Source organism: Impatiens glandulifera, chromosome 1, assembly GCF_907164915.1.
Source record: "Impatiens glandulifera chromosome 1, dImpGla2.1, whole genome shotgun sequence".
In the NCBI taxonomy this organism is placed as follows: Eukaryota; Viridiplantae; Streptophyta; class Magnoliopsida; order Ericales; family Balsaminaceae; genus Impatiens; species Impatiens glandulifera.
The window spans coordinates 65,434,974-65,579,152 of record NC_061862.1 but is presented as its reverse complement, the minus strand read 5'-3'; the positions used below and the strand labels follow the sequence as shown (position 1 = coordinate 65,579,152).

Below are 144,179 nucleotides of genomic sequence, written 5' to 3'. Positions count from 1 at the left end.
CAGTAACGGCTTTATACGTAAACCGTTACTAATAATGTATTTGTAACGGTTGGGGAAGAACCGTTACAGATGCTAAAGCCGTCTCTTCGTTGTCTTTACCACTATCTGTAACGGTTATTTGTAAAACCATTACAGATAAGACATAAGTTACCGTTTGAGGAACGTATCATCAGTAACGGCTATCTCTCAAAGCCGTTACTAATAGCGTATTAGTAACGGTTATTATGAAAACCGTTACAAATAGTGAATCGCCTTCTCGTTTTCTCTTCTAGTATCTGTAACGGTTTTCCTCTATAACCGTTACAGATAAGTCTCCTTTATAAAATGTCTGTGGTGGTTATCTGTAACGGTTTTCTCACAAAACCGTTACAAATGAAGTATCTGCAACGGCATTTGTATAACCGTTACAGATATTAGCCGTCTTTTCATCTTTTATGACAGTATCTGTAACGGTTCTTCTCTATAACCGTTACAGATTATGCCTTCGACCATTAGTAACGGTTTTTCCCTTAACCGTTACTGATGAAGTATCTGTAACGGTCTCTGAACAACCGTTACAGATACTAGCCGTCTTTTCAACTTCTTTGATATTATCTGTAACGGTTTTGGTAGAAAACCGTTACAGATACGCTTAATAACCCGCGCCTTTCTTTCTTCTTTCTTTCTTTCTTTCTTTCTTTCTTTTCTTCTTCCGTTTTCTTCTGCGCGCACTCCCATTTTCTTCCGATCATTCGCCGCCGTAGAAGACTCCGATCAACACTCCGATCAAGACTCCGATAAGCATTCAGGTAAGTTCCCTATTCTATATTCTTCTTCCCTCTTCTTCTCCCGCAATCCGCCGGCCGCCCGCCTTCGAAGGATCGTCCGCAACGGTTGTCTTCCTCCGGCGATCGTCTTCTATCCGACATCCTGCCACCCGCCGTGTCTTCCTCCGCCCTATCCATCTCCATCCCGCCAGGTACGTACTTTCTCCTTTAGTAAACTATTTTCTAATACAGATTGTTTGCTAATACAGTTTCGTTTCTCCTTTAGTAAACTGTTTTCTCCTAGACTACTTTAGTAATTGTTAGAAATACAGATTGATTTAGAAATACAGATTGATTAACTCCGATCCTTTAGAATTGATGAACGTGAATTTTGGGGAATTTGACTGTTTGGGGAATTTTGGGGAATATGACTGTTTGGGGAATTTGACTGTTTGGGGAATTTTGTCTATTGATTAACTCCTTTAGTTAATTGATTTGCAAATTAACAGACAGGAGATATTCTTTACTTGCAAATTAATTGATTTGCATTTCATTCAATTAATATGTTGTAATTTGGTCTGGTTTGGTATGAATATGGTGTTGGATTTGAAGCTAGGTCTTTTGTTGGATCACAAACTAGGTTTTTGGCTGAATCACAAGCTCAATTTGGCAGCACAAGTAATACTCTAATATGATTTTGTTTTGATTTGGCAGCAAAACGATTGGAACAACAAAACGATTTGGCAACAAAACGATTTGGCAAACAATAAACGTTCAGGTAAGTTATTTCTTTCAATATTTGACAAAATCCAGGTTTGTTGATTCGATTTCTATTTCTCTATTTGGCAGATAATTTTGAATTTTGCCCTGTTTGAAGTTGTCCCTCCTGTTGAGTGTCTAACGCAGCTTCTCTTTCAAATCCAGGTTAGTTCTTAAAAATAAATGTTTGATAGTTAGATTTTATATCATTGTTAGATTATTTGTATGTTAGGCTGCTAGATGATTGAATGTTGGTTTATTTGATGTTAGATTAAGTGAAATTATTTGAATCTTAGATTATTGGATTGTTAGATAAAGTTAGATTATTTGCATGTTAGGCTGCTAGATGATTGAATGTTGGAAATTTTGATGTTAGATAATAAATATGTTAGGCTCCTAGATGATTGAATGTTGGTTTATTTGATGTTAGATTAAGTGAAATTATTTGAATCTTAGATTATTGGATTGTTAGATAAAGTTAGATTATTTGAATGTTAGATTATTTGAATGTTAAATTATTGGATTGTTGGATTAAGTTAGATTATTCGATTGTTAGATGAAGTTAGATTATTTGAATGTTAGATTAATGGATTATGTTAGATTATGTTATATTATGGGATTGTTGAATTATTGAATTGTACATGCTGATTAGGTTATGATATTTAATTGAATTAATAATATGTTAAATAATTGGACTAGTTAGGTTTTGCTAATGGAAGTCCCAGACAAAACATGGATGACTATACTTCGTACCGATCCTAAATATAGTGAGGGGGTTGACAAATTCATAGAATTTGCTGAAAAGTCTACGGGTAGATCATCGATTGCATGTCCTTGTGTAAGGTGTGCAAATCGAGTATATGAGAATAAGAGTGTGGTTAGATCCCATCTGATTGTATACGGAATTAGACAAAATTATGGTTTTTGGTATTTTCACGGTGAAAAGAGATCAATTGGACGTCAACTTGTAAATGTTGTTATCGAGAATATGGAGGAAGATGAATCAGATGATGAAATTGAAGACGAACCGATCAATGAACCACCAAATAACGAGACTAATATCATGGAAGACGAATCTGTTGAAGTTTGTGAGGATAATCTAATGGAAGATATTATTGCTGAGGATCATCTAATGGAGGATATTATTGCTGAGGATTATCTAATAGAGGATATTATTGCTGATTTGTACCCTAATGTCAACAATGAGAATGAACATCCGAGTGAAAATGAGCCTCCCGTTGATGACGCTAATACATTTTACAAATTGTTGGGAGATTCGAAACTACCTTTGTATGAAGGTTCTCGCATTTCCAAAGCCTCAACTCTTCTTAAACTTCTTCACATAAAGAATGTAGGTCAGTGGACAAACACGTCATTTGATTTATTGTTGAGTTTATTGAAGGAGGAAATACTGCCAATTCATAATCAACTACCGAATTCGTATTATGAGTGCAAGAAATTCATTAAAGACATGGGCCTATCGTACGAAACAATTGACGCGTGTAAGAATGATTGCATGTTTTTTCGTAAAGAGGATAAGGATTTGCAGCAATGTAAAGTTTGTGGGCTTTCTAGGTGGAATGTCAATAAATCTAGTGGTGCAATTCGAACAAAGGTGAATGGCAAGTATATACCCAATAAGGTGTTGCGCTATTTTCCATTAAAACCGAGGTTGCAAAGATTATACATGTGTTCCAAAACTGCTCCACGCATGACTTGGCATAAAGATAACAATCCCGAAGATGATGTGTTGAGGCATCCTGCTAATTCAATGACATGGAAGATCTTTGATAACTTGTACCCAAATTTCTCGACAGAACCTCGAAATGTGCGACTTGGTTTGGCAAATGATGGTTTTCAACCTTTTGCTAGCGGAAAAACATCGTACAGCATTTGGCCAGTTATTCTCATCCCTTACAACGTCTCTCCTACCACATGTATGGACCAGAACAATTTTCTTCTTTCAATGCTCATTCCAGGACCAAAAAGTCCCGGTGATTGTATTGACGTATTTCTTGAGCCACTAATTGAAGAGTTGTCGGAATTGTGGAATACCGGTGTGAAGACATACGATGCAAGTAGAAAACAATATTTTAATTTACGGGCAGCTCTTATGTGGACTATTAATGATTTCCCGGCATATGCAAATTTGTCTGGATGGAGTACAAAGGGGAAATTGGCATGTCCGTCTTGTAATCATAACACCGCGTCTTTGAGGTTAACAAATTGCCAGAAGGAGTGTTACATGAATCATCGACGATTCCTCCCGTCTAATCATCGATGGCGTAAAGAGACCGATACGTTTGACGGGCATACAGAGCATAGAGGTCCTCCTGTACTATTATCGGGTTCCGAAATTCAATTGCAGGTGCGTGATCTAAAGGAAATTTGTTTAACAAAGTACCTGCCTAAGAAAAAGAAAGTTATACATGAATCCCGAGGTGATAATTGGAATAAATTCAGTATATTCTTTCAATTGCCTTACTGGAAATCTTTGATGTTGAGACATAATTTAGATGTAATGCATATTGAGAAGAATATATGTGATAGTTTGTTGGGAACTTTAATGAATTTCAAAGAAAAGACCAAGGATGGAATTAAAGCAAGGAAAGATTTGGTCATAATGAACATAAAACATTCTTTACACCCGGTTGAAGTTGATGGTGTTCTTCGGTGTCCGCCGACCCCCTATGCATTGTCTTCAGAACACAAGAAACGTTTATGTCAGTTTTTGAAAGATATTAAAATGCCCGACGGTTTTTGTTCAAATATTGGGGCGTGTGTAAACATGGAGGAGAAAAAAATTTCAGGATTGAAGAGTCACGATTGTCACATTCTATTACAATATCTCCTTCCATTAGATACACGTGGCCTACTTCCCGATGATGTGTACGATGCTGTGGTAAATTTAGCAAGGTTCTTTCGGTTGCTTTGCCAAAAAAATTTACAACGCAGGCAATTGGAAACATTACATGACGACATTGTCTTGACACTTTGCAAATTGGAAAAGATCTTTCCACCTTCTTTTTTTGATATAATGGTGCATTTGCCAGTTCATTTAGCTTTTGAAGCTTGTCTTAGAGGGCCGGTTCAGTATCGATGGATGTATTCAGTTGAACAATATATGAGCACACTCAAGAAATATCTTAGGAACAGGAACTTTCCAGAAGGTTCAATCAGCGAGAGTTACCTTTTGAATGACAGTATGAGCATGTGTGCCCGATATTTGGACGATCAAGAGTCAGAAGATGAATCTATAAATACAAGTACAACATTCTCCATATTTATCGCTATGGAAGACTTGTCTAATGGCACAGCCTACACATATCAACCGGGTGATCGTGAGCGTGCTCATTGGTACATCTTAAAAAATTGTCGCGAAGCTGAAAAATATTATAAGTAAGTCCATTATAATTACATCTTATATAGGTATGATTTAAGTAATAATTTAATCTATCATTTGCGCAGCGATTTCGTTCAATCATGCCCTCCTAATATTTCCAATGAGGCTCGGGATAAACAATACGTTAGATATTTCCAAGAAAGAGTAAGTAATCATCTCAACAATTTCCTTTTTAGTATATGACAATTAGTTTAACACTAATTTCTAATTAATAGGTGGAGCAATTAACCGATCAATCCGATAGGACAACGAATCTTAAGATTTTAGGACGTGGGCCTACATTGTATGCAAAGAAATATAACTCGTGCAAAATAAATGGGTACAAGTTTAACACTGAAAAACATGACGAGAGCTTGACTACCCAAAATAGCGGGGTTTTGGTTATTGGTAATAATGGGGCCGAGACTATTAACTATTATGGAGTGATCAACGAAATCATAGAAGTGATATTCTTTTGTGGAAGACGAGTTATTCTCTTCAAATGCAAATGGTTTGATGTTTATCACAAAGATCGGGGAATTAAAGTTGATAAGTATGGTTATGTTAGTATAAATATCAACAGGATTCTACAGACTCAATTAAATGAACCATTCATAATGGCAAGCCAAGCACAACAAGTCTTTTACTCTTCAGATATGGCATCAAGGCTTGAATGGAAAATTGTGACACCGATAAATCCCCGTTACTCTAATTAAGGTTGAATTATTTTCTATGAAGGGTTACTGGTAAATTGTTCTTATAAACATTACATTCAAAATTTGCAGTTATCATGGCACCTAAAAGAATACAAGGAAAGGGTTTAAGCAGCGCGTTAAACGACCTTGTACAAAGGACCGAGGAGCATTCAGAAGATCCTATGCAATTACTTAACTCTATCGGGGAAATTGATTTGGACCTTGATGATGTGATGAATGTCGATAGTGTACCAAACACTAACTTCCAAGATGATGCTGATGATGATGAGACACAACCCCCGTCTGAGGAGCAAGATGGAGGTACCGGTGTTTGCTTAAGTATTTAATTTGTTATGAACCTATATAATTTTGTGTTTATTTTTAGGATCTATTTCGAGGAGGAGACGGGGCAAGAACAAAAATACAGCAGTTGGTAGATTGCAAGCGGGGCAAAAGATGACTCTTCATTTTAACCCGGTAGATGGTAAGCCCATGTGCGAGAATAGGACAGCGTGGTCGAGGCATATTGGGAGTGTCATTCGAGACTCCAATGCACTACCTCACAGGACTTTGCGTTGGTCGGACCTGAGCTCTACTCAGCTAGATCACATATGGATGGCTATCACGGTAACTTATTATAAAATTAACTTTTATGTATTAATCACAATCTATAATCGTATTTTAATGTTGACTTTTTAGGATCCTTTCGTGGCTGTGGGGGATGACATCAACAACTATCGCAAACGAGGTTTATTTCAAGCTAACAAATTATGGGATAGGTGGAGATGTCAATGGAACACCTTGTACGTTAAAGCTCGTGAAGGTAACGAGGCTACGATTAGGGCAAATCCCCCTCCCGAGATTGAACTAAGTGATTGGCATTATCTTCTTGATCGTCACTTTCTCACTCCGGAGTTCAAGGTAAGTTAATTTTTATAAAGAGATATGAAATTAATCATTCATTAAACACAAATCTTTTCTTATTTGCAGAAAACAAGTAATGTGAATACGCAAAATAGGTCGCGTGTTGTGTACAAGAATCATGCGGGCAGCATCTCATTTTCGCAAGTGGAGAAGCAAATGGTTCGTTTTATCATTGAATAACAAAGTTTATAATGTTATTACGTTTTTATTAATTATTAAATTTGTACAGGAGAAGACTACCGGTACGTCGCCTAATTTTGCAGAATTATTTCTCCACACTCATACAAAGAAACCAACTCTGCAAGATCCAAATCCGGAGATTCCCCCTATTATTCAAGAAAAAGTGGTAAGTCGTGTTTATTAGTTTTATTTATTTTATTTATTTTATGTATGTAATCAAATGTAATTTGTGTTTGTAGACTGCCTGGCGAACTGCTATAGAAGAAGACCCGACTAGGAATGACCTTCAGTTGGCTGAGTGTGCGTTCGGGTCTCAGGGACATGGGCGAGTCGTGGGTATGGGCTCAGGTGTCACACCTACATGTTTTAGAGCTGATGCCCGTGGGGGTTCTAGCACACAGCGCAGTGACACGCAACATTTCCGTGAAGAAAATCGAGTTTTACTTGAGGAGATGCAGAGGATGCGAGAGGAGCGTGAAGCGGAGAAGATTCAGTCACAGAGAGAGCGCGAAGAAGCCTTACTCGAGCGTCAGATGGAGCGTGAGGAAGCACAAAGGCATCGTGAAATGGAGCGCGAAGAATTACTAATGCAGCGTGATGAATTACTAAAGCAGCGTGAAATGGAACGTGAAGAAGCTCGAAGGGATAGACAACAATCAGTTGTAGAGCGTGATAGAATGCGGGATGAGATGCTTGAGATGAGGGAGACGATGAACTTCTTATTATCCATGGTTCCCGGTGGTCGCCCTCCACGTCCACCTGCCCCTCCCACTAGAGATGATGCCCCTTCCACTTGATCGTCGCTTTCCCGTGTATTCTGGTTAGTTGAATTATTATTTGAAGTACATTAATTAATTAATGGTTTTTGTGGATTTGTGATATGATTGTAGTTTGTGATATGATTGTAGTTTGTGGATGGATTGTAGTTTGTGGATGGATTTTAGTTTGTTGATGATTATTGTTTTGAATTAATGATTGTGGTTTTGGGTTTTTGGTTATTGATGATTGTGCTTTTTATTTTGGTTATTGATGATTGTGATATAGGTAAATATTTAGAGAAAAAAATAAAATAAAAAAAACGATTATGGTTTAGTAACGGTTTAATGAATTAAAAAACCGTTACTTTTAAAAATTCCTGTAACGGTTTAACAAATAAAAAACCGTCACAGAAACTACACCGGTATCAGTAACGGGTTTCGAAAACCGTTACTGATAAATGTCTTTTAGTAACGGTGTTTAGCCAGCTAAAACCGTTACTGTTGTTCAATCAATATCAGTAACGGTTTTCGAAATCCGTTACTTATACCTGTCATTTTCTGTGACGGTTTTAAGTCGGCTAGAACCGCTACTGTTATCCATTGACTATCAGTAACGGCTTTCGAAAGCCGTTACTGATACCTATGAGGTTTCTGTAACGTATTTTTCAGTAACGATTGGTAACGGTTTTATTTGCCGTTACAATTATGTTTCAGTAACGGTTTTCAATGATTTCAGTAACGGTTTTCGCTCTTACTGATACCTATTTTTCTACTAGTGCACTATGTCCCTCTTCATGATCTGTCTTTATGACGAACGGTATTGTATCCATCATGAGAAACATTCTCTAGGGTAGCACTAACTCTACAAGGGTCACGCATATGATCAAGTGGGACATTATAAAACGTAGCATCTCTGAAGATGGTCTTGGCATCAAGGACATCTATCTTATTAACACTTCTCTCATTTACAAGTGGTGGTGGATGTTTAAAAATGAGAATGACAGTCTTTGGAAGAATATGTAACTTCTAAGTATGGATTGTTAGTATTCTTGTCTTTAAGCTAATAGAAAATATATATATAAAGATATTGAAAATAAATTAAATAAACTAGAATATACAAATAACAAAATCACCAATTTGAGAAGTTGATTCGATGCATGTTTTTAACGCATTTCCTTTAAAACAATTTCATTGTCTCTCATTGTTTTGAAGTTTATCGCACACTAGTAGAAAAAGGGTTTATCACGACCATTTTTACCGAATGGTTGTAACACAAATCGATATTATTCGAATAATAGCGATTTGTATTAAAACCAATCGGTATATTCTAATAATACCGAGTATTATTCTAATAATACCGAATGGTGTTACAACCAATCGGTAAAATTCATATATAATACTGATTGGTGTTAAAACCAATCAGTATAGCCTAAAAAAAGCCCACGAAATATGAGTGATAAATTTGTTCGCGCATTTATTTCGGCATAGTATCGATTGATTTTTATACCAATCAGAATTTTCATTTAATTAATATATCTCTCCTTTCCCATTTCCTTTCTGAAATCCGCTCCCCCTTCTGCTGCTCCGATCCCTTTTCTTTCTTTTTCTTTCTGATGATCGATTCGACAAGATACATTTTCTTTCTTCTCTCTTTCTCTCCAATCTCCATTTCTTCTCCCCAGGAGAGAGAAGCGGGAGCGGCACCTTCACTTTAACCTCTCTATATTAATTTTAGGGTTTTGATATTATTTTCCGCCTCAACCAAAGAGGAAATATGAGTACTCAACTTATTCATCTAGTTTCAAGACGTAATAGTAAGTGCAATCCATCCTTTGTAGGAAGATCCTCTGTCTAACCGGAGAATACGACTTTGAATGGCAGTTCAATCGGAGAATACTAAGATTAATTTCTCCATCTCTTTCTCCATTGTTGTCAGCTTGAACGCTTCTTCTGCAAGTATTCGTTAATTTTTTCCTCTTTGCAATCTCTTAGCTCGTCGCATTTCTTTCGATTTCATTAGTTTGTGTTTCGATTCATCCGATCTTTCGATAATAGTCATTGAATCGTTTCCTTTTGCAGGCGACCTCACCGATCTATTCATAACTTCCTAGTGTTGCTTAACTGATTCACCATGTAATCTCTTGTTCTTATTATATAAATCTTATTTATTATATATTTTGTTATACGTCCTCAACTGATTTCAATATAATATCATTTAACTTTCAGTTTATTCATTTTCATTCAATTTGTCGAAGATTAATATCTCCATTGTTATAAGTTATTGGAGGCTAGAAGCTCATTAGTCATCCATCATATGGTTTTGATAGATAGCACTAGGTTTTGATATTTAGAATAAAACCACACCAAAATCAAATTTTAGTCATTGAGTTAGTGGATACATATATATATGTTGATGTTTGTAGACTTTATATATAGTTGATTCAATCTGTTGAACTGATTTTAGAATAAGTTATTAGCTTATATGTAATGTTAATCTACACTCGGCATTAGCTTACAATCGACTGTTCTATCAGTCATGATCGTAACACTTTCAAATATCCTCAGCCATTAGTGTAAGTCGAATGCTAGTTTTAATTAACACTAAGTCAATGACCTTTTAATAGTGGTTTCTATTGATATTATTTTGTTTGAAAGTTGGGTAGTTTGAACCTCGATTATTTTCTTCTTCCTCATAAGGATTAATGTTATATATGTTTTATTAGCGAGATATGTCTGTTAGGTCGATGTAGATGTAGATAGGGTAACGATCCGCAATAGGAGGTTGGAATTTAGAATATATCTTTAGTTGACACAAACACGATGATATTGTTGTAACCATTTAATAAATATGATCCCTTCTTACCATATAAAGGGTGAATTATAGCTGATGGGGTCAATGATCCACGCTGATTTGTTTAGCTGAATGGAACAATGTTGTGAAGGACTCGAAAATATGTTTGTTTAGATCAGATTTGTCACTTTTTATAGATGCCTCAAGTAACTGTTAGTGAACAATGAGAGAACCATCAGTGAAAGAATAGTTGGTTTATACATGCATCATTTATATGTGGTATGGTGTAATTTGTTCAATGTAATTATATAGAATTTCTATGACTTGGACTGTTAAAATTAAGTATGTTGCCCTTGTTTATTAGTCTACTCTCATGTATACTATGAATATGCTTCACACATGTAAAATTTATGAAAAACAATTGAACATGCCCAATAAAATTTAGGAAAAGCAATTGAACATGCCCAATAAAATTTAGGAAAAGCATGATATAAGTTTGGTCTTAATTGTACTGGTTTATTTTTGTTAATGCTAGGAACTTCAACAATAGAAGGGGTTGATATTGTTGAGCTAATTTTGACTTTCAATGCGATTTTAATCCTGTTAGAGATTAAAATATGTTTCTATTCTTTGAAAAATTGTCAAAAGCTCTTGAACGGTTTCAAGTGCGGAAATGCTTGCTAGATTTGAAGCGGCAGATGCAAGACTGTAAAGTGCAGTAAGGAAATAACACAAGAGTTTTATATATGTTCGGAGATAAAGCTTTTACGTCACCCCTTCTTCTGTTTCCAAAAGGATTCCACTAGAAGGTTTTGGTTTGTATAGCGTCTACACAAACCCATTCAGAACACAGGACTTAACAACTGCCTATTCTGAACTCCTAGTTATCACTCTATTGAATATACAATCTTCTGTTCAACTTACAATATTGAATATTCTCTCAGATATTACAGTAAATTAACTTTTAGCTTAGCGTTAATGAAATACATAGTGCACTGTGAAAGTGAAAGATGAGCTAAAGAGAGAGTAAGTTGATTAAGTGTTCAAAGATCAAAGATTTTGGTTCAGAGTTCTATATCGTCGGAGATCTGTTCAAAAAGTATGTTCGTTATTGTACTCTGTTGCTTTTTATATTGAAGCGTAGCAACGGTCGAAACTAATTCTTAAATATGCGATTTGATCAGGAGGTTTCGCCGTACCAAGAATCCAGATATTCAGGGATCCGCTGTTTATAAATCCATGGATTCGACATTGAGAAATTCAGGGATTCGACGTTGTACTTTGATGTCCTTTTATATTGAAATGTAGAAACGGTCAAATTTGATACGTAGATACGTGGCGACTTTCTAATGGTTGTATGTTAGATGGCAGTATACTGTTAGCACAACACACTGTTGACATAACACTATTGTTGGCTTCTTCAGGATGCTGTTGAAGCAAGGCTACTGTCAGCGCCTCTTCAGACTGCTGCTGAAGCAAGGTGTCTTCTCGCGCTTCTTCAACTCTGCTATTGACGTAAGGCGTCTGCTCGTGCTTCTTCAGACTGTTGTTTGAAGCAAGGTGTCTGTTCGCGCTTCTTCATATTTCTGTTGAAGTAAGGCGTTTGCTCGCGCTTCTTCAGCTCTACTGTTGAAGTAAGCCTACAATCAGCGCTTCTTTAACTCATCTGTTGAGGCAAGCCGTCTGTCAGCGCTTCTTCAGCTCTGTTGTTGAAGTAAGTTTGCTACTAGCGCTTCTTCAACTCATGTGTTGAGGCAAGCCGTCTGTCAGCGCGCCAAAGACAACTTTGTTGTTGGCAACCCTACTTCCAGCTAGTCTTCAACTTTGTTTACGTCAGCTTTGTTGTTAGCGCTTCTTGAGCTTTACCTACATATAACATTTTTGGAACTTCGTTTTATTTATTCAATTATCAACACATCATCAAAACTATGTCGTATTGGTTTTAATTATCCTAAGTTCATTTTAATCAATTAAATTGTTTTTCTTAATTCAACTTAATTAATAAATTTCTATTTAATCTTAATTAAATAGTTTTCTCTTTTTCTTTATTTAACTTAATCTAACAGTTAATTTTTAGTAGTTCAAATAAAATTAGTCTTTAAACATTATACAAGGTTATAGAATATTTCTCAATAAACTTGGCATACCACATACCCTTTCTTGTTTATTGGATGTTTATTTCTGATATTAATCTTATTTGTAATACTTGTTCTCATGTATATATGGTTCATAGGGAAATAAGAGTTCGTCTGGGTGATATCGACTCTGTTCATTAGTGCCCTAATGTTAAGTATGGGAAACGTGTCCATATACTACCCATAGATGATACTATTGAAGGCATCACTAGAGATCTATTTAATGCATTTCTTAAGCGTAAGTTTGTAATCTATACGTGTGTGCTTATTCATACTAAGGCATGTTGATTAGAAGTACTTTGAAGAAAGCTTCACGACAAGGTAGTTTCTGATGCTTGTCGTAGAATGGAATTTTGAATTTCTGCAATATATTATGTGGCTGGCGGTTTTAGATGCTTAGAAACGTAAACATTTGGAGGAAGAGTAGAAAGAGTGAATTTAAAAGGCTACAGATTCTAGACACAAATCAGCCAAAAGAGTTTACTGAAGCATCCTCAACCAATGAAGAACGTATTGATGAGGAACCATCACCTATCAGTTCACTATGTGGTTAGTTATTGTTTCGTACATGAGAAAATTGGATTGGTTATATAATGTGTAGAAAAAGCATATAATTCTTTTTATTCCACTTTTTTCCCTTAGAAAATTGATGAACATTGAATGATATTTAACTTTAGTTTGGTAGTGGTTTTGTGTTGAAGTAAGCAGTTGATGAATGATATTTTTTTAATATAAAAAAAGGCCAATAGCGATTGGTAAAATTACCAATCACCACATTCTTAATGAATATCACTAATTGATCAATAAACCAATCGCCATAGTCTTCGCTTGGGTAGTAGCGATTGGTTATTAAACCAATCGTTATAGGCCTATAGCGATTGGTCATCTACCAATCGCCGTTGTCAATTAAGGCAACAACAAGAAGACTTATGTTGATTAAGTGTGATTGGTATATGATCAATTGCTATAGGCCTATAATGATTGGTATAGAGGTTAGTACTGATCGGTATAAGGTGTTTTTTTACTAGTAGCAGATGACTATCTCCTAGGGTATAACGAATCTAGTAGTGTTTTATCATTGGAATTACTATGCAACGAACGACAAGGTACTTGAATTGATCATCGAATTTCAATAGAAATATGACGAGTCAAGAACTCGAAGAACACTCGCAAAGTAAGGAGAGGGCTTTTGAAATTCTAGAGGAAAGAACTCATAGAATTCTAGAGTGAGAAATGATAAGATGATATGATAATATACATAAGATGGTGGGGATATAATACTTATTTATATTGTTGAAATAATAAACTATTAACTAAATTCATCAATTGATCCAATGGTTGACATTATTTGCCTATTCATTTATCTCAATATTTCTTCTTAATTAAAGGTAATTGTTTGTCAAAATTAATTATGACATTTCTTTTGCAATACTCACATTACATTTTTTTTTTCAATTGTTAATAATAATATTAAATTATCAAAATAATTGATAATAATAAACTCATGTAAGTTACACTAGAAATTAACAATATTTTGTTAATTGGTCATCAAGGCATTTTAAATAAATTAATTTAAATTAATTAATTCACGTTTAAATTTCATATGAATTTGATTTGATTTTATTACTCACATTCTAATTTCCAATAATTAATGGAATTTATAAAATTAGCTTAAAAATTCCAACAATCCCCCACGTTAATGGAAATCGAAATATTAACCCGATGAAAGGTTCAATAGTTGAATCCTACATATGATAGGTAAGAGTAACCCTTTGAACCGTCCCTTATGGAAATATATAACTTTACTAGCTGATTAGTAGACTCGATGTATTTAAAGTATTATGTTATTTGTGTAAATGATTACATACTTTCATATAAAATTCTTCCTAATAAATATCAAACTCTCATGATTGTGTCTATTTTGGCAATGGAACATGTATCTGGTTCTGTGAGAGGCTCTAAAATTGAGTCATGCAATTCTTTCAAAGCGGTCTCACTTTTCTCTCACATAGCTGATCTCTTTGCTCACAAAAAATCATTAAAAGTCATTTTCTTATCAACGTCAAAATATATATTGTTTCATTATAGGATTAATTTTCAACAATAATCTTACAAGTCAATACAATTAGGTTGTCCAATTGAACCTAGTTCTTGGGATCTCCGGTCTACATAGGTTGAGTTTTCCTTCATACCAACTTATAGTAGGTTAATGTCTTAAAAAGACTTTAAATTAACTCTTTATTCAATAATTTAGTTAGTGGTTCCACAATATTATATTTAACTTACATAGTCAAATTTGATAACTTTATTAGAGAGTATAGCCTAAGGACATTATGTATAAGACGTGTATGTCAAGATTTGACTATAAGTTTGTCCAATTTCAAATTACTATCACAATAATTAAAATTTTCTTTTATACAAATCTTGGAATACCTTCTAATAATCATGGTCATTCATACATTCTTTCATGAAAAATATTGTTTACTTGACTAACTAGTAGACAAAATATCTTTGAAATATTACACATTCGTGTAGACGATTACATATTTCACAAAATATATATTTTTTGACACATGTCAAAAATTTATGAATATAGATTATATCATTTAATCAATATCCATAATTATGTTAGATTATTTCCAACCATATAGTTGCACTTTCAAATGTGAACTTCACTTGTAGACTTAAATCTTTCATATCATTTTATCATTTGATAACAACATGATACCTCGTTTAGTGCAACTCATATTCTTAGTGGATTTAATCATTTTTATCGCAATTTCCAACGATAAGGATATCATATAAAGACATGTAATGAAATAATCACTTTCATTGTCTTCATGATATACATAATTGTCAATTCATTGACTTTTCAGTTAAAAACAAAATATGATAAAAAAAAAATTATATCATTATTATAAAATTTGTTATAAGTCATATTAAGACTTTATAAACTTTTATTTTCATCTATTTCATAAAATTCTTTTGAATACATGGTTCTTCAAAAAAATTATGCAAGTAATGTCAAAGAAATGACACATTTCTTGATTTCAAAATCTTCAAATTTAAAATATCAATTTGAGCACCAACTCAACAAATATAAATAATACATTTTCTTGTTATTTTATTTCTTTTTATAAAGTTCTGCAACTTTATCTTTTGTAGAGAACATATTTCTCTAATAATATATCATCATTTTATTTATCATAATATACACAATAATACTTTGTATTATTATCAATAAAAATGTTTGCTCTTACATTTGTGTTGATACCTTTTTAAATCACACACATTTATATGATTTAAATCAATGATTTTCTAATAAAAAATTGTCACACAATTCTTTTACACAAAAAAAAAAGTTTGTTATACTTATCATAAAATGAATAAGATAACTATATTATAAATATTTAATTGAATAAAATATAATTTCTATATAAGAGATTATAATATTTATTCATATAAAATCATTTACATAATCTTGAAATTATCATATTTAAATTTAATTACATAAATATTCATCATGTCACATGATTTCTACAAAAGAAAATATCTTTGGCTGAAACCGCTTAAACATTTATTTTCGGTTGTACGTTTGCATCCCATAATATCGACACGTTTGCCACATATTTCTCTAATCAAACACGACTTTTTTGTAATTATTAGATTTCAAAAATATCAAATTAAACAAGTCTTTATGATGAAATTAAGCAATGTATATAAAATATATAATCGAACAGCTTAGAAACATAATCAAACAAATGATATGTCAAATATATATATATATATATATATATATATATATATATATATATATTATAATTACTTCATATATATCATTAAGCAAATACCTTTATAAAATATATCAATAATTAATTATTATATTAACAATTTATCTTTAATCAAATACAAAATAATTAATTATTATAAATAATTATTCATGTCATCAATTCATCAATTTCTTAATTAATGATATGACTTTTAACTTTCCATAACCATAAAAGTTTTTGTAAACCAAATGACACATAATTTTATAAAAAAAAATTATAAAATTGTCTATTATAATAAAATAGATATACAATAGTTTTTATCCATATATGTATGTATACAAATAACTAGTTAATTATACTTATTATGAATTAACAAAGTTATTATATTATTAACTAACTAGCAAAAATCCTTTTGTGTTGCACAAATGAAATGAACATGAATTAATATTATGTGACAATATATATTAACTTAAAAAAATTGTAAAAAATAAAATATAACATTTAGTACCTTAGAATGAAAAATTATTTAATCATTTTCACTACACAACTAAATCAAGATAAACCCTGTATGAATAAAAATAAATAAATTTAATTCTTAAAAGTTAGTTTCTCTCTTATGCTATTTTGAAAAGAGGAGATAAATCAAATAATAAAAACTATTTCTCTTCAATGGTATTTAAAAAAAAATACTATTTTGTATAATTAATGACTAAATAAGTATTAATATTTTTTTTGTTCAATCAAGAATATACCACTCCCTTTTAGACTAACAATAATATGAACTTAATTCTAATAATAATATTAGATTAAAAATAAGATTTATGTTCAATAATATGAATATTCAACCGTCATAATATTACTTTGAAAGCATTTATTGAAATAATTTTGTTGTCAGTCCGTCCACGTATTTCACAAAATTATAAGGTTCGTTACAATCCAGTCTACGTACATTAAGATAATATATTCAAATTTATTTCCATCTTTTGCATCTTTCAGGTCTATCATACACTTTCATCATGTTCAGAATATCAATCACTATGTTTAAAACTAACTAAGAATAATATGAAATTAATTATAATAATAGTATTAACTTAAAAATAAAATATATATTTTATAATATAAAATATGCTCCAATCCTAATATTACTTTTAAAGAGAATTAATCTTGCCTCTCTTTTTTATTGCATAGTTTGGTCAACTTTCATAAACTTGTTATAGTCTAATCCAAGTACATTAAGATTAAGATCATATATCCAAATATATCTTCATGTTTTAATAAAATAAAATGTTTGTCTTCATTGCATTTTTCAGTCTACTATACAAGTGATCATTTTCAGAATATCAATCACTACATTTAAGACTAACAATAATATAAACTTAATTCTAATAATAGTATTAACATAAAAATAAGATATATGTTCTAAAATATAAAATATACTACCATCCTAATATTCTTCTTAAAGAATTTAGAGAATTAATCTTGTTGTTTCCTTTGAACATCTGCTACATATTTTGGTCCACATATTTTATAAAATTACTGTATGCACCTAAAAATCTTACAGTTAGTTAAAGTTCAGTAAATATATTAAGATTATATATACAAATATATCTCTATTTTTCAATAAAATATTTGTTTACGTTATACCATTTAAGGTCTATCATACTCGTGATCATGCTCAGAATATCTCAAAATATCATTTGTCAAGTCACTATGATAATCATTTTGTTGTTTCCTACAAATTTAATTGAAAATGATTGATTTCGTTAACAATTAGTTATATAAATCAACACGGTCTGTCTGCCTTTTTCGTACATTAGTTTAGGGATTTGCGGCATCGCCTCATCGCATAATCCTCAATAGTTAGATGGAAATACACCTACAAACAACAATTAATGGAACTTTTAAAAAATTTGGAGAATTCTAAAATATCAACTAAAAGAACTCAAAAAATTATTCTTATATTCAATTGGCAATATGCAAACAAAGTATGTTCTAAACTCAATAGACATCTTTATGGATAAAGCATGATATTAACTACATGATTCTTCTCGTCAGGTTTAATTTGGGGTCATACTGTCAAATCATTTGCATAGGAAAACTTTGAGATCTCAAGCTACTCAGATAAAGTTGAAGAGGCATTGAAACTTGGACTTAAATAGGCTGTAAGTTTTGTCTATATAATTCCAAAAGGGTTATATATTTCCTAAACTTGTCTTCTAAGGTTGGTTTCCTCTGCATAGAGTTGCTGGTCTATTCTCTGGCGGGTAAATGCAGCATCAACACTGTCGTTTATTTTAGTGGTTATCTATAGTGTTAACTTAACCCTGCGCTCTTACATCATCATTCTGTATAGCCTGACACTTTGACAGGTATACAAAATGAATACTTTTCAGTCATATTATCTTGTTATAAGCTATAGTAATTATGCAACAAAAGGTTTTGGCTTACTTGAGTGATAAACGCTTCCACAACTCTCAATTAGGGGGGTTAGCTTGAATATCTCTAAGCCTGTCACGAACTTCAAACCATCCCCACTCCTTGCTCCTCGAACAAATCAGACATACATTTCAAATTTACTTGAGAATGATATGATATCAAAAGCATTCAAGATTAGCGGCTTTCCTAAGCTTCCAATCCACTTATTCTCAAGTTTTATTTGAATTGAGAAACTAATGACGTTTCAAATATCAACAACAGCTCCCGTTGAAACTCTAAATTTGATTCAACATCAACTAATTCGTCTTTCGCAGTGCAAAATTTATTTGTCCTCCATGTAGAATTTTACGTGATTGAAATCCTTCTTAAACCATTTTTTTTTCATTCTTGTTTCAGTATGGAGTAATCCAGCAAATCGGCAAGAACCATTCTGGACATTGAATACACATCTGTATCTTCTAATCCTAATCAACGAATATTGATGAAATTATTCATCTTTAGGTTGGATGCTAAGAGCATCCGCCATTGCGAGACCTTCTCTTCCTCCCTAAACCTTCCACGCCGCCGGAAAATAGAAATCTTAGTTGGGAAGGAGAAGAACGTGACTCTTGGTCGCTGTCACGCCCAAGCCGACCCGTCTAAAACCCTGGCGTCCGAAAATGTATACAGAATGAATACTTTTCAGCCAATTTTATCTTGTAACAAAAAAGGCGAAAACGTTTGACTTACTTGAGTGATAGACGAAACAGTTCTTTATTAGGGATGCAGTGCTGAGAGTTTTTACCATTGTGAGACCTTCTTTTCCACCCAAGCCCTTCCACGCCGGTGGGAAGTAGAAATTGCAGTGGGGAATGAGAAGAGCGCGACTCCGTCACCTCCAAGCAAACCCCGTCCAAAACCCTAGCATCCGGACAGGTATACAAAATGAATAAAGGCGAAAAGGGTTTGGCTTCATTAGGGATGCTGAGAGCTTCCGCCACTAAGAGACCTTCTCTTCCTCCGCAACCCTTCCATGTCGCCGGGAAGGAGAAGAGCGTGACTCTAGGTCGCCGTCACTGTCCAAGTTGACCCAGTCCAAAACCTAGTGTTCGGAGATGATTGAGAAAGATGCGACAAGTGAGAGAAAGAAAATGTAATAAGTGTTTTTTTTGTTTTTATATTACTGAGATCCAAACCGATCCAGATAGGGTGAAGTCCCGCGAAAATTTATATTTTACCCATTTTAACCGTTAAAACACATAGGCTCTAAGGGGGAAATTTGATAATATGACCCTAAAAATATGAGTATTTTGATTTTTAACCTTACTAATTAAGTTTTTGTTTTTTAACCTTTTTTTATAAATTTTTCCAATTTTACCCTTTCAATAACTTTTTTATTTTTTACTTTTCTTTTTTTTATTTTTCTTTTTTTTTATTTTTCTTTTCTTTTTTTCTTTTCTTTTCCTTCCTTTCCCTCTCTCCTCTCATTCACTCCCCAACGGTCCCCCACCCCCCATCCCCCACATGTCCCCCATTTCCCAAACATCCCTCAATCACCTTTCTTCTTCCTTTCCACCGCGACCCCACCACCCTCCCTTCCTCCAACTGCCAGCCACCGAAGTCCGAGGGAGACCAACTGCCGCCACCGCCAACGACACAGCTCCGTGACGCCTAAGACCCAACTAAGACCCCGCGACGAGACCAACCGACAAACATCTAAATGGGTACGTTCATTTCTATCAATCTCATTTCATTCACGTTATGGTTGAATGGCTGTCAATGTTATGGTTGAAATGCTAGGAAATGCTACGTAAACGAAATGCTGTCAAAATCGGTCCACGCCCCACGCCCCACGCATAATCTCCCACCTCCACACCCCACGCCCACGCCCCACGCCCTACCCCCACGCGGGCCACGCCCCACGCCCAACCCCCACGCCCCACGCCCCACGCCCCACGCCCCACGCCCCACGCCCACGCCCAAGGCCCACGCCCCACGCCCAAGCCCCACGCCCAAAGGCCCACGCCCCAGGCCCAACCACCACGCCCACTCCCCACGCCCAACCACCACGCCCCACGCCCAAAGGCCCACGCCCCACGCCCAAAGGCCCACGCCCCACGCCCAAAGGCCCACGCCCCACGCCCAAAGGCCCACGCCCCACGCCCAAGGCCCACGCCCCAGGCCCAACCACCACGCCCACTCCCCACGCCCAAAGGCCCACGCCCCACGCCCAAAGGCCCACGCCCCACGCCCAAAGGCCCACGCCCCATGCCCAAGGCCCACGCCCAAAGGCCCACGCCCCACGCCCAACCCCCACGCCCCACGCCCACGCCCAATCCCCACGACCCACGCCCAACCCCCACGCCCCACGCCCAACCCCCACACCCCACGCCCAAAGGCCCACGCCCCACGCCCCACGCCCTACCCCCACGCCCCACGCTCAACCCCCACGCCCCACGCCCTACCCCCACGCCCCACGCCCCACGCCCACTACCCACGCCCACTCCCCACGCCCCATGCCTAATCCCATGCCTCACGCCCAACCCCCAACCCCCACGCCCAAGTCTCACGCCCCTCGCCTAAGACCCACGCCCACCCCCCACGCCCCTCGCCTAAGACCCACGCCCAACCCCCACGCCCCACGCCCAAGTCTCACGCCCCTCGCCCAAGACCCACGCCCAAGCCCCACGCCCCCCCCCCCCCCCCCCCCCCCCCCCCCCCCCCCCCCCCCACGCCCAAGCCCAACGATCCATTTATGGTAGGTTTTCTTTTCTACACTAACATTTAAATTTCTATCAATTGCAGATTCCAATTTATATGTTAGTTGTTTTGTCCTATATGATGGTGAGTGGCTGAAAGATGATGAAGGTGTTAGTTCTTTTGAAGAAAATTCTTTAGTAGGTGTGCATCTATCCCGAAATACTACGTATCAAGAATTAACTGAAATCGTCTATGATGCTATTCGTGTGGACAAAGTGAGATATGATTTAGTGTTGAAAGTGAAGTATAATTGTCTTTTTAAAAGAGCTCCTCCTGCTGTTATCCGATGTGATAAAGATGTGATGTTTTATGTGCAACATATTTCGACTTCACACCAAGAGCAAAACACTCCTCTTTGTGTATCTTTACTAGAGAAGTCACAACCTTCACACCCAACGGATGAAATCCAAAGAGAGGAGGTTCCTGAATTTGAGCATGAAGATCCACTCCCCCAAAATGACATACACAATGCAGTAAATGAAGAACAACAAGTCCCATTTCTTCATCCGAGTGAATTGGTTGCTAGTACCCCCCCTTTTGAACCCAGGCCAGCCACTTCCCCTATGAGAAAAACATCCATCAATGTTGAGGAACCAATCCCGGTTGAAACACATGCTCAATTAACCCTTGAAAACGGATTGGAAGTGGGTACGTTTTATGAGAACAAAAAAGAACTTCAATTGAGGGTGCATAGATATGCGATGGCTAATCATTTTGAATTCAAAATCGAAAAGTCAACAAAAGTTCTTTGGTTTGTGAAATGTGTGAATGAGAATTGCAAGTGGAGGTTGCGTGCCGTGAAAGGGAAATTTCAAGAGATGTTTGAGATTCGAAAATTACTAAATGTACACACATGCTCAATTTTGACGAGGCAAGAGAATGTGAGGCAAGCACCATCATGGGTAATTGCAGAGTGCATCAAACGTAAGTATATGGACCATCACCATGACCACATGCCTAAGAAAATAATGGAAGACATGCAGACAAATTATGGGTTTAAGCTGAAATATAATAAGGTTTGGAGGTCTAGGGAACAAGCATTAATGGCAGTGCGAGGAACAGTGGAGGAATCATATGGAAAATTGCCATCATACCTGTTCATGTTGGCGAAGAATAACCCAGGTACCATAACTGACATTCAGACGGATGAGCATGGCCATTTCAGATATATGTTCATGTCTCTAGGCTGCTCAATCAGAGGTTTCAGGTATTGTCGTCCAGTATTGTCCGTCGATGCTAGTTTTCTTAAACACAAGATTGGAGGTCAATTATTGATTGCGATTGCATTGGATGCTAATGAACAACTATTTCCCCTTGCTTTTGGTGTTGTTGATTCGGAGAATAATAACTCTTGGACATATTTCATGCAACAATTAAGAGTGGCAATTGGATTAGTCCCGGATCTCGTTTTCGTATCTGATAGACACCCAAGTATTGCCAATGCTTTGTCCGATGTTTTTCCAGAAGCACATCACGCGGCATGCACATACCACATCAAAATGAATATTATGGCCAAATTCAAAACCGATAACTGCCACGATGAGTTTGATATGGCTTCACGCGCATATACAGTGCCAAAGTTTCAACTCCATTTTGACAAGATCAAGACCAAGGACCCTCGTATTGCTGCCTATCTGGAAGAGATAGGAGTGGAGAGATGGAGTCGTGCATTTTTTCCTGGTTTACGATACAATCAAATGACAAGCAATTACGCTGAGAGCTTTAATAGTCAGTGCAGAAATGCTAGGAAATATCCCATATCAACATTGGCTGAGTATTTACGAATCACACTACAAGAATGGTTTCATGATAGAAGAGAAAAAGCTTCTAACCACACAGAACATTTATCTCAATATTATGAAAAGTACTTACGTGAACAAGCCGAGAAGGCCAGATTCTACACCGTTAATCCGCTTAACAGATTCGAGTTTCATGTGAATGACGGTCAACATGATTTTCAAGTTGATCTCCAAACTCGAACTTGTACTTGTAGGGTATTGATCTATCTGGTCTTCCTTGTAAACATGCCCTTGTTGCTGCCCGTTCTCGGAAAACTATTCCATATGAGTACTGCTCAAGGTTAGAGAATTATTGCATTGTTTAATTCTAAGATTGAATTTACATAACTTAAATGTTTTTTTTTTCAGGTTTTTCACAACTGAAGCGTGGTGCATGGCATATGTAGATACATGTTATCCAGTTTGCGATGAAGGTTCTTGGGATATTCCAGAAAATATCAAGGAACGAGTTTGTCTAAAACCCCCCATCAAGGTTAAGAAGGGTAGGCCAACAACAAAGCGTAGGCCATCACAAGGTGAGCCTCGTAAGGAACAGAGACGGTGCAACTCATGTGACGGTCGAGGCATAACAGGGCAACATGCAAAGCAGTGATGCCTGCACCATCTACTTCAAGACAACAATTGTCACAACCGTCACAGTTGGCCCAACCTTCACAATCTTCATCTTTGCCACATTCTCTAGACAATATTTCTTTTGGTTAAATTGTATCTTTTTGTTAAATTGTATGTTTTTGCACCAACTGAATTAGTGACTATTCCATATGATGTTTTATATATATGTAGGTGGTAGTTTTGTCCAGGTGGTATATGTGCAGGTGCCTTTTTTCTATTGTAACAGATCTGATGTACAGGTGCCCAAAGGCAATAAGTGGGGCGTGGGCCTTGGGCGTGGGGCGTGGGCCTTTGGGCGTGGGGCGTGGGGCGTGGGCCTTGGGCGTGGGGCGTGGGCCTTTGGGCGTGGGGCGTGGGCCTTTGGGCGTGGGGCGTGGTGGTTGGGCGTGGGGAGTGGGCGTGGGGCGTGGGGGTTGGGCGTTGGAGCTTTACATATTATTTACTTGAATTAATTTAAGGTTTTGTTATACATATTATTTACTGGAAAATCTCATTCATTTGAATCTAACAAAGACAACAATAATTAACTAATTTTAGAATGAAATTTGAAGCAAACAAATTAACTATTTATATTGAATTTAGATCAAGGGTCTACAATTTGATGGAATAACCTTACCGTCCATTTGTTTCTCCAAAAATTCATACTTTCAGTGACCACATTTGATATATCCAATGAGGCAGTAAGGTATTCCAAATGCATAATAGTAAAAACCCCACAGTTCCCACTTTTGGTTGTCTTTGGGACTATTGGGTGTGGTATTATGGAATATGGCATCGCATCCAATTTGATCTGTGGAAACCTTTGTTTATCGCCCGTGGTGAACCCCTGTTCAAGCAAGTACGGCACCATTACACACATTGGTTTCAAGAATTTGTCATATTCATCCTTTGGGAACATATTATGTTCGCAGTCATATACATATATGCACCAATCTTGTAGATGAATCTTGCACAAGACCCAGTGCTTCTACTTTAGGTTCAAGGGTACATATATCATATCAACAATATTCCAAGGATTACTTCCTTCACCAACTACGTATTCCATGAGATCGTCGAATTCGTAGCCTGCATGATTCGGGGTAAACACATCATAGCGATTATTCATCTTCTGAGATAATTTGGAGTCAGCAATTGAGAAATTTCTTGGATATGTCTTAGGGAACTCCTCAACCCTTTGTTTCAGTAGATGACAGATTTCATCTATCTCCTGTGAAAAAAATTATAGATTAAGCAAAATTATTAGGTGTAGAACAGAAATAGAGAACAGAAATACTTACCGTATTGTGTAACCATTGTTGAGGCTTGAGCAATCTGTTGAATAAAGAACGATCTGCAGAGCAAGTCGTCAACTCCTTGAAATCCTTTGCATCACTCTTTAACCATTTCTTCAACTCCTTCATCTTTTCCTCGTCAATTCGTAACAAAGGATTAACCTTAACCGGATCATTTAGTTTAAACCCTTTCCCACCAGGGTCGGTGTATTCCCCCAATTGTTTCGACTTCTTCTTTCTCCGAAAACTTTTACCAACAAATTATGATGGAGTCAATTGTTTCACCTCCTTCTCCTTCTGCTTATGTTTCTCCTTCTTCTTCTTCTCCTCCTCGGTCTCCACAATCTCTTTTTCCACCTCCTCTTTCTTCTCCTTTGGAACATGGGGCAAATCTTCTTCCTGCACAATCAAAAAATTAGATTAATATACATTGTGGAATTGGAATGTAAGGCGTGGTGCAATACCTTGTCATTCTTCTCAGCTTCCTTCTCCACCTCCTTCTCCTTCTCCTTCTCCTTCTCCTTCTCCTTCTCCTTCTCCTTCTCCTTCTCCTTCTCCTTCTCCTTCTCCTTCTCCTTCTCCACCTCCACCTCCACCTCCACCTCCACCTCCACCTCCTTCTCCTTGTCCTTGTTCTCCTCCACCTTCACCTCCACCTCCACCTCCTTTTCCTTGTCCTTGTTCTCCTCCACCTCCTTATTCTCCTCTACCTCCACCTCCTTCTCCTTGTTCTCCTCCACCTCCTTATTCTCCTTTTCCTTGTCCTTGTTCTCCTCCACCTCCTTCTCCTTGTTCTCCTTCACCTCCTCCTTCTCCTTGTTCTCCTCCACCTCCTTATTCTCCTCCTTCTCCTTGTTCTCCACCACCTCCGTGTTCTCATGCACATCATCATTCTTCTCCTCTAGGCCATCAAAAACCAATTTGCGAGAGGTTTCTGGCGTGGGGCGCGAATCATCATTCTGCACAATGAAAAATTCAGATTAATATATATACATTGTGGAACGTGGGGATCCGCACGTTCTATACCATACCTTGTCATTCTCCTCAGTCTTCTCGTCATTCTCGTCATTCTCCTCAGTCTCCTCCCCAGTCTCCTCGTCCTCCTCCTCAGTCTCTTCGTCCTCCTCCTCAGTCTCCTCGTCCTTCTCCAAAGTCTCCTCCTCCTCAGTCTCCTCGTCCTCGTACTCGTCCTCCTCCTCCTCATCGTTCTGCAAAATCAAAAATGAAATGAGATTAATATACATTTTGAGGTCTTGGGCGTGGGGCGTGGGTCTTGGGCGTGGGGCGTAGGGCTTGGGCGTTGGGAGTGGGGGTTGGGCGTTGGGCGTGGGGGTTGGGCGTGGGGGTTGGGTGTGGGGCGTGGGCTTGGGCGTGGGGGTTGGGCGTGGGGCATGGGGGTTGGGCGTTGGGCGTGGGGGTTGGGCGTGGGGTGTAGGGAGTGGGCGTGGGGGTTGGGCGTGGGGGCTTGGGCGTGGGGCGTAGGGCTTGGGCGTGGGGGTTAGGCGTTGGGCGTGGGGGTTGGGCGTGGGGCGTGGGCGTTGGGAGTGGGCCTTGGGCGTGGGCCTTTGGGCGTGGGGTGTGGGGGTTAGGCGTGGGGGCTTGGGCGTTGGGCGTGGGGGCTTGGGCGTTGGGCGTGGGGCTTGGGCGTGGGGCTTGGGCGTGGGGCTTGGGTGTGGGGGCTTGGGCGTTGGGCGTGGGGGCTTGGGCGTTGGGCGTGGGGCGTGGGCGTGGGGCGTGGGGCTTGGGCGTCGGGCGTAGGGATTAGGCGTGGGGCGTGGGTGTTGGGCGTGGGGCGTGGGTGTTGGGCGTGGGGCGTGAGACTTAGGCGTGTGGGTGTGGTTGGGCGTGGGGCGTGAGACTTAGGCGTGTGGGTGTGTACCTTTTTCGATTTCCTCTTCTCAGCCTTCCTCTTCTTGGCCAACTTCTCAGCATTCCTCTTCTTGGCCAACTCATCATCAATCTTCTTCTTTGACAAAATCGCCACTCTCTCTCGCCTCTCCTTCCTCTTTCTTGTAATCTCATCATCATCCTCAGTCTTCTTCATCTTATCGTCATTCTTCCTCTTAGAGTTCATCAACTCATCATTCTTCCTCTTCGTCCTATTCTCATTATCAACATCATCATTCTTCCTCTTCGTTCTATTCTCAACAAGTGTAAGATTATTATTCTTCCTCTTTGTCGTCCTCTTCTCAGTATCAATTGCAGCAGTACCTGCCTCTTCTTTTTCTTCTCCTTCACCATTCTTTTGTTCATTTCTTTGCCCCAATAATGTGATTATAAGTTGTTGATTGTCCTTCATGAGCTTGATTTCACTTTTAATCTCATTCACATCCTTTTTAATCTCATTCACAACATTTGTCAGCACATCAAGTTTGGCAGTTAAGTCTTGAGACACTCAATTTGGTGCACAAGATGTAGACACGGTTGGAATAGGAGTCGTCGCATAAGGGATTGAATGAGAGGAGCTTTCTTGGCTAGTTTCACCACTAACTTCAGGGACCTTGGGACTAATATGTCTACTCTTCTTGGTCGGCGGTTTGGGAGTCCTTTCATGTTTTTCTTCTTCTTCAAAAACCTCAATCTTTCTCTTCCTCGTATCACATCCAAAGAATTCATCATAAATGTTGTTTGTCATATCTTCAAAGTCGTCCCCAGAGTACATCCGCTTCTCCTCCGCAGACTCATGAATTTTTCTTCGAACAGTGCACTCCTGGATGGCTGTAGATACCTCAGGTCCGGTATAACTCCTAAAAGATTTATAGAGCATTATCCTTGGGCTTGTAAGATCATCTTCCAGTGTCTTTTCAGCAAAATTGGGAACGAATGTATCGATAAGCTCATAGGTCCACACTTGGAATGCTAGTGCGAACCCATGTATAGTATAAGCGACATCACATATGCCTTTCTTGTTCCAGTTTTTCTTCTTCGAGAGATATAATCCACGGAGGTATTTGATATCTTTGTCAATACCCTGCAGGGTAGCTCTGAAGGACCTTTCCCCATGGAAATTGGAGGAACATCTCCATGTCTTCCACCATGTGAAAGATTCTCAAACTTATCTTCCTCATGTTATCAGATGCGAACAGATACTGGTAAATGAGAAATATGAGCCCCATCTTCCATGAATCCTCCTTATCAGAGCATCCGACGAAAATGTCTTCAAGCTCTTTCAGTCTAACATCCTTTTTACCCTTAAAATATTTGAGGACAAGGGGTGGACATTCTTCAACCTCCTCCACCAACGGAAATCTGCCAAAGTTGAGGCCTGTCACCAATGCATAATCCTTCATGCCCCAGCAGACCTCCTTACCTTTGACCAAGAACCTTATCTCTTTCGAATTTGAACTGACTTTTCTGATAAGCATCTGATGGAGTATGGTTCCTGAAAATAATAATGTCGGGGCTTGGAATATAGACTTGAATTGGGTCTGCAAAGCCCTATCCAAAAGATCATGGTGAGTAAACCTCTCATTTATCTTTGCCAAGCTGGGACCGGTGGATTTCCATGAAACACGGCCATTAAAATCATTGAGAATGGTTTCCTTTGGTGCCATCTGCAAAAACAGTCATTAAAATCATATACACAATGTTTGGTTGATCAAAAACAATAAAATCATATTAATAATTGAAGCCCCATGCACCACGCCTAAGCCCCACACCCCACGCCCAACGCCCAACTCCCACGCCCAAGCCCCAACCCCCACGCCCAAGCCCCACGCCCAACGCCCAACTCCCAACCCCAACGCCCAACGCCCAAGCCCCCACGCCCCACGCCCAACCCCCACGCCCCACGACCACGCCCCACGCCCAAGGCCCACGCCCAACGCCCAAGCCCCACGCCCAAGCCCCCACGCCCAACCCCCACGCCCAAGGCCCACGCCCAACGCCCAACCCCCACGCCCAAGCCCCCACGTCCAACGCCCAAGCCCCAACCCCCACGCCCAAGCCCCTACGCCCCACGCCCCACGCCCAACGCCCAACCCCCACGCCCAACGCCCAACCCCCACGCCCCACGCCCAACCCCCACGCCCCACGCCCAAGCCCCCACGCCCAACGCCCAAGCCCCCACGCCCAAGCCCACGCCCAACCCCCACGCCTACTCCCCACGCCCCACGCCCACCTTCCACGCCCAACCCCCACGCCTAATCCCTACGCCCCACGACCAACCCCCACGCCAAGCCCTAAACCTAAACCCTAAACCCTAAACCTTAAACCCTAAAACCCTATACCATTCTTAGCATTCATAATAAGCAAAACATGCAAAGCAAATATGCACAAACCATTCACAAACATTCTCAGCATTTCAAACTATATCAATCTCAGCATTCTCAGTATTCTCAGCATTTCAAACAATAAACCTAAACTAAACTAAGATTATATAAACAATAAACCTAAATAATAAACCTAAACTAACCTCAAATCGTTGTGCTAGAATCGTCCAAGGTTTGGCGATCGTCGTTGGCTGGAAGTTCGGCTTGGCGATCGACGAAGAGGTTGGCTGGAAGGGTTGGGCTTCTTGGCGAACATCGGCGGAGCTTGGCGTCGGAGAAACGAAAGCTGACGGGGAATAAGAACGGAAGGGAAGAAGACCTGGGGAGGGAGGTGACGGGGAAGAAGAACGGAAGGGAAGAAGGGAGTGCAACGGTCGGGGGAAAGGGAAAGGGGAAAGCGGGGGAAAAGAAGAAAAGAAAAGAAAGAAAAAGAAAAGAAAAAAGAAAAAAAAATAAAAAACATAAAAAGGTTATTGAGGGTAAAATTGGAAAAATTTATAAAAAAAAGGTTAAAAAACAAAAACTTAATTAGTAAGGTTAAAAATCAAAATACTCATATTTTTAGGGTCATATTATCAAATTTCCCCTCTAAGGAGAGCGCCTATACTCCACCACAACATTTTAATATTAAGCAATCATTTAGCAACACAATATATAACTACTAAGGTACTTCATATCTTAATCGAAGTAATTACATTATCGTGCTTTGAATGATAATCTATGTGAAGCGACAATGCTCAAAACAAATATGGGTTAATCGCTCTCACCGAGATGATTTTTTGCGAAAATAATTTCAACTCACATAGTCGTCTCTTTGAACGCGTAATATAATAAGTTATAACACAAATGAAATTCATGATATATCATCTAATGATTAATCACACAATTTCTTTTAAAAAATTAAAATTGTTCAAAATATCAATGACAAAGTCATTTTAGCAAATTAAACTTCCATACAATAAACCATTAAGTGTCCCAATTCATTTTATAATTTCTACACAAGAAATTAGATAATTCCAACATCAATAATTAAAATCATTTTGACAAATAAGATTTCTAGATAAGAAACTTTTAACGACCCTCATTCATCTCATAATTTCTACAAGAAATTGAAATGATTTCAACATCGATGACTAGAGTCATTTTAACGAGTTTGATTTTATAAAGAAATCATTAACTATCTCATTAATCTCATAATTTTTACATAAGAAATTGGAATTGTTTCAACATCAATACTAGAGTCATTTTATAACATGTCAAATTTTTACAAAAGAAATAATTGATTGAATTGGGATTCAAACAAGAAACCTTCCTTTCACCTCGCACTCATGCATCTGAACTTCGAACCACTATGCCAATGCGCATTGTTCTACAGTTGATTATGACATTTTTTGTCTTCTTTTTGGATAAACTTATTCTTCTCCTTCACGTTTAGTTAATTTAAGAATTTATATCTATTATAATTAATTGTTTTAAAACTGAAACCATATATTTTAATTATAATTAATTTTAATTACTATTAATAAATTATAATTGAAAAATTAAAAGCTAAATTCTTAGTTACTTTTTTATTTTCATTTATTAATAATGATAATTTTAGTAACTAATAAATTTTTAATTAAAAAGAACATAAATTATTGTTTTCTCATTTATTTTTTAAATAATCGTTTGTATAATAAATATATACCATTTTTCTTGAAAGTATATATTTATAACAACATATATAAGCTTATAAAATTAAGCTTTGACAAAAACAATTTTATTAATAATTAACAATATATGTATATAATAAAGATTTGTTTATTAGTCGATTCTTCTATTCCTTCATATGAAAAGCTTTATCTTGTCGAAATAAGTCATCATCTATTTTACAACATCACAACTCGTATTTTTGAAACATCAAAAACAAAAATTTCGATGACACAAGCTACTAAATAACTTAGCACACAAAACTGTTTTAAGATTGTTAGTATTCTTGTCTTTAAATTAATAAATATATATATAATGATGTTGCAAATAAATTAAATAAACTATAATATACAAAGAAAAAAATCACCAATTTGAGAAGTTGATTTGAGGCATGTGCTTAGCAAATTTCTTTTTAAAACAGTTTCATTGTCTCCCCTTGTGCTGGAGCTTATCGCATATAGGAGAAATTAGTTCACTCCTTTTGGGACTTATACGATATCTCTAATAAAAATAAAGTTAGAGGGATTGATTGCTATAGACGTACTTCTGGCCTCACTAAATGGAGAATCACATCGCATCATCGCACTAAAGAGGATAGACTTAGCACTTAGTGGAGACCCTTATGCAAGTTACAATTCAACCAGAGTCTGATGATAGTTTCATTCCGATTACTTCCCCAGATTTTAAGACTAGTGTTATCTACCATGCGTTCATCAAAGGGGTGCCAACTCGGTTCCCTTGGAAGGAAGTGTCGAAAGTCAAAATTTCTTTTAGGATTTCTTTTCTTTTTTTTGGATAGGAAGCAATCCGCGAGGAAGTTTTAACTATTGTCAAACTTAAAAGGAAGGGGATGTATTTGGTGAGTTGGTGTTGTCTTTGTAAGAAGAACAAGGAAACTATCGATCGCATTCTTCTCCATTACAACCTTGCTAGAGACATGTGGGTCCTTCGCAGAACATTCTCAATCTCCATTGGGATGTGCCACTTACTGTTGTTAACTTATAGAAAAAATGGATAAGGTGGGGGATCAAACAATAACATCAGTGACGATTGAAAGACTATACCCCTCGTAATGTAGTGGACAATTTGAAAATAAATTAATAGAAGAACATTTCAAGAGAAAAAGTTTTAAAGTTGAAAGAATAAAAGGCTTTATGCTCCATTCATTTGCTTCTATTCGAAAAAATGGATTTTGTACGGGTTGAAATTTTTTTTTATCTTATTGGCATTTAGTTTTCTTTATTTTTCTCCTTATGCTATTTTGTTCTTGTTTATCTCCTCCCTTCCATTTTCGATTTTTTAATGAAAATCTTACCTTTTAAAAAAATTAATAATACTTTAATTGTTGTATTTAATTGTTTTCTTTTTTTTAAATCAAATAAGGCCTTAGCTATTGATCATGGATCCTTGTAAAAAAAATAATTCAGCGGCCCCGTTAAGGGACAAGTATATATATATTGGCCCATATATGCTAAGAACCCTAGCAAGTAATCCGCCGAGAGATCTTCCTGCTTCAGATTTCCTCGTGCAACCATCAGCCATGGCGACTGCCAAATCTGTGAAGGATGTCTCGCCTCACGAGTTCGTCAAAGCATACTCTGCTCATCTCAAACGCTCCGGCAAGGTATCACTCTCTCTCCCTCTCTCTGTCATCTGTTTGAGATCTGATTACGTGGTTCGGTGTTTGTACTTCACCAATTCTGTCTTTCGGTTGATATATTCTGAATTACTGATCCATCATCCCTTAAATATATTTTTATTTCGAAACTTCTAGATAAATTACGTCTCCAACTTGATTCTTCAACATTGAATATGGAAATGTTTGTCTGAGTTAGACCTGATATATAATTTCACTTCCAATGAAACTCCTGACGTTTAAGCTTTTTTATGATGTATTCGTCTTTCTCGATGTTTGCCCTTCATTCTTCATTTTTTGCGATTTAAAGAAAGAATACGATTTGATTCCAATAAAACTTGTAATAAGTATAAAGTAATTTTTCTATTCATATGTTATTGAATTTGAAAGATAGCAACTTTTTGCTTCTTCGTTAGATAGAGCTACCCCATTGGGTAGATATTGTGAAGACTGGTACTTTTAAGGAACTAGCTCCTTATGATCCGGATTGGTACTATATTAGAGCTGGTAAGTTATCCCTTTGTTACATTAACTATTTTTTGCAATAATTCTACATTTTTGGGGAATTTTCTGACTTTTTCTTATTAATGGATGAATAGCTTCCATTGCTAGGAAGATATATCTGAGGCAGGGCCTTGGAGTTGGAGCTTTAAGAAGGATTTATGGTGGAAGCAAGAGGAATGGAAGTCGTCCACCACACTTTTGCAAGAGCAGTGGTTCAATTGCTCGTCACATCCTTCAACAACTGCAGAAGATTAACATTATTGATATTGAAGCGAAAGGGTAGGTTCTAAATTGTTTTTGTTTATTTACTTTTTGAGATTATTGACTTATTCTTTTGATAATTTATCAGTGGGAGAAAAATCACATCCAGTGGACAAAGGGACCTTGATCAAGTTGCTGGGAGGATTGTAGTTGCTGAATAATTATTATTTGTCTATCTGTTTTAGAGCAAATCGAAACCTTTTTGTGCGTATAGAGTTTTATTTGCAGATTTTTTATTCATTAGATGTCCAATTCAATGAGTTTTCTTTGAACAGCCTTTTGTTACATAATTTTGAAATTGGCTAGATTGTATGAGATTATACAACTTTTTTGTCAAAATTTTCTTTGTGCTTATCTTATTCTTTGCTGAAAGGGACCTATTCAACCATGAACCAACTACCCATCCATGCCTGATTCAGATGGATGGTGCCCTAATTCAACTTTTTCTAGAAAACTTTTGTACTCTTCATCCAGACTTGATTGATTATGTTGAGCCAGTGTTTTAGGGTAGTTGAGTACTGAGACAGATAGAGATAGGTTATAATTTAATCATGATAAAGTTTATTTTTCTTTTAGTTTTATACTGTTATCTAAAAAGTTTATTTTTCTTTATTGGTTATGACTTATTTCAATAGATCATTTGTAAGGTTGTGTAGGCTCAAACTATCTTCTGGGCAAATCGAAACACTAAAATTCAAAATGGTAACAGTGAAAACATTTATTATTTTTTTTTTTCAGCAAGCTTGAAATTTGCTGTCAAATGCATGTCTCACCTTACCTGTATATTTGAGATCTTTCTCCTTAATGGTTCCGTTTATTCAATGGATGAGGAAATTTGTAAGATTGTGTATAATGCTTTTTCATTTTAAATGGGCATGAATGGCTGATCTTATGATAATGAGATCTTGCATTATTTTACTTTTTTTTACGATGCATTTATTTTTGGGTGGTTTAACATGACCCCTTCAGTTATAACTCCTTGAAATCAGGTTTGGGTGGTTTAACAACACCCCTACTGTTATGACTCCTGATTTTCTTAAGTTATGAACCTGAAATCTTAAATCAGAATGTTCTTTTATTGAATCTGAAATTTGGTTTGAAAACAAATTTAATAACTGTTTTTACTGTTACCATTTTGAATTTTGGTGTTTATAAATGGGAAAAAATGAATTCCAGTTTAGCCCATTACAAACATCAAGCTAAATGTTCTCTTGCCAACCAAAATGTCAATTCTGTACATAAGAAAGAAGGAAGGAAGAAAATGCAGGCATGAATGATAAAAGAATGAATGAAGAATAGATTGAGGATGAGAAACAAAAGAATTGGAATCTTTTTGAATGTTGTTCACAAAATCATTAGAGGAATTCATCAACATCGAGTCGTGTCTAACTCTTGATTTTCTTTGCATGATGTTGCTGCAGATTAAACTTGGGCTCTTTAGGTATGGTTGATTGCTTCACAGACCTGGAAGTGTGGAGATTTGTAGAAAATTGAATAAAGTAATAGCCTTTTTCTTTCTTCTTAAACTTGATGATGAACAGAGAATCAGTAATAACCTTTTGGGAATGAATGGCCTATCGAAATAAGGCATTGGTTGCGCCTTAGGAACGAGTTCCTTTCTCATCTGTCTTATTTCTTCTTCTTCTGCCAACTGTAAAAATAACAAACCAAAGTTAGCTAAAATATAAAGATATTTAAAGTAATTTCATCTCTACCTTTTGCTTCCTGTCTCTTTCCATCTTATATTGTTCAATGAAATCGATCTTCTCCTTCATCTAAAACACAACCAAAACAAAAATGGTGAAAATTGTACTATACTTCTGAAAAGTTTATAGAAAAAATCAGTACCTGTTGGTCGAATCCAGTGCGTTCAACTGCTCTTATATCACTGTGCAATTTCAGATCAACAGGGACTGTTCTTTCTTTCTTAGGAGGTTTCACTAACATCTGTTCGTAAGAAAACATGAAATGAAATCAAGAAAGAGCTTGTTTTCCTTGATTGAAATTGAGTGATCGTCTTCCTTTATTTGTACCTCTGGCTCATCAGTTGTCAATGGCATCCATTGTGCAATAGGTATCCTAAGCTTCTTCTCCTCTTCAGTTATTTGTTTTACTTTCTTCATGAATTCTTCTTCCTTGCATCTTCCTCTTTCCTACAAGGAAAAGACAATCCTTAAAATACTTATCTTCATGAATACTAATGTTTAAAAAGAGATAATAATACTATTATAGAAAGTAGTAAAATACTATTGAGCGGTTGGATTTTTGTATCTAGCAACGCCTTTACTAGCTTAATTTAGTATTTTATCAATGAAATCTATAATATTTAGACATTTAGAAGCACTTTATGGATCTAGGTCTGGATCCAAAACTAGATGAGAAATCATCTAAAAATATTTGGAAACACTATTTTCTGTCAACTATCTCGTCTAGATATGGATGGAGACCATGTTTTGGTAATAAACTTAGTTTCTCATATTCAGGCGTTTACTCATCTAGATCTAAATCAAGTTTCCGAACCAATGTCTTCAGCTACCGGCCCTATACCAAATAAGGACATAAATTAAAAGCTCGCAAAAGCATTGCCAATTGTAAGAGGGTCATCAATTAATCCCAAAAAGAAAAAATGAACCAATCAATTCAATATGTTAGATATGAGCATGAAAACTTGGATTGTAGGTGGATGCGATGTCGAAGAGATTAAATTACGTAATAGCAATTAGAAACACTTTTTAGATATGGGATGGATTTCTCTAGATATTTAATGGGGTCAGATTTATTAGGAAACACTTTTTCTCTAGATAATATGTTCGGAAACAAAACTCAGTCAGACACCTATTTACACAATTACTCAACTAGATCTGGACCCATATCCAAAATGAGTCAGCTCATTTGGATCTGAATTTGGATTTGGGTTTAAACGAGAAAACGTTTACAAATCAAAGAATATGTGTTTAATTTTTAATTAACTCCTTTGGATCACATCAACAATAATGTGACCGCTATGCTCCTATGAATCTTTTCGTTTCGTATTTTGACATAAATTCATGAACTCCTTGATAACTACTTTTTGACAATTAAAATGCACTTCTATAGTAAATCCCTGATTTGTAGCTAGATAAACTTAGGATTCAATTTGTAATGGATCATATAGAAAAAAACAGGAGCTTACAATTCAAAGTAAATAGCTGATCACTTACTTCGGTTTTAAGCATAAAAGGTTTATGGCATGTTGCTTTGAGTTGCTTTCTCTTCCACTTACTCCCACCAAAAGTACCAGTTGATTCCAAGCTCTGCATCAATCGATTAAGATCATAATATGATAAAAATCCAAACATCCTTCTTCTAGAGTTTAAGAAATTATTACCTTTCGTCTCCTTCTACTACTGCTGCTTGAATTTATGCTTGATTCCATGAAACTTGAAAATAAAAAATCAAGATGACCCAAATCAAAATCTGAATTGAACTTTCGTTCAAGTTGTATATAAGATGACTAACCTTCCTTGGCTGCTATCTAGAGAAGATGAACGCTTAGAATCAAGACCCAAACTCTCAGTTGTCACCAAAAAATCAGACTTGGAAAATGAAAATGTTGACCCTTGTTGCTGAATCTCAGGCAATGTACATATCTGATCCGAATCTTCTGATGTTGTGCCAAGTTTCTCAAAGGCTTTAACCAAAAGCTTCACTATTCCTGGCCCAGAATCAGGATCCCTCTCCCTAGTATCTTCCAAAACATTACAATCCGATTTCTTTCCAATTTGGCGATCATTTTGAGTTTCAACTGATCTATTCTCTTTCCCATCTTCTTCTTTCACTGTCATATCTTCAGCTGTGTTTGTCTGGTTCTTGAAAAACAATTCTTGAGAAACCCTAAGATTCTCATAAGCAACACAGACACATCTCCGCGATTTCTCTCGCGATGCTTCGTCTTTACACTTGCACACTACAGTAGAGTGATTTGATCTCTCTTTCTTCAAGTTCCCTTTCGCCAGGATGAACTTTCTATCCCTGATCTTATTCAGTGGAGACTGCGATAAGATCTGATTAGGGTTTTTTGAGGATGATTTCTGGATCTTAGTGGCGGAATTTGTCAGGAGTGACTTAGACGACTTCAATCTAGGGCTCTGAGATATGTTGGGATTGGCATTCTCGGAAAGCTTTGTCGGAGTCGTTTTTCCGACATTCTTGATGCAGGTATCCATGAGAAAGAGGCGAAAATGAAGGAAAGACAAATTGGGTTAGAGAGAGAAGCAGAGTAGAAGGGGGAGTGAAGCTGAAACTGTTATGATAGTGGGGACGAAGGGGAATTAGGAACGTTGAGAAACGATTTGGTAACGGCTAGTTATCTTTGTATTGTTGACAATAAAAACAATTTTTAAAATTAGAAGTTCTTGATTTCCTATTTGAATGAATTATAGTTTCGATTTAGGACTTGTTTGATATGTTATTATTTTCTTGGGGAAACAATGTATTTAACTTTAAAAACAAAAGAATTCTTAGTATTTTAAAATTTATAAGGAATAAATGTATTTATTATTTGAGTTTATTTTAGGTTGACCAGTCATCATTATCTTTTAATTAATAGAATTTTTTAATGGTTTCTTAGATAAGATTTTTGACACTTCAATTATGGTGTGAGTTTAGTTAAGATTTTGTTTGGAAATATCTGAAAATATTTGGTTTAAATAAGGAAATGAGATTAATAAATGTATGGATAAGAATGTATATAGTTAATTAGAGTGTATTGTTTAATTATGAATGTAATATATATATATATATATATATATGAGAAAATAAATGAATATTTGGGCCGAATTATGGGTTGACTCACTCATAAATTTAAAATGTTTAAAAATAAAATTAAAAATGTTATATATATGTTTCAAATTTGCAATCTAACAAAAACAAATATAAGTCTTTAATCAACTAGGCTAATAATACTTTACATTTTAAATTTAACACCAAATTTGATGAACGGGACATTCTTAACAATATAAGTTCAACTTTTTAACTAATTAATATATATAATGATGCTTAATTTTCAAAGTGTCCGGATTGTTGGGTCGAGAACTTTGGTTAATTTATATATATATATATATATATATATATATATATATATATATATATATATATATATATATAAAAGTAAATGGATACTTGAGTCGAATTATGGGTTGATCCGTCCATAAACTTAAAATGGTTAAAAATAAAATTAAAAATACTTTATGTATGTTTCAAAATTGCAACCTAACCAAACAAATATAACTCTTTAACCAACTAGGTTAATAAGACTTTATATTTTAAGTTCAGCACCAAATTAGGTGAACGTGAGATATTCTTAATAATATAAGTTCAACTATTTAACTAATTAATTAATATATATATATATATATATATTAACTAACTAATATATATATATATATTTTGATGTTTAATTCTCAAAGTGTTCGGATTGTCGGGTCGAGAGCTATGGTTAATTTGGATATATATGTGAGAGTAAATGATATTTGGGTCGGATTGTGGGTTGATCTGCCCATAAATTTAAAACAGTTATGTATATTTCAAACTTGCAACATAACAAAACAAGTACAACCATTTAACCAAATGTGATTGGAATGTGGTTTGTCGAGAGATAATACGCCGGTAACAATTAAAAGTGGTTAAAAATATAAATTAAATATTTGATTGACCAAAGTGTGAGGTCATGAAGCTAAATATTAAAAAATATGAATTAGATATTTGATAGACCAAAGTGAAAGTGTAAGGTCACGAGATGAGAGGTTCATTAAAAAAAACATATAATTAGATATGTGATAAGATGAGTTGTTTTAGCAAAGTGAATAAAATTGAAATGAGAGTGCTTTATTTTTTATTTTAATTTATTATTCGTGATTTATTAATAATTTTAATCATTGAATACATATTATCATTGTCAATGACGTGTTTGGTTTGCTTGCACGAAAATTTTCCTAATTATTATTAATAGTGTTTGATTTAGTTACAGAAGAATTATTATCATTGTCAATGATGTTTTTGGTTTGCTTGTAACAGAATAATATTAATATATATGCATAATTTTTTACAAATATGTAGAAATGTTACCGTTAATTACATGTTTAATAGGGGTGTTCATTGGTTCAATTTTCAAGTTATTCGAGTTTTCGGTTTGCTTCTTTAAATTTTTATTTGTTTAAGCAAATTCGAAAACCGAACTAATTTGAATAAATTCAAATTTGATTTATTTGAATTTGATGAATTCGAATTCGGTCGGATATTCGGTTTAAACTAAATATTAAACACCCTGTACCTATAATATGAAAATAATAATTTAAGAGAGATATTAGAATAAACAAGTTGTTAGAGATTTTATCTACTAAAATTGTAAATAAAAGTATAAATCACCCAAATTATGCTTAGTGATTGACGGTCAATGTTCGACAGTTGAACGACGAAAAAAAAAGTAAAATAGAGTTGACAACGATCAAATATGATGGTGGAGAGGTATTTGTGAAATTGTGATGCTGGTGAGTATTTTTTACAAGAAAGAATGAGAGATAGGTCAGACTCAAGAGTGGACGGTTGGAGTGAGGGATTAGATTATGCAGGATTAGCGGCAAACCTAAATTAATATATAATAAAATTTATAATTATTTAATTATATAATATAGAGTAAATTATATAATTAAAATAAATAATAAAAAATGAATTCAAATTGATTTAAAATTCGATTCGAAAACCGAAAATAAAATTCGAATGCGGTGAATTCAAATTCGGTTGGATATTCTGTTCAGACCAAATATTGAATACCCCTATATTTAATCATTGGTCTAGTGTTTTCGCTAACAAAATAAGATATATAAAAAGATTAAACATTATAGAAACTTTGTCCCATAATAGAGTTTATTTTTGGTAGGATACAAACAAGTGTTCCTGTCTGAATAAGACGTTATGCATTGACAAAATATGGATAGTTTCCATGTGGAACTACAAGTTGTTCGCTAAGATGATTTCATATAATTTTGTTGGGAGTAACTTTGAGAGTCAAAGATTCTATCCAAGATATCGTTTTTTTTATGAATCATTATTCATGATGGAAATCTTACAAATGATATGTGCATGAAAAATGTTATATTATGCCTAATAGTTTGTGTCACGAAGAGGTTGAATCAAAAACTCACTTATTTTTGTATTGTCGAGGGGTGACTAGTCTTTGGAATATTTTGTGGAGTATTATTGGGATTCATTGGGTTATGCTCAACTCTTTTGATAGTTGTTGAGAAATTTGGATTGATGTGGCTGAGATGACAAACTTATATATTTGGGTTACTATCTCAATTATTTTTTAATATACTATCTGGTTGGAAAGAAATTGTTGAACTTTAAATGATCGTAGTCGTCTGATTCGTATCTTTCTGAGATTCGTTCCGGAAAGTTAGTAAAGTTTACCGAAAAGTTAATCGTTTTTCTTGATAACTTATGAGCTTAATAACCTATTGAGTACAATTTTTTCTTATTTTTTATTTATATTTTTTTCATGTAATGATTTGTTATTGTGTTTAAACAATTTGGATCTTTTAAAATATATATATATATATATATATATATATATATATATATATATATATATATCATAATTTAATAAAATAAATAAAATTAGATAAAACCTATAAATAATTATATAAGAACGGTGGGACAAAATAAATAAATGGATATTATTTTTAAAGTAAAAGTGCAAATATTGCAAGGACTCACTCAACTAAAAAAAAGCAATAATCTAGACTAGATAGTGGAATTAGTGTAGCACACCTAAACAAAAATAATAAAGAAGATTCAGCCTTTTTTTTTTTTTTAAATACGAAAGAATAATTTATGAGGATCAGTAACCGTTTTAGAGTCTAAAGTAGAGGGCAGAGGGTTTTAAAGCCTAAAATAGAGGGCCGTAATCTCTATTTTATAGTGCGAGGAGAGCCAGGTGATTTTTTTTTGTGATAGTTGTGCCAACAAGAAACATGAAGGCAATGAATTACTAGAAGATATCCCATTAACGTTCCAGGGAACACCAGCCTTTGCATCATTGCATGTGTAAGTAACATTTCACCTGAAAATACAAAAAGTACATATCATAGATTAAAGTCACCAGCTTGGAAAAGGATTGTTTTAGAAAGAATAAACTTATAAATCCATTCACCAAGCTTTGAATTTGCTTGTTGTATTGATATACGTACATTGACTAAAGTGTGTTATGGATTATTTTTAAAAATAATATCATCAGATTGGAAAATATAGAACTTAAAACATAAAAAGAAGATTTATAAGCCTTAATCACAACAATATGATATATCATTAGTTTCAGTTATAGCTTTAAGGCAATCATAATTAAAAAGATGAAGTATAAATAAGCCAAAGACACGACTATGATACCAATAAATAGGTATCAGGTGTTGAAAATCACTGGTCGAAATTTTTTTCAGCATAGTAAGTATTCGACTTAAGGGACGTATGTCTATAAGCATCAATAATTCAGCGTCAAAAGAACCCAAATCACCGTTAAAATCTACATCTATCTCAAAATCAACAAATTCAATTTATCATCGTATACTAGTTATGAACTCTAGATCCAAAAGCCAACTCCAACAGCCAAAAAGCTCAAACCAGGCACCAACAACTCAAACCCCAAGTTGCTCTCTCCTTTATTTCTTATCTAATTTATAGCACCCAACTATAAACCTAAATATCGAGTTAACTATAAACTTGAAAAATATTATTAAATTTGTTAATATATATAAATAAAGTTGTTTTTAAATAAGTTTATACTTTTTTTTTCTCAAACCCAAATTCAGCAGATATAATTTGAGTCTCTATTTTTTCAAATTTGTTTATTTTCTTTTGCCATCAATTGTAGAATTTAATATGTCATGGTGACATATTTGAAATGATTTGTATATGGATCATCTAGAATATATATAAACAAAGTTAAGAAGTGATTTCAAATGGGTCAATGAGTGTTTTTGTATGCTTATTGTTGACTTGTTGTTGCCTTCAAAAGGTGGAGATCATGGATAACAAATCACCAGGAGCCTTTATACCATTAATGCCATGTGCTTTTCTGCCCTATTCTCAATGGAACATTATGTATCTCTAAGGGTCCACGTAAACTATGACAAGTAACATGCTACATGCTGTAATAGGAAGTTGTGGTTTTGTGGATTGGAAATTTTAAGATGTTTAGTATGGGGAGCTATTTTTAGTACATGTTAAGGTGTTATGTTTTTGTTGTTAGGATGTTTCACTTTGTTTATTAGAATGTGAGAATATGAAGCTTTTAATCTTTTAGACAATAGACTAAAAACGGGTTTGATTCCAATTTAAATGTTTTAAATTGAAGTGAAATTAATGACGTTGGATATAGATAATGCTAGTTTTTAATATTAAAATTTATAAACAATACACTCATATAATTCTTGAATAAGAAATAACATGATCAGTTTACTCCATTTCAAATATTAATTAGAATAGTTTTTCAATTTAAATATGAAATTAGATTTCAAGATTGCAACATATCACACATTTACAATTATATCAATTCATTTATAAATTCATAAAATTAAATATAATATTTTGATTGATTAGTAATTTCTTTAAACATCATTTAGATTTCTCATATAAGCTGATATAAAGTTTAAATGATATAATATTCACAAACTAGATATATCTTATAAATTGAGTTTGACATAAAATTACGATAATAAATAGGGATATTCCCATATAATAAATAGGGATATTCCCATACTTCTTGGGTCTCCTAGATTCGAGCCGTCAAACGATAAATTTCATTCGTCTGATTAATTAGTTAAGTGTGTTTGTAGGTAATATGTTTAATTCGCGGTATTAATCGCACTTCGAAGGAAAAGCGGAACCCAACGTTTAAAAAATATATATGATAACTATTTTTTCTTTTAAGAAAATTAGATCCTTGCATGAATGAATTTTTACTAATCAAGTCGTTCTTAGTAAGACATAAATTCATTAACAATTTTTCAAAAATTTTGGATTCAATTTTTTTCTAGGATATAAATTGATTGCATTTTCTAAACTTATTTATATTTTTGTTTTGTTTCTCTTATTTTTTTAGGCTCATTTTATTTAAATGTATTATAATTTTAATTAGTTTTTATTGTCTATTAAATTAATAAATAATCTATATTATTTTCACATCTTTTTAATCTTAATAGTTCAATAAGATATTTTTTAAGAACCTCGTAAAAATAACATAAAACTATAATGATAATGAGATATTTTTAAAAAAATCAAAAAATAAATATATATATTTGTTTTTAGTACCATCTTAGGAGAAAAAACACAATTTTGTGTAACTTTAATTTAATAATTTGCTTTATTTTTCAAAATTTATGAGAAATTATATTGATTCTATCTAGGCAAACAAATATAAACTCACAATATAGTTATTCTAAAATGCAACAAAAACATATCTATAAAACATAAATATTGTAAATTAATACTAGTCTAATTCAATAACCTATCTAAACAATAATTATTTATCTAAAATAATTGTTAATTTGTTCTCTAGTATTTATTTTTAATTCTAACACTAAATAAAATTATTAAGACTCAACTTTAGGTAGGTAAGTGACAATAACATTGAAACAAGGGAGCTTATCATATAAGGTTTTATATTTGATTCCAATTTAACAGATTTTGTTATACTAATTACAAAATAAAAATTATTAATTGAGACATTAATCTTGAGAATTAATTAATTTTCAAATTTTACAGTAGCTTTCCAAATCCATTCTATAATTAAATTTGAATATAACAACATATCACACATTTGCTTTCTAGATTCATTTATCAATTCATAATATAATTTAATTTTCATAATTATTGATTTCATTCAAAATATTATCATACTTAAATTGTCTTTAAGAACAAAAGTGTCTTTTTCAATTTTCACTAAATTAAAGTCAAAGTTATGATTGTGTTGTGTTATTAATTTTTTAAATTTAAAAATAAAATAAAAATTAATTGAATTATTAAAAAAAATTTAATTAATGTAATTAAATAATAAAAAAATATATGATATATCCAAATTTAGTTTAAAAATATTTTATTATTATTTTTATTAAAACGTTTTTTTTTTTCTATTTAGGAGAAAAACACGGTTTTGTGTATGATTAGGACTTTAATTAATTTCATGATAATTGATTTCTTGAATTAAAAAGAAAAAAAAATGTTGTAGTAAATTACGTAGATCAGACTGATCGACCGACCAATCACAAGTAGACAAAAATAAAAATAAAAATTCATTCTTTTTCTCTCTCTTTCTCTTTCTCCCTCCATCCTTTTGTGTATCTCTGCTCCTCCGTCTTTGACATTGCTTCGATCCATGGAGGGAGAACAGATCATCGGATCATATACATGATTCTTTATTACAGATTGATTGATTGATTGATTGATTGTTTTAACATATATTTGATTTACAAAACCCTAACAATTGTAATTCTTTGTAACCCCAATGCATTGGTCTTCAAGAAAGTCTTTGTCGGTAAATCCTATTGTTGGGACCGAGTCGTCATATGATCGCAACGGAGGGTCTGATGGTGAACGATCTTTTCTTATTTTCAGAGGAATTTCTTTTAGGTGTCAGTTCTGATTCTAGGGTTTCCAGAAGGGTCTGTAGAGGCGACGATGCAGCTTCACTTCTCACCTGGCATGAGAAGTATCACAATATCGAGCACCAATGGGTTTATTGACTTGATGAAGATCAAGGTCGCAGCTCGCCATATCTCTTACCGCACACTCTTCCACACGATCTTAATATTAGCTTTTCTGTTGCCTTTTGTCTTCATTCTCACTGCTGTTGTCACCCTTGAAGGCGTCAACAAGTGCTCCTCACTAGGTAGTACATTAACCCATCTCTTTCTCTTTCTCTTTCTTTCTGCTAATTATTATTAACATTTTTTTAGTGGAAGAGGGTATTAGTCAGATCTTAAGTTCCATGTCTTTGTTATCCATTTTGAGTGGAGAAAGTTTTCTGAGTTTAATCATTGGTGTGATCAAGAAGATCTTTACTTAAATTCAATTTTAACCAATTTTTAGTGCATAACTGTCTATATTAATCATGGTTAGGAGTTCTTGATTGAGGTTTGATTATGCAAAATGGAGTGAGATTCCAATAAGGATGCCAATGCTCTATGCTTTTTCGTATTGGATATTGGTTTCATTTGGTTTATTAGGAAGGAGATGCATCTTCTTCTTTTTGATCTGATCTAGAATGATCTACTGAACATGTTTCTAATATAGATTGAAAGCAGATGACAACTCCGAGTATGTCCGTTTTGAAGACTTTTGTATGTTTCTTTAATGAAACTACAATGTATATTTCTAGTCATATATTTGTCTTCAGTGTAGATTATCAGCTTGTGGTGTTAGCTATATGTTTATCTTTCACAATCGTATGCTGTCAAATCTGTTTCATATTTATTTTCAAAGGTATTAATCATGAAATCACTGTCAATTGTGTTTGAGCCATGATTAATTTTTGTAGGTTGGAGGATGGGTTAATAAACAATTGTCTTATGGTAGTTTGATAGATCTGGCGGAATGAATTCACTTCCAGCATAAATATTCTGTTGTCAATTTGTCCTAAGATGAAAATTTCCAAATGAATGTATCATTATGTTTTTTTATGTGCTTCTCTTTCAAACAGTTTGTTTCCATATTTTGCTGCTCTTGCATCAGATTAGTGATTTAATTGCAACTTCAAAACTGTAGCTTATTTCCTAACTCATTTCCTGTGCTCCAGATTGTTTAGGTAGACGGTTGGGACCCAAGCTTCTTGGTAGGGTTGATGATTCAGGGGTAAGTGGTATCTTTTCTGTTGAATTTGTTTGCATAGTATACCAACCGGAGATCAAAGTCCAAATGTTTCCTAATCTGAATCTGTTTCTGGTTGGTATTGCAGCAAAGGCTGGTTAGAGATTTACATAAGATTCTCAATCAAGTTGGCACTGAGGAAATCCCAGATAGCCTAAAACTACCAGAGTCATACAGTCAACTTGTTTTGGAACTGAAAAAGAAGAAATACAATGCAAAAGAATTTTCCATGATTTTAAAAGGGATGGTAAGAGCTTTGTCATAGTTATCGTTTGTGGCTTTTATTTTGACGCTGCACATGATTTTACTTGTGATATTTTGTCTTGGTTGCTGTGTTGGGTTGTTTTCTAGATGTTGAATTTATTTTGGTTAGTCACTTTTTATTGACAACTAGAAGTCTAGAAGCACATCACATTGTGTCTTTGTAACATTTCAATGATTGATTACTCTTCCTCTTATTTGATGAGAATGAGTGGAAAATTGTTCGGAAATGCTTCTCACGAGTATTGCAATTTGGTTTTGTGGGAGTGCGTTAAGCTCATATCGCTTGCTTAGAAAGACAAGATGATGTGTGCCCGAATTTGGAAACACTTTTTCTATCATATATCTCATCTGGATTTGAATCGAGATGAGATCACATTTAGAAACAAAACTTAGTCGGATACAAATTCTGAAAATTTATTGGCGGTTTCTCATATCTGGACCTGGATTCAGGCCAGAAGTAGAAATTTTGTCATTGATGATTAGGATAATAACTGTAGGGTCTCTGTTGGAATTCATTTTTTGGTGCAACTCATCAAAGATTTGGTTTCATCCCTTGAAATTGCACACCAGTTTAAACTATGAATAATTTTCCCCCTTTTGCAACAGATGGAAAGATATGAAAAGCAGGTGAAGGAGTCAAAATATGCAGAATTGGTGAATAAACACTTTGCCGCAAGTTCCATTCCCAGAGGCATTCACTGTCTCTCCCTGCGTCTGACTGATGAATACTCTTCTAATGCTCATGCTCGTAGACAGTTGCCTTCACCAGAATTACTCCCATCGCTCTCAGACAACACGTGCAACCACTTTGTCTTGTCTACTGATAATATTCTAGCGGCTTCTGTTGTGGTTACATCTGCTATTCGGTCGTTCACAAAGCCTGAAAAGATAGTTTTTCATGTTATCACAGATAAGAAAACTTACGCGGGCATGCACTCATGGTTTGCATTGAATCCTGTCTCGCCAGCTGTTCTTGAAGTAAAAAGTGTTAATCAGTTTGAATGGTTAACAAGAGAGAATGTACCTGTGCTTGAAGCTGTTGAAAATCATAATACTATCAGAAATTACTACCATGGGAATCATATGGCTGGGGCTAATCTAAGTGAGACCACTCCAAGGTCACTTGCTTCGAAATTGCAGGCTAGAAGCCCCAAGTACATTTCACTGCTAAACCATCTTCGCATATACTTGCCTGAGGTAAGTTGTATGTGTGGTTAGTCACCTACATGTACTAGCATGTTCATTATGTTAAACTTAAGAAGCAGAGCTTGTTAGATGTAGTTTTTTTTTTATGAAAAAAATACGTGTTTGAAGGAAAAATGGATTATTTGGGTTAAATGACTAAATTATCCTTTGTATTTAATATTTAAGATGTTATAAAAATAAAGTAATAATTTGATATTTTTGTTGATTTGATTGATGATGATGAGTTAATAGGTTTTTTGGGTTAAATCCAAATAACCCTTCATCAAATAAGGCCAAAGTGATCCTTAAAATGATTGATACTTAAAGAAGTAAGTTGAATCCTAATTCAAGAGGTCAAGTGGTAAGAGTCCTGAAATAAGAGGGGAGGTCTAAGGTTTGATTTTCCAGTACATTGATTGATGTAGGGGGTTATTGTGGTGGGATGTTCCGCTAGCCTCTTCCAAGAAAAAAATCATAAATCAAGAATTTTGTTGGTGTATTTTCTAGAACTTATGATGGCCTTGATTTGAAAAGCTGATATAGTTTATTGGTGTTGTGCAGTTGTTCCCTAACCTTGACAAAGTGGTTTTCTTAGATGACGATGTTGTAATTCAGCGCGACCTCTCTCCTCTATGGGAAATTGACCTACATGGAAAGGTTAATGGAGCTGTTGAGACTTGTAGGGGTGAAGATGAATGGGTAATGTCAAAGAGATTCAAGAATTACTTCAACTTTTCGCATCCCCTCATAGCAGGTCATTTGAATCCTGATGAATGTGCATGGGCTTATGGGATGAATATATTAGATTTACGGGAATGGAGAAAGACAAATATAAGAGAGACATATCATGTGTGGCTAAAGGAGGTTAGTGTCAATGACTGATATTTCTGTTATTCAGTGTTTATTCAGCTACACCATGTTTGTTTTAGCCATGGACTAGAATGAAAATTTGAGAAGTTGTATATTATTTTTCCAACACGGTGGTTAAAATCATAGTAAAAATATCAACCTACTCTAAAGGCCTTATTTTTGTTCCAAAAAGAAAATGCCCAACCTATTTGGAAACTACTATTTTGTCACAATTACTATCCATTCGAAAATCGTCAAAAGTTAAAATTGAAAGTAATTTTTTTTATCGTTTGTTAATAGTGATTTTTTGCTTCATTTGTCAGATTAGTTTCTAGATCATTATCTACATTATAATATATTTTTTTAATTGATTGGTATAAGCAGTCTTTTCTTATCATCATCCAAATTTTCTAGATCTTTGTGATTTTTGCAAACATAACAAATGTAATTTTTTTCTAAATCATAATTCAGATGAAAATACATACCAAAAACAGATTGCATAGGGCCTTTGTTCAGAATTTGTTGGTATTCCACCAATTCAACTTGACCTAAACACTGTTTGTATATTAAAAATCATATTTGCAACGACTCCGTTAATACAACTTTAACTTCTAAATAAAAGAAAAAGAATGTGTTGGTATCCATCATTTGAATATTACATCAAATTATTTTGCTTAGATATATCTTTGTATGGATTTTTCTTTTCTTTTTGTTGAAATATCTTTGTATGGTTTTCAAACATTCCTACATAAGTTTATTCTACATGCATGTCATTGCGAGTATTTGAAAAAACTCTTGTTTCTCATTTTGGGTCCCGATCTGAATGAGTAACCATTAATAATTTTTTGAATCTGGGTGACCACATTAGTTCAGATACACCCCATTTTCAAATGTGATCCCATCTGGATCCACAAATGGATGAGAAATAAGGCATATATGGTGTTTCCGAATGAAGAAGTATATAATATTTGGAGTAATGAATGAAATAGTTATTGAATCTTGATTCATAGTACCTATATTTCTTCTACAAATCCTAGATTTCTAGGTTGGTACGAAATAGGTATTAATCCGTTCTTCATAATTTCATATAAAAACTTCTAAACTTCCTTTTCTTGAAATAGAAGAATCTATAACAGTAAGGATGCATATTTCTCTAATATTTTTTCTCCCACTTGCAGAATCTGAAGTGGAACCTGACAATGTGGAAGCTAGGAACCCTTCCACCAGCGCTGATTGCATTTAGAGGTCATGTACAACCGATCGACCCATCTTGGCACATGCTAGGTTTAGGGTATCAGAACAAAACCAATCATGAGAACGTTAAAAGAGCTGCAGTTATACACTATAATGGCCAGTCAAAACCATGGCTGCAGATAGGCATTGAACATTTGCGACCGTTTTGGACCAAGTATGTCAATTACTCCAACGATTTTATTAGGAATTGCCACATATTGGAGTAGTTACTCTCAACCAAAGGAACTTATACAGCAAAGATGGCAACATATTAAATCTTATTACCTTTTTCGATTCAAGGATAATCTCGATACATGCTTGAGACTGGGAAAAAAAAGAGGGGAGCTAAATTGGTTTCATTGTTCATGGGTATAACCATTCATTCTTTAGATATTGTAATATAGCCAGTATAAGAGTTTCCTTTTTTGGGTTAAATGCACATTTTTGTGGGGTATTCACCACTGCCAACAAAATAATGGGGGAAATCAGATGGTGTCATACAAAGCAGTTATTTCAAGTGAGGAATGATTTTCATCACATAAAAAAAACATCAGTTTCATATGTTGTGTATTTCATTATTTTCCTTCCATTCTTAACTCTTGTGTGCATTTTCATTTGTTCACTGGATTCTTCTATATGCTTCAATCACATGAACATTAGATTTTAGAGATGAATCTGTTATGGATATATCCCTATTGAAATGGGTATTAGATTTTATGTGTATTTCATGAAAAAAAAAACATTTATAATGTACAGATGATTTATTATTTTTTTACCCTTTATTACGTTCACAATTTTTATCTGGTTTTATCCGTTTATTTTTATCATATTCCTAATCATGAAAATAGTTCTTAATTTTAAGGGCTTAAATACCATTTGAGATTCGAACTTGAGACGATTTAACCAAATGATCTATATGGATTCGAACTTTTACATATTTAACCATTTGAGGCTTCGTTTCAATTTATAATCCGTCAATATTTTACAGCGTGTTTTTTTTAACATGGCACATAAATCATTAATTTCCACCTATTAAAATAAATAAATAAAATAAAAAACCCCTAAATTAAAAATCCCAATATCGTTTTCTCTCACTTATCATCTCATCAATGTTACTGTGATTCTCACTTATCATCTAGCCTTGGCCGGAGTTCATCGAAGTCTGAAACATTGACATTTCGCATTCCTTTACCACAGATTGTTATTGCGATTATCAAAATTAATAAGAGAACATAAGATGAATATGAGTAATCAATACATGGAAAATACAAACAATGAAAGTTAGACCTATTGAAATTGAGTAATTGATCACGTGGATAATTAAAATGGGCAGCACCAATGTGAGAATTGAATCAACAATATTCGGTCCTATAGAATACCCAATGAAGAAGTGATGTCTTATATTATATATGTGTGCGTAAAGAAAGGAAATCATATATTAATATTAATCACTTTGTTTGTAAATTTTAACAACTGTCATCTTTATTAGGGTAGACTAATAACAATGAAAAAATAATGACTTATGGCTGCTCTCAACCTTAATAACAAAACATACCTTTCAGTTAGTCAATCGGTCGGTCAGTTAGTCGAAATGAACTCCAACCAAGGCTTCAATGAACAACGCCCAAGCTTCGATGAACTCCGGCCAATGCTTCGACGAACTCCGGGCTAGATGAAGATGATAAAAGTGAGAGAAAATAATATTGGGGTTTTTAATTTAGGGGTTTTTATTTTATTTATTTATTTATTTTAATAAGTGAAAATTAATAATTTATGTGCCGATAAAAAAAAAAACGCAGTAAAATATTGACGGACGTTATGTCCGTTTGAAATAATGAAGCCTCAAATGGTTAAATATGTTAAAGTTCGAGCCCCCGTATAGTCAAATCGTATCAAGTTCGAGCCTCAAATGATATTTAATTAAATATATATTTTTTTCAAATTAAAATGCTGCTCAAGATCTGTGTATTTTCAAAACACGGATTGGACCCTTAATTACTATTGATTACCCTGTTTTTTGTTTTTCAATAGTCAATAAATTTCTAAATTTAACATTCATATTTTAAAATCAACATAAGGGTAAAATGTATATATAGAAAAAACAATAATAAAGGTGTGGTAGTCCTGAAATATAAAAAATTATGTCATTTTTAAAAAAATTATATGTAACTATCACCATAGACTCTAATTTAAGTTTAAGATAATTTAAGTTTGATATATTTATTCTCAAAATAAATTGACGAACTCTCATTAAATTTTTACTTACAATAAAAAAAATAAAAAATAGAGTGGTAATTTGGTGTCCGTAACATTGAATTTGAAAAATGAAAAATTTCTATTCTCGTTTTCTATTTATTTATTCTTTAAATATTTCGTTTAAATGAAATAGAACTTAACTTAATTTTAAGAGTTATCTTATTTTATTTTTATAAATGAGCCGTCTCGCTTCCTCCGGTTGATTCCGTTAGAGGCGGTCCATGAATCTCTGTTTTGGCTCAACTCCCTCTCTACACTCTCCTCGAATGTACTAGATAACTCTCTCTCTAGATTCTGCACTTTATTAGATTCACACGCAAAGCTATCGCCTTTCATTCATGTTATGCTGTTAACTTCCTATCATCTCCTATATCATCTCATCATCGCAAAATCTACTCCGTAAATCATGGCCTCCATTTCCACGGCGTCCTTCGCCGGCCTCCGTATCAATCATAGAACCACTCTGTCCTCTCAACCTCCGTCTGCACGTCTTCGGATTTGCTCCGCGCCGTTCGCCCTAAGTTATCTCCGTTCATACTCGAAATTGAGGACGCGCGATGCATTTCTCTCTAAGAGAGATGAACGATTGGGAAGAAGTTCGAGGAAGTCGTTTGTAGTTAGATGTGAAGCTGTTGGAGGACGGGTAAACATTTCGACCAATAATTTACATTTCTTGTGTTTCGAATTAAGCAATGTTTTTTAATCAGTTCTCATTGTTGACAGATTACTCAGCAAGAGTTTACAGAAATGGCATGGCAAGGAATTGTATCATCGCCAGAAGTTGCGAAAGAGAATAAACATCAGATAGTGGAGACGGAGCATCTAATGAAGGCCTTACTTGAGCAAAAAAATGGACTTGCTCGTCGGATTTTCTCCAAGGCTGGAGTCGACAATACTCGACTTCTAGAAGCTACTGATAAATTTATTCAACGCCAACCCAAGGTAAACAACAATACAACAAACACTTTGTCATTATCTCAATATAGAATATGTCTGCAATAGTTAGTTACATTTTATTTTTCAAGGTTATTGGAGAGACAGCTGGTTCAATGCTTGGGCGTGACCTAGAAGCTTTGATACAGAGAGCTAGAGACTATAAGAAAGAATATGGTGATTCATTTGTGTCGGTAGAGCATTTGGTTCTTGGTTTTGTGCAAGACAATAGATTTGGAAAACATGTCTTCAAGGACTTCAATGTCACATTGAAGACATTAAAAGATGCTGTACAGTCAATAAGGGGACGCCAAACAGTAATTGACCAAGGTGATATTTTTTTCCTTTTAGTTTTTAGGACTTATATTGGTTAAAGGCAAACAACTCGGAGGCATGTGATCTTATATTACACGATTCAAGTCAATGCCATTCTTCCAACTATTTGTTAATCAGATAACAATAGTTTTATATGTGCCTAGATGCTTGCTTAAAGGCATTTTAAAGAGAAAGAAGAAGAAGAAAGTCATATGAATCTCTTAAGAATTACAATTTAATGATTTCTCTAAACATAGGAATTGGATTGCAATTCAATGGAACTTATAGAATTGGAATTCAAATTCTAACTTCAATTTCACTCATCCAAAGATAACCTAGCCTAAACCATTTCCAGTATGAAAAATTCAATTTGAATAAAAGATCCCATATATCAAACTTCCTTGGCTGAATCTGGGAATTCTTACACCACTATCTAAGAATCAACTTAAGAGCTTTTGTCACTATTATTATTGAATATTCATTTGATGTGTTCAAATTTTCTTCTATAATATGGACCATAAATTTGTCATGTATATGAACCTAGTTTGTTGCAATTGCAGATCCTGAGGGGAAGTACGAAGCACTAGAGAAATATGGAAAGGATTTGACTGTATTGGCAAGAGAAGGAAAGCTTGATCCTGTTATAGGAAGAGATGACGAAATAAGAAGATGTATCCAGATATTATCCAGGAGAACAAAGAATAATCCTGTATTAATTGGTGAGCCCGGTGTTGGAAAGACTGCGATTTCTGAAGGGTAAGTTATCCTTAAATCTTATAAGAAGAATTAATGTTATGTTGGTCGAACTCATTTCTTATGTTTGTTTGCTTAACTTCAGGCTTGCTCAGAGAATAGTCGAAGGAGATGTGCCTCAAGCGTTAATGAATAGAAAGGTGCTTATATAATAAACAGTTTGAACTTATTTACAAGAATGTGTTTTTTCCTAATATCTTGGAGGAATTTTGCATATGATGGGATTATTTTGACTTGATCGGAATCTAACTTCCTTTGTTGTTTCTTGTCTTTCCATTTTTTGTTGCTCTTATTTTTGTAAAATGATATCACCTCATGATCATAGAAAAAAGTGTTTTTGCCTCTTTGGTGATGCTAACATATTTTTCATCTGCAGTTGATTTCCCTAGACATGGGTGCACTCATCGCAGGGGCGAAATACCGAGGGGAGTTTGAAGATAGGCTGAAGGCTGTGTTGAAGGAAGTAACTGACTCAGAGGGTCAAATCATCCTCTTCATTGACGAGATTCATACAGTTGTTGGGGCAGGTGTGTCCTATAAATTCCTAATGTCTTGGTTTCTAAATAACTGATATGAACCGCTTGCTCTCCATGAGTTCTCGTGTGAGTGGGCCTTTGAAATTCTAATCTATTTATCATATGAGATCCTCTATTAGAATTTCTGCATCCCCCCTTTCTCATTTGAAATTGTTGCCAGCTCTTTTTGTTCTTTGCAGTTTCATTTGCTTAAATTGAACTGACAGACAGATTTCCTTGATTTTAAAAATATCCAAACTTAGAGTGGGGGTTCATTTGGTAAAACTGAACTTAAGGTTGTTTGATGTAGGGTCATTTGAAAATAATCTGGGTTATTTTAAAAAAATCTGATGAAAAAGTGAATTATTTGGGTTAAATGACTAAAATATCTTTTATTTAATGTTTAAAGTGTCGTAAAAAAAATAATGTAAGGTAGTTTGATATTTTAGTTGATGATTTGATTGATAATGCGGGGTTATTTGTATAAAATCCAAATAACGCTTAATCAAATAAGACATAAGTGTTGAACAATGAATTTAACTGCCAAACTAGTAAGTGTGCGAAAATAATTGCTGAAAAATCCAAATGAAATATTTGAATTTTAAGTACTAATGTAAGTTGATTTGATGAAATGTGGAACTATTGTAAAAACAATTACTTAAAAGATTATTTAAACTTATAATAACATAAATTGGTTAATTTACTTGATTTAAAGTTTTGTCTTTTGTATGCTCTTATTACTGGTATAAATCCTTCGTAGCTAATCAAATAAGCATTTTCTGGCTTTATTTGAGCTGAATCTGAATAATGAAGTGATTTTAAACAAATAGCTGTGGGCCTTTAGTTAAGCACTTTAGAGATTGAAGCAAATACTTTCTCATTTGTATCAGGTGCAACCAACGGAGCCATGGATGCCGGGAATCTCTTGAAGCCTATGCTAGGTCGAGGAGAATTGAGATGCATTGGTGCCACAACATTGGATGAATATCGTAAGTATATCGAGAAAGATCCAGCATTGGAGCGCCGGTTCCAACAGGTTTATGTTGACCAACCTTCGGTTGGAGATACAGTCTCTATTCTTCGTGGGTTGCGTGAGAGGTATGAACTGCATCATGGAGTTCGCATATCTGATGGTGCACTTGTTGAAGCAGCCATACTTTCAGATCGTTACATCAGTGGCCGCTTTCTTCCTGACAAAGGTAATGGACATATAACATCATCAAGAAAATAATCCGTGTAAAAAATTACCCTATAATTTGGATAATGATTAAGGAAATCAATTTCTATAGTAAGCGAAGCAACAAAAATTACATTATAATCTTGATCATGATCCAAAATCAAAATCTTCTACCAAATGAAAAATATAAGTTACAATTTTAAATTTGGAGATTTTATAATGGGATCATCAGTCAGTCACAAAGATTGTGACAAAACACTAGCTTCCAAATAGGCATAATTTACTACTTCTGAAGGGTTCATAGCTGATTAGTCCATTTCAATTGCAGCTATCGATCTAGTGGATGAAGCAGCTGCAAAGCTAAAGATGGAGATCACTTCGAAACCTACTGCCTTGGATGAGATCAATCGATCAGTGCTGAAACAGGAGATGGAGAGGCTATCACTTACAAATGATACTGACAAAGCTTCAAAAGATAGGTTGAGTCGTCTTGAGGCGGAGCTTTCTCTCTTAAAAGAGAAGCAGGCAGAACTGACTGAGCAGTGGGAGCATGAAAAAGCAGTCATGACAAATATACAGTCAATCAAAGAAGAGGTAACTTGTATCTTCTTTCTACTCTAGTTTCCTCTTGCTGTGGCGATTCATAAATTTAGAAAGTTGATTGGTAATTTTCTTTTGCACTCTTCAAAGGATGATAGGAGGGAAAATTAGCTAGCTGATATATGTGGTTCTATAGCTTTGAAGACTGAGGGTTAGAAATATGCTGAACCTATTGAAGTGTGTAGCATAAATAAGGATGAGGATGAATCCTTTTCTTTATTTAGAGTACAATATACCCGTGTTAAACAAAATTTAAGCCAAGTTGCAATTACATAAGCAATGCAATCAACAACAATAAAAGAGATAAGACCCTATAACCTGTCAACAGTAGAGGAGATAACACCCATTACACTGTTTGGATTATTTGGATAACTTAATAGGTTTTTCAAATTCACCCTAGGCCTCCTTCTCTCTGCTTGGCAGCTGCCTAGTTTTTCTTTCGTCGGTACGCTTCGAATTATTTGGGTAAAAGGACATAAGCTATAAAATGAAAAAATATTTTGTTAAAAAACGAGATCAAGGGTATTTTATTATTTTGGTTGTTGATTTGAACAATGTGAATGATAATAGGTATTTTTGATAAAATTTTAATAATCCATATCTTACAAGGACTAATACTCTCCCATCCTTCAATTGTAACCACAATTGCCAAGGATTTCAAATGGCAACCGTGTACTATAGGAAAAAGGACTTACAGAGAGCACCAAGGCCTTGTTTGATCTAGAGTTATTGAATAACCAAGTGTTTATTTTAAAATAATGTTATTTAATGTAAGTTAGTGAAAATTATTTAGGTAAAAAAAGTATTAGGGTATAAATATATAATGAAAAAAAATATTATAACAAGATAGAGTAATTTGTAGTTTTTGATTGATGAGGGAGACAATCTCAACTAACCCACATCAAACTTTGTAGTAACAATCCTGTTTTGTGCAGATTGACAGGGTAAATCTCGAGATACAACAGGCAGAACGAGAATACGATCTTAACCGAGCAGCTGAACTGAAATACGGAAGCTTAAATTCCCTTCAACGACAACTTGCCGAAGCTGAAAAAGAACTAGACGAATATCTAAGTACAGGAAAATCAATGCTCAGAGAAGAAGTCACTGGAAGCGATATTGCCGAAATCGTCAGCAAATGGACAGGAATTCCCGTCTCAAAATTACAACAAACTGAGCGTGAGAAGCTTCTACATCTAGAAGATGAGTTGCATAAACGCGTTGTCGGTCAAGATCCTGCCGTCAGATCAGTAGCTGAAGCCATTCAACGGTCACGAGCGGGTCTCTCCGATCCTCATCGTCCAATCGCCAGTTTCATGTTCATGGGTCCCACAGGCGTTGGAAAAACCGAGCTTGCCAAAGCACTCGCATCCTACATGTTCAACACCGAAGAAGCTCTTGTAAGAATCGACATGAGCGAGTACATGGAGAAACATGCTGTCTCTAGGTTAATAGGTGCCCCACCCGGTTATGTAGGATACGAAGAAGGCGGTCAGCTGACTGAGATTGTTCGAAGGAGGCCCTATGCGGTTATCTTGTTCGATGAGATTGAAAAGGCACATGCTGATGTGTTTAATGTGTTCCTACAAATATTGGATGATGGAAGAGTAACTGACTCTCAGGGTCGAACTGTTAGTTTTACTAATACTGTTATTATAATGACTTCGAATGTTGGTTCTCAGTATATATTGAACACGGATGATGAGAATTTACCGAAAGAGACGGCTTATGAGACGATTAAGCAACGAGTGATGGATGCGGCGAGGTCGATTTTCAGGCCCGAGTTCATGAATAGAGTTGATGAGTATATTGTTTTCCAACCGTTGGATCGCGAGCAGATTAAAAGCATTGTTAGATTACAGGTATGTTTGTTTTTACTTGTTCGTGATGGGAACTAAAATCCAATGATCTTAAACAATAGAGGCTGAGGTCTCGAGTTCGATTCTTACTAAATTAAATCTGATGATTTTGAAAATAGAGGTTAAAGTCTCGAGTTTGGTTCTCACTAAAAGCAAGTCGAGACTTGTTGGGTTTGGGTTATTTGTCTTTAAACGTAAAGAAACCTCTCATCAATCCCTCATAATTACCTAATTCAAATCATCAACCTCAACATTCTTATTTTAGATCGCAATGATCTTGAATAGAGAGGGTCAGGTCTCAGTTTTTCAATTCCCATTAAAAGCACCTTCAATGAAGTGGGACAAAAACCTTGGTTTAAAATTACAGATGATCTAATATTTGATTTTTTGGGTGGGTTTTATTATGTTTTTCAGTTGGAACGTGTGCAACAGAGGATAACGGATAGAAAGATGAAGATACAGATAACAGAGGCAGCAGTGGAGCTCCTCGGAAACATAGGATACGACCCGAACTACGGAGCTAGGCCAGTGAAGCGGGTGATACAACAGCACGTCGAGAATGAGCTAGCTAAAGGAATACTAAGAGGGGATTTTAAGGATGAAGACATTATATTGGTGGATACAGAAGTGACTGCATTCTCTAATGGACAAAGGCCTCAACAAAAGCTCATCTTCAAGAGATTGGGATCTTCATCTGATTCAGATGCTTCTTCAACCACACCCGATGGTCAGCGCGAAACCTCTACTCAACCACTGTAGTTTCTCTGCTCGATAAATGTTACGATCAATTGTGAAAGAAATATTAACTTTTTTTTTACTTGAGTATATGTGAAGACCGAAACTAATAAGTGATTATATAGATTTCCATATTTTTTTTACCATATCTCTTTTCACATTGAGTTTGTAAGTATGGATGCATATGCTTATTTTCAACTCTTGAGGTTGTTTTAACCAATAGATCATGACAAACAGAGACAATAAATAGGAATTCCAGAAACAAATGGAAGAACCAAGATTGACCTAGAACACATAATTGTCCCTAAATGCTTCCAAGCGTTGGAGATTGTCTTGGTGAAGAACTCTTGCCAGTTTTGTGATATTTCTATTATTGCAATTTTGATATGTAACTTGTCGGGAAATTTTGATATCTCTGTCACGATTTATACCTATATTGAGAATATGTAAACAGTAAAAAACATTAAACTCTGTTATTTGCTTATTTTTTGTAACTAAAAGTAAAATTGATTACAAATGCATTAAACAACACATAGATATTAGAAAACTTTCACTATAAACACTTTAACTTTGTGGCCCCTTTTTCCTCCAATGTGGGTCACCTTTTCCGGCCTGAGACAGTCTTCTTGACAGCTCCAACAGAGACCAAAAAGTCGTCAAGAGACGATAAGGTCCTCATGTCATCTGGTGGGAAGTAACTGCTGGCCTTACCCAATAGAGATGCGAACAATGTAGATAAAGAAGGAGATCGGGTAATGTATCGTTCACCCAAGAGATCGTCGAGGAATGCAAAAGCTGCAAGGAAATCTGATCTGCTAGCATTAATAGGAGCAGCAAAATGGGCAGGTATTATTCTCTTGAATCTCCACTCTTTTGTGATCCCATCAACCCAATCTCTCACCTTCAAAAATTACAATTATAATGAGAAAAGAAAAACAATAGAACAAACATTAGCTTTGAGCTTATTTGAAAACTGATATTTCGTTACAATCTCCATCACAAAGTAAAAAACTGGCAACTTTTTATCCATTTTTCATATTTGGAATTTAATCATTTTACCCTTAATATATTAACAATGTGAGTACATGTTATCAACATTTGTGCTAAATTTCTGGATTGTGGTCTAGAAATCTTATGTAGATGTTTTTCTTTTGTTCCCCTATTCAGATTGACAAAGTTTCATACCATCAATCTTTTGTTGTTATAAATAAAGCCAATTTTATTCTTACCTTTTCTGGAACTTTGCTGAAAACCAAAGTCTTCACTATTGGCGAAACGATCAACTTCTGCGACATTTGGGCGAAGGTGGCGTTGGGTTCCAAAAGATTCGACGGTCCTAGGAACAAGATCTGTAGAACCATTCTTTCCCAGCCTATATAATAAAACAAAGGAAAAAAACTAGCATATTTCAGCTTTGCATATTTCTTGTAATAAAATAAGCATACAAAAGATGACCTTTTTGTCTGTTTTTTTCATTGTCCACAACTGGTTCCTCGGACACTTCCTTTCCTTTGCTTAGAATTTTTACGGCCAAACCATTCTTTGCAGACGCTAACAACGATTCTTTGCTAATGCATGATGGCGGTTTTCTTGGAACAAAAATGACAGCGTCTGTTATTAGCAATGTTCTTGAAGGCTTGTGGTAGAATGCCACTTCAACGTATGGACCAATGCCTGAAAAAAAAAACGAAGTTTAAAATTTTTTTTACATAAAATGCAATGCCAAGTTAAAGTAATATTTTAGCCAAACAAAAAGATAAGGAGAATGAGAAATAACCTCGAGCTTGTTTAATCTTGGGTTATTTGGATTTAAAAAAAAAATCCCTTATCATCAACAACCTCAATAAAATCATCAAAACAAATACCAATTTACTCCGTTTTATTTATTTAAAAAATAAATATTAATTATAAATAAAATATTTTAGTAATTTAATTCAAACAATCTATTTTTTCATCGAACAAACATTTTAATTTCATAATCTTGATTTTTTTCTTCAAATAACCCTAGATCAAACAAGCTCTTGAAGGTGATAAGCCTTTTAATCAAAGCCTCTTATCACTAAATTAGTAGGATGGGTGCTTCAAGTAAATGACATTCAACCAAACAAACACAACAAAAACTGCCTAATATCAAGATCTTTTCCCCTTTCCCTATTTCTTCTTCTTTTCTACTTTTGTTTCATCGAAACCATTGTTTGTATTGCTAGAAATCATGATGAAATCAAGGTTTTCTTTTGTGCATGTATTACCAACTTCTGGTGAACTGAGAATCTTCTGTTCAATCTCATCACTCCATTGGGTAGACAAATCTCCATCTTTCAATATCTTAGCTCTAAAAATCCCAAAAAATTCAAGTGGCAAATTGAGAGGCCAACTCCACTGCCTTGGTGCCACCCACGTCTCAGCAAGTGGGAATTTCCTAGAAAACGGACCCACAAATATCTTATGTTCATATGCAAATGTAGGCAGCACAATGTATTCTACAGGTGCTTCCAGTTCCTTAACAAGCTACACAGTGTTATAAACAAACATAAAAAAAATATCAATTCAAAATCCCAATCAAATTATGTAGATAAAACTTTAGTTTGATGTTTAATTAATCAAGACCTGAATACATTCCTTTGTTGGAGCAATTGGAGCATGAATCCATAATCCACCAGATTTCAACTTTATAACTGTCATTCTTATGTTTGTTGATACACTACTGAATCCCAATGCTTGTTCTTGTTCAAACAGCCATATGCAATCCTTCACAACCTAAAAGTGTTTCTCTGTGTGTGTGTGTGAGAAAGCTAGAGAGAATGAAAGAGATAATAAGTAAAAGAGTGGATTTGAAAATGAACTTAACTAACCTCAGTCCTGATAGTACGCCTATTCAAGAAAGGTCCAAGAGGAAAAGGAAACCCAGTAAAATTAAGATAAAATCTTCCGGACCCATCTCCGGTGGCGGCGCCGCCGCCGGTGGAAGCGACTACGAGCTTGACGGAATATCCAGATTTGTTAACCTTTCTGAATTTTGACTGTGGGAAACACTTTAAGGCGAATCCACCAAGAAAGGTGGAATTTGATTCGGTGGAGGAGATTGGATTCGGGAAAATGGTGGATTGGGTTGAGCCTACAGCCATAGCTCCGGCCATCTAGAGAAGAAAGCTTTCAATTTTAGGGCGATTAGTTAAAACTGCCCCCTAAGTAAAGATGACTGTTTTGCTACGCGCCAAGAAAGAAGGCTTGTGTTTTTACAGGCTATGGATTGGACACGTGGATGGACGATGTTGTGAAAGGTATTTTATTTTATTTTCTTTATTTTTTGTAATTAACTAATATTAATTGATTCTTTAAATAAATTTAAAATAATTTAGGTTTTCCATTTGAAAATTAATTTTTAAAGGAATGTAATTATAACCTTTTTAAATATTAAAATTTTTAATATTAAATTAACAAATATAAAATATGTATTTAAGTAATGGGATTAACTTTTAAAGTGATTGACAATATATTTTATACTTATTAATTAGTTTTGAGCAAAATTAACATGTCTTCTAGGACCTTTTATAATTAATTTTATTATTTTATATTTACAGTTATTATCAATTATATCGTTTAATTTATTAATTAAAATATTAAAATAATTTAAAAATATAAATTTTATCATTATATATTTTTATTATTTTTAAATTATTTATTTTATCAAAAAAATTACAATTTTAAAATTTATACAAAATAAGATTATTGAAATAATCTATAAATTATTCCATTAACTTAAATAGTAATTGAGAATTCATATAAAGTTAAGGGACAAAAATACCATTTATCTCATTTAAAAAAATTAAGTTGATAATATTTATAAAATAAAATTTAGTACTTCATAAATTTAATTAATATATTTTATATTATTTTAATATAACATGTATTAAAATTCTATATTAAGAGATTGAATTACTTATTAAATCAATAAAAAATAAATTTTAAAACTTCAATCACAAAAATATATTATTTTTGAAATGAAAAATGACAAGGAGACGTTCCGCTCCACCTGACTGGCACCCGTGGAAAAACAAGTCATAAGAGACAAGATAAATATTTTTTTTTTAATAAGAATATTTATTTTTTATTTTTTTAATTCTCTCCCTCTCCATTCTCTCTCTTTCTCACTCTCTCTATTTTCGAATCTTTCAATCTTCTTCCGTTCTGCGATTTTTCTCCATTTTCGAACATTTCCTTCTTCCACAACTTAGAACTTCGGCGATATTTTATTCTTTCTACCACGATTTCGGACTTCTGCGATTTCTTTTTCATTCTGAGCTTCGAAAATGGTAAGCTATAAAATAAATGTCGAACAACAATGTTAGCGAACAACTAAAACTCTGAAATCGTTTATTTTTACTTTTCAAGAAATCAGATTCCTTTTACTACATCCAAGTTTAAGACTTACAAAAAGTAAGTTCCCGTGTATGATCTTGTAGAACTTGATTTAGGGTTTAGTGTTTTCCCGGATATGATAATATGACTTGTAGTCGTGAACTTGATTTAGGGTTTAGTGTTTTCTCGGATATGATAATATGACTTGTAGTCGTGAACTTGATTTAATATTTTGGAAACTGTATTTAATTGTGTTTATGTATCTGAGTTAGGGAACAATGGTCCCGGACATGTCCATTTTAGGGAACAATGGTTCTGGATATGACCATATATATGTTTGGGAACAATAAGATGATATAGTTTGGAAATATGATAATATGACTTGTAGTCGTGAACTTGATTTAATATTTGGAAATTGTATTTAACTGTGTTTCTGGTTTCTGTATCTGAGTTAGGGAATATTGTTGGCCATGTCCGGGAACAATGTTCATAACATGGTAATAAAACTTGAATTTCCAGTTTAAGCACTTTTATATCTTTTAATCGTGCTTCATTTATCTGTTATTTTTTTTTGTAGAGTATATAAAAGGAAATGTCGGCCCTCGATATAAAATTTTTCATTGCTTGTCATTACTGCTATAGCTTCCTCATTTCCAACTTCCTCAACTCCAGTTCCCTCACCTCCCCCATCTCCCGTTACCTCACCACCCTCTCCAAGAAAATCTGAACACAACATTTTCAGAACTAGGACTTCGTCATTTGGCCCTTCAAACTAATTCAACAATTGACAAAAAGAGGCAATGAAGATCATAGGCTTAGGAGGGCTTCTTACACTTGGCATTTCAAAATGTCCATGCGAAATGTCTTCTTACCTCATTAGGGCCAACGGTAATTGTACGATCAACCTACAAAATGACGAGAAAATTAAAATTGAAGAAGAGAATATTTAGTGCGTACTGGGCATCCCGAGAGGGGAAATTCAAATTGTTGAGTCAATTGAAATGATAGAGAGTCCCCCGAATATGATCAACTGTTGAGGCAGTGTAGGAGACGATGGGAAATACAACAAAATAGTTCCGGTCTAAACACAATTGCAATGCTGCATATGATTCTAAACAACAGAGCTGTTGACAATAATTTTAAGATAGACATTGTAGTCTATATTGTCAACAACTTTCTGATAGGATCGACTTTATTGATAGAGACGGGGGTCTGGCTATTGATGAAGGCTTACGAAAAACGGTTTGAAAGAAATCCTGTTAGGGATTTAATTCACTTTCTATTCTACGCAAACACTTGTAAACACTTGAAACAGATTCAAGGCGGAATTGTTTACTTGGGTTTGAAGCTCAAGATGAAAGATGAAAAGATGACAGAAATGAAAGAACACATCAATTTGTTTATGGATGTTCAGAGAAACTCTCCTACGTCACCCCTTCTTCCAACCACCGGAAGGATTCACTATAATATGATTAGAATCAAATACAGTTTGCACACACTTAGCTCACTATTGAACAGAACACACTCTGTTCAATTTATAAGATGAAGAATATCACTCAGCTAAAGGTGTTTTTGATTCTAGCTCTCTCTTGATTCACACACAGTACAATCAGGAAAGCAACTTCACAATATAAGGCTTGATTTCTCTCTCTGGAATAGCAAGCAGAATTATCGATTGACTCTTTGTAAAATCTGGCAGTTCGTGAGGCAGATTGTCCGTTGTCCTTGAGATTTGTTAAATACTGGGCAGGAGCTAACGGTCGAATCTTTTAGAATGATACGTGACACTCTTCCATTGGAGAGCCTCCATTGTACACAGCAGGTTCTGAGCACAAGGAACGTGGCCGTACACCACTGGTAGTGCGCCGAATATTCCATCAGAGATGTACCTACAAAACAAGTAATATGAGGAAAATTCTCTTACGTGGCATTCGTTGATTGGTTCCATATAGTTGTTGTACTGATCTTCACTAGAAAGTGGAGTAGGAGTAGGATACAGCTATAGCACGTGGGTAGGCGGGGGTGCTAGCTTCAAGCAAACTACTTAAGTTTAGCATTAGACGTATTTCAGTTAGACGGATTGTGAAAATCAGTCTAATGAAATTAACATCCCCGTCTAAAAACAGAGTCCATTAAACCGTCTGGTCTAATAGAATTAGACTTACGTCTAATTACAATCACTTCAGACTAATCTGAAGGAGTTAGACTTACGTCTAACTTTCACTTAATTAGACTACACGTCTAATTATCCAATAACCATTAGACTGCACGTCTAACTCCACTGAGTTAGACTGCACGTCTAATTCCGGTTCTACCTCAGACTTGTCTGAAGGAGTTAGACTTACGTCTAACTTTCACTAATTAGACTACACGTCTAATCATTCACTAATCATTAGACTGCACGTCTAATTCCAGTTCTACCTCAGACTTGTCTGAAGGAGTTAGACTTACGTCTAACTTTCACAATCCATTAGACTGCACATCTAATTTTCTCATTCCAATAGATTGCACGTCTAACTCCGCTGAGTTAGACTGCACGTCTAATTCCAAATATATTAGACTACACGTCTAACTCCACTGAGTTAGACTACACGTCTAACTCCACTAAGTTAGACTACACGTCTAATTCCGCATATATTAGACTGCACGTCTAACTTCGCTGAGTTAGACTGCACGTCTAATTCTGTATACATTAGACTATACGTCTAATTCCGAGATCTATTAGACTGCACGTCTAACTCCGCTGAGTTAGACTGCACGTCTAATTCTTTGCATTCATTAGATTACACGTCTGACTCCGTTGAGTTAGACTGCACGTCTAATTCTTTGCATTATTAAACTGCACGTTTAACTCCATTGAGTTAGACTGCACGTCTAATTCTTTGCATTCATTAGACTACACGTCTAACTCTGTTGAGTTAGACTGCACGTCTAATTCTTTGCATCTGATGCCGAGATCGGTCTAATGACCCTCATTAGAGCCAAGTCTTATGAAATATGATTTCGATACACCTACATCAAAACGCATAATTCATTTCATCATCAAAATTCTAATGGTTAAATTATTTCAACACTTAGTCAAAATAATTTGACCCAACACTTTCTCCAGACCTCACAGATGCCATAGGCAGATTTAAAATCTTGAAATCATTATTTGATGTCGATAATATCTGACACTTAAACATGTGCGATTTCGCAATGAAAGGCTTAGTTAAAGGCTACCAAAAGTGGACAAAAAATGAAACACGTCATTTAATTGGACCACAAACATTTCTCATTGTAAGAAATTTTTGTCAATACTTTAATTCAGTGGTTTATTCAAATGTTAATGTAAATGTTTTAACATATTATTTATTATTTTAGTTGTTCTACATGGATATGGTTGTTGACCCTAAACTGAATTTGTCATGTTGGAATGACAATAATATGCATAGTAGGATTAAGATGAAAATAAATCAAGGAGGATTTAGATATGGAAGGGATGTTAGACGTCTTCCACTTCTAGATGAGGTGCGAGAGGGGGTGTTAGATCAGGTGGATGATAATGATGATGATCATGATCATGTGGATGATGATCATGATCATGTCAATGCAGATCATGTGGATGGGGCTCAGATTGGAGAGGATGAGCCTCAGATATTAACCTCCTCCATCGTTAAAAAAGCCTTATAAAATATTTCTAGATCTGCACACAACATGTCTAGATCTATCAAAAATACAGTAAAAGCAACACAATTTTTGGCAGATGTAGCATCATCATCACAACAACAACAAGGCAATCCATCTGTCCTATTTCAGTCATCCATCCATGTCTTGTACGAGACAATATACATAAATAAATTTATCAGATGTGTTATTCACAATTATTTCAAAAAGGCACCCTTATAGAAGAACCTCAACCATTAGAGGATCGAGTTGAAATACCCCATGTTAAAGCTGCTGATGTTGCTCAAGCTAATAAAACCACATATTTTCGATTTGAAATACCACCCGAACATGTACCACCCGAAGTGGTATCACCCAAATGGGTATCACCCAAAGAGGTATCACACGAAGAGGAAGATCAGCCAAAGAGGAAGAGGAAGAGGTATAAGAACATGTACAGACACAAAAAATTATTTAGTAACAACCCCCATGTGGAAGAGCCTCATGTGGATGAGCCTGCAGAATCTGCGAATCAAACTTGTTGGGTCAAATTATTTTGACTAAGTGTTGAAATAGTTTGACTATTGGAATTTTGATGATGAAATGATGAATGGATTATATATGCGTCTAATTGTTTTTGATGCAGGTGTATCGAAATCAGATTTCACTAGACTTGGTTCTAATGAGGTTCATTAGACCGATTTGGTATTAGATGCATGGTGTTAGACGTGCAGTCTAACTAGCGAAGTTATACGTGTAGTCTAACTAAGCGGTGTTAGACGTGCAATCTAACTAGAGGAATTAGACGTGCAGTCTAACTCGTGGAGTTAGACGTGCAGTCTAATGGATTCGTAATTAGACGTGCAGTCAACTCGTGGAGTTAGACGTGCAGTCTAATAGACTCGGAATTAGACGTGCAGTCTAACTCGTGGAGTTAGACGTGTAGTCTAATGAATTCGTAATTGGACGTGCAGTCTAACTCGTGGAGTTAGACGTATAGTCTAATAGACTCGGAATTAGACGTGCAGTCTAAATCGTGGAGTTAGATGTGTAGTCTAATGGATTCGTAATTAGACGTGCAGTCTAACTCGTGGAGTTAGACGTGCAGTCTAATAGACTCGGAATTAGACGTGCAGTCTAACTCGTGGAGTTAAACGTGCAGTCTAATGGATTCATAATTAGACGTGCAATCTAACTCGTGGAGTTAGACGTGTAGTTTAATAGACTCGGAATTAGACGTGCAGTCTAACTCGTGGAGTTAGACGTGCAATCTAATGGATTCGTAATTAGACGTGCAATCTAACTCATGGAGTTAGACGTGTAGTCTAATAGACTCGAAATTAGACGTGCAGTCTAACTCGTGGAGTTAGATGTGCAGTCTAATGGATCCATAATTAGACGTGCAGTCTAATTCGTGGAGTTAGACGTGCAGTCTAATGGATCAGTAATTAGACGTACAGTCTAACTCGTGGAGTTAGACGTGCAGTCTAATGAATCTGTAATTAGACGTGCAGTCTAACTCGTGGAGTTAGACGTGCAGTCTAATGAATCCGTAATTAGACGTGCAGTCTAACTCGTGGAGTTAGACGTGCAGTCTAATGAATTGTGAAAGTTAGACGTGGAGTCTAACTCCTTCATACTAGTCTGAAGTAGAACCGTAATTAGACGTGAAGTCTAACTCGTGGAGTTAGACGTGCAGTCTAATGGAAAGAGAAAGTTAGACGTGCAGTCTAACTTGTGAAAGTTAGACGTGCAGTCTAACTTGTGAAAGTTAGACGTGCAGTCTAACTTGTGAAAGTTAGACGTGCAGTCTAACTCCTTCAGATTAGTCTGAAGTGATTGTAATTAGACGTAAGTCTAATCCCATTAGACTAGGTGGTCTAATGGATTCTATTATTAGACGGGGACGTTTGATTTTCATTAGACGAGGTCTTCTAATATAAATACGTCTAATGCCTTGCTTAAGCAGTTGCTTGAAGTTAGCACCTGCCTACCCACGTGCTATAGCTGTACGCTACTCCTGCTCCACTCTCTAGTGAAGATCAGTACGACAGCCAGACGAAACCAATCAACCAATGACACGTAAGCCAATATCCTTCCCACTACTTGTTTTGCAAGTAAATCTCTGAAGAATATTCGGCGCACTACATGTTGTGTACGACCACGATCCTTGTATTTAGAGTCTGCTGTGTACAATAGAGGCGTTCCAATGAAAGAGTGCCACGTATCATTATGAAGATTCGACCATTGATTCCTGCTCATATTTAAAGATTCTTTAGGATAACGGACGAACGGCTGGAATTGCAGATAGAGAATTCAATCGATCATTTTTTATATCCAGATTACTGAAACTATTAGTTGCTTTCTTGCTTTACTGTGTGTTAATCAAGAGAGAGTTAGAATCAAAGCATTGTATTAGCTGAGTGATATTCTTCATCATATTGTAAGTTGAACAGAGTATGTTCAGTTCAACAGTGAGCTATTCGTGCAAACTGTATTTGATTCAAAGTATATTATAGTGAATCCTTCCGGTGGTTGGAAGAAGGGGTGACGTATGAGAGTTTGCTCCGAACATCCATAAACAAACTGCTGTGTTGTTCTTTTCTGTCATCTTTTTATTCTTGATCTGAAGCTTCAAACCTAAGTAAACATTTCCGCACTTAATTCTGTTTCAAGTGTTTACAAGGGTTTGCGTAGAATAGAAAGTGAATTAAATCTCTAACAAGATTTCTTTCAAACCGTTTTCATAAGCCTTCATCAATCGCCAGATCCCCGTCTCTATTGATAAAGCCGATCCTATCAAAACCTCTCCCATAGAGGAAGAGGAGGAAGTTAATCAAACCAAAGTGGTACCATTCCCGAAGAGGAAGAGAAGGAAGTTAATCAAACCTCATTTGGATGAGCCAGCAGTTGTAAAAGTGGAAGCTCATGAGGATGCCCCACTCTCGTAGAGGTTGAAGAGAAATAAAAAACCTGGGTCGGCTATTTTCTCTCCTTACATGGCATTTACTACGTTTACATTATCCAATGTCTTCAAGCATACCATAATTTCACATACAGATCGCAATGTTGTCGATATAATTTTTGTAGAGTACGACTTAAGATAATATCTTTACAACTCTTCACAATAATTTAAATGTTTTCTTAACTCTTATTAGGATGTGTTTTCTTTATATGTCTTTGTAGTGAAGTGTTATTCGAGAGTGACCGAGTCACGCTGACTTTGCTGTTATTAAAAACTAATGTATATTTGGAATCTAGAATAGTTGATGCCTGAAGCCAAATCATCACTCAAAAGAGAAACTAGAAAAATTGCTTCTTTAATTATGTATATGTACATTTTTTTATATGAAAACTCCCTAACAATTGTTCCCTAATTTTTATTATGACATTCATTTGCAGTTTATACATCATTGTGGTCTCGATAATTTTGTTGGTAAGATTACAACTAAAATGGAATTATTTCATATATCATTTGAAGACTTAAAAGAAGGCAGAGCTGGTAAGTAACCTCTCCAATATTTTAGAACAATCTTATTTGTCGACTACCTAAACATATGAAAAAATGGTCCTGTTTTGAAGATTATGTTCCCCATTTTAGAACATAGTCATTTTATTTATACTGCATAAACATGAACGACAAAGAAATCTAAATAATTGACAACTTACCATTGCCGAAAAATTTACTATGGGAGGATACATATTTTAAATCTAAGACCTTGGCAAGAAGCTAAATTTATCTGTCTAAAAGTGTATATTCTATTCATCTATCTAAAAAGTGTTTTTTCTTGTCTTGGTAAAATAGGAAAAATATTTGTTGAATTCATGAAGATCGGTGACCCAGGAATGACGACTTCAATAGACGACTTCCATTCAACATTATGAAATTGCCTTGGAAAGATTGTCAAAATAAAATGGATTGTGGAATATAATGCTTGTGGCAGATGGACACATATATAGGGGACCAACAAGACCAATGATTATTGACAACGATGTAAATGTAAGTTATACAGTTTTAATATTGTTTGAGAATTATCTGTACTTACTAATTTGTTGAAACTTGTGTTTTTGTAGTTCCTATCTATAATTGACTCTTTGAGGATAAAATTTGGTGCGACGATCCTGAGGTCAGAAGTGAACAAACTTAAGGATCAAATACTTGTAAAATTAAAAAGAGTTGTTGCTATATTGTCTGAAATTAGGAAGATAATGTAAATGAATATCATTTGTTTACATTGTAACATTGTTTGGTTGCTACATTATATATGAAATGAATTTTAAATTAATAGAATTTGTTTATATTGAAAATTACTTCGAATGTTTGGTTTGTTGGGACATGACTATGTCCGGACATGACCACTGACTTGACCATGTAAGGGAAAAAATGTTCCTGGACATGACCATGTAAAGGAACAAATGTTCCCGGACACGACCATGTAAGGGAACATTTGTTCCCGGACATGACCATGTTCAGAAATATTTGTTCCCTAAAAATTGTTCCCTAACACTTCTGGATAAAGTTAAAGTTAAAGTTTTCATACAATTAATACAATTACTATTAAAGTGAATATAATGTATACAACATTTTCATACAATTACTACTTTCATTGAATTTTGTCTCCACAAGTATTATCTTTTTGAAATGTTTGAGATGACAAAAGTGATGTGAAAGAATATTGAGTTGAGACTGGATCATTCCATTATTGTTGTTGTTGTGTTGAATCGTGCATTATTGTCGTTGTTGCCTCATTTCCCTTCTTTCGACCCCTTTTGTTCATAACTCTTTCGATTATAGATTGTTTATGTTTGGTTGGTGGTCGACCTCTATCTCTTACTCTCACGGGAGAATGAATCAATTTTGTTGGTGCAGAAGGTGTATGTGTAGAAGGTGTTGGTGTAGAAGCAGATGTTGTTGAATATGCAATGAAATTTTCCTTCACTTCTTTCACCACTTCAACCAAAAAATAAGTATTATGATCAAATTGAGCTACAATCTGTTGGATCTCTTGCATCATTGGAGTAAGATAGTTATACCGATTTCTTTCAATATCACCCACATCAGAATCATAAATGTTATTAATATTTTGATAACCTCTTTTCAAATCTTTGCGCTAGCGGTCCAAGATATAATTAGTCGGCACCATATTCACCTTCAGTCTTCTCAAAACCGCCAAAATATGTCTACACATGAGTCCTCTAAACTCAGACAATTTACAGAACCCTCTGTTTGTGTGAAGTTTACCTTTATAGAAATATCTCTCCAGTTTTCTCCACCATGATCTTGTATGGTCTCCATCACTCTAAATGTAGTTGTTGTCCCATCGTCTTCAAGTATGGTGGTTTCGTAGAACATTAACACTTTCATCTCATTCTGGAACAACTTAAAAATGTCTTTTATATATACACTCTGAAATTGTTTTTCCAATGAATACTCACTCACAATTAGAATAGTCGAATTATAAGAATGAAAATCCATTTTTTTCCTTCTCTATGTTTCTCTTAAGGGCTTTGTCATATTGCTCTACAAATTGTTTTAGGGATGTTTTAGAATGAACAAAATCATAAAAAAAAAAGAATTCATAGATTCACTTCTCTGAGATGTTGACATGTCTATCCAAAAGTAGCATTTAATATACACATGAATCTATTTTCTACATTCTACGTGCAAAGACTTCAACCAATTATTGTCTTGCAACTGAAACTCAACAATCATTTTCAGCCAACTACCTTCACACTACTGGATTGTGATTGAGTTGTAGACAATGTTCTTAAATGTCTTTTTTTATACTTTCATAATGAGCATGTGTAGACAATTTGGTGGGAAGTTTCTTAATTATATGTCAAAGACAAAATCAATGATGGGTCTTCGAAAATACATTTTCAATTGCAATGGTCATTGATCGACATTGGTCAGTGATTATTGCTTTTGGAGCACGTCTGTTCATACATGTCAACCATGTTTTGAAAAACCAGATAAATGACTTTGAATCCTCACTAGATAGTAAGCCACATCCTAACAGAATTGATTGTCCATGATGATTAACACCGACAAAAAGAGTAAATGTCATATCATAGCGGTTTGTCAAATATGTTGTGTCAAATGTGATGACATTCAAGAAGTACTCGTATGCATCTATGCATCTTCTATCATCCCCAAAGACATTATTTATTCGGTTTTCCTCGTCCAAATCATATATGCAAAAAAATTAAACATCTACTTTGCATTCGGTAGAAATACTGACATAGCGCTTCGACATCACCATTTTCTAACCGCAACCGCCTAACTTCTGAAATACAGTTTATGTAGCTTCTCTCATCAAAAGTCATATTATCATATCCACCATCTTCAACTACAAGTGATTGATATGTCTTTGAAAAAGTAATTACAGCTTCGTCGTTTAAATACAATCTTCTCTTCGTACTTGGATCTAGAACCTTGTAAAATCTAAGATGTATAGAATTTTTAGGATTCAAGATATGGTTATGGTCATGGAAGACACTAGTTATCTTAACAACATCTTCATTTCGAGCTGCAACATTTATCTTAGCCTTACAGCTCGTCTTGATGGAAGGTCTGCGTTGTAAAATATTTTTCCCTTTGTAGAACATGCACCACTTTTGGCACAAGCGATGGATAACCACTTTTGTTTGTCATCTGGACCGTTCATTGCTCCTAGCTTAGAAATGCCAAAACCCTTTGATTGGGCATATGCGTTGTAAAAATCGGGAATCTCCTTTTCAGAAGGAAAAGTCATTCTAATATTGGGGATTTGAACATCGTGTATTTCAACTTTGGGATCCATGAAGCTAAAAAAATAAAAGACAAATTGTATTAACAAAAAGAATAATGACCATTCCATTTGGTATTCGAAATGGTCCAAAACATGGCCATGTTCGGGATCTATTGTTCTCGGACAGACCAATATTTACCAAACTGACCAATATTACCAATATTCACCTCGGTTTATCAGACATTACACTTTAAGTTTAAAAATAACATTAAAATTTAGACATTACACTTCTTTCACCTTAAAAGAACATTACAGTTTAGGTTAAAAATCACAATACAATTTAGATAAAAAAAAAAACATTTTTCTTGTTTTAGGTTAAAAATAACATTACAGTTTAGGTTAAAAATAACATTTTTCTTGTTTTAGGTTAAAAATAACATTACATTAGTCGTGTTCTTCGTAGCGAACTTCACGGTGGTCTTCTTCACGATAGTCGTCTTCTTGGTCATCGTCTTCTTTGAAATGAGTTTCTCATTGAGAGAAAAATCTAAAGCTCGTACTTTTGAGCTCTTTTTAATAGGAGAAGACTATGATTTGATCAAAACTGAAGAATAGCGTGCTCTTTTATTTTGTTATTATTAATTTTAATTTTCTCTCTCATCCATTCATATTTTTTTTCCACGGTGGCAATCAACTGGGATTGCTGACCAGAGTCAAGAATAGGGGTGTAAATGAGCCGAGCCGCTCGGTCAAATCTCGATTCAAGTTCGGTCAAAATCGAATTCGAGTCGAGCTCGAGCCAGCTCGTTTAAAATTCGAGCCGAATTCGAGCTTAGGTAAGACTCGTTTGATGGCTCGTTGAGCTTTTTTGAGCCTAAACATATAATTTTTTTTCATTATATTTTATTTTTTAATAAAAAAATTGAAACACCTATAAGACTATTTATGGGCTTATTACTTATGATATCAATACCAAAATTATTGGTACGTAAAATGTATGTGATTTTCAATATTGTGGTATATCAAGATATACCATAATAATATTTATAAATTAAAAAATATATATATTATATAATACTTATAAGAAAATAAATATATTGATATCTATATATATAATGATGCTTAATTTTTAAAGTGTCTGGATTGCCGGATCGAGAGCTGTGGTTAATTTGAATATATATGTGAGAGTAAATGGATACTTGGGTTGGATTGTGGGTTGACTCGCTCATCAATTTAAAACGGTTAAAAATAAAATTAAAAATGCTATATGTATGTTTCAAACTTGCAACCTTACAAAACATGTACAACTCTTTAATCAACTAGGCTAATAACACTTTATATTTTAAATTCAACACCAAATTAGATGAACGCGAAACATTTTAACAATATAAGTTCAACTTTTTAACTAACAAATCTATATATATATATAATGATGCTTAATTTTTAAAGTGTCCGGATTGTCGGGTCGAGAGTTGTGATTAATTTGGATATATATGTGAGAGTAAATGGATACTTGGGTCGGATTGTGAGTTGACCCTCCCATAAATTTAAAACGGTTAAAAATAAAATTTAAAATGTTATATATATATTTCGAATTTGCAACATAACAAAACAAGTGCAATATTTAACCAAGTGTGATTGGAATGTGGTTTGTCGATGGATAATAGGTCGGTATCAATTGAAAGTGGTTAAAAATATATGAATCAAATATTTGATTGACAAAAGTGTGAGGTCATGATGTTAAATATTAAAAAATAAGAATTAAATATTTGATTGACCAAAGTGAGAGTGTAATGTCACGAGATGAGAGATTCATTTGGAAAAAATATGTGATAAGATACGTGAGAAAATAAGTTGTTTTATCGAAGTGAATAAAACATGGAATGAGAGCGTTCTATTTTTTATTTTAATATATTATTCGTGATTTATTAAAATTTTAAACATTGAATACATATTATTATTATTATTTATTAAATATATTTTTTTATCCGTGTGCATCGCACTGAGATCTCCCTAGTTAATTTAGTTACAGAAATATAATTTTGGAAAATCAAATAAAAAATATAATTATATTACAATATTATTTAATATATGTAATCTTAATATATTATATTTTATAAGATATAAAAGTATTTTATTTTTTCAAAACCATTTTGCTAGAAGACTGAAGCCTATTGAAATTTCTTCAACAAACTTAGATCTCGTTTCGAAGCTCTCTAAATCTCGCTCCGGTAAAATCTTAAATCTTGTTCAGTTATTGCTCTCTTTAAGCACTAAATCTATATAGTAGTTGTTGACATAACCCATTGTGTTTGTTTTGATTTTATTTATTTATCTCTTAATCAAATTAATATTTGTCTATGGAAGAAACATCAATTCCACTTAATATAAATATTGGTGTAATTGAAAGTAATGAGGTTATTCTTAACTACAACGAACAACACACAGAAAATAACAAAAAAAAAAAAAAAAAAGGATGGGGTTCTAAATAAAGTAAAGGAAAAAAAACTTAAAAGGTTTGGAATGATTGTCTTTTTTTATTTATTAATATGTAATTAAGGATATGAAATATTTGTGTGGTGATTTATATTTTTTTTAATATAAGAAATTAATATATAAATATATTTAAATTCAAGTTTATCGAGTCAAACTCGATCCTATAATTATATGATCGAACCGAATTTGAGCTTAATATTAAAATCTCGATCGAGCTCGAACTCGAACTGAGCCAAGCCAATAAAAAACGAGTCGAGACGGACTAATTTGAGCTTGGTTCGTTTACCCTAGGCAAGAATGACTCCTTGTCATTTATCTTTTCAAATAGAATAAATATATAAATATTAATTTGAGAGAGTATACATGTATAACGTCCTTTGATGGCGGCAAAACTCTCGCGCCCGCCATTTCCTCTGAGGTCTTGGGGGTGAGAGAAGATCCTCCAAAATTAGCACTGTTCCTGCCGAAGCCAACCGTCGACAAGCTTCTCTCTCTTCCCTTATCGCCCCATGGAGTTTCTAATCTCTTTCTGGCCACCCTGAACGAATACCATCTTCACTTTCAACCCTTTCAGAAGCACATGTTGAAGGCGCATTCTAGGGTTTGAACGCCCTAGAACTCGTTTCGGTTCTTCCTACAGTTTTTCATGCGACTTATCCGTCACATGAGAAGGACCGGGACGAGTGGTTTCGCCCTCTATTATTAATTCAATTGGTATTGTTATTGTGATTTATATACACTTTCCGAATTTCATTTATGAACGTGTATCTTCATATCATGAAAAAGGTACACCTTTCGGAGATAGTAGGGATCATTTAGGTGTTATGTACATGCATTTTTAACCTCATATATGCCTTGTTAGTTTTCCTGGAGATATTATGATACAGTGATGCTTTTCTAATGAGAAAAATGAATATAAGTGTCAACATCAACATGACTGACTGAATGAACATAGGATCAGTTATACTCTTCTTTGTTAGCTTTCTTTCATGACCACTAGGTTTGGCTAACAATCATTTCTTTCTGCAGATGCCCCCTTGATTCCCATGAGTTCGAAAATGTCAGCAAACATGGCTTCGAAGGGGGTTGAAAATATGAGTTTACTTCCTGTTAAACACCGGCTCATAGATTACTTCACTATAACTTTGTATATTCGTAATCTTGTATCGAAGAAAAGGAGGAGAATGCTTGTTGGTGGTTATGATCTTGACATGTCATATATCACAAACCGTGTCTTGGCAATGTCATTTCCTGCAGAGCGCATACGGTCAGTCTATCGTAATCCTCTCTGGCAGGTGAAGTCTGTGCTGGACATGGAACATCATAGCCATTATAAGGTGTGTTCTAAAGACTATATTTTTTTTTTATAATAATTGTGATTTGAACATCATGTTAGTTTTGTAACAATTCCATCATGGTTTATTTTCTTCTTGACGTTTCAACTATGTCAAATGCAAGTCCACTTTGTATAGCCTACTTGGTTTCCACAAATTGACAGATCATGTTGATTGTGTGTTATTTCATTCACATTGGAGTAAATGATATTCCATTCTTTCTGTAACCATAGAATGCACTTGGCAAAAAGCCGCTGATTTAGAGGTTGTTTGGTTAGTGGTGTCATTGCATAGTCTCTTCTCAATGCATACCTACCATATTGGAACAACACAGCATAATTCAAGATCTCACTTTTGACCTTACACACGTGAAGTAAGAGAGCTCTTCAGCATTTTCCTTAAATATGAGAGAATGCTACACTTTCGACTTCTTAACATTAAGATTCTTACACAGCCTAAAGTAAATCTTTGTTAATTTTCTTTTGATAATTTTTCGAAAAAAATAAAATGTCTTATTTTTCTAAATGATTCACATCATTGTACTCTATTCTGATTGATTTACATCTCTACACTGTACACTGTATCACTATATATACACACAATTCCTAGCAACATTTGTGGGCTGCTACCACAATTATAGGATTTGCACAAATCAGGGGTTGTTAATTATCTCCTAATTACAGATTTTACAAACAATACAAATGTGAAATATCCATAAGTTGGTCTCCAAGTTGAACATCTCCTACCTTGTTATGTTAATTTTATCTTCTTTTTTCTACCAGTAGTTTGTAATTTCCTTTTATTGCACAACTTTATAGGTGTACAATTTGTGTATTGAAGAGACGTATGATCCATCCCATTTTCATGGCCTAATGGAGAGATTTCCGTTTGACGACAACCACGTCCCACCTCTCCCAATGATGAAACAATTCTGTGAAAGTGTGAATTCATGGCTTTCAAATGATCCCAAAAACATTGTTGTTATACACTGCATGGTATTAACCCTCACTTATATCATATCTTTATTGCTTTATGTTTAGATTATTTTCTGTTGTACTATCAACATCATAACCATAGTTGCTCACTAATTGTCCCAGTTCATGAATTATGTTGTGGATAGTCAATTTAGTTAAGCCTTGTTGAATTACCTGAAATACAGGTCACATTCTTACTTAAGAATAATATTTCTTGATCACATTACTGTAAACTATGGATGTTGCTTTTAAAAAGGGGGAAATTTGGAAAGATCGTAACTAAAAATTTCCAGCCTAGGACTAGCCTTTGCATGTTACTCATAAAATGAAGAAGTCTTGTACCGGACGATGAGAGAGTTGCATTTGGAAACATTTATTGTTCCTGTATCTGGATTCGTTTTGAGATACATAAACGTTGGGAAACGAATGCAAAAATGTTTTAATAGTCTATGAGAAATTGCTTCATTCCATCAACTTATTTAATTTTGTAGGCAGGGAAAGGTCGGACAGGACTTATGGTATGTGCCTACCTTGTTTACACTGGCTTGTCTGCAGAGGAGGCTCTCCAGTTGTATGCACATAAACGTACAACCAATAATGAAGGTGTAAGTGACATTACTCGTAAATAATGGACTATTGACCCAGTAAATCTACGACTTCAAAGTATGGCTATATCTACTTGTATAATACATGAAAACTTTTTTTTTGTGCCAAAACACAAAGAGAAGCAGATTGATGGACCAATATGTTTTGTTTCTTAGCCATAATAGTGTCTGCCAAATTGATACGTGGGTCATTTAACCTTATACGCAAGCAAAGAGTTGTTACTAATAAAATACTCTAGAGTCTTCTCCTATAATCTTGTATCTCTTTTTGTCTCTTGTTCATGGGGGCTATTCCTTAGAGAACTGAATATTTGGGGACAATTAAGGTTTCTTAAGATATTTCTCTAACCTAAGAGAATTATGTCTATTGTAGTAGGATACTTACCTAGCTCAATTGGTATGAGTCTTGAAATTAAAAGGTTGAGGTCTTAAGCTTGATTCATACTTATAGCACTTTTATTGAAGTTGGGCTCATTGTGTTGGGATGTTGTGTTAGAGATTCCTGTTAGTGGGCTATATTATTATTAGTAGTATAATGGTAGTATGGTACTTAGCGGAGTAAATTAGTTGGTTAGCAACTTATAAATAGTAGAGTATGTATTATGAATGAAGACGTATTGAATCTAGTTTACCTCATCTTAAAATCTTAGGCAATTCTCATCCCATTTATGTTTGTTGTACAAATCCTAGATATATAGGCTGGTGCGTTACAGATTCATGAACATGAATTTAACATAGGTATTACTAAACAGGTTTCTATCCCAAGCCAGCGTCGGTATGTAGGTTATTGGGAGCAAGTACTTAAATTTCCCAAGGGAGTTGACAATGGCCTTCCAGTGGTGGAATTGCCTCAACCATGTAGTAGAGAACTGCTTCGAATCAGACTTTATGATACAACCAATATAGATGCCATCTACTTTGTGGCCTCGGAGTTGCAAGAGGTAATAATAATCCATTTCTTGAAATTTAACGGCTTGTGTTCAGCTTCTTACTTGTGTTACTGATGCATAACCTTCTATATAAAGGCAAAGTATTATTCAAAAAGAAAAAAGAGTACAAGAAAAGCTATTCGCATGCCAAACAAGCAAAGGAAAAGACTAGTCGAGTAAACACCAACTGTCAACAACCCATAAAAAAAATACTGAGACCGTTTGCCAAAACTGAAAATTAAGTGTTAAGGTGTTGAATACTGAATTTTTAAGTTTCTAGTTAAGTAAATGAAAAATAAATTTTGAATAAACACCAATTGAAAATATCTAAATTTTAAGTACATGGTATTTAAGTTGATTTGATAAAAATCTTTAGCGAATTATATTAGAAGACTACCCTTTGCCTTCTGTTGTTCAGAGTTCTCTTGCTTACAGTTAATGAAGCTTAAACTCTTAGATATGTTTATCTTTCTGTATCCTAGAAGGATAGAACTGCTTGGGTCTGGAGCAAGCTCTTTATTCTATGTTCTTCAGTAAGTAAATGTGCAATTTGTATTCATTTTCAACAGATTCCTGGTGAGCGATATCGTCCATCTGTTGAAATGGTCAAGAATTGCTGTAGACCTGTCAAGAAAGGGAGCAGCCCTAGGTACCACATTTCCTTTATTCAGCAAGGTGAAGAAGATAGCAATGCAAAGGAAATGGAGGAACCTCGTCGCGTAGTCCAAATGGAAACGGAGCATCATGTCTTCCACCAGAGGACCTGCCTCGAGTGCTCTTTTGAGAAACCGATAAAGGTCAGGCATACTTACGTATCATTGTTTATCTTTTGCTCGATAATGCACAGATTTTATGAATAATTATTCGAAAGCTCTGGAGTAGAAACTTGATAAAGAAGGAAACAAAATCAGAAAATAGAATACAAGTCCAATACCTTTTCTTTTTGTTTCTATAAAGGTATTTTGATCTATGATGAAGTAATGTATTGTATTTTTTGCTTAAAAAGGTTAGTGGAGATGTACGAGTTATATTTTACGAGAAGTTGATTGGAGGGCGTCTTTTCTATGCTTGCTTCAACACAGGCTTTATAACAAATAGCTTACTACAGGTATGTATGACAGTAGTGGGTTTAATTATTTATGTTCATCATCATGATTTAGCATAATCTGTGTTATTTGAAAACATTATTGTTTGATGGAAAAGTAGATTATTTGGTGTTATCTCACAAAAATATTACTTTGCAATTAATATTTAAAATGTTACAAGATAATTTGCTAGGTTGGAAAATGATTTGATTGATAATGGGATAATTGTTTATTTGGATTACCTTCATCAAACAGAGAGTATCTTCTTATTAGATTCCAAGGCTTTGTTTGATGAATGCCCCCTTATCCCCATCATTAATCCCATCATCATTTGAATCATCAACTATTAGTCATTTAACCCCTAAATAATCTATTTTTTCTGTCAGTTTTCTTTTTCATTTTCAAATAACGCTACATCAAACAAGGTCCAAGACGCATTCAAATTCTAGATGCGGTTGGTGAGGTTATTAAAGGTGTTATATTGAAGAATTTCTCATTGTTATTGTTTGATGCAGTTTTCTGTGAAGGATTTGGATAAAATTGGGAAAAGAGGTCAATCTATTTCTGGGCCTGCATTTTGTGTAGAGCTTCTATTTGGTCCGGCTAACTCGAGTGGAATGATTGCAGTTCCATCCGAAGAAGATTGGATTTAAGTTGTATTTTTTGTTACCATGGTTGGTTTGCCAGAAGAAAATACTAATAATAATTTGATGCAAAAGTCTCAAATGTAGTATTATTATTATTACATCTATTGTGGAGGATTTCATTTTCTCCCTAACTGTATATTCTTTCAAAAAAACAAATCTTTTGTCAAAATTTCAATGGAAGCTTGATTTTGCACATTCAGTTATATCCTTTTTTCTCCTTTGTTATTTTCGTTTTCTGCTGACACCAGGAACACAAAAGAACTCCAATTCATAATTTCGATGAATCATATAGTGCGAGATCACTCCAGAAGGTAAAAAATATTTGAAGTTTTTTGTTTTAATTGTGGTCCGTGTTAGGGGCGGCTCGAGTCGGTACTATATATTTTAATTTTTTTATTTATATCTTATACCTTACCGGATGTTCCGGTATAGAAAAATCCATACATTTATCTTACGTAATATATATTTTATAACTAAAAAATATATTCACTTAAAAAATCAATTTAATAAAGTTATTACATAAACGTTAAACAAAATTAAAATATTATTTTAAAAATTTAACATTTTTTAAAATTAACAAATATTAAAAATTAAATTTAGTTACAAAAATTAGAATTAACAAAAATAAACATAAGCATAGTCTTCCTATTACCTAACGTGGAGATTTAGAAGTGGAGAAAGAGGGAGATTTAGAACGATAATTAATTGTATTTGTATCTACAATTTTATTTTATAAATTAATAATATAATTCAAGTTCGATGATAATAATAATAATAATAATAATAATAATAATAATAATAATAATAATAATAATAATAATAATAATAATAAATATTAGTTAATTTATATTTAATTAATAAAAAACTCTCACTCTTTTCAATTTATTTATTTTTCTTAAATAATTTAAGTTTATATCAATAGGATATTTTCATAAGTTGAATTCTTATTCTTTTACCTAATCATTTGTACAAATTAATGTCTTCATAATTTTAGAACTAAAATTACTTATAAATGACCCGAGCTGAAAACAAACTCACACAAGCTCACTAGCATCCGCTGATGATTAAATTGTAAAAATGTAAAAATATGATTAATAATAATTGAAAAGACTAAGTACATAGTTTATTTTTTTCACAATTCCAAGAAATTGAAAGTTACGTTAGATATTTTTTTAATCTTAATCGGCAAAGTATTGATGTTGAATAATATTACATATAATTATATTTTAATTTTATTTTCAAAAATTATATTTCTATAATTAAATTAATATTAAATTTATTTATTTCCTTATAAATATCATACATATATATTTTAATTTATAAATATTATTTCAATACATCTAGATATACCAAAATTCTAAAAATTTAATAATTTTATCGTATAAATAATTTCGGTATTTGTACAACATCTTACATTTTTTTGATACACCTTAAAAATCAATATTTTCGATATATTGTGTTACGGTATATTCAATATACTGTAATTTTTAACACCTAAACCTATCCAATATTTACGTTTCTAAAAAATAGATATGAAAAATAAAAAAAAATAAAAGTTATTAGGATATTAAAAGTTTATTTGGAAGGTTAGTGAGAATAATTAAACTAACTAAATAAACAAGGAATTAAATATATTTTTTTTAATAATAAAAGAAAAAAAAATAGTTATAAGAATACTACTACTCCTTGAGAGATCCACCCCTTTCTTTTCAGGGAAGTCCTCAGCTGGTCTTCCAGAACACAAGCACAAGAAAGCTCGAATCTTGCGCCCCAATCTTCCCCTGTTTCTTTTCTTATCTCCGTTCAATCACCGCCACACTGGGGGTGTCCGAAGCCCTAAGTTATTGGAAAGTTCGCTGTTGGAAATCTATTCAATACGAAGAAGCCCAATTCGTTCTGTGTATCTATCTATCTATATATATATAAATCGATACAGATACAAGTTCTCATATAATTATCGGGGTAATGGCGACTCAAAAGGTACAAAGGTCTCCGGCAGAAATCGAAGATATAATTCTGAAGAAGATCTTTCTTGTTTCTCTCACCGATTCCATGGAAAACGATGCCCGGATAGTCTACTTGGATATGACTGCAGCAGAAATTCTCAGTGAAGGTAAGGAATTGAAGCTTTCAAAGGACTTGACGGAAAGGATCTTGATTGATCGGCTTTCTGGTAACTTTGTCTCGGCCGAACCACCGTATAGGTATCTTGTCGGTTGCTATCGTCGAGCATATGACGAAGGCAAGAAGATCGCGAATATGAAGGATAAAGCTATTAGGTCTGAGATGGAATTGGTTGTTAAGCAAGCTAAGAAATTGGCAGTCTCATACTGCCGGATTCATCTGGGTAATCCAGATATGTTTCCTAATTGGGAAACCAATAATTCCAAGACGTCTCCACTGTTGCCATTGATTTATTCTGAAGTTTCACCTTCGATTGATGTGCATGGAGGGAGTAGCAGTAGTGGAGGTATTGCTTCCCCTCCAGGGTTTTTGGAAGAGTTCTTACGTGATACTGATTTTGATAGTTTGGACCCTATTGTGAAACAATTATATGAGAATTTGAGGGAGGCAGTGGTGAGGAAGTCTGCTCTTGGGGATTTTCAACAGCCCCTGAGGGCTTTGTTGTTTCTGGTTAGTTTTCAAAATTGTTCCAAATCGCTTGTAAACCATGATTGGTGGATTCCAAAAGGTCCATATTTGAATGGCCGTGCTCTAGAAATCGGCAGCATCTTGGGGCCCTTTTTTCATATCAGCGCCTTGCCTGATAATAACTTTTTCAAAAGTGAACCTGATGTTGGGTGAGTTTTATAATATCCTCTTTGTTTTTACTATTCTTGTTTGTGCTTCTGTTTTTGCTGCCCTCTTAATCAATTCTCAGCTTCTAAAAGATTAAACAAATTTTGATATTGATTTCTTAGTCATTGTCATTGTGGTTTTGTAAGGGAGTTTAGCCAAAGAATAGGAAGGGGTATTAGGTTCCAATAGAATGAATTATTATTGTCTTTATGTTTTAGCAATAGTAAAATTGGTAATGGATGGATTGATTATGGTTTAGCTGATGGAGATATGTATAAATATTGTATTCGTAACCATGGTAGCTCAAGTGGTCAGAGTCTTGAACTAATAGTTTGATGCCTCTGGTTTGATTCCCACTAAGAACACTTTGATTGAAGTGGGGGTCATTGCGGTGGGATGCTCTGCAAACCTTTTCCACACAAAAAATACCTTATTTAAAAATATTTGTATTCTCATATTTGGAAGAGATTTATGATTTTCTTTGTGAATGTATATATTTTCAATGTACCAGCCAACAGTGCTTCTCAGACTCATCAACCCGTCGCCCTGCTGATTTATTGTCCTCATTTGCAACAATCAAGTCTGTTATGAACAACTTATACAATGGTTTATCAGAAGTTCTTCTTTCTCTACTAAAGAACTCAGACACTCGAGAGAAAGTTCTTGAGTATCTTGCTCTAGTGATCAACAGGAACTCAGGAAGAGCTCATTTACAGGTAAATGACACTTGTATCATATCTAAAAGGCCTTGTTTGATCTAAAGGGTATTTGAATAATCAAATGGTTATTTTAAAATAACCTTGTTTGATGTAGGTTATTTGTGTAAGGATATTAATATATAATATGCAAATAATGAAAAATAGAGGGTATTTTCGTTGTGATTTGGATAGCAAATCATTTGGAATTAATCCGTTACACTTTATGCAATTTTCCAACAGGTTGACCCCTTATCCTGTGCTAGTTCTGGTATGTTTTTGAACCTAAGTGCTGTTATGCTCCGGCTTTGTGAGCCTTTTCTGGATGCAAATATGTCAAAGAGGGACAAAATTGACCCTGGCTACGCATTCTACAGCAGTCGTTTGGAACTAAAGTGAGATCTTTAGTTTGATATCTGTCAAATATGCTCTTCATCTCTCGTTTTTAATTCATTCCGTCCTTACTTTAATAATTGCCCTGTCAGAGAATTGACTGCTATACATGCTTCGTCCGAAGAGGTTACTGAGTGGTTGAACAAAGAGAATATTGTGCAAGACAATATTTCAGGGCAGAATAATGATGGAGAAACGCGATTGTTACAGTCGCAAGAAGCTACAGTTTCTGGTAGTAATACTGCCGGACCGGACAGCAGTAGGTCATTGACAAGAAGCAATGGAAAAGGCAAATACACGTTTATTTGCGAATGCTTCTTTATGACTGCTAGGATTCTCAACTTGGGTCTGCTTAAAGCATTTTCTGACTTTAAGCATTTGGTTCAGGTACCACCTAAATTTTCAAGTCTGCTTGGATAAAAAGATTAAAATTAGTTCTATAGTAATTTTAAGTATTAAAGGGTTATGTTTTTGTACCCAAGATTAGTTCGGTGGTAAGAGACCTTATTTCCATATAGGTTTAAGATCTATCTACAAGTGAAAATAAAGAGAGAAATGAACCTATTTTCTGGTATCATGATTTTTCATATTGATCAGGATATAGAAAAATCTACATTTTTTCAAAAAGCATAATCCTCTAGGTCATAATCTAACAAATAATCTGGATCATGATTTTTATACCTAATGAAACCAGAAATTACATTATAATATGGATCAATATCTGTATCATCGTCCAAAAAACAATCTATACCAAAAAAAAAACACTTTCAATTCCTCTTTGACAATTTTCTAATGGAATCATGATTGTGACAAAATAGCAGTTTCTAAATAGGCTTCATCTTCTGGTGTTGGAATTCTTTTTTTTTATGGTGAATCTTGTTTTTTATTTTAATTTTCTACTAGGATATATCAAGAAGTGAGGATTCACTCTCCACTCTTAAATCCATGCAAGAGCAAACGCCATCTCGGCAGCTTGAGCATGATATAGCTCACCTTGAGAAGGAGATTGAACAATATTCCCAGGAAAAACTATGTTACGAGGCTCAGCTGCTAAGGGTAAGTTATATCCCCAATGCTGGCTCTATATTGGATCTGTAACCGTAAGACATTCTCTAAGTTGAATCTCTGTGGTTTTAGAATTAAGTAGTAGTAGTATTGTTTTATTTTGCAAATAATGAGATACTATTTCTTTGACGTCCTTGTAGTAGTTGGTTATGTTCAGAACAAGAACTTGTATGATGTGGAGTATTTTTTTTTTTTATAAATAACCAATCTTTTGAAAAAAAAATATTGTTTGATTAAAAAGCGGGTTAGTTGGGGTTATCTGAGGTAAATGACTAAAATAACTTGTCTTTAATATTTAATATGTTATAAAAAATAAAGGGTAATTGGTATTTTGGTTGATAATGGGATAAAGGGTTATTTAGGTTTATCAAAAAAGGCCAAATTCTGAAACAGTGGACGTATTTCTACTATTTTGTCAAGTATTAACAACTTTAAAGACTATAACCTGATATCTAGATATGCCAGTTGACCATGAGGTTGTTATTCCTCGGTTACAAGGCTATCATTCTCTACACTCAAGTTTATAGTATTTTTGTGAGTTCCTTATTTACTCCTGACATATTTTGATATTGGATTTCACTTATAAAATACCTAACTTATGTGTAGGACGGGGAACTCCTTCAAAGGGCATTATCATTCTACCAACTGATGGTTGTTTGGTTGGTTAACCTAACGGGTGGTTTTAAAATGCCTCTGCCATCAACATGCCCTATGGAATTTGCGTGCATGCCAGAGCACTTTATCGATGATGCAATGGAGTTGCTTATCTTTGCTTCTCGAATTCCCAAGGGTTTAGATGGTGTTGTACTGGTGAGTTGTGTAAAGCTTGGACAAATTTTTCTTGGTGTCTGTTTTTCTTATTTTTGAAGTATATATTGTTGCATTGAATGCCGACAGGATGACTTTATGAATTTCATTATAATGTTCATGGCAAGTCCAGAATTTGTCCGAAATCCTTATCTAAGATCAAAGATGGTGGAAGTGTTGAATTGCTGGATGCCCCGTAGAAGGTAGGTCACTATATTGTATTACATCATAAAAATAGGTTTAATTTTATTGAAACCATTTACTTTCATTGCAATATAGGATATGAAAGTCATATACATCAAGGCGATGTTTGATGTGGGTTATTTCAGATGAATTAAAGTTAATCACTGTCAAATCAAAAATCTACTTATCAATCACCTTATTCAAATCATCAACCAAAATATCCTCTATTTAAACAAATAAAAAACAAAAATATTTTTTCATTATATATTTATACCTTTTAACTCAAATAACCTGATTTTCAAGATGAAATATATGTTTATTTGGAAATAACCTCTTAGTTAATAAAATAACCTTAAATCAAACAAGGCTCAAATTGTACAGGAAAGACATAAATCAAAACAAGAACTTGAAAAAAAACAAGAAACAAAGAATCCATCACCACAAGTTTCATGAACTAAGGTCTGGAATTGATGGCATTATAGATTTTGATTGAGTCAGCCTCAAATATGCAATTGTATCATGTCATCCAGATCAATCTAATCTTGAATGGAAAGCTTGTTGTCCTCAAGATTCTCTCATTTTTCGTGCTACCAATTGCAACCCATCCGAGAATGAAATACTTAATTGATAACATATCTTATACTTTTTCCGAGCTTTAGGCTCTATGTATTTATAACTTAATCTTTGCATGCAGTGGTTCTTCAATCACAGCGTCCCTATTTGAAGGACACCAACTTTCTTTGGAGTATTTAGTGAAAAATCTTCTGAAGCTGTATGTGGACATTGAGTTCACAGGTTCTCATACACAGGTTAATAGCTGTCCCTTATATGTTTCTATTTTTTCAACTTCGATTTAATTTTACAATTTGGCTCCTGTTCTTTCAGTCTTCTCTATGGGCCAGTAGTGTGTCCTGATTCCATCATCTTTATGTGTCCGTAATTGGGTTAACATAACCTGTTTATGGCTTTCCTGGAAAATTGGAAACTAGCGACTGTTTTGGATTTGGAAACACTTATTGCTATCGTTTCTAGATCCATTTCCAGATACAGAACCGTTTGGAAACTAAATTTAGTAGAGACAAAATTCAAAATTTTACTTTTGTTTCTATATTTGGCCATAGACGTATGTATTATGTTCAGTTTAGGAATCCAAGTCTGGTAGTTGGTTTTAGAGCGATGTAGGAAGACACTGTAGCCAAATTTATATTCTGGGCTTCAGGCTATGTATGGAAAAATGTAATATCATTATACTAATTAATTTCTTAGCTTTCTTGTTCTGGGAGTCTATACCCGAGTTGCTTTAAATATTCTGATTTCTGGTTATTGTGTACACACTACATCTTGTGCAGTTTTACGACAAGTTTAACATTCGCCACAATATTGCCGAACTTCTCGAATATCTCTGGAATGTTCCAAGTCACAGAAATGCATGGAGAAGGGTAAGAGTTAGACAGTCTTACCCTTATCTATTTCTAGACAGAGTTAGACTGATGTTGGCTTTGAAGAAAAAACTTTAATCACTTTGCTGTAAATTTCAGATTGCCAAGGAAGAGGAAAAGGGAGTATATTTGAACTTCTTAAACTTTCTGATTAACGATAGCATCTTCTTACTCGATGAAAGTCTCAACAAGATCCTTGAGTTGAAAGAGCTTGAAGCTGAGATGTCAAACACTGTAGAATGGGAGGCCAGGTCAGCTCAAGAGAGGCAGGAGAGAACTAGATTGTTCCATTCACAAGAGAATGTCAGTTAAACTCTCCTTGTTTAAAAAAAAAAAAAACTCTCCTGTTGATTATTTTACTATGATTTTGATTCATTATTGATGAGCTGTTTGATTAGCAACGATGAGGTCATATGTTTAAGACTTGATATAAACATTCCTCTTTAGATACATGATCTGTTTCTGAATCCAGATCAAAATGAGAAACAACCAATAAATTTCTAGAATTTGTGTCTTTACTAAGTTATGTTCTTAAAAGTGATATGATCTGGACATTTTGAAAACAAATTACTTAGCTTTTGATTTTTCTTTTCTATTTGCATAGAAGTGTGAATTGATTGATTCATTTCAGATTATCCGGATTGACATGAAGTTAGCAAATGAAGATGTGAGCATGCTAGCATTTACTTCAGAGCAGATCACAGTACCTTTCCTATTACCAGAGATGGTTAGTTTCCTTATCGTGTTCTCTCAGTCACTCAATTTCTTTACATCTGTTTCAAAATCAATGACTGTTCTTTCCTTTATTTATCTAGGTTGAGAGAGTCGCTAGCATGCTCAACTACTTTTTGTTACAACTAGTGGGGCCTCAAAGGAAGTCACTCACTCTTAAGGATCCTGAAAAGTATGAATTCCGCCCTAAACAGCTGTTGAAGCAGGTTGGCAAAGAAAATAACCGAATTCCTTCAAATTTTTGTTAATAGAGATTTGAAAAACATGCCTACATGAGACACTCTCTTTACTGTGTTCTATCTCTCTTAAGATTGTAGACATATATGTGCACTTGGCAAGAGGCGATAAAGATAATATTTTCCCAGCCGCCATCACAAAAGATGGTCGATCATACAACGACCAGGTAATGAATTGAAAATTGGCATAGAGTTCTTTATCTCTTCATTTGAAAGCACTTTTGTATCTAGATCTGGATGGGAAACCATTTGACCTGTATACAAAAATTTTGGATTCATAAATCTATCTAGATGAGATAGATTCATAAATTCATAGGTTCTTTCTCATCTGGATTATACAAGAACAAAAATTGTAAGGCCTTGTTTGGATTGAGTCATTTGAATAATCTCCAAATAACTAACAATCTTTTCGTCTGCCCTCTCATCAATCACATCTTTTAAATCATGAAATCAAAATACTCTCTAATTATTTTTTAATTATACAATAATACCTTGTCTTTTTACCAAAATAATCCACTTTTTCATAACCCAAATAAATTGGTCATTTAACCGGAATCTGAACAAGGCCCAAGTTTTTTCAAATGAAGCTTAATGGGACTTAAATGGGGACTCTATTCTTGTATATCTTTACTGAATGTTCGAAATATTGGCAGTTGTTTAGTGCAGCAGCAAACGTCCTACAAAAGATCGGGGAGGGTGGGAGGATCTTACAAGAGTTTATTGAACTCGGAGTAAAGGCCAAAGCAGCTGCTTCCGAAGCCATGGATGCCGAAGCTACTCTTGGTGAAATACCCGATGAATTCCTTGACCCCATTCAAGTAAGTTCTAATATCATTTACACCACCTAGGGTTTATACTGTATCGATTTAAACACAATTCTGAATTATTTTCTGACGAAACTGCAGTATACACTCATGAAAGATCCGGTTATTTTACCTTCATCAAGAATCACTGTTGATCGTCCTGTAATTCAAAGGCATCTCCTTAGTGACAGCGTATGCATGCTCCTTTTTTCTTGTGCTAACTATTTCTACTTTTTCTTGTGCTAACTATTTCTACATATTTAGGCCTTATTTGATGAAGAATTAATCCAAATAACCCACATTTTTCTATAATGTTTTAGTGATTTAACTGAAATAATCATATTTTTCATTGATTACTTAAAATGAAAAGCTCTTAAATATTAGTTTCAGATTTTGGATACTGACAGTTGTGTTCTGACTGAGCATCTTTTCTTGCAGACGGACCCTTTCAACCGATCTCATCTTACTGCAGACATGTTGATACCAGATATCGAGTTGAAATCGAAAATTGAAGAGTTTGTTAGGACACAGGTATTGAAGAGGCATAATGAACATGTGAGCTTACAAAGCTCCAAAGCTGCAAGGCAGACTGCAGAAGGCGAAATGCATTTAGTTTGATTGCGATCTACATTTCTTATCTATTTCTAGACAGAAGGGGCATCCCGCAGTTGTATGTATCAGAAGAGATCGAGAAGTGTGGAAAAATTCTAATTTTTTAATTTTTCGTTTTAAGATCAAATTGTGGACTTTGATAAAAGCGTCCTGTCTGCACGCACTTTGGATCTTCATCTTGGTTGTCGAGTTAGTCATGATATATGCAATGAAATTGAAAATTACCCAAATGATAATAAACCCACAATAAATTTGATCACTAAGGTAACTTTGTTTTTTCTCAACAAAAATCTAGTTTGATGAAAATGTGTACACAGCTTTCTTACTTAGACATTTGTCCCTTTAACTTCATTTAAAACAATAATAATAAGAAAAAAAAAGCTAAGAAAAAAAAGCTTATTTAAACGTATCTTTTAATAATAGTATGAATATAATTTTTAATTTATATATTTATTAATTAAATATTAATACATCATTAATTAAACTATTTAAATTTATTTTATATATAAAATTTTTATTACTTTTATATTAGTTTTTCTTTTCTTTTATTTATTTTTATTTATTTTATTTTTTTTATTCCTTAAATTCTTATTTTTTTAAGAGATTTTAGCAACATATTTATAAATTTCTTTCTATTGTAATATTTGTGTGAAATGTTTTTTTTATATTTAATTTAATATAAACAAAAATAAAATTAATAATTTTTTATTTACTTTTTGATTCATGACTTATAATAGTATTAAAAAATATTAATGTTTTGTCTAATATTTAATTATTAGACTTTCGTTGCTTAATGAATGAGTTATTATTATTATCAAATCTATATATATATAATGATGCTTAATTTTTAAAGTGTCCGGATTGGCGGGTCGAAAGCTGTGGTTAATTTGGATACTTGGGTCGGATTGTGGATTGACCCCTTTTTAAATTTAAAACGGTTAAAAATAAAATTAAAAATGCTAGAGGTATGTTTCGAACTTGCAACCTAACAAAACAAGTACAACTCTTTAACCAACTAGGCTATAAAGACTTTATATTTTAAATTTAACACCAAATTTGATAAACGCGGGACGTTTTAATATTAATATAAGTTCAACTTTTTAACTAACTAATCTATATATATATAATGATGCTTAATTTTTAAAGTGTCCGGATTGGCGGGTCGAGAGCTTTGGTTAATTTGGATACATGGGTCGGATTGTGGGTTGACCCGTTTTTAAATTTAAAACGGTTAAAAATAAAATTAAAAATGCTAGAGGTATGTTTCGAACTTGCAACCTAACAAAACAAGTACAACTCTTTAACGAACTAGGCTACAAAGACTTTATATTTTAAATTTAACACCAAATTTGATAAACACGGGACGTTTTAATATTAATATAAGTTCAACTTTTTAACTAACTAATCTATATATATATAATGATGCTTAATTTTTAAAGTGTCCGGATTGGCGGGTCGAGAGCTGTGGTTAATTTGGATACTTGGGTCGGATTGTGGGTTGACCCGTTTTTAAATTTAAAACGGTTAAAAATAAAATTAAAAATGCTAGAGGTATGTTTCGAACTTGCAACCTAACAAAACAAGTACAACTCTTTAACCAACTAGGCTACAAAGACTTTATACTTTAAATTTAACACCAAATTTGATAAACGCGGGACGTTTTAATATTAATATAAGTTCAACTTTTTAACTAACTAATCTATATATATATAATGATGCTTAATTTTTAAAGTGTCCGGATTGGCGGGTCGAGAGCTGTGGTTAATTTGGATACTTGGATCGGATTGTGGGTTGACCCGTTTTTAAATTTAAAACGGTTAAAAATAAAATTAAAAATGCTAGAGGTATGTTTCGAACTTGCAACCAAACAAAACAAGTACAACTCTTTAACCAACTAGGCTATAAAGACTTTATATTTTAAATTTAACACCAAATTTGATAAACGCGGGACGTTTTAATATTAATATAAGTTCAACTTTTTAACTAACTAATCTATATACATATAATGATGCTTAATTTTTAAAGTGTCCGGATTGGCGGGTCGAGAGCTGTGGTTAATTTGGATACTTGTGTCGGATTGTGGGTTGACCCGTTTTTAAATTTAAAACGGTTAAAAATAAAATTAAAAATGCTAGAGGTATGTTTCGAACTTGCAACCTAACAAAACAAGTACAACTCTTTAACCAACTAGGCTACAAAGACTTTATATTTTAAATTTAACACCAAATTTGATAAACGCGGGACGTTTTAATATTAATATAAGTTCAACTTTTTAACTAACTAATCTATATATATATAATGATGCTTAATTTTTAAAGTGTCCGGATTGGCGGGTCGAGAGCTGTGGTTAATTTGAATACTTGGGTCGGATTGTGGGTTGACCCGTTTTTAAATTTAAAACGGTTAAAAATAAAATTAAAAATGCTAGAGGTATGTTTCGAACTTGCAACCTAACAAAACAAGTACAACTCTTTAACCAACTAGGCTACAAAGACTTTATATTTTAAATTTAACACCAAATTTGATAAACGCGGGACGTTTTAATATTAATATAAGTTCAACTTTTTAACTAACTAATCTATATATATATAATGATGCTTAATTTTTAAAGTGTCCGGATTGGCGGGTCGAGAGCTGTGGTTAATTTGGATACTTGGGTTGGATTGTGGGTTGACCCGTTTTTAAATTTAAAACGGTTAAAAATAAAATTAAAAATGCTAGAGGCATGTTTCGAATTTGCAACCTAACAAAACAAGTACAACTCCTTAACCAACTAGGCTACAAAGACTTTATATTTTAAATTTAACACCAAATTTGATAAACGCGGGACGTTTTAATATTAATATAAGTTCAACTTTTTAACTAACTAATCTATATAGGTGCTGAGTAAATGTATTTGGGTCGGATTGTGGGTTGACCCACCCATAAACTTAAAACGGTTAAAAATAAAAAAAAAATGTTATCCGTAATTCTTTTTACGATTTTTATATTAATATTCGTGCAAATGCACGGGATAAATGCTAGTTCTTGATTATAACTAATTTATTTTTGTATTGAATGATTTTTGTTATTGAAAGTTAAGTAACGGTTATATTTAACCATTGAGATCAAATAATTTTAAAATAATTAATAATCAATATTAATATAAGAAAAAATTATTAAAAAAAGAAGAAATATAAATTAAAATAATTAATAATAAATATTCATAGAAGAATAATAAAAAATTTATGAAAAATATAAAAATATAGAGTTAATTAATAAATATATAAATAAAAAAATAAAATTAACTTTGTTTACTAAAAGAGATTAAATGAACCTATTTTTTTTAGTATAAATGTTTAAATGATATTTTATTAATAAATATATCTAAGTGAACTAGTTATACAACTTATACAAGTACATAAGTTAAAATTAGTATGTTTCCTTGTTATTTTGAGTTGATTATCTTGTTATTTTGAGTTGATTAATTTTTTTTTAATAAAAAAATCATTTTAATAGTTAACATCATACAATTATTTAAGAAAACCCAAACAAAATCATCAAAATGAGAGTGGTCCCTAAAAATAATCTTACAAGAACTCATTCATGTCCCCATTCATGCAATCATGCTTGAAAGCTAACCATAGCCTTTTGTTTTTTTTCAATCATATTGAATATTCAATTGATATTCTCTACTCCAAATAATGCAATTAAAGAACCTCACAATTCTTTTTTTTTATATTCATTCTCACTAGGTTTATCCGAATTGAGAATAAAATACATTTTTTAGGCAAACAAGTTCCACCAAGATTAATGCCTCAAAGGGACCTTACTTTAACCTAAAAAGGGCAATTGAACCGGTATTCGTTCCAACAATTGGGTACATAATGTCACGACCCATTTAAATGTGGTGACCAAAACCCAAAAATGTGAAGCCCTTCATGCGAACAGAAGGACAAGGGATCCGTCCAAGAGGGGCAAGTCCGTCGAGAGATGTGATGACATGGAAGCGCGGGTGACCCGACTTAAAGAAGGTATGTGCGAGCACTAGGAGGGTCTCAAAATGTTTAGCGTGGTGGCCGATGGGGTGACGGTGTTGGACGAAGTGAGATCGGTTCGAGGTGAAGTTAATGATATCCGAAATGAAGTGCTCAAGACAATTCGAGTAAAAGTCCATGCGATGATCGACGCTCTTCGAAGGGAGATGATGGGGAGGCTCGATGCGATGGAGGGTCGAATTGGGTGGAATGGAGGGGAACTTCGAGGTGCGGCACCTCGTCGGATGGATCTTCCCAAGCCAACTCCGTTTAAAGGCTCAAGGAGTGCAAGGGAAGTGGAGGACTTCCTTTAGAACATGGAACAATACTTTTGGGCATCAAGCATACTTGATTATCGTACCAAGTTAGAAACAACATATTTCTTCCTGCAAGAGATGGCACTACAATGGTGGAGGAGGCGTGAAACAATTTTTGGTATACTTTTCCCTTTTGTGAAACTCTTTAGAATTCTCTAGAAGTTCTAGTTATATGTAGATGATGATAATGCCATTGCGGGCGGGTTTTAAATTCCGGGTAAACGGGTCAGAGTTTTCTTTTATGAAAACGAGTTAGAGTATAAATATATTTTTTGGTATTTTTCTCATAACAGAGCAAGGTTGAGATACAGATCTAGGGTTTTCTGGTTTCTGGGTTTCTTCTTCTTCTTGTTCTTTGGCTGATCCAGAGAGAGAGATTGGGGGAGCTTTTGATTGTGGAGTAGTCCAATCATTCCTAGTGTAATCACTTCTTTCATTTGAGAGCAGGACATGTAAGTTTCTACTATTGACATTTGTTTGATTTAGTGAAACTTATCCCTCCCGTGGACGTAGATCGATTTTGACCGAACCACGTATATTGTGTTCTCGTTTATTTCTTTGTGCTATTTCAGTCTTCGTAATTTGTTTATCGTCATAGACGATTTGGAAACTGATTTGTTACAGGTTTGATTTCAAAGAAGATCCATAGTTTTGCTGTTGCAAAACCCAACAGTGGTATCAAAGCAGTATTGATTGATTATCTGTTTTAACATTGGAGCAGAGTGCTCTACTGGTTATTTGGCAAAATTCATAGAAGAGATCAACTGGTTCTTTGCTGGGGTTTTTGTCAGTTGTTAAGGCAGTAATAATGGGGAAATCTAGACCTGACATGGTGAGTCTGAATGGTACAAACTACAGGAAATGGAAACTGATGATTAGTGATCTATTAGTTTCAGATGATTTGAATGAAGCAATTGAAAATGAAGGTGTTAGACCTGAGACTATAAAAGAGGCTGATTGGAAAAAGACAAATAGAAAGGCCTACAGCTTTATTCGTTCCTGGGTTGGTGTAAATGTTGTGCACCATGTTGAGAATGAGACTACGGCGTATGGTGTGTGGAGCAAACTTGAAGCTCTCTACTGGGAGGTCAGCAGGGAATAAAGCAGCACTGGTATGAAGGCTGGTGAATCTAAAGTATATTGATAATAAATCAATTGCTGAACACTTGAATGAATTTCAAAATATTTTGAATCAGCTGAGTAGTATGAAGATAAACTTTGATGATGAGGTGCAAGCACTTTTAGTCCTTAGATATTTTCCTGCAAGTTGGGAGACACTTATTATCACTCTCAGCAACTCAGCACCAAATGGTAAAGTCAACATGGCATTTGTCACCAGTTCCTTACTTGATGAGGAGAATCAAAAGGGGGATAAACCCTCTAAGTCTGATATGTTGGTGGCTGATAGAGGAAGATCAAAGAATAATAGAAGTGGTTCGAGTAGAGGCAAGTCTAGAAGCAAGTCTAGAGCTCCAAAGAAGGATGGTGTTTGCCCTTACTGTGGCAAAATGGGTCACTGGAAAAACGAGTGCTGGAAATTTAAAAATGATAAAGCGAAGGGTACAATGAAGCCCAGAGAAAAGAAAGAACAGAGTGCAGATACATCTGCTTATGCTTCAGATGGTGAACTGACATATGCTTCTAACTGTCAAGACTCCTATCTTAGCACATCTTCAAATGAAACAGCATGGATTGTTGACACAGGTGCTTCATTCCATATTACTCCACACAAAGGTTACTTCCAATCCTACAAAGTTGGTGATTATGGTGAGGTTCGCATGAGTAACAGTGGTGTGTCCAAGATAGTTGGTCTTGGTGATGTTAGAATCGAGACAAACATGGGCTGCTTCCTGACATTGAGAGATGTAAGACATGTTCTTGATTTGAGAATGAATTTGATTTCAGCAGGTAAGCTCGATGATGGAGGCTACCATAATGTTTTCAGTGGTGGAGCATGGAAGCTAAGCAAGGGTTCATTGGTTGTTGCACGAGGTATGAAATGTTGTTCCTTATATAAGACAAATTTGAAAATTGTCTATGATGCGGCATATTCTGTTTTGATGGAGTCATCCTTTGAGTTGTGGCACAAGAGATTATGTCACATTAGTGAAAAAGGGCTGAATGTTTTGATCAAGAAGAATGAGTTGCTGAATCTCAAGGATGCTCATCTTGAAAATTGTGAGCATTGCTTGAAGGGTAAGCAGAACAGAGTCTCTTTCAGTAAGTCAAAAGTTGAACTGAAAAAGAATGTCCTTGAACTGGTCCATATAGATGTTTGTGGTCCTATGAAGATTAAATCCATAGGCGGTGCTTCCTATTTTGTAACCTTCATAGACGATGCATCTAGGAAGGTTTGGGCTTGTGCTATAAAGTTCAAGGATGAGGTTGCAGCATGGTTTGAGGTCTTTCACAAGCTGGTTGAAAGAGAGACAAGAAGAAAACTGATGAGGGTGCGGTCAGATAATGGGGGAGAGTACATAGGCTCATTTGATGATTATTGCAAAGAGTAGGGTATTCGACATGAACAGACTGTGCCCAAGACTCCACAACAAAATGGTGTGGCAACGAGGATGAATAGAACAATGTTAGAACGAATGAGGAGTATGCTCTCCTATGCCAGGTTGGCTAAGCATTTCTAGGCTAAATCCATGATCACTACAGTGTATGTGATCAACCGTTCTCCCTCCAAGCCATTGAATAATAAGTGTGCAGAAAGCGTCTGGTCAGGTAAAGATGTTAATTATGACTATTTACGTGTTTTTGGTTGTAGAGCTTTTGTGCATGTTCCAAAACATGAGAGGTATAAGCTAGATGCAAAAACCAGGCAATGTATATTTTTGGGGTATGGTGATGAAAAGTGGGGATACAGGTGTTATGACCTAGTTGACAAGAAGGTTTTGAGAAGCCGGGATGTGGTATTCCTTGAAGATCAGACTATTGAGAATTTTGAAGATGGTGAAAAACTTGATGCATACATACATGACCTTTCTGGTCTTGAGTTGTCTCATGATGTTGAGGAGACAAGGCCACGTGTAGCTTCAGACTTAGATAGTGATGATGATGTTCCTCAGGGTCAAGCTATAGGCCATGGAAATGATACTAATATTGAAACTGATCTTGGTGATAATGTTGAGGTTGATTTTGAAGTTCAACATGAAGATGGAAATCAACAGAATCAACAAACAGAGGTACTTAGGAGGTCTACTAGGGAGAAAAGATCAAGTTCTAAGTACCCTACTACAGAGTATGTCCTTCTAACTAATTGTGGGGAGCCTATATGCTATAAGGAGGCTCTTGAGGATGCTCATAAGAAAGAGTGGCTAGCTGCCATGGATGAAGAGATGAAGTCATTGCTGAAAAATGACACATATGATCTAGTTGAAAGACCAAAGAACAGAAAAGTATTACAAAATAAATGGGTGTACAAAATCAAGCAAGAAGGTGATGATAGCAAGACAAGATACAAGGCTAGGCTGGTTGTCAAAGGTTTTGGCCAGAGGCATGAAATCGATTATGATGAGATTTTCTCACCGGTAGTGAAGATGACTTCTATCCGAGTGGTGTTAAGTCTAGCTGCTTGTATGGATCTTAAGGTTGAACAGCTTGATGTCAAGACTGCATTTCTCCATGGTGATTTGGATGAAGATGTTTATATGGAGCAACCTGAAGGTTACAATAAGAAAGGTGAGGAAAGCAAGGTGTGCAAACTTGTCAAAAGTCTATACGGTTTGAAGCAAGCACCAATGCAGTGATATCTTAAGTTTGAGTCGTTCATAATAATCCATGGGTACATGAAGACGTCTACAGATCACTGTGTCTTTGTGCAAAAGTTTGCTTCTAATGATTTTATTATACTTCTCCTATATGTTGATGACATGCTGATTGTTGGGAGAGACAAGCTCAAGATTGCCAAGTTGAAAAAGGATTTGGCTAAGTCTTTTGAGATAAAAGACTTGGGTCAAGCAAGACAAATTCTTGGAATGCAGGTCATTCGTGATCGGGTGAAGAAAAGGCTATGATTATCTCAAGAGAGATATATTGAGAAGATTCTAAAACGATTCTGTATGGACAAGGTAAAGCCAATTGCTTGTCCATTGGCTACACACTTGAAAATAAACAAGACAATGTCTCCCAATGATGAAGAGGAAAGACAAGAAATGTGCAGTGTTCCATATGCTTCAGCAATAGGCAGTCTGATGTATGCAATGGTCTGTACAAGACCAGATATAGCTCATGCGGTTGGAGTACTTAGTCGTTTTCTTTCAAATCCTGGTAAGACACACTGGGAAGCGGTTAAGTGGCTAATGAGATATCTTCGAGGGACCTCCAAATACGCTTTGTGTTATGGTACTAGAAAGCCACATGTTGAAGGGTTTTCTGATTCTGATATGAGTGGTGATATTGACACAATGAGATCAACTTCAGGGTATTTGTTTACTTTTGGAGGAGGAGCTGTATCATGACAGTCTCGTCTATAGAAATGTGTTGCTTTGTCTACTACAGAAGCTGAATATATTACCATTACTGAATGTTGTAAGGAAATGAAATGGATGAAAGAATTGTTGAAAGAAATAAGCATTGCACAAGACAGGTTTGTGGTGTTTAGTGACTCACAAAGTGCTATACATGTGAGCAAGAATCCAAGTTTCCATTCACGTTCAAAACACATCCAAAGAAGGTACCATTGGATCCGTGAAGTGCTCGAGAAGAAGGAGTTATACTTGGAGAAAGTGCATACAGATGAGAACGGGTCAGATATGATGACAAAGGGCTTGCCTAGAGGCAATCATGAGATATGTTGTGCCAAAGCCGGAATGGTTCTGGAAGAAGCGTCACGATGATGAATGTTTATAGCAACATTCTCCCATGGCTCGGAAGGGGGAGAATTGTTGATGTTCCTTGCCATTGCGGGCGGGTTTTAAATTCCGGGTAAACGGGTCAGGGTTTTATTTTATGAAAACGGGTTAGAGTATAAATACTTTTTGGGTATTTTTATCATAACAGAGCAAGGTTAAGAGAGAGTGAATTACAGATCTAGGGTTTTCTGGTTTTCTTCTTATTCTTGTTCTTTGGCTGATCTAGAGAGAGAGATTGGGGGAGCTTTTAATTGTGGAGTAGTCCAATCATTCCTAGTGTAATCACTTCTTTCATTTGAGAGCAGGGCATGTAAGTTTCTACTATTGACATTTGTTTGATTTAGTGAAACTTATCCCACCCGTGGACGTAGGTCGATTTTGACCGAACCACGTATATTGTGTTCTCGTTTATTGCTTTGTGCTATTTCAGTCTTCGTAATCTGTTTATCGTCATAGACGATTTGGAAACTGATTTGTGACAGGTTTGATTTCGAAGAAGATCCATAGTTTTGTTGTTGCAAAACCCAACAGGTACGGTATACCTTAATGTTTTATCCATACCTTATACCTTACCTAAAATTTCGGTATGTAAAAAATGCATACATTTACCTTACCTTGATTTCGGTATACCTTGATTTCGATATACCTTAAGTTCGGTATACAAAAAATGCTTACTTTTACATTACCTTCATTTTGGTATACCTTAATTTCGGTACGGTATCGATATTATACATTTGATACCTAAAAAACATATTAACTTAAAAAAATCAATCTCATCGGTAAAGTAGAGAGACATATAGAATAAAATTTCAATATAATTATATTTTGATATTATTCAAAAATTATATTTTTATAATTAAATTAATACTAAATTTATTTAATTATTTTCTTATAAATATTATATATATATATATTTATATATATTTTAACTTATAAATACTATTTCGGTATTTAGGTATATCTCGATATACCAAAATTTTAAAAATCTCATACCTTTATTGTACCAATAATTTCGGTATCTGTATCATACCTTACCTTTTTTCGGTATACCTTAAAAATCGATATTTTCGATATATTACGGTATGGTATTTTCGATATACCTTTAATATCGGTATTTTTTCCCACCCTTAGATGATGAATCTCTCTAAAATTCTCTAGAAGTTCCTAAAACTAGGTAGATAGTAGAACTCTCTAGATTTTTCTATGAGTTATTAGGTCTAGGTAGATAATAGAAGTGTCTAGAATACACCAGGTCAAGGAGGATCTAGAAAGATCTCTCCACTTGTATATAAACAAGTCTGGTACCTCACACTTGTAAACAACCAGCAATAAACAAGATATTCTCTAAGCTATTTATTTCTCAAAGTATTCCTTTTTTCTTGCATCTTTAAGATGCTGATTAGCTAGGATTGAGACAATCTTGACTAGTGCCGCACGGGAAGAGGAGTTGATTCGGTGACCGAGTTTTAGCCCGTGAAAATAAGCTGACTTTATTTAATGTTTTTTTAATATATATATATTTGTATTTTAAGTAACATTTGAGACATATAACATTATATCGTTAAAAAATATTAACTAACTTATTTATTTTTTAATTTTTGAAAGGGTATTGGGTGATCTAGACGACAGTTTGTCTCATCCTGTGTCGAGAGACTCGAGACGGGTTGAAACAACTATTGAAAAATAATTTTCTCAATTCATAATATAAAATATCTTTAGTAGGGCGAACAAATGTTTAAATCTAATTTGTTTTATCTTATTCATATTAAATCCAAATTTTATTAATTTAATCCGTAATATTGATTAATATAGATTTGATTGAACATGGTTTAGATAATTCAATTTAATATATTTTTTATCTAATTGATTAATATATTTATTTAATTTCCTTTTAAATTTGTTAATTTTTAATATATATTAATTATAGGTCACTTAGTTACATAAAAAAAATTGTAGTTAATTTTTTAATAATATATTTTGTTTATTTATAATAATATTTTATTTATCCAATTATATAGTTACCGGAAAAAAATCCTTATTGCGTAAAACAAAAAAAAAATATTGCAAAAAAGAAGTAAAAAATAATAATATATTGTGGTGAAATAAGAAAACAATATGAAAAATATATTTTATTTGAATATTTGGATAATCATTATCCAATCAGTATTTATTGAAATCTAAATTCAATTAAATCCGAACTCAATACAATAAGAAATAACAAATTCGAATTAGTATTTCAGATTTAGTTCGAATTGAATTTCAGATTAATCCATTTAATGTTCATTCTTAATACTTATTGATTCCTTTTCATGTTTCTACAACGACGACGCCTCATTTAAAAATGGATTTGAATCATCAAGGGTTTCCCATAAGAGGCAACAAAACAAGATGACGAATCCGACGTGGGATGAAAATTTTATAATCACATTAAATAATATTTTTTAATATAAAAATATAATAATTTATGTATTTAAAAACTCAAATTAAAATTATATATTTTTTAGATATAAAATATTTATGTAAAAATGTATAGAAGATTAATTAAAAAAATTTTAAGAATGAAAGATTAATAGTAGCATGTTGTTACGAACTAATCCGCCCATGTATATCCACCATCACAATATGATGAATTTATATTGCTCAATCCCACATCAAGATGTTGCGACTTGATTGTACTCATTAACACAATCACCACAATATTCACGACTCATCTTTGAAACAAACTAAAAGAATTTGGAATTCCGGTTGTCTCCAGAAATTGAGAATAAATAATTAAAGCACATCACAATTAAAAATGAATAATGCACCTTTATAATGTATGATTTCCGAAATTTGAAAAGGGAAAGACATAATTAATTAAGACATACTCTAATCAAAATTATGACAAATGTCTGACATGAATCACTATCACAACAAATTTCCATTTCTATGTTAATTTTCAAAACATGGTTCTAGATTCATAGTAAAAGACTTAAACTGTAGACAAATGTGTTATAAAACATGCATTCTATCTTTATGTTTAATGAACTGCATATAAAGAAATTTGGAGTTTTTGGCTCAATATTTTTAGTTAATGTATGGTACCGACAATATTCGACATATTTTTTTGCCTCTGATTTGATTCACCTTAATCACATATGAAATTGATCATGTAAAACATACATTACATGTATCAAAAGTTGTATATTCATAAAAAGAAAAATCATTCATAGAAAAAAAAAAAAACTAAACAAATACATCAAGTTACAATTCTTCAATATATTTTTTTTTAAAAAAAAAATATCAATGCAATAACAAATAGATCATTTAAGTTCATTCTACTCCAAAACCCCTAAAACCCAAAAAGGTCAATATTTTATACGGATGACTAGCTCAGGTCTTTTGGGATGGACTTATTTTTCGTATTTATTTATATAATATATATTGTTCATAATGACATTAAAAATAATAATAAATTAAATTAATATTTTAATATATAAATAAAATATATAATATTTTTAATGTAAATTTAAATGTTGATATAAAATAAAAAATAGTACATATGAAATTTTTATAATCATATTAAATAATAAATTTTAATATAAAAATATAATACTTTATATATTTTAAAAACTCAAATTAAAATTATATTTTGTTTTAGAGATAAAATATTTATGTAAAAATGAATAAAAAATTAATTAAAACATTTGTAAAAACCAAAGATTAATTAATAGTACCATGTTGTTACGAATTGATCCGTCCATGTATTTTCGACCATCATATTGTTGGCTTGATTTGATTGTACTCAATAGCAAGATCACCATAATATCCACAACTAATCATTCAAACAAATTAAAGGAATTTCGAATTCCCCTTATCCCAAGAAAATGAGAATAAATAATTAAAGTATATCACAAATAAAAAAAAATAATGCCATCTTTAATAAACACAAAAACCTAAGACATACTATAATCAAAATTATGATAACATGAATCACTATCACAACAACCCTCAAAGGCATTTCCAAGTTAATTTGGTTAGTTTTCTTGTCTTAAAATAACAGAAAATATATATAAAATAGTGTTACAAATAAATAAAAATAAATAAGATATACAAAGAACGAAATCACCGATTGAGATGTTGATTCGAGGCATGTGCTTAACACATTTCCCTTAAAACAGTTCCACCGTCTCCCGTTTGTGTTGGAGCTTATCGTAGATTGTTGTCTCCCAGGGTACAACGAATCTAGTAGTGATTCAGCACCAGAATCACTACACAACGAACTTGACCAACGTACCTGAACTATCACCGGGATCAAAACAGAATTGTGTGAAGCCACAATTAAAATGATCAATGGAAGGTTTTTCTGAAAAACTATGAAGTAGCTAGCTAGCTTCTTGTGATGTTAAAAATAAAACCAATTAAAATTCATTGAGGGTGATTGAAAGATATAAACTATGTAATTCTGCAATTGTTATATGTCTCTTCTTCACCACGTGTGATCAATTGAGATATATAAAGATAAATTAGCCAATCAACATAATGACTAATTTTTTAACGTAGGAATAAAATCAATTAATGCAATCAATTGCATTTTCATCAATTGCATGTGAAAGGTTTCAAACGTATGCATTTATCATTGCATTTGATTGAAAATTTCTCATTTGCACATTGATATTAATACCCATTTAACTGACTCATTCAATTAATATAAAATCCAAATATATTATTTATTTTTATGCAATAAAATGCATTATGAAAATAAATTAAACCCCACTTGGATTAATAGAAAAATGCTACATTTTGCTATTTTTCTAATGTGGATAAATCCACTAACTCGATTTTATTCTTGGGACTCACCCATTCTTAGAATTGTTTTTGAATTCTCATTTCCATTCATATAATGGAAATAATCTACATAGTCTAAATTTCAACAATCCCCCACATGAATGAAAATTGAAAGATTAACCCGATGAAGGTTCAATAGTTGAATTCTACATAGGATAGGTAGGTGCAACCCTTTGAACCTTCCCTTGTGAAAGCATATAACTTTACTAGTTGATTAGTAGACTCGATGTCCTTGAACTATTCTGCCTTTTGTGTAAACGATTACACACTTTCACATAAAATTCTCCCTGATACATGTCAAGCTCTCATGGTTGTGTCCGTTTTGGCCATGGAACACGCGCCTGGTTCTGTGAGAGTATCTAGAATTGAGCCGTGCAATTCTTTCAAAGCGGCCCCACTTCTCCCTCACATAGGTGATCTCTTTGCTCACAAAGAATCATTAAAAGCGTTATGCTTATCCTCGTTAAAATATGTATTGTTTCGTTATAGGATTAATCATCAACAATAATTTTCCAAGTTAGTACAATTAGGTTGTCCCATTGAACCTAGTTCTTGGGATCTCCAGTCTGCATAGGTTGGGTTTTCCTTCATACCGACTTATAGTAGGCAAATGTCTCAAAAGACTTCAAACTATCTCTCTATTGAATAATCTGATTAGTGGATCCACAATGTTATCTTTGACTTACATAGTCAAATTTGATAACTCCATTAAAGAGTATAGTCTAATGACGTTATGTCTAAGACGTGTATGTCTAGACTTGTCACTGACTCTAAGCTTGTCCAATTTCTAATTACTATCACAATAATTAGAAATTTATGTTGGTACATTCTTAGTTAACCTTGGAACATCTTCTAATAAGAAGCATATTCATTCGTACATGCTTATCATTTAATTTTTTATGAAAATATTGTTTACTTGGCTAACTAGTAGACAAAATGTCTTTGAACTATTCTGCCTTCGTGTAAATGATTATATATTTTACATAAAAATATTTTATTTTTCGACATAAGTCAAAATTATAGATTATAACGTTTAATCTATCCATCATAAGTTTATCAGAAGATTTCCATACGTAGATTGCACTTTTAAGTGTAAACATATTCACTTTAAGACGTAAATTTTTTCATTTAATAATATCAATATATCATTTGATAACAACATGATATTTCGTTTAGTGCAATTCATATCCTTTATGAATTTAATCATTTTTATCGTAATTTTCAACGATAGAAATATCGTACAAAAGACACGTAATGAAATAATTTTAATTTTATTCATGATATATATAATTGTCACATCCACTTTTTAATAAAAGTATGATCAAATTTTCATATCATTATTATAAAATTTGTTATAAGTCATATCAAGACTTTATAAATTTTCTTTTTCATTTATTTCATAAAATCCTTTTGAAGAAATTGGTTCTTCAAAGTTTTATGAAAATAATGTCAAAATATGACACGTCTCTTGATTTCAAAATCCTCAAATCTAAAATATCGATTTGAGCACTAACTCAGCAAATATAAACAAGGTATTTTCTTGTTATTTTATTTCTTTTTATAAAGTTGCGCAACTTTATCTTTTATAGAGAACATATTTCTCTAATAACAAATAACTTTTACATTTATCATAATATACACAATTATTTTTGTGTTATAATCAATAAAAAATATTTGCCCCCACATTCGTGTTGATATCCTTTTTAAATCACACACATTTGTATGATTTAAATCAATGATTTTCTAATCAAGAAATTGTCACATAGTTCTTTTACAGATTTCTTTTGTTATACTTATCATACAATGAATAAGATAACTATATCATAAATATTTAATTGAATAAAATATAATTTCTATACAAGAGATTAGAATGTGTATTCATACATAAATCATTCTTCACATAATCTCTACATAAGAAATTAAAAATATTTAATCAATTAAAATATTTATTTAAACACTTAACTTCTATAAAAGAAATTAGAATATTTAATCAAATAAATATTCACCATATCACATGATTTCTACAAAAGAAATCATAATGTTTCAAGCATCTTTGACCGAAGTCGCTTAAACATTTATTTCCGGTTGCACGTTTACATCCCGTAATATCGGCACGTTTGCCACATTATTTCTCAAATGAAACTCAAATTTTCTTGCAGTTATTAGATTTCAAAAACATCAAATTAAACAAATCTTTATGATGAAATTGAACCATGTATATCAAATATATAATCGAATAACATAATCAAATTATATGTCATGTATATTATAATTACTTCATATATCATTAAACAAATATCTTTCTAAAATACATCAATAATTGACAATTTATCTTTAATCAAATATAAATAACTAATTGTTATAAATAATTATTCATGTCATCAATTCGTCCGTTTCTTAATTAATTATATGACTTTAACTTTTCATAAAAGTTTTTGTATACCAAAAGACAAATAGTTTTATGAAAAAAAATTTAGAATTTTATATTAAAACAAAATGCATTTATAATTGATCTTTATTCATATATGTATACTAATGGCTATATAAACATATTACGAATGAACACGATTCATCATATTATTAACTAATATGCATTATATATATACAAATAATCACTTAGCAACGTAATCAAATAAAATATAATTATAAATATATTTCATATCTTAATTGAAGCACTTACATTGACATATTTTGAACAATAATCGACGTGAAACGACTATGCATGCTCAAAAATAACTTTGGGTAAATTGTTCTCACCGAGACAATTTTTGCAAAGACAATTTCGACTAACATAGCCGTGTCTTTTTAAATGCATGATTATAATAATTTCTAACACAAATAACTTATTTAATCTCAAGAAATTTAAATGACTCAAAATATTAATAACAACATCATTTTGGCAAATTAAATTTCTATAATTTCTACACAAGAAATTAGAATGGCTCCAATACTTAAGGAATCGTTAAGTGTGCCAATTCACATTTAATAATTTATATAGAAGAAATTAAAATGATTTCAATATCCATGATTAAAATCATATATCAGATATCATTCATCTAACAATTTTTTACACAAGAAATTACAGTGATTTCAACATCAATGACTAGAGTCAATTTAGCAAGTCTGATTTTTACCAAGAAAAATCATTGACTATCCTTCATCTCATATTATTTCTACACAAGAAATTAGAATGGCTTCAATATAGTTTCAACATTAATGACTAAAGTCATTTTAACTAGTCTGACCAAGAAATCATTGACTATCCATTCATATAATAATTTATATACAAGAAATTTGAATGATTCCACCATAAATGAGTAGTGTCATTTTTTAACACATTCATCTAATAATTTCTATAGAAGAAATTTGAATGGTTTCGTCATAAATGACTAGTGTCATTTTTTAACATATTAGATTTGTGTCATTTTATAACACATCAGATTTCTACGAAAGAAACCATAAGTGACTAGATTTCTACGAAAGAAATCATTGGCTAAAATGAGATTCGAACTAGGGACATTTCGCCTCCTTGCGCGTCTGAACTTCGAACCACTGCGCCAATGCGCCATTTCATTGTTGTACCGCTTTTATGACCTTTTGTCTTCTTTCTAAAGACAACTTATACTTCATATTTGACTTCTGTCAACAAATGAATATATGCACATATAAAACGATAACTTATTACCATAATAAAATGTAATATATAAAACAATGTATAAATAAAGATATCATCTCTCTTTGTTTATTAAATCTTCCTACCATATTCTTATTAATTATATTGGTTAATTAAAAAAAAGGTATATATTCTAATTAATTATTTTAAAACTGAAACCATATGTTTCAATTATAATTAATTTTAACACCATAAATTTTATAAAAATTGAAAGCTAACATATTAGTTATTTTCTTATTTTCATTCATTATTATTAATAATTTTAATAACCAAACAAATCTTCAAAATAAAACTAGAACAAATTAAATTAATTATGTTCTAATTTATTTTATATATAATATTTATATAATTAATATACATATTAAAGTTCTTTAAGAAAAATTTTATATCAAAGTATATTAGCTTATAAAATTAAGCTTTAACAACATAAGAACATATGTGTTAATAATCAACATATTTATATACAATAAAGACTTATCTTTATTTGTTGATTTTTTTTTCTTAAGATGAATCATTTCCATTTTTCGAAATGAGCATTATCTCTTTCGCAACACCGCAACTCGTATTTCTGAAACATCAAAGACAAAAAAATATTCGATGGCGCAAGCTCTTAAATAGCTTAGCACAAAGAAATTGTTTTAAGATTGTTAGTTTTCTTGTCTTGAAATAATAGAAAATATATATAAAATGGTGTTACAAATAAATACAAATAAATAAGATATACAAAGAACGAAATCACCGATTGAGATGTTGATTCGAGGCATGTGCTTAACACATTTCCCTTAAAACAGTTCCACCGTCTCCCGTTTGTGCTGGAGCTTATCGTAGATGGCTGTCTCCTAGGGTACAACGAATCTAGTAGTGATTCAGCACCAGAATCACTACACAACGAACTTGACCAACGTACTTGAACTATCACCGGGATCAAAACAGAATTGTGTGAAGCCACAATTAAAATGATCAATAGAAGGTTTTTCTGAAAAACTATGAAGTAGCTAGCTTCTTGTGATGTTGAAAATAAAACCAATTAAAATTCATTGAGGGTGATTGAAAGATATAAACTATGTAATTCTGCAATTGTTATATGTCTCTTCTTCACAACGTGTGATCAATTGAGATATATAAAGATAAATTAGCCAATCAACATAATGACTAATTTTTTAACGTAGGAATAAAATCAATTAATGAAATCAATTGCATTTTCATCAATTGCATGTGAAAGGTTTCAAACGTATGCATTTATCATTGCATTTGATTGAAAATTTCTCATTTGCACATTGATATTAATACCCATTTAACTGACTCATTCAATTAATATTTAATCCAAATATATTATTTATTTTTATGCAATAAAATGCATTATGCAAATAAATTAAACCTCACTTGGATTAATGGAAAAATGCTATATTTTTCTATTTTTCCAATGTGGACAAATCCACTAACTCGATTTTATTCTTGGGACTCACCCATTCTCAGAATTGTTTTTGAATTCTCATTTCCATTCATATAATGAAAATAATCTACATAGTCTAAATTCCAACAAATTTTCAAAAAAATTAATTCCACTTTAAACACGAGTCTAGATTCGTAGTAAAGTGACTTTGCCACTGTTAGAGTTAAACTAGTTTAACTAATGAGTTTTATATAATAATAAAATAATACAAAATAGCAAAAATTCATCAAATTATTTATACAATAATAGTCAAACTATTATCATCAAGTATATGAAGTGTGAATCTCAAAATAATATCAAACTATTGCCATCAATTATATGAAGTATGAACCTCAAAATAAGCCAAATTTTGACAAAGAGATGATAACAATAACTTAAAAAAAAGTTAAAATAAAAGAGACTTAACTAGAATATGCGAGGTGCAAGCTTTAAATCAAACTACAACCTCTAATTTTTGGATAACTATGTTTTTATCTGAGGAAGAAACGAGGTTTAAGTTATGATTTACAATGCCACCTTAAATCGTTATTTTAGTCTTGTAAAAGAGAATAAACTGATTCAGGTAGGAGGTGGAGCTTGAGGTGAATGAAAGAGTTTGTATTTCTCAGTGTCTAGAACTAGAAATCGGTAATCTACTCATATTAAACTAAAAATAGGTAAACCCAATGACAACTAAAAAATGGGGAAATAGGAACTGAGGGAGTGATAAGTGAGAAAAGAAGTGTTTTTTTTAATAAAAAAATAAGATAAACCCGTTGGGTTAACCCAAATTGTCGGATTTTTGGTCCAACTAGCGGGTTGACCGAGATTAACTAGGTTGATTGTATTTCCATTTTTTTATCAACCCAACCAGTTTGATGACCGGTTCATCGGGTTTGCCGATCGACCGATGGGCCGAACCAGGTTTCAAAACTATGTAGTAAAGGACCTAAACTACAGACAAATGTGTTATAAAACTTGCATTCTATTTTTATGTTTAAGGAAAATGAACTGCTTATAAAAACCCTGGATTTTGGGTCATTATTTTTAGCTAATGTATGATGGAAGCAATAACCCGACATATTTATGCCTCTCATTTGATTCACCTTAATCACATCTGAGATTGATCATGTATAACATGCCATACATAAAGGTATCAATAGTTGTATATTCATAAGATGCAAAATCAATTATGAAAAGAAACTAAACAAATACATCAAGTTACAATCATTCAATAGATCTCATGACAAGGTAATTGCAGAGATCATTTAAGTTCATTCCAAATATTTTTCTATATTTTCCGCATTTAAATTTTCTCGTACTTTTGAGGCAGATTCCAAAAAGATGATAAAATGAAAATCATTGAAATCTTGTAAATATGTAGAGAGTAGAACAAAACCAAGTTAAGCTTACTAAAAATTTCAATAAATTTCTTCCTCATCTTAAATTTAGAAGTCCAGCCACTAGTACCATGTTACCTCTTGAAAGACCAAGCCCAAGAATTTGGATCACCACGAAATATTCTGTGTTGAACAAAATTTTTAGCCATCCAAATTTGGAATTTTGATCCTTGATAATTAAAGACATAGATGTCAAGAAATAACTTTCAAAAACTTTATTGACAAAAGATCATAAACAAAAAAAATAGATGAAACCTGAATAGTAGGTAGAAGATGCAGACCAATCTCGATCTATATAAGACATTCATGAATAATTAGTGGTTGGGTAGAAGTTAATATCAGAAGTAGTGATTGATTAGTTCATAAATAAAAAATAATCAAATAATAAATTAGTCATTTCTATCTGTTAATTCTCGCGAATACATTATCTTATTACTTAATCACAAGTGGAATCTCTAAATTTGACCCTACAAACAAATTCAAAATAATTACATTTTTTTTTCAAATTTTACTCAAACGTTTAGACAAAAGACGTTACATTCATCTTCTTTAGTAGTTCGTATCCGGTCATTACGGGAAACACACTTTACCTTGGTCTCGATCTAATTGGATTATCGCTTCTTGAAACTTTTACATTGTTTCACCCGATTCGTGGATTCTTAGACCTTCACTATTACTTTTCTAAGAAAATTCCTCATACCTCTACTTCAACATGTTCATGGAGATCTTCTGAAGATCTCTTGGCTGGTAGGGTAATTGGATTTTTCTCATTCCCTTGTTTACTTCTTACCTAGGGAGATTATTGGTATTGTCAAAGATCATTCCCCAAATCTGAGTGTAACAAATTTCAAATTTTATTATTATTATATATATTTATATGATAAATATTTTAAAATAGTTAAACTTAATAAATATATATATATATATATTTAAATAAAATAAAATAAAATGTATTCATATCATATTCTCTATATTATGATTTTTTAAAATGAGTTTTATATTTAATATTATTTTAGATGAGATTGTAATATTTAAAATTAATATATATAATATGTGTTTTTAAATATAAATAAAATAATTAAATATAATAGATATATAATTAGAAAAGATAATTAAATTATTAAGTGAGAAAAGAAAAGTGTATAAAAATTAAAAATAAATTAAACTTATAAAAATTAAAAATAAATTATTTAGAGAGAAAATTAAAAATTTAGTGTATGAATTTTAAAATTGTATTATTATTATATATCATAATTATTTTTCTTTATAATATAAAATATATATAAAAAGTGTTTATTAATTAAGAATAAATATAAGTTTAATTCAAACATTAAAATTATTTATAAATATTATAAGAATATTTATAAAATAAATAATATTTTTAATATAAAATATATAAGTAAGAAACTAAATAAAATTTAATAAATAAAATATGTTTTTAATAAGTTTAATAAAAATTTAAATTTAATGAAAATAAGTTTAATCTAAAATTTAAATTATATTAGATTAAATAGAAAATTTTAATTTTTATAAGTTAATACAAATATAAATTTAATGAAATGCAAAATATAAAAGTTGTGAATGAATTAATGATAAATACAAATAGTTCAAAATTTAAAATTATTTATAAACATAATTAAAATATTTAAAAAAGAAATAAAATTCTTAATATAAGAAATATATAAGTAAAATTTTAAACAAAATTTAATACAAAATATATTTTTAATAAGTTTAATCTAAATTTAAATTTAAATTTAAAGAAAGTAAAATTATTGCAAATTTTAATCATAATAGATTAAATAGTAAAATGCAAATTTAATAAAAGTTTAAAGTAAATTAAAATTTAAATAAATACATTTAATGTAAGATATAAAAATATTTTTATGAATTAATGAAAATTTAAGTTTAACTAAAATGTAAAATTATTTATAAAGATTATAAGAATATTTAAAAAATAAATAATATTTTTATAATAATAATTATATAAGTAAAAAACTAAATAAAATTTTATACATTTAAAATTTAAACTAAAATTATATTTTATTATGGTGATATAATATTTATATAAAATAATTATTATTATATTAAAAATAATTAAAATTAAAGTAATTTTTTTTATTTAAATTTTTTTTATTTTTTAAATTTAATTTTTATTTGATTAAATTGAGAATTTTGTAAAATAAGTTGTTTAAGATAATTTAAAATTAATAAAAATAAGTTTTATACAAATTTAAAATTAATGAAAATAAGTTTAGTGCATAATATAAATTTAAATTATATTTGATTAAATATGAAAATTAATTTTAATAAGTTTAATACAAAATTAAATTGAATAAAAATACAATTTAATTAATGCAAAATATAAAAGTATGTTTATTAATGAAGGATGGATTAATGTAAGTTTAATTCAAAGTTGAAAATTATTTATAAATATTATAAGAATATTTAAAAAATAAATAATATTCTTAATATAAGAAATATAAAAGTAAATAAAAGTTAAAAGACTTAAATTATATTTTATGCATTTAAAATTATATTTTATTATAGAGAAATCATATTTATATTAAAAATAATTATTATTATGTTGAAAATAATAAAGTAATATTTTAATTTTAATTTTAAAATTGAAATTATATTTAATTAAATAAAAATATACCAAATAAAATTTTAATGAGTTTAATGTAAATTCTAATAATATTTTAAACATTTAAAAAGCTGAACTAAAATTAAGGATATGATATACATTTATTTTTTTTCGAATTAAATTTGTATTATTTAAGTCGAATTCTTATCATTTCAAAAAACTATCATATAAAAAAAATTATCATACTTCTCAAATAGAAATATGATAATATAAATTTAAATAAAATAAAAAAAACTTACTAAAACTCATAAATTCTGCTTATCCTAATATTTATTTGCAATTAAAATGTAAGTATATATTATTATTTTTTTATTAAAACAATTATATATAATAAATACTTATTTTATTTTTTTAAAACTTTATGTAAAATTATATATATATATATATATATATTATTTTATATTTAATTTTTGTTAGTATTATTTGATTTATCAAGAATTTTTTTTTAATTAAAATATGATAATTTTATTCTTATTAAATAAATTATTAATTTATACAACTTTAAATATATGAATTTCTTTGAGTTCTTATAACAAGAAAAATTAAAAGATAGAAAGCAAGAGAATAAAACCAAAGAGGAACGGCTAAAAGGATACGGGGATAATGAAATGTCTTTATTCCCATATTGAGATCTATAAATTATAAATTTAAGATTATGGGAGAATTTAAGATTTACAGAAAGTAAATGAAAATTAAATAAAATTAATGGAAAGAAAGAGGAAAATATTAATATTATACCTAAATATAAAATTATCACACAAATCCGGTATCCACACTGTTACACGACTTCCAATATTAGAATCACTGTATCACAATTAGAGGATAAACGATCAACTTTACCGAACATAAATAAAATTCAAAAAAATAATAAATTAAAAACTTAATCTCGTATTATATAACAAATTATCAAACATAAAAAATAATAAAAACTTCTAATCTAATCGAAAATAACGAAAAATAACGAAGCAAATCATTAAAATTCAAATAGTAAGGAAATATTTAAATTAGACCTATCTGGGATCAATATATTGATCATACCCAAAACCCAAAAAAGTCTAATATATTACACGGAGCTCCATACATATATATTATTTATAATGACATTAAAAATGATAATAAATTAAATTAATATTTGTAATATATAAATAGAACTTATAATGTTTTTTTATGCAAATTTAAATGTTGATATAAAATTAAAAGTAGTACATATGAAATTTTTATAATCCCATTAAATAATATTTTTTAATATAAAAATGTAATATTTTGTAAGCATGAATATTTTAATAATAATAATATAAATTTATAATAATATTAAAATAATATTTTTAATTTATAAATTCAAAATAACCTAAAAAGAGATTAAAAATCATATTAGGTTTAATTATTGTGATAATTAAATATTAATTAGAAAAATTAAATAAAAATTCAAAAATAATTTGAGTTTAAAATATTGTATTTATTTTACCTAAATTAAACACAAAAAAGGTTGAAATTATTTAATTATGATTTTAAACATAAATTATGTATAATTTATGTCTTAAAATAATTTAATAAATATCCTAAAATACCCAAAAAAAAATTACCCAAAAATAAAAATAAACATAATTTTTATTATGTTGTCAAAAATATTTGTGTGTTTTAATTTAGTGAAGAAAAATACAAGAATGAGTTAAAAATTTAATTTCAAATAACCCTTTTATTAAAAATATAAACTGATAATCATGTGTGGCCGAAATTATGTTTAATTATTACAACAAGTATTTCGGTCTTCAGATCAACAATAAATTTTCATCCAACGCCTAGGAGCACGCCACGCACCCCACTTTAGAGAAAACACGCGCGTGCCCGGTCCACACTAGAACAACTAACGGGGATGTTAACCCTGTTATCTCGATCGCTTCAGCGCCAACGGAACACAACGACGTATTTTGATTAAACAAAATGATGTTGTTTTGTTCGTTTCCTTCGCGAACTCTAGAGGCCACGCTCGACGTCGGTGTTCTTCCAAAAGGGCTATCTTCTCTAATACTCAACATTATCCCTCCATTTTATCACCAACGTGCACTCTCTACCTCGTCTTAAATACCCCTAAGATCAATAGTCAAATCCTACGCTTTAGCTAGGCTGCCAAAGACGAAAAAGAATTCAAAGGATAAGACTTTGAAAGCCAAATCAATGTTGAACTCGTCTATGATAACCGACCTTGATTGGTATAAATAGCCTCTATGTGATCTTCTTCCAATCAAACAAACAAAATCCAAACATTACAACCTAATTCGAAAAATTGAAGAACTTCGACGAAGTGAATTTTTGTAAAAATTGCTCCGGAAATCTAGGCTTTGATCCAGGGCTTGATAAAGCTTCCTACAGATCATTGGAGTGTTCTTCAATCGTTGGTAAGCTTCCAGACCTACTGTAATTCAATTTGTGATTCAAAATTGGATTTTTCCAAGTTTGATCTGGTTGATCATATTTAGGGTTCAATTTCGTGTTTTCTTTAGTTGAAATCACTCCGTAGATGATTTATAAGTTTTATGTCGAAAGAGATTTGATCAATTAAACCTTAATAAAAAACCTAAATTTGATTTGAAAATATGGAAATTTTGAATTTCGTGTTCTTGAACTTTTAGGTTTGAATTTTGGTTCATGTTTGATCCAACTGAAATTTTTGAAAAATAACATTTGAATTTCGTTTTGAAAGTTGTGACAGAGCTTGTATGATGTTCTTGTTTTGGTTGTGTTTGACTATATTCATCATTTCAAAGTAGTTGGAACAAGAATTAGGCCATGAAATGACTTATATAAAAAGTTCACAAATTTTGCCCTAAAAACGATTTTGAAAAATCAATTTTATAGAGTTCGATTGATTGTGTTTAGGGTTAATGATTATGATCCCTACATTCATATGAGTTGTTTGTAACTTACAGATCATTATTTCATAATTTGTATCAAAAGATACAAACCTGCAATTCTTGTAGGACTAGGACCGAGAATCTTCGGTCTTTACCGAGACCAAGGGCTGAGAAAACGACCTAGGGCCGAGACTAAGGACCAGTGTTCTTGAGTTAGCACTAAGACCTAAGACCGAAGAATCCGAACTAGGATTCTAACTTAGGACCGAGAGGTCTCACCTAGGACCTAAACTCCTAGGTCCACGACCGAGGAAGCTAGATATGGGACCGAACCTTTTAGACCTAGGACTAAACAACTCAAGTTCAGGACCGAACCCTTCGGTCCCTTGACCGAGTGTCCCGAGCTCCGATCTAGACTACCCCTGGTCTAGACCGAGCCTGTCTGAACCCAGATCGGTAAAAACAGACCCAAGCCCTAGGACTCTAGTCCTAAGGCTTGTTTGGTTCCACTTTTCAAAATCCAAAATTATTTTTTTCATTTTAGAACCCGAATTCATTTTCAAATAATCCCGAAAGGTCAAAAATTGATATTTAAATATTTTGGGATATTTCCCAACCAAATATTTTGACTAAGACCCCTTCTGAAACATTCATTTGCATGTCACCTCAACAAAGTTTATTCATTACTAATTAATTTATTGATGACAATTAGACATAAAACAAGAGATCCTCACGAAGTTAATTATCATACAATACCAAATGAGGAGTCTTCCATTTTTTGTTGGTAATCTTATCTCGTAAAAATTACACGTAAATAATATATGAATACAATAAAATGATAATAGAACAAATACAATAGACTATGTAATGAGATGAAGAAATGTCTTCTCGTTTGCTCCGAGGCCTTTGAAATCACAGTTCCCTTATAATAGTTTCACCATCTCCCGTTTGTGCTGGAGAGTTTCGTTAGTGACTGCTTCCCAGGGTACAACGAAACCTGCAATGATTTAGCACAGAAAAACCACTACAACAACGAAGTAGACAAAAGTATTTGAATCACAATCACCGGGTTTCACACAGAAATGGTAGAGTCAAGAAACTCGAAGAACAATCACAAAAAATACTCACAAGAACAAGGAAAGACTTTTAGAATTCTAGAGTGAGAAGTGATAAGATCATGTGTGTAGAGGAATACAATGTGGAGGGATATTTATAGTTGAAAATTAAACTCATAATCAATTCTTTAATCCAACGGTCACTAATCCATCATCCATTCATCCAACGGTTATCGTTGCTTGCCTTTTCATCATCTTTGCAAGTTACATCCTACAATAAATATTTTGTAGTTACAATAGCAATTAACACCATTTGTTAATTGCCTCATTCAAGACATTTATGTTAATTGTAACAATTAACAAATTTAATTCACAATGAATTTGATGTGAATTTCATTTGGATGAAATTTCATCTTAATTCACATTTGAATTTTATGTGAATTTTATTTGGATTAATTTCACTTTAATTCACATTTGAGTTTAATGTGAATTTCATTTGGATTAATTTCACTTTAATTCACATATGAATTTTATGTGAATTTCATTTGGATTAATTTCACACTTAATTCAAATTTGAATTTGGTGTGAATTTCATTAGCTCAAATATCATTTTCATTTAATTAATGGAATTAGTTTAATTCCAACATTTTTCAGATGTGCAACTAAGAAATGTTTTACATAACCTAGATAGATTAGTTCAATGTCTTCTCTCCTATCATTAAAATAGAATCAAAACAAGTCAACATAAATTTAACTAGGGATATAAAGAATGAGTAATGTTATGATGAATTCATTTCGCACATGTATAGAAAGAAAACTATAAAGAGATAATAGATGTTTATTAAGTTTGTTTTGCATTTGCATTTCTTCTATTTAGTGAGATCTTTAAATTAGTGTATAAAAACAGATAGATTGACTATGGGGGGCAGCGATTCCACAACGACCCTCACTTAACAGTCACGATGAGAAAAAATTATCATGTAAAAAAATAGAGAAAAAAAGTCATGTTTGAGACAAAATTATCCTAAACATTCCGAACATGGCCATATTCGGGACAAAATGCTCCCGAACATGTCTTTCTATATCTACCTTTTTAGATTTTAACTTTCTCTATTGATCGAGTTATTTGAATACTTCATAAATAATTCAATTCACATTTTCATCTATTTCCTAAAAATAAAAAATTTGAAAAAAAAATATTTATCAACCTAATTTTTTAACAAAATTTAAAAATTTATAAAAACTTTTATCTAATTTAATCAAAATTTTCGTATTAACCCACTATCAAGTAACCAGTGATGATACCTAAATTCAAAAAAAATAAAAATCAAACTTTTCATGTCATTCAAAGTACATTACTTTGACAATTTTTAAATATTATTGCAACAAAATCATATTTCTTTGGAAAATGCTATTGTGTTATAATTACTTTTGAAAAATATTAAAAAAAATATGAAAGTGATGTTTTTTATATTTAATATGAAAAGTTTAACTGAATTAAGTAAAAATAATTTAAGAAAAATGGAAAAATATGATTTTTTTTAATAAATTTAAATAATACTACACAAAGCTTAGTTTATAAATATTATTTAGATTTTTTTTCGTTCTTTTTTACAAAATATAAAATCTATAATTAATTACATCATTTAAAATAATCAACTATTTTTTTTCTCTAATTTTAATAAAAATATATTATATAATAATATTCTTTTATTAAAATAATTTAATTTTTCATAATCTTAATTTGAACAATATTAATAAAATACATCATTCAAATAATATATATATATATATATATATATATATATATATATATATATATATATATATATATATATATATATATATATATATATATATATATATATATATAAACATTCTATTTCTTTTTAAAATAAAATCATTATATCCTTATACTCTTTTAATATTTTATTTCAATGATTTCTAATAACTTATTTTTAAAACTTTAATCCAAAACTAAATTATTTAAAAATTCTATTTTATTTAAATAACCACAATCCTTCCTTTATTTAAAAAGTTAGCCCTCAGTCATAACATTATATAATACGTTATAAATGAAAATTAAATCTTTAATTTTTTAAACATTAGCTATTATCAATTGAACTACTTTCAATCATTACTTACTAAGAAAGTGTTAAAAAATAACAACTTTTCATAATAATATGATATTAATCTTCTATAAGTATATTCTTTTATAATAAAAAAATGTAAATCTCGTTGGCAAAAGTCAATGCCGATGTAAAGTGCCTCGTCCATATTGACATTACTCTAAAGACGAACTTAATCTTGTTGGGATTTTTTATTTATAAAATACTTTATATATATATATATATATATATATATATATATATATATATATATATATATATATATATATATATATATATATATATATATATATATATATATATATATATATATAAAAGATTACACTGAATCATTCATGTAATGCATTAGTAAAATAAATCAAAATTAGACATGACATCTGTCTGACTTATTGTATCTCCATTTATTCGTAGAATTAATAAACGATGTACTATCCTGTATTCGTAGAATTAATAGACGATGTTTTAGAAGCAGCTTATTAGTGACCAACTTCGTCATGTAGAGAATCTCTAACTTCAACCATAACTTAGAGGCCTTCTCCTCTTCTACGACATAGATGATGTCATCATCTAATAGACACAACAACATAATTGTTGAATGTTCTTTCTCCTTAAGAATGACCATCTCAATTGTTGTTCTTCTTCTACTGGCAACTTCAATGATTCCCATAAACCATGTTGTTTCAATAGAGCCCGTATCTTGATCTGTTATTTTGTTCTCCAAATTCACCATCTCAACGGTTCGGCTTCTGTCGACAACTTCAACAATCCCATAAGCCATGTTGTTTTAGTAGAGCTCGCATCTTAATCTGCCACATCATCTTCTCCCCGAAAATTTGTCGATCTTAATTCTTACACTTGTCGTCTCAATTGAAAAACAAACCATCAAATTTAAACCTCGCTCTAATATCAGTTTGTTGTAACATGAATACGATAGATGTCGTAAGCAATAAAAAAGGACACAAATTTTAATGTGGTTCACTAAGATAAAACTTGGTTACGTCCATCAGAAGAGATAATCTTATTAATGAGAACATAATAGAGATTATATTATGATAGGCTAGGGTGATGACACGAGTATATATAATACTCGGTCTCCCCTAGACCCTAACAGATACAAAACTGAGACTGAAAAACAATACTCTCAAGACAAAGACTTCAATTTTTTTAAAATGTTCAACTACACATTTAAATATGCTTCAACTAGGTCAACACTAATAACTTATCAAAAAAATCTCTAAAATATTATCACAATACTTTCATAATTATATTTTTATAACAAAAAATTAGATTTTTTTTTAATCTTATTTCTTTAAATCAAGATTATACATAAAAAAAATATATATACTTTTTTTTTTCTTTTCAATATTCTGTTTATTTGCACCATCAATTCAAGACAATTTAACAAATTGTTATTATTATAGTTAAATATTATTTTTAGTTTTACTTGGTATCAGGGCTTAAGTCTGTAGAAAAGAAAACTGCCATAAATATAATATTGTTCATGAAATACAATGAAGACAAAGTTGTTGAGACTCAACAATAAAGCTGAAGAAGAATTCTTATTAGCTAGAAACGAAATCAAAATAAATGAGAAAGAAAGACTAACATGAAAAAACAAGACCCCATACCCAAATTATATTTTTTAAATGTTGACTGAAAGTAGGAGAATAGAGAAAAAGAAAAAGAAAAAGAAAAGGGAGTAAAAACTTTTTGTTTAGGTTATTAGACTCCCAGGGAGATGGTCTACACTAGACCATAAGTTTGGTGGGAATACCTTATGTCAGACCTGTAAAAGAGAAAATGGAAGACATTACTTTTATTTTTATTTTATAACTAATTAATTTTTATTAAATTCAAAATAATACTAATAACATCTACAAAATTAAAATCAATAATCTAGATATTAAATTGCATAAACAATTTACAAATATAAAACACTCATTAGAACTATCCAACGATTATGCGATTTGTTGATGATTTCTTCAAAGACGAACTCATTTGAGTTCTTAAACAATGACTGTTGTAATAGAGCAAATCAACAGACCAATGAAACGGTGTCGAAAAAATCTTTATGAAAGATTCTTAGTTACAGTTAATATTATTCTTAGCCGAGCTTTGGTAAACAACGTTGAAAAATGTCATGTCAAATGAAAATGAAACATCTACGTATATGATCAAAATAATAAAAATTTATACAAATTATAAGAGAATACCTATAAGAGAGGTACTCCATATGAAAATATATTTCACTCAAGATTTAAAATATAATTTATTATATTATTATATTAACTAATATTTTATAATATATATATAAAAGTAACGATATGGAGTTAAAAAAATCTTGACATAATATGTCACTTAGTGGATTGAAAATTTATTATAAAAGAAATTTTTTAAATTTTCAAACAAATTAGAATCTGACACATAATTTCATACATATTATCGTTAAATTTTTCTTTCCCTATTATTTCATATATATATATATATATATATAATTAAAAAAATGATATAGTGTTATAATTATTATTTATTGATGTATTTATTTATGTTCATTCATTTTATAAGATATTTATAGAAGGAGACAATTAGTATATTTTGAATAAATCTAATAAAATAATAATATTCTTTATATAATTTCTTTCTTTTTTACACGCTTTTGTCTTTGCTTCGTGGCGATTAAGGATGAGCATAGTTTGGGTTGACCCCAATCTTAACCCAAAATATTAATTTAGGTAAGTTAATTTGGGTTGGATTGAATTCAGATTAAGTTTATTTCAAGTTGAGCTAGGGTTACTCAAATTATCCAAATTAAATTAATTTAATTTAATTAACTATTTTTAATCAAATATAAATTAACCATCTTTCAATTCCAATATATTCTATTAATTTTTACTACGTTGATTTTTATTACAGTCAAATAGAATAACCAAAATTTAAAACTCATTAATAATATTTTTATTAATTATAATCTAGTCAAACATAACTAACGATAAAGGTTTAAAATACGACCGCGAAACTGTTGAGGAGACGGTTTGATTTTTGACTTTAATACGGCTACATTTTGAACCGGTCAAAATTCGGTCCGACCAGACGGTTCGATCGGAAATTCGAATGGAAAATTTCCGGTTATAAAGGTTTCTCCAAAATTATTTCATCTCCTGCCTTTTTCTCTTTATCTCTTTGTAGTTTGTCTCTTTCTCTTTATCTCTTTGTATTTGGTCTCTATATGTGCGCAATAATTTTCGGTTAATAGTATTAGTTGGACATATCTATCAAATTTGAAATCATTGTCCTTAATTTTACTTAGACAAAAGCAAGAAGAAAACCCTAGAATTGGGGCGATGACCCAAATAGCATCCGTGGGTTCCTCAAATTCCCCAAGGATTATAGTGTTGAGGTCGCCTCCATAGGTTTTAAAGTAAGGGGAGTCCGGCGACGCTGCTGCGTTATTTCCGGCTGTGTTTGTGAGAATATGTTGTTTTTTCCGATGATTCAACTTATCAAAGATATATATTGGTGTTCAGTAGATATTCTTGTTTCGGATAGAGGTAAGTAAACTTATGAGCTGAATAAGAATGTTAGATTGGCTGATGTTTATGATCCATATATTGATTTCCTTAATCTGTGATTCATAAATGTTCATTCTATAGTTTTTTAGATGGATATTCTAGAATTAGTTGACGAGGGTCGAGGAGAGAGATGAGGGTTCAAATGTATTTCATTTTTTTATTACTTATTAAATTAAATTTATAAAAATTAAGTTATATATTATATTTTATTTTAATATAATTATAAATTGTTAAATTGACTTTTAATTTATGCATTTATGAAGGTCTTCAAAAAAGGAAATGTATCAAATTTGGAAAACGTCTTAATATTAAAAAAATATTTGTTTAATTTTGCATATATCTAATTGAATATATATATACCATTTATGTACCAATATATTTAATTTTTTTTTTTAAATTTAAAATTCGGTCCAATCAGTGGTTCAACCGGTTGGACCGAAGTTCGTCCAAAAAATCGGGTTGATGACCAGAACGGTTTTCAAAACCTTGCTATTGTTCTACAAATATTTAATGAATTAATTTATTTCTAAAAATAAACAGAGTTTACCATATTCAAGACTTTATTTAATATGAATTATTTAAATAATTCATATTAATCTTACATATTATTTCTTCAACGAATTTAGTAATTAAAATATCAAAACAATTTCAAACAAATCAAAATTATGTTAAACGGATCAAAAAACTGTATAATAATGTCAAAGTCATATTAGACGGAGCAAAAAACAAATTAAACAGACCGAAAATACTAAATGTGTCACAAGTGTATTAAATATGCCAAAATGTATTAAACGTGTCGAAATGTGTTAAACGTGCCAAAACGTATAAAATTAATTAAAACGAATTACATACTTGTTAAAACTAAAAAACGTATTAAGCGAGTTAAAACAGATCAAACAAATCAAATATTAGTTAAACGAGTTAAATAAATAAAAAACGTATTAAAGGTAAATCAAATCAAATAATTGTAAGACAGATCCAAATGTGTTAATCGAAATAAAATGTGTTAAATATTAAATGAGTCAAAAATGTAATAAATATGTTACAAACTCAAATTTAGTTTGGGTTACCCAACCCATACTCATAACCAACCAAACTCATACCAATCCATATTATTCATTAATATGGGTTGGATAATGGGTTGACTAAATTTAATTTGGGTTGAATATGTGTTGGATTTATCCATTTGCATACTTCTAGTGGCGACCATAGTCATGAATGCGGGGTTTTTGTTATTCTAGTTTAATTCTTTTAATTTAAAATCACAATTCCTAGTGAATACTATAAACAATTTTCAATATATATAATAAATTCTAGAACAAATATATTAACCAAATGTGTTAGATTTGTAATAATGTTTAGACAAGCCTTAAAAGAACAAGCTTTTAAACATATGAATAAGACAAATATGATTTTTAGTTTATATTGTTTAAGCACCATGTGCGTCCAATAGATTTGGATAACTCAATGACTTTCTACTCCAGAATTTGGTATATAGACAAAGTTTGTATGATAGATTTATGTTGGGCATTCAAATAATAGAGTCAAACTTTCATTCAACAATAACATTAAGAAGGTTTATTCATTATTAATTAATTTATTAATGACACTTAAACATAAAACAAGAGATCCTCTTAAGTTAAGTTTTTGTCAAGCAATAACAAACGAGGGGTCTTCCATTTCCAAGATCCACACAAAGGAAAACCTATGATAAAATAAAATATGTTGGCAGGATGCAAAAGTGCTACAAAAGCTATATTAAAACCCCCAATTCATGATTATCTATACATTTCTTAAATTTCAGATTCAACATCCTTCTAATTAAATCATCTCTAAATCATCAATTATTCTCCATTTAATTCAACTACAACCTTACTAAACCATTTAACTTCATATTCTAATTAAATTCTAATCCATCTACTCAGCAATTTTTTAACAACATTCTTACTATTTCTTCTTTAACATAAATAATCAAACATATTCACATTTCAAAATCAAAATAGCATCATCCAAACAAACATCATCAATTTAATATATGATTTTTTCGTGTGTTTGTTTTCCCTCGTTAATTTTTTTGAATATTTGTTTAAAAATAACAAAAAGGATAGATATTTTAGAACACAAAAGAATGATTCACAATAATGTTTCATAATTTGGGAACACATGTATTTTCAAGCATATAACAAAACAAGGCCAAAAGTCTCAAACATCTTCATTGATTGTGTGGCAATGCAAACAGGTTAAAACATTTTAAGCATGCATTATAATAAATACAAACAAGTTTAAACAGGTTCGGGATCTTTTGTCCATATTTGGATTTTTCTTCTATGGGAGGGAAGTCTAGCTTGCTTCGTCTTGGAGCGAAAATTCACCGGGGGAGAGAACTAGGGTTTTTTTTACACCCATAAGATAATGACAACGGGTATATAATATTGTCGGTATTTATGATTTTATGTTGACGAGAGACTATAATTACCAACAGTATTAAAACTCCATGTATATTAGCTTATGTTATTTTATATCCTCACCTTTGTTTATAATTTTTGATATTTTATGATTTAAATTCACTAAATTAAATTGCATGGTGATTACAATCTAGACATGATTTATAGTTTATATTGTCAAACTTTCATTCAAATTACATTAATCATGTTATTATGCATTAAAGATAATAGTGCCAAAATTTCATTCATATTAACATCAACAAGATTTTATTCGCTACTAGTTAATTTATTGATGATTTAAAAAAAGATCTTTGAAAGTTAACTAGAAAAGCATAAACAAAAGTTTGACACTTCCAGGTTCAAGAGGTGGAAAACATAAAACTTAGGTTTAAAAACATTATTGCCATGATTTTCGAACTATGCGATTTTCACAGTACATGTACATAAAGTAGTAATACATACCTCGACTCATAATTTCGTGGATCTTTATGCTATTAGTCCAAAAATTGTACTTCTCTCTACTTTTTCTTTAGTTTCTAGAGAGCCTCCCCTTATTATTATTCCTTGATGCAAATGAGAGAATCTGTTATCGTAGAGAGGGTCAACCTTTTTTAAATACTTAAACAAAAACACCGTCCATCAAAGCCTCTGTGGGCCGAACTTTAATTAAAAAGTCCGTAACATAATGGTTCAAACCATATAAATGATTGATCTTATTAGGTTTACAATCTCTAACCTACATAAGTCTTAATATAACCATAAGGTGTGGTTTCATTATAATTCAGAGCGGTTGTATGTCAATTTTTTTTGACATAGTCCCTTCTATGTATCACATACCACATTATCAGACCTGTCATGAACGCATGCATAATCGTTCAACAATAATTACCAATTGTATTAAAACTCCATCTATATTAGCTTATGTAATTTTCTATCCTCACAATTATTTATAATTTTGAATATTTTTCTGATATAAGTCCACATAATTAAATTGCATGGTGATTAGAAGATATACATGATATATAGTTTATATTGCCAAATTCATTCGAATATAAGAATCATGTTATTGTGCATTAAATGTATTAGTGCCAAACTTTCATTCATAGTAACATTAACAAGATTTATTCACCACTAGTTAGTTTATCGATGATACTTAAAAAACGAAAAGAGATCTCGAGAAGTTAACTGGAAATACATAAACAAGTTGGGACACTCCAGGTCTAGTAGGCTTACAAAATTCACCCATAGAAAAACATATGCCAAGGCAAGTCTCTTTGCAATTAGTAAAATCCTTACATGACCCTTGTTCTATTAGTAGTATGACATCTCCTATCATCAAAATAGAATAAAAATAAGTCAATATTAGTTAATTAACTAGAGATACAAAGAATGACTAATATTTTGGTAAATCCATTTGGTAACTGTGGTGGAAAGGTAAGTAAGACAAGAGAAGAAAACCAAGAAACAAAGTGAGGAGATAATATATGTTTCTTAGTTTGTCATTGCAAAATCTTTGTATATCTTTTATATATCTAAATAGTTCTTTTTAGTTAATGTAGATAAATATAATATGTATAATTTAAAGGTAAATATCCCCCTCCAATTGATCAACTATTAGGTTGTGATTGGATTGAGTTATTTGAACTCTACAAATAACTGAATTCACATTTTCATCCCTTACATAAAATATTAAGAAAAAAAATATTAGTGATGAACAATATTGATCAACCAAATTTTGTAGCATTATCTAAAATTTATATAAAAAAATATCACATTGTTCATTAACATTTTAATTAAAAAAATTATATAATTCAATTAAACTTTTTTCATCATATTAAACAACATTACTTTTGACAATTTTCAATTATCATAGTGACAAAATGATATTTGTTTAGAAATGTTATTTTATCACAATTAGAGTTAGTTGAAAATTAATTAAAGAAAAAGTGAATAATAATTTTTATATTTGGGATGAAAAGTTTGATTCAAATAAGTAAAACTTTCTAAGTAAAAATGGATGAAAACATGTTATTTTTAAGTAATGCAACTGTTTTTTTAATAACAAGTTCTAGTTAAATACTATTTTCAAAAAAAAAATCATTTTATTCTAAAAAATACAATTGTGATTCTAAAAATTCTCTCTTATCAATTCTATTATTTTAAATTATCAACTAAAATATTTCCATTTTTCTATTTTATAATTATTATATAATAATATATATTAAATATTTTTATCAAATAATTCACTTTTTCAACGTTCTAATTTAAACATTGTTATTCAAAAAACACCTTATTCAATTTGAATTATTTGAATAACACACAAATTACTCATCATGTTCATAATTTTTTTTATCACATAATTATTCAAATAATAAATTTATATATATATATATATATATATATATATATATATATTAGTTATTTTTAAAAACAATATTACATACTAATACATTTTAAGTTTTTTACCTAAATAATTTTAAATAACTTACTTTTATAACTTCAATCCAAAATAAATTTACTTAAATAGCTTTATGGATTACATTACTCTTTTATAAACACTGTCTTTTTTATAAATAAAAAAATTGTAAATCTCATCAATAAAGGTCAAGGTAAATGATAAAGATCCTAGTCGGTATTGACATTTCTGTATGTAATGTTATATAACTTAATCTTGTTTCATAATTATTATTTTATAAATGTTTTATTTTTAAATACCTAAGATAACACTAAATATTTATAAAATTTATTATTATTTTATATATATATATATATATATATTTTAAAAAGTCTATGTATATTGAAATTGATTAAAATTGTTTGAGCACAACGATAAAGACATGACATGAAGAGAAAAAAATAAAAATAAAAAGTAAAAAGTTAGTCAAGCTGGTAAGTCCTCAAAAAGAACGATTAACTTCTCGACAAACTTTATCGGTTTTAAAAATGAATCTCATAAAGCATCATAATAATAGTATTATGAATGATACGCATCAGACGACTACGATTAGTGAAATTTCAATGATTTCTCTTAAATCAGATAGTCCACCAAAAAATACTTGAGCTTGTAACCCAATTATTTAGGCCTGCCATATTAGCCGCATCAATCCAAATTTCCCAACAATTACCTAAAGACTCGTACATCACCCAATGAATCCCAATGATACTCCACAAAAGACTCTAGATACTAACCACCCATCGACAATGCAAAAATAAGTGAGTTACTAATTCAATCTTCTCGTGACACATACGACTAACCATAATACAACATTTTTTCATGCACATATAATCCGTAAAATTCCATTGTAAATAACGCTCTATTCAAAGAACGAGATCTTGGATTGAATCTTTGACTCCCAAAGTTTTTCCCAATAAAAATTATATGAACTCATATTAGAGAACAACTTGTAACAATGACTTAAATGAAAAATATCTATGTCCTGCCAACACATAACATCTTGTTCAAATGGGGACACTAGTTTGTGTCATACCAAAAGTAAATTCTATTATGAGACGAATTCTCCATAATGTTTAATCTCCTTCTATATCTAATTCGACAGCCGGAACCACTCGATCAAGGATTAAACATTTCCTTAACTGTGGCACTTTTACATATAACAATGGAAGCAAGTTCAGGATACGTCGTAGCTAGAATTTTGACACTACACCAACTATCGTCCTAAAAACTGATTGAAGAACCATCCCCACAATGAATCTAGATTGTTCATGAAAACCTACATAGAATAAATTCTCCTCCAAATGCTACAACCCGCTGAATAATTAGAAATTTTGTGAACCAACTAGACCAATCGTAACCAACTTACATTTGATCATTGATGCTCAAAGGCTATTCGGTTCCGTTGCAAATCTATAGCACCATTTTGATAGAAGAACCTTATTAAAGGAAATAAGATCTCGAATATCCAAACCTTCTTAATATTTAAAACATTTAACCTTATTCTAACTAACTAAATGACAAAACATTGAGTTAGAGGATCCCATAGAAATTTACACATTATTTTTGTTTAGAAAAACTGACAGAATAAAAGAATAAACAAACGAAAGAACATACTAACATAATTTGATAACGGAGTTTGGCCAAATGTGGCATACGTCTCCGAGCACTAAGTCTATCAATTAATAAGGAAGAAAGATACAAGTATTGGGTGCCATAAACCAAAGGGGGAAGAGTTTCTTTTATAGACAAAGAAACTTCCCCGCTCCCATCATCTTCCGATGTGGGATTCTATTCTAATTGTGAAAATAAATTCTTTTATATACGAATAAACTTTATTCACACCCATCATCTTCCGATGTGAGATTCTAATTGTGCCAAAAATAATAATTCTATTTATTTTCACCACCACACTCTTGGGAAGAATGAATAACGACATCATATATCGTAGATGACAACACACTTTTAATGAGGATTAACCGACCCCCTTTCGAGATTATTTTATTTTTCTATCTAGACATTTTACATTCTATTTTAGTGATAGTTGGGTCATAAGAGACATTGAAACGTAATTTAGCACACAATGTCATACCAAGGTATGTTGATGGAAGATCATCAATTCTAAACCCCCAACACATTTGCCAACATCATCCATCTTCTATTCAAAAAAGAATCTAAGAGAAAGATATCTGACATATTACGATTCAATCGAACACTAGAACATGCAACGAATACCTATAAAATATCTCGAATGTGTTTAAAATTCATGTATGTAGCTTGAACCATGCAGAGTGTGTCATTAGCGAAAAGCAAATGCAATATAAATAAATGATATCTTCTTGACCCACAACTCACTCTACGGATGAGTCTCGAGTTTTCTTTAAATGATATCATTTTTGAGAGAGCTTCGATAACAATAATGAACAAGAAAGGAGAGAGTGGATCACCCTGTCTATTCCATCGGGAACTCTCGAAAAATCTTTGAAACTACCATTAACAATGACTAAAAACTTAGTCATCGAAAGACATAAACTAATTCACCAAATCCATTTTGCAACCATTCTCATTCTTCCCATTACATCAAACAAATACTCTCAATTGACAAAAGTACATTTATCACCTCTTGAATTAGTTAAGTTAATGTACTCATTGGTTATCAATACAACATCATATATTTGACGATCTTTGATAAACGTCATCTGATTACTAGATATGATCGTCTCTAATACCTTTTTCAATCCATTGGCCAAACATTTTGCGATAATATTATAGAAAGATGAAACAAGACTAATAGGCCTAATTTTTTTCACATCAATAGACCCTAGAGCTTTACGAATAAGACATATCAAAATAGAGTACCAACTCTTATCAAATGATGAAAACGATAAAAATTATCAATTGCTTCCATAATTTCTGTCTTAAGAAAAGACCACACATTCTTAAAAAAATCAAAGTAAACTCGTTGCACATATCGAACAACATACTAACAATGTGAATCCGAGAACTAACCTCCTTAGCTAGCGGAAGAGTTCACGAATCTCCTTAGTCCCGTCAATGACATTAATTTTATTACATAAGTCATTGATTTTAGCACAAAATAAAGCATGATCTCCCGCGGACTAATTTTTGAGAAGCTTACATAAATTTCTTATGTTCACAAAGAGTTTACTCCACGGAGAACCAAAATATTGTTGGGATTTACTTAAGCGTATATCTCATATATCTCATATATATATATATATATATGATAAAAGGTGCAGAATTTGACGTTTAAAATTATTTTATCATTAATTTATAATCCCTGCCCATATTGATCGTAACAAATTCACCGTTTATAACTAATTTAAACATCCATAGGGGGTTTATAGAAAAACGACATGTCGTTGACCTTTAAAGTTTATGATGACAGACATGACCCGTACTCCTTACGGTTTTCCCAACTTCTCAAGAAGTGTCTGAAATGCCTTAAGATTCCACTAGTACGATTCTCCCAACTTCTCAAGAAGTGTCTGAACTGCCTTAAGATCCCACGAGTATTTCACGATTAAGACAGAAGCGACCCTTCGTCCTCCTATTTACCAAACGTTTTTTCAACGTCTCTAATGTTAATTCACGCGAAGATAAAATTGAAATAATTAGAAACCTTTTCTAGAAATGAATGATCAACCAATAGAACATGCTAGTGTTCAATGTTGTTGATCGAAATGGATGAAAAAGAATAAGATCAATGAAAACTTTATTTTTCTTGAACAAACATTAGAAAGAGAAAACAATTTTCTAGAGAGACTCAGATTTATTTTCTGGAAAAAAACTCATTATCTTATATAATCTCTCGTATGATTATTTCATTATATTTAATTCATTTATTAATTATAATAATTGAAAGGTTATATATATATATATAAAAGGAAACGTCAATCACCTTTTTTTCAAATATTTATCCGTTTATCATAAATTAATAATAATTAATAATTAAATATCATATTTAAAATAGAAATGTTTAATCAATCACTATTAATTCCTATAATTAATTGGTTGATTAATAATATAAAATCTTTAATAAATATTATATTATCTCCAAAATAAAACTTATTCTAAATATTCATTAATATTTATCATCCATGAATAAATTCATAATTTATTATCATTTCACATTTTAATTTAACTCTTCTACTACGTGTGACCCATTAAGCCCCTAGAGTTTTTAACCCATTACAATGAACCAATTAATTATAATTCAGTCACGGGGATGTTTCTAGCAAAACTCACGTGACTCCTAATGCTCTAGAAAGTTAAATAGTATTAACTTTGACGAAGCGTCAAACCCGTCCGCAACTATTTATTTTGTGATTGTTCATCTCGTCACATCTTATACGGCTCAGTTATTTGAGTATGGTTATTGATTGTCAACTCCCACTAGAACGAAACATCGCATCCAGCCCAAGCCTAATTTTCTTGCCATACCGAAACTTACTACTATCTTAAGTCTATCCACGAGAGACCATCAACCCGAGATAGAATGTCATGGCCATGGACTAGAATGTAGTGTTTCGACAAGAGGCCTTTGAGTTTATACATTTTTGTTCCTAGTACAAGAGTTGTGACTTCTTTATTGGCTACTCACAATATCACTATATATCTTTCACATACCTAACCACTAGCTCTTGATCACCCTTTTATAGATCGTAACTAGTATTAAAGTACATGATCCACACATATGATTTTACTTGAGCACCTCAAATCTAAGGATAATTCACTATATTAGCTATGAGACGCATCACTGAAATAGAATAAATATATTACCATGAGGGATCTCATACGGGACACTTCAGTGTATTGTTAACTCCTCATCAACCACTTGTATGTTCATTCAGATTATCAATTTTAATCTCGAGTCATAGAAACACTCGCTTGATCAAATCAAGAAATGCAACAGACACTAGTCTTACCAGTTTAATGATGTCCTATCTCAATAAACCTACGACTAGGGATCCTTTTAATATGAACATTATGTAATATAATAAACGAAATATTTCATGATCACTATCATAAACGCTTTTATAATAGTATCATATCATGGACTTCAACAGAATTATATTAAGAAAACACCTTTTTCATAATTAAATAATAGTTGAAATAATGAAGATGCCTTTATTAATTGAAATAATATTCAATTATAATTAGGTGCCAAGTTGATGGCCATTGAGCACTCTTATCTAATACATATGTCTAACTCACCCACCATGATTGCACGCGCGATATAAAGTCTTCATTGATCAAACATTTATTTTAGAATATAAATGATCGACATGTTCTCTCCATCATACGACGTTCCATCAAAATCGGTCGATAATCTGAACAACTCCATGGAAAGATTTTTTGAAATATATTAGAAAACCCTCGAGAAATAGATTCACTAATTAGAAATCTATCAATACGAGAATGAACTTGCCCCCATTTCCATTACCTCTCCTAAAGACGAATTGACCATCTTCCAAAGGCAAGTCGATAAGTTCAACATCTTCAATTGTCTTTGAGAACTTGTGCATTAGGCTACTAAGTCTATCGTCCCCTTTCCTTTTAGACATGGATCTAACTTCGTTCATATCGCCCGCAAAAAGAAATGGTAGGTCTCAAAGACTCACCACATTCTTCATTTCATTAAAGAACTCTATTATCGGACTCTTATCTTTCGGCAAACCACATCTCAATCACACTTGGTTAAAGGAGTTTTATTTGTTTTGTTAGTTTGTAACTTCAAAACATACATATAACTTTTTTAATTTATTTTTAACCGTTTCAAATTTATGGGCGGGTCAACCCACTATTCGACCCAAATATTCATTTACTCGTACATATATATCCAAATTACTACAACTCTTAACTCATAAAATAAATCAAATTCAAATTAAGCATTATATATATATATATATATATATATATAATAGTTAGTTAAAAAGTTACTTATATTGTTAGGAATGTCGCACTTTAATTAACTGTTTCAAGTTTATTAGTTGGTCAACCCACGATCCGATTCATGTATTCATTTACTCGTACATATATATTTAAATTAATCACACCTTTCGACCCGACAAATCAATCAAATTCAAATTAAGCATTATTTAATAGTAATCTCAACAAGTTAATTCACTTGTAATCATTTTATAGTTAACATACTTAGACTTAAAACAAAATATTCTTAAAGTTAATTGGAAATGCATGCACAAACAACTGGACTTCCAGGATTAAGAGGCTTGCAAACTCCACCCATAGGATAACCTTTGCTATGGCAATCGGCATTGCAATCTATGAAAACCAGACACGGGCCATTGTATATTAATCTGCTGGCCTCTCCTGTCATCAAAATAGAATGAAACATAATTAATATTAATTAATTTAAACTAGAGATACAAATATTGAGTATTGTTATGTTGAAGTTATTTTGCACCTGTGGTCGAAAGAAAAGTAACACAAGAAAAACCAACCAATAAACAAACTATGAAGAGAGAATAGATGTTTCTTATGCTCGTCATTACAAAATCTTTGTATTTCTTCTTTCTCTCTGATCTTTAAGTTAGTTTATATGAATACAACATTAAAGAGTAAATATTCTTCTACTTAATAAAGCTTTGGTTGGAATAGATTATTTGAATTTATTTTTCACATTATTACCTAATTTTATATTATTTAATTAAATCAAAATATTAATAATGAATGCAAACAATATTACTTTCCTTTTACTCACAATTTCAAATATTACCAAAACAAAATAACATATTACAAGAACTTGACTTCTTTTAAAAACAATATTAATTTCATTTTACTCACAATTTTAAATATTACCAAAACAAAATAACTAATTACAAGAATTGGACTTTTTTTTAAAACAATTTTTCTTTCCTTTTACTCACAATTTCAAATATTATCAAAACAAAATAACAAATTACAAGAACCTGACTTTTTTTAAACAATATTACTTCTCTTTTACTCACAATTTGAAATATTACCAAAAACAAAATTACAAATTACAAAAACTTGACTTTTTTTATATAATAATGCTTTCCTTTTAGTCACAATTTGAAATATTACCAAAGCAAAAATAAAAATTTACAAGAACTTGACTTTTTTTTAAACAATATTACTTTCCTTTTACTCACAATTTCAAATATTACCAAAAACAAAGTTACAAATTACAAAAACTTGACTTTTTTTGAAATAATATTACTTTCCTTTAGTCACAATTTGAAATATTACCAAAACAAAAATAAAAAAATTACAAGAACTTGACTCTTTTTTTTAAACAATGTTACTTTCCTTTTACTCAAAATTTCAAATATTACAAAAACAAAATAACAAATTAAAAGAACTTGACTTCTTTTAAAAACAATATTAATTTCATTTTACTCACAATTTCAAATATTACCAAAACAAAATAACTAATTACAAGAATTTAACTTTTTCTTAAAACAATATTTCTTTCCTTTTACTCACAATTTCTAATATTATCAAAACAAAATAACAAATTACAAGAACCTGACTTTTTTAAAACAATATTACTTTCCTTTTACTCACAATTTCAAATATTACCAAAAACAAAATTACAAATTACAAAAACTTGACTTTTTTTGAAATAATATTACTTTCCTTTTAGTCGCAATTTGAAAGATTACCAAAACAAAAAGAAAAAATTACAAGAACTTGACTTTTTTTAAAATAATATTACTTTCATTTTATTTCAAATATTACCAAAAACAAAATAACAAATTACAAGAACTTGATTTTTTTTAAAACAATATTACCTTCCTTTTACTCACAATAAAAATATTACCAAAACAAAATAGCAAATTACAAGAACTCTACTTTTTTTTAAACAATATTACTTTCCTTTACTCACAATTTATTACCAAAAATAAAATAACAAATTACAATAACTTGACTTTTTTTAAAACAATATTACTTAAATTTTACTCACAATTTCAAATATTACCAAAACAAAATAACAAAATTACAAGAACTTGACTTTTATATATATATATATATATATATATATATATAATTATTCTTAATTAACTCTCATGAAATAAAATTAAATTTTATTGTCCTATCTCAATTAATTTCTTTATTTTCTCTCTTACCATAATATATAAATATATATTATTTATTTGAAAATGTAAATGTATATATACCAAATTTTTTATATGTAATATATAATTTATTTGATTTAATTATTATATATATATTCTCTTTCTTTTCATAATTTCTCTTTATTAATTGACCCTCCTTAAATAAAATCAAATTTTATTAATATCCTTCAAGTAGATTTATACCAACCTTTTTAAATATATTATAATTTATTTGATTTAATTATTTTATATCTCTATATATAATAATATTATGATTTCCCTCTCCTTTGTAATTTTTTTCTTAAATAACTCTCCTAAATTAAAATCAGATTTTACTCTATTTTTTTAATTAATTTCTATATTTTCTTTCTCATTATAATATATATATATATATATATTATACAATTTATTAATTTAATTATTTTATAATTTATATAAATATATTATATATAACCTATTTAAAAATTAAATTTACAGTATATTTAAATATAATCTAATATATATATATATATATATATATATATATATATATATATATATATATATATATATATATATATATATATATATATATATATATATATATATATATATATATATATATATATATATAAACTATTAACTTCTCTTTTTTTTTAATTCATAATATATTTAAATATAATATATAATTAAAATATTAATTTCTCTTTCCTAATTAATTTCTTTTTAATTTATATTTGATATATTATATAATTTATTTAATTTAATTATTTTATAATTATATAAAATATATTATATATAACCTATTCAAAAATTAATTTTGTAATATATTTAAATAAAGTATATATATAACTAAGATAATAATTTCTCTTTACTAATTAATTTTTTTCATTTAAATTTAATATATATAAAAGCACTAATATTTACATACAAAATTTATAATTTATATTAAATAAATAAAATCAAAATAGTTAAAATTAAGCCAAAACATCATTAAATAAATAATTGGATTAATTATTATAATAAGTAAATCTCAATTAATTAAGATAATAGGAAGGAAAAAATAAATAAAATAATTTATGATAAATTTTATACTCATTTAATCTCAAATTAATTTTAAGAAAATTTAAAGAATTAAAATAAATGTTGTATCTATTTTATCCAAATAAATTATTTATTATGCCCAAAAAATATAAAAATAAAAACAATAAATAAATAGAAAAAATAAATTTCATATTTATTAAAAAAATATTTTGTAGTTTAAAAATGAAGCAATAAGGATTGAAAAAAATCAATTTCAAATAAGCTCTCTAGTTTGAAAAGGGTCGGAATCTGTTGTAGCCAAAATCCGAAGAGATTAGTGCAGTAGACCTCACATTCATCGGATGAGCGCTGAATTATCATCCAATTCCCAATACTCGACCGCATAGCCCGCTGCAACGAAAGTGAGATGCTTCCGGGCAGTAGAGGATCAGCAAACGGACGCATCCAATGGCGTCAACCTAGATGCGTGCAGATCACTCATCGTCAACGGAGCGCTAACGGAACGCATAGAATCTGCGCTTAGGCTCAAAACGACGATGATTTGGCCCTTCCTCGGTGCTCGAATGCGGAAGAAGGAAACGACGTTGTTCTCGTCTAATTTGTCTTCATCTTCGCGACAACGAACTAGATACAAATAGTTCCATCTTTGAATTTTCAAAAATGGAACTTTATCGTTTCTCCACCATTTTACTTCGTTCAAAAGGTGAAATGATCACCCCATAAAAAGGTAGTTAAATACTTTACTTTTCCATCTACATATTTTACATTCTATTTTAGTGATGGTCGGGTCCTAAGAGACATTGAAACGTAATTTAGCACACAATGGCATACCAAGGTATGTTGATGGATGATCACCAATTCTAAACCCCCAACTCATTTGCCAAACATCATCAATTTTCTATTCGAAACAGAATCTAAGAAAATGATATCTGACATATTCAGATTCAATCGAACACCAGAACATGCAACGAATACCCATAAAATATCCCGAATATGTTTAAAATTCATGTGGGTAGCTTGAACCATGTAGAGTGTGTCATTAGCAAAAAACAAATGTAATATAGATATATGATATCTTCTTCACCCACAACTCACTCCACGGATGAGTCTTGAGTTTTCTACAAACAATATCATTTTTAAGAGAGCTTCCATAACAATAATGAACAAGAAAGGAGAGAGTGAATCACCATGTCTATTCCTCGGGAAATCTCGAAAAATCTTTGAAACTAACATTAACAATGACTGAAAACTTAGTCATCAAGAGACTGAAACTAATCCACCAAATCCATTTTGCAACCATTCTCATTCTTCACATTACATCAAACAAAATCTCCTAATTAACAAAGGTACATTTGTCACCTCTTGAATTAGTTGAGTCAATGCACTCATTGGTTATTAATACAACATCATATATTTGACGATCTTTGATAAACGTCATCTGATTACTAGATATGATCGTCTCTAATATATTTTTCAATCTATTAGCCAAATATTTTACGATAATCTTATAGGAAGATGAAACGAGACTAATAGGCCTAAATTTTTTTTACATTAATAGATCCTGGAGCTTTACGAATAAGACATATCAAAGTAGAGTTCCAACTCTTATCAAATGATGAAAACGATAAGAATTATCAATTTCTTCCATAATTCCCGTGTTAAGAAAAGACCAGGCATTCTTAAAAAAATCAAAATAAACTCGTCGAATTCCGACGCTTTATCACTTATGCATTCTTTAATGGCCTCCTCAGTTTCTTCCAAAGAAAATTGAGCCTCCAATATATCTTTTTGCACTAAATTAATTGAATGAAAAATAATACCATTCAATTTAGGTCTAGCCTTAAATATTTCCTTAAACAAATTCTTATAAAATTTGACATTACTCGTAGAAATTTCTGATTTACTATCATGAACTTCTCATTCGATCGAGATCAAATTAATCACATTAATCCTTTCTTGAGTGTTAGAGATCCCATGGAAATATTTGGTGTTTCTATCTCCGACTTTTAACCATGTAACTCTATTTCGCTGGCGTGCCCCAATTTCTTCATTCTTTCACATATCGAACAACTTACTAACAATGTGAATCCGAGAACTAACCTCCTCAGTGGAGAGTTCACGAATCTCCTCAACCCCTTAATGACATTAATTTCATTACATAAGTCCTTGATTTTAGAACAAAATAAAGCATGATCTCTCACTAACTAACTTTTGAGAAGCTTACATAGATTACTTAAGTTAACAAAGAGTTTACTCCACGGAGAACCAACCTATTGTTGGAATTTACTTAAGTGTATATCTCATATATATATATAATAAAAGTTGCGGAATTTGACGTTTAAAATTATTTTATCATTAAATTATAATCTCTTCCCATATTGATCGTAACAACTTCACCATTTATAACTAATTTAAACATCCATAGGGGGTTTATTGAAAAACGGTATGTCGTTGACCTTTTAAGCTTATGATCACGGACGTGACCCGTACTCTTTACGGTTTTCCCAACTTCTCAAGACGCGTATGAAATGCCTTAAGATCCCACTAGTACGGTTCTCCCAACTTTTCAAGAAGTGTCTGAACTTCCTTAAGATCCCACAAGTATTTCACGATTAAGACAGAAACGACCATTCGTATTCTTATCTACCAAACGTTTTTTCAACGTCTCTAATGTTGATTCACGCGAAGATAAGATTAAAATAACTAGAAACCTTTTCTAAAAATGAATGATCAACCAATAGAACATGCTAGTGTTCAATATTGTTGATCGGAATGGATGAAAGAATAAGATCAGTGATAGCTTTCTTTTCCTTCAACAAACTTTAAAAAGAGAAAATAATTTTCTAAAGAAAGAGAGTCAGATTCGGAAAAACTCATTATCTTATATAATCTCTCATATGATTTCATTATATTTAATTCATTTATTAATTTTAATATATGAAAGGTTATATATATAAAAGGAAACGTCAATCACCTTTTTTTCAAATATCTTTCCGTTTATCATAAATTAATAATAATAATAATAATAATTAAATATCATATTTAAAATAGAAACAGTTTAATCAATCACTAATAATTCCTCTAATTATTGGTTGATTAATAATATAAAATCTTTAATAAATAATATATTATCTCTAAAATAAAACTTATTCTTAATATTAATTAATATTTATCATCCATGAATTAATTCATAATTTATTCTCATTTCACATTTTAATTTAACTCTTCTATTGCATGTGACCCATTAGGCCCCTAGAGTTTTTAACCGATTACATTTAACCAATTAATTATAATTCAGTCGCGAGGATGTTTCTATTAAAACATGCATGACTCCTAATGCTCTAGAAAGTTAACTGGTATTAACTTTAACGAAACGTCGAACCTGTCTGCAACCATTTATTTTATGAATGTTCATCTCGTCACATCTTATACTCGGCTCTATTATTTGTGTATGGTTATTGATTGTCAACTCCCACTAGATTGAAATATCGCATCCATCCCAAGCCTAATTTTCTTGCCATACCGAAACTTAATACTATCTTAAGTCTATCCTCGATAGACTATCAATCCGAGATAGAATACCATGGACATGGACTAGAAAGTAGTGTTTCGAAAAGAGGCCTTTGAGTATATACATTCTTGTTCCTAGTACATGAGTTGTGACTTCTTTATTCACTACCCACGATCTGATCCATATATATTCATTTACTCGTATATATATATTCAAATTAACCAAAACTTTCGACCCGACGAACTAATCAAATTCAAATTAAGAATTATTCAATATTAATCTCAACAAGTTAATTCACTTGTAATCAATTTATAGATAACATAGACTTAAAACAAAATATTCTTAAAGTTAATTGGAAATGCATGCACAAACTACTGGACTTCGAGGATTAAGAGGCTTGCAAACTCCACCCATAGGATAACCTTTGCTAAGGCAATCGGCATTGCAATCTATGAAAACCAGACACGGGCCATTGTATATTAATCTTTTGGCCTCTCCTGTCATCAAAATAGAATGAAACCTAATTAATATTAATTAATTTAAACTAGAGATACAAATATTGAGTATTGTTATGTTGAAGATATTTTGCACCTGTGGTCGAAAGAAAAGTAACACAAGAAAAGCCAACCAATAAATAAACTATGAAGAGAGAATAGATGTTTCTTAGGCTTGTCATTGCGAAATCTTTGTATTTCTTCTTTCTCTCAAATCTTTAAGTTAGTGTATATGAATACAACATTACAGAGTAAATATTCTTCCACTTAATAAAGCTTTGGTTGTATTAGATTATTTGAATTTACTTTTCACATTATTATCTGATTTTATATTATTTAATTAAATCAAAATATTAATAATTAACGCAAGCAATATTACTTTCCTTTTCCTTACAATTTCAAATATTACCAAAACAAAATAACAAATTACAAGAACTTGACTTGATTTAAAAAACAATATTATTTTTTATTATACTCATAATTTTAAATATTATCAAAAACAAAATAACAAATTACAAGAACTTGACTTTTTATTTAAAACAATATTTCTTTCCTCTTATTCACAATTTCAAATATTACCAAAACAAAATAACAAATTACAAGAACTTGACTTTTTTAAAACAATATTACTTTCCTTTTACTCACAATTTCAAATATTACCAAAAAACAAAATAACAAATTACAAGAACTTGACTTTTTTTTAAACAATATTACTTTCCTTTTCGTCTCAATTTCAATATTACCAAAACAAAATAATAAATGACAAGAACTTGACCTTTTTTAAAAACAATATTACTTTCTTTATACTCACAATTTCAAATATTACCAAATATAAAATAACAAATTACAAGAACTTTGATTTTTTTTAAACATTATTACTTTCCTTTTACTCACAATCTAAAATATTACCAAAACAAATTAACAAATTACAAGAACTTGACTTTTTTTAAAAACAATATTTCTTTCCTTTGCTCATAATTTATTACCAAAAACAAAATAACAAATTACAAGAACATGACTTTTTTTAAAACAATATTGCTTGATTTTTACTCACAATATCAAATATTACCAAAAACAAAATAACAATATTATTTTCATTTTACTCACACTTTCAAATATTACCAAAAACAAAATAAAAAAATACAAGAATTTGACTTTATATGTATATATAATACTCCTTAATTAACTTTGCTGAAATAAAATAAAAGTTTATTCTCCTCTCATAATTAATTTTTTAAATTTCTCTCTCTTCATATTATTTAAATATATATTATTATATGTTTGAAAACGTAAATGTATTTATACCAACCCTTTTTATATAATTTATTTAATTTAATTATTTTATATCTATATATAATATGATTTCTCTTTCCTTTCATAATTTCTCTTTATTAATTAACTATCCTAAAATAAAATTAGATAATTTTATTAATCATTCTCAGGTACATTTATACCAATTTTTTAAAATATATTTTATAATTTATTTGATTTAATTATTTTATATCTTTATATATAATAATATGATTTACCTCTCTTTCATAATTTCTCTCACTTAAATAATAACTCTCCTAAATTAAAATCAAATTTTACTCTATTTTTTTAATTAATTATTTATTTTCTCCCTCATTATAATATATATATATATATTATTTATTTATAAGATAATTACATTTATTCCAACTATTTTATATATATTATACAATTTATTATTTTAATTATTTTATAATTTATATAAATATATTATATATAACCTATTTTAAAATTAAATTTACCATATATTTAAATATAATATATATATAACTAAAATATTAATTTCTCTTTTTTTAATTCATAATATATTTAAATATAATATATATAACTAAAT

At 31.9% G+C, this 144,179-nt stretch overlaps 7 protein-coding genes across 8 annotated transcripts; 5 read left to right on the top strand and 2 right to left on the bottom strand.

Annotated features, from left to right (window-relative positions):
* Positions 1–32,427: 32,427 nt before the first annotated feature.
* On the top strand, positions 32,428–33,678 carry LOC124921678 (40S ribosomal protein S19-3-like). Its single transcript, XM_047462367.1, has 4 exons — positions 32,428–32,581; positions 33,010–33,100; positions 33,193–33,376; positions 33,447–33,678. The coding sequence occupies exons 1-4, from the start codon at positions 32,498–32,500 to the stop codon at positions 33,517–33,519; spliced, it is 432 nt and encodes a 143-aa protein (XP_047318323.1). The 5' UTR covers positions 32,428–32,497; the 3' UTR covers positions 33,520–33,678.
* Positions 33,679–34,628: 950 nt separating this feature from the next.
* LOC124921596 (protein WVD2-like 4) lies at positions 34,629–37,693 on the bottom strand. Its single transcript, XM_047462270.1, has 8 exons — positions 36,857–37,693; positions 36,726–36,777; positions 36,559–36,651; positions 35,392–35,511; positions 35,207–35,305; positions 35,074–35,133; positions 34,915–35,009; positions 34,629–34,822 (listed from the first exon to the last, which is right to left on the bottom strand). Exons 1-8 carry the CDS (start codon positions 37,561–37,563, stop codon positions 34,744–34,746), a joined length of 1,305 nt encoding a protein of 434 aa, XP_047318226.1. The 5' UTR covers positions 37,564–37,693; the 3' UTR covers positions 34,629–34,743.
* A 7,006-nt stretch (positions 37,694–44,699) lies between these two features.
* Positions 44,700–50,503, top strand: LOC124918758 (probable galacturonosyltransferase 13). The gene is made up of 6 exons (XM_047458800.1): positions 44,700–45,278; positions 46,185–46,240; positions 46,344–46,502; positions 47,126–47,716; positions 48,266–48,568; positions 49,732–50,503. The coding sequence occupies exons 1-6, from the start codon at positions 45,068–45,070 to the stop codon at positions 50,011–50,013; spliced, it is 1,602 nt and encodes a 533-aa protein (XP_047314756.1). The 5' UTR covers positions 44,700–45,067; the 3' UTR covers positions 50,014–50,503.
* Positions 50,504–52,277: 1,774 nt separating this feature from the next.
* Positions 52,278–59,075, top strand: LOC124918756 (chaperone protein ClpB3, chloroplastic). The gene is made up of 10 exons (XM_047458797.1): positions 52,278–52,685; positions 52,766–52,984; positions 53,068–53,305; positions 53,851–54,046; positions 54,129–54,183; positions 54,420–54,570; positions 55,449–55,757; positions 56,064–56,329; positions 57,271–58,197; positions 58,609–59,075. Exons 1-10 carry the CDS (start codon positions 52,449–52,451, stop codon positions 58,951–58,953), a joined length of 2,943 nt encoding a protein of 980 aa, XP_047314753.1. The 5' UTR covers positions 52,278–52,448; the 3' UTR covers positions 58,954–59,075.
* A 301-nt stretch (positions 59,076–59,376) lies between these two features.
* Positions 59,377–62,124, bottom strand: LOC124918757. Of its 2 annotated transcripts, none has more exons than XM_047458798.1 (6): positions 61,782–62,124; positions 61,537–61,686; positions 61,179–61,437; positions 60,385–60,603; positions 60,159–60,301; positions 59,377–59,830 (listed from the first exon to the last, which is right to left on the bottom strand). In XM_047458798.1, the coding sequence occupies exons 1-6, from the start codon at positions 62,064–62,066 to the stop codon at positions 59,528–59,530; spliced, it is 1,359 nt and encodes a 452-aa protein (XP_047314754.1). In that variant the 5' UTR covers positions 62,067–62,124; the 3' UTR covers positions 59,377–59,527. The 2 variants fall into 2 exon arrangements, with proteins under 2 accessions (XP_047314754.1, XP_047314755.1); XM_047458799.1 differs by having other exon boundaries at positions 61,537–61,700; positions 61,782–61,910.
* Positions 62,125–76,552: 14,428 nt separating this feature from the next.
* On the top strand, positions 76,553–81,890 carry LOC124921236 (phosphatidylinositol 3,4,5-trisphosphate 3-phosphatase and protein-tyrosine-phosphatase PTEN1). The gene is made up of 8 exons (XM_047461864.1): positions 76,553–76,874; positions 77,190–77,497; positions 78,313–78,489; positions 78,960–79,073; positions 79,826–80,014; positions 80,572–80,799; positions 81,009–81,110; positions 81,603–81,890. The coding sequence occupies exons 2-8, from the start codon at positions 77,207–77,209 to the stop codon at positions 81,738–81,740; spliced, it is 1,239 nt and encodes a 412-aa protein (XP_047317820.1). The 5' UTR covers positions 76,553–76,874; positions 77,190–77,206; the 3' UTR covers positions 81,741–81,890.
* A 1,556-nt stretch (positions 81,891–83,446) lies between these two features.
* On the top strand, positions 83,447–91,728 carry LOC124918755 (probable ubiquitin conjugation factor E4). Its single transcript, XM_047458796.1, has 16 exons — positions 83,447–84,535; positions 85,045–85,249; positions 85,472–85,623; positions 85,714–86,008; positions 86,525–86,677; positions 87,293–87,496; positions 87,584–87,696; positions 88,371–88,485; positions 89,026–89,115; positions 89,215–89,418; positions 89,747–89,842; positions 89,931–90,053; positions 90,158–90,250; positions 90,737–90,901; positions 90,989–91,078; positions 91,325–91,728. The coding sequence occupies exons 1-16, from the start codon at positions 83,700–83,702 to the stop codon at positions 91,502–91,504; spliced, it is 3,114 nt and encodes a 1,037-aa protein (XP_047314752.1). The 5' UTR covers positions 83,447–83,699; the 3' UTR covers positions 91,505–91,728.
* Positions 91,729–144,179: the final 52,451 nt, after the last annotated feature.

What these genes read in the sequence shown, in the direction of transcription:
- LOC124918757 (XM_047458798.1), bottom strand. Translation starts at nt 62,066, where the DNA reads ATGGCCGGAGCTATGGCTGTAGGCTCAACCCAATCCACCATTTTCCCG. An exon ending in CAACAAAGGAATGTATTCAG is followed by an intron (nt 61,438 to 61,536) that starts GTCTTGATTAAT and finishes AACACTGTGTAG; the next exon opens with CTTGTTAAGGAACTGGAAGC. An exon ending in TCTCAGTTCACCAGAAGTTG is followed by an intron (nt 60,604 to 61,178) that starts GTAATACATGCA and finishes TTTTTTTTTCAG; the next exon opens with GCATTGGTCCATACGTTGAA.
- LOC124918756 (XM_047458797.1), top strand. Translation starts at nt 52,449, where the DNA reads ATGGCCTCCATTTCCACGGCGTCCTTCGCCGGCCTCCGTATCAATCAT. An exon ending in GTGAAGCTGTTGGAGGACGG is followed by an intron (nt 52,686 to 52,765) that starts GTAAACATTTCG and finishes CATTGTTGACAG; the next exon opens with ATTACTCAGCAAGAGTTTAC. An exon ending in CCAAACAGTAATTGACCAAG is followed by an intron (nt 53,306 to 53,850) that starts GTGATATTTTTT and finishes TTGCAATTGCAG; the next exon opens with ATCCTGAGGGGAAGTACGAA.
- LOC124921678 (XM_047462367.1), top strand. Translation starts at nt 32,498, where the DNA reads ATGGCGACTGCCAAATCTGTGAAGGATGTCTCGCCTCACGAGTTCGTC. An exon ending in ATCTCAAACGCTCCGGCAAG is followed by an intron (nt 32,582 to 33,009) that starts GTATCACTCTCT and finishes CTTCTTCGTTAG; the next exon opens with ATAGAGCTACCCCATTGGGT. An exon ending in ATTGATATTGAAGCGAAAGG is followed by an intron (nt 33,377 to 33,446) that starts GTAGGTTCTAAA and finishes ATAATTTATCAG; the next exon opens with TGGGAGAAAAATCACATCCA.
- LOC124918755 (XM_047458796.1), top strand. Translation starts at nt 83,700, where the DNA reads ATGGCGACTCAAAAGGTACAAAGGTCTCCGGCAGAAATCGAAGATATA. An exon ending in CAGGAAGAGCTCATTTACAG is followed by an intron (nt 85,250 to 85,471) that starts GTAAATGACACT and finishes ATTTTCCAACAG; the next exon opens with GTTGACCCCTTATCCTGTGC. An exon ending in TGTTCCATTCACAAGAGAAT is followed by an intron (nt 89,419 to 89,746) that starts GTCAGTTAAACT and finishes GATTCATTTCAG; the next exon opens with ATTATCCGGATTGACATGAA.
- LOC124921596 (XM_047462270.1), bottom strand. Translation starts at nt 37,563, where the DNA reads ATGGATACCTGCATCAAGAATGTCGGAAAAACGACTCCGACAAAGCTT. An exon ending in AAAGAGACAGGAAGCAAAAG is followed by an intron (nt 35,010 to 35,073) that starts GTAGAGATGAAA and finishes TTATTTTTACAG; the next exon opens with TTGGCAGAAGAAGAAGAAAT. An exon ending in AGGCCATTCATTCCCAAAAG is followed by an intron (nt 34,823 to 34,914) that starts GTTATTACTGAT and finishes CCACACTTCCAG; the next exon opens with GTCTGTGAAGCAATCAACCA.
- LOC124921236 (XM_047461864.1), top strand. Translation starts at nt 77,207, where the DNA reads ATGAGTTCGAAAATGTCAGCAAACATGGCTTCGAAGGGGGTTGAAAAT. An exon ending in TGGCCTCGGAGTTGCAAGAG is followed by an intron (nt 80,015 to 80,571) that starts GTAATAATAATC and finishes CATTTTCAACAG; the next exon opens with ATTCCTGGTGAGCGATATCG. An exon ending in CTTTTGAGAAACCGATAAAG is followed by an intron (nt 80,800 to 81,008) that starts GTCAGGCATACT and finishes TTGCTTAAAAAG; the next exon opens with GTTAGTGGAGATGTACGAGT.
- LOC124918758 (XM_047458800.1), top strand. Translation starts at nt 45,068, where the DNA reads ATGCAGCTTCACTTCTCACCTGGCATGAGAAGTATCACAATATCGAGC. An exon ending in CAACAAGTGCTCCTCACTAG is followed by an intron (nt 45,279 to 46,184) that starts GTAGTACATTAA and finishes CCTGTGCTCCAG; the next exon opens with ATTGTTTAGGTAGACGGTTG. An exon ending in ATCATGTGTGGCTAAAGGAG is followed by an intron (nt 48,569 to 49,731) that starts GTTAGTGTCAAT and finishes TCCCACTTGCAG; the next exon opens with AATCTGAAGTGGAACCTGAC.